The 129,632-nt window shown below is 40.3% G+C and overlaps 3 protein-coding genes and 2 long non-coding RNA genes across 20 annotated transcripts; 4 read left to right on the plus strand and 1 right to left on the minus strand.

The window, feature by feature from the left end:
- The first annotated feature begins 9,197 nt into the window (after positions 1-9,197).
- Positions 9,198-17,748, plus strand: aktip (akt interacting protein). 5 transcript variants are annotated; one of them, XM_023265578.3, is made up of 10 exons: positions 9,198-9,358; positions 10,074-10,198; positions 11,734-11,945; positions 12,150-12,214; positions 12,559-12,659; positions 13,113-13,201; positions 13,816-13,914; positions 15,794-15,901; positions 16,051-16,111; positions 16,263-17,748. In XM_023265578.3, the coding sequence occupies exons 2-10, from the start codon at positions 10,151-10,153 to the stop codon at positions 16,368-16,370; spliced, it is 891 nt and encodes a 296-aa protein (XP_023121346.1). In that variant the 5' UTR covers positions 9,198-9,358; positions 10,074-10,150; the 3' UTR covers positions 16,371-17,748. The 5 variants fall into 5 exon arrangements, with proteins under 5 accessions (XP_023121346.1, XP_023121348.1, XP_054867809.1 ...); XM_023265580.3 differs by having other exon boundaries at positions 11,737-11,945; XM_023265581.3 differs by having other exon boundaries at positions 9,207-9,358; positions 10,077-10,198; positions 11,737-11,945.
- Positions 17,749-18,408: 660 nt separating this feature from the next.
- On the plus strand, positions 18,409-95,195 carry chd9 (chromodomain helicase DNA binding protein 9). 11 transcript variants are annotated; one of them, XM_035946104.2, is made up of 39 exons: positions 18,409-18,559; positions 24,317-25,992; positions 46,888-47,297; positions 60,887-60,992; positions 63,533-63,679; positions 64,360-64,428; positions 64,603-64,658; positions 65,426-65,543; positions 65,898-65,984; positions 66,276-66,413; positions 67,531-67,652; positions 69,544-69,787; positions 72,063-72,239; positions 72,369-72,512; positions 73,883-74,138; positions 74,675-74,885; positions 76,625-76,820; positions 77,173-77,355; positions 78,804-78,989; positions 79,177-79,287; positions 79,409-79,608; positions 79,896-80,095; positions 80,223-80,382; positions 83,313-83,402; positions 84,203-84,306; positions 84,656-84,773; positions 84,894-84,951; positions 85,103-85,151; positions 85,277-85,523; positions 85,679-85,884; positions 86,346-87,221; positions 87,397-87,566; positions 87,809-88,039; positions 88,986-89,163; positions 89,536-89,684; positions 89,824-90,045; positions 90,303-90,452; positions 90,719-90,823; positions 91,327-95,195. In XM_035946104.2, the coding sequence occupies exons 2-39, from the start codon at positions 24,421-24,423 to the stop codon at positions 92,293-92,295; spliced, it is 9,015 nt and encodes a 3,004-aa protein (XP_035801997.2). In that variant the 5' UTR covers positions 18,409-18,559; positions 24,317-24,420; the 3' UTR covers positions 92,296-95,195. The 11 variants fall into 11 exon arrangements, with proteins under 11 accessions (XP_035801997.2, XP_035802000.2, XP_035801999.2 ...); XM_035946107.2 differs by having other exon boundaries at positions 89,545-89,684; XM_035946106.2 differs by having other exon boundaries at positions 88,989-89,163.
- LOC111565488 (uncharacterized) lies at positions 90,343-96,977 on the minus strand. The gene is made up of 3 exons (XR_008602129.1): positions 96,677-96,977; positions 90,686-96,562; positions 90,343-90,480 (listed from the first exon to the last, which is right to left on the minus strand). It is a non-coding gene; the product is annotated as an uncharacterized LOC111565488 (long non-coding RNA).
- On the plus strand, positions 95,818-107,197 carry LOC111565487 (retinoblastoma-like protein 2). Of its 2 annotated transcripts, none has more exons than XM_023265575.3 (13): positions 95,818-95,956; positions 98,796-98,919; positions 99,333-99,439; positions 99,601-99,704; positions 99,869-100,006; positions 100,096-100,260; positions 100,366-100,500; positions 100,588-100,764; positions 102,134-102,205; positions 103,272-103,332; positions 103,784-103,944; positions 104,098-104,262; positions 104,388-107,197. In XM_023265575.3, the coding sequence occupies exons 2-13, from the start codon at positions 98,846-98,848 to the stop codon at positions 104,625-104,627; spliced, it is 1,599 nt and encodes a 532-aa protein (XP_023121343.2). In that variant the 5' UTR covers positions 95,818-95,956; positions 98,796-98,845; the 3' UTR covers positions 104,628-107,197. The 2 variants fall into 2 exon arrangements, with proteins under 2 accessions (XP_023121343.2, XP_035802008.2); XM_035946115.2 differs by having other exon boundaries at positions 98,796-98,883.
- A 623-nt stretch (positions 107,198-107,820) lies between these two features.
- LOC118469972 (uncharacterized) lies at positions 107,821-108,658 on the plus strand. The gene is made up of 2 exons (XR_004846961.2): positions 107,821-108,186; positions 108,461-108,658. It is a non-coding gene; the product is annotated as an uncharacterized LOC118469972 (long non-coding RNA).
- The last annotated feature ends 20,974 nt before the right edge of the window (positions 108,659-129,632 follow it).

The following is a 129,632-nucleotide window of genomic DNA, read 5'->3' on the forward strand; positions in this document are numbered from 1 at the left end:
GCTCTGAAAGGACACAGACCCTGACAACCATGTTGGGGTATTAGCCAGAGCTACTGCCCTGGTCATACACCACATCTCCTCAAAACAACCAAAGAAGGACAAAATATGAGAGTAAGTCACTGTGAGGATTTAAATACACGTGAAAGGATGTCAGTGATGAGAACCAGGACAGCTGAGCGTGACTTGGATATGCAGAGATGGTGAAGTACTTAAGAATGCACAAATCAAAATCAGAGTCTTGGTTTTGGGGGACTGAAATAATAAAGTTTAGTTTGTTTCATTGACATGGGTCTGACTATTGTAATGTAATGTACGTTTTTTGACATAGAATCAATAAATCCAAGGAAGAGTTACACTGATCAGTCTCGTCAATACATGTAAATACAAAATGCATAAAATTTTCTTTTTTTCCAGTTAACTGTTAGAGCACATTCACTGAAAGGTTGTATTTAGTTTTGAGGTATTTATATATACATCACAATTTTATTTATATTTTTACTTCACTAAGTACACTCTTACTAATTCTAGTTTTTAGAACTTATAAAAGGAGAGGATAAAAAAGGCATTATATTAATAAACCAGAAATTGTATGAAGTGAGAAATATTAGTTCTACAGCAATAGGCTACAATAATAGAATTATTCATTAATATTAATAATAATAATCATCATCATCATCGTCATCATCATCATCTAATATTATTACATACATTTTGAATAAATGAAACAATAACAGATGGCATTTTGACTGTATAGTACTTTTACTCTAAATGTTAAGTGCATTTTGTTTACACTTAAATACTTCACCTTAGGTAAGGTTTTGAATGCAAGATTTTTATTTGTAACGAAGCAATTTAAAATTAAAGAATTTCTACTTTAAAGATCTGAATATTTCTTCCTACTCTGCCAGCAAAAACATAGCGTTAGTCAGCAGGTGGTTAGTTCAGTTTCGCTCACGGATTTGAAAAAAGTGAAACAGCTCGCCTGCATCTGTCCATAGGTAGCAAAATCTGTCATATTTAAACAGAAGTTTTAAAATGAAAAATCACTGGAAGTACCAAGAAATAGTCTGAAAAATTGTTAACACCCGTGAAATGGTGAATTCTTGGTTTTACACTCTGTTTTTTTGTATGGATTAAACACATTGCATTTAATGTGTTAATTACTGAGTAAAGAGAGCTGCTGATAGTTGGATTTAGTTACATTTAAACAGAGCCAGGTCAACTCTTTCCACTTGTTTCCAGTCCTTGTGCTAATCTAAACTAATGGGATGCATGAAGTAGCCTTATTTACTGTACAGACACAAGAGTGGTACAGATATTCTCTTCTAATTTCTATTGAACAGAAAGCAAGCAGGCATATTTCCCAAAATGTTAAACTATTCCTTTAAGGGAAAGTTCTGATTTTCATAACTCGCCTGCCCCAGATTTTGCAGCCAGTTTGGTGCCCTGAAAGGAAAATCTTTCAGTAACAAGCCTGCTTCACCAACCTCTAGGCTACTGCGAGCCCATGTAACAGCCTGAAGAGAGCCATTAGTATTCAGAGAAACAGACAGACAATCAGGCTCCAGTTTTATCACTCAGCATTTGTAAGAATCAGATCTGAGACACAGTGGTATCAATAAAAGATCTCATTTCCAGCCTTACTCGAACAACTGCGCCTCTTTCAACCTACACTGTGGGTATCAATTGTGCACTGAATAATGAAAAGCAATTATGTAGCTAAACAAAGCCATGGTGGTAATAGGCTGTTGTTTTATTTTTATCCACAAAATGAAAATAGATTTTGCGGCTGCGTCTGGTTTTCTTTTTTGAGATCATGTGGGTCATGCTCAGGCCGTGATCCTCCTAACACCAGTCTGCCTGCAGCATTATTATGATGGAGGTTTCAATCCAGATGAATTAGATGGCAAGTCAGAATGAATCCGGGCGGACAGCGGCAGACAATCTGGCTGAAACGAGGAGGAAACAGAAGTCGGCTGCTTAGATTGTGTCTCAATTAATTATTCAAGGACCAGATTCTCTATCCAATGACCCTGGTAAAGAAGCACAAATTATTTAGCAAGCTGCCACATCAGCGCTTGGTGTGAGGACATGAAGCATGGGCTCTCACTGAGGCAGCCTATCATAGGAGGTATGTGAACCTCTGTACAGGCTGCTTGCTGCATGACACAAGGCCTCATGGGTATTGATGGCTGTATCAGGGCACAGAGGTACAGTTTCTCTCTCTGTCACCCATCCAGCCTGTCCGCATCTGCCGGCTCTGATAAGAGAGGTAAAATGTATGCACTTGTAATCAACCGTGACAGATTCGGACAAAACAAAATCTGATATCTGCCCTTTTTGGAAAAAGTGACACAGATGCTCTGAGAACAACTGAGAGCTCAGAGGGAGAATATGGAGCATTTTTAAAAACTTCTTTTGAAGGAAGTGTGTCTAAAATGGGTGACTCTGTCTTGTTTGGTTAATTGTGTTACTATGATCTAAATATACTACATATGTTTTATGTACATATACAATCAAACATGTTGATGTGTTTTTGCTGCAGTGTCACCAGGACAAAGTTTCGAACTTGGTGACATGCAGTGAAATGAGACAGCCACGTCTGACAGCATGATTGTCACCCTGTTATTTTTGTTGCTCCTAAAAAAGCTATATACTTTCCACAGCCACTCAAAATGTGTTATAATTTCAGAGCGTGCCAGAGTGAGAGGGAGAGGGAGAGGCTGGCTGAGGAGAAGGGGACAGACTGTTTGCACACACATATGCAGGTGTATGTGTGTTTGTAGTCCGTGTGATGTGATAGAGAGTTAGCCTTGATCTTGTTAGTGGTGATTGGGGTCTCTGTGAGACCTCACACACTGGGCTGTGGGTGTAATTGGCCCTGGCAGGTCGGCCTGTAACCATGTGGAGACTTAGGAAAGAGGAATGGGGAGGAGAGTGCGGGGCCTTTGTTTGTGGCAGCCGCCACATGTCTGCCTGTGTGGCAGTGCCGAGCTCCCGGGTGTGGAGGCTTGGCTTCGGGGAGATGATTGTTATAGCACTGGTGTCGGCTTTAAAAATGCCTTTTTAATAGGAATGCATTTCACAGGCAAGAGCAGCGAGGTCTGGGAAGCCAACATCACCGCGGCGGGGTACAGAAGTTCAGCATGTGCTTGTGTCAGAAGATAGTTGATCAGTGGAAACAGCCTGCCATCTGCTGCTGACTACAAGAATAACAGGCACGCTTCTTGAAGATCTCGCCATACTTGTGTTTTTCAGATGTTGGCTCTTCTCAGACAAATATTCTATAACAGACATATGGAATTTCCTCTGCATGTGAAAAGTTATTTTCAAAAATCCCTAAATGATGCCATGTGAATTTATCCTAAATCCAAATGTGTTTCTTAAATGCACACACACAAAAAATCTTTGAGCCTTTTGTATTTAAATCACCGTAACTGGTTAAATCAGCTTCACTTCCCTCTTTTCATCATTTCTTGTACATTTATTGTCTTTCTGCCCACTAATTCTGCTTGTAAGCAAACATGATGCATATGTCATCAGTCATGTAACTGTGGTTGTAAAGTACCTTAATTAAAGATCCATTCAATACATGACCTTTTCCACTTACCTCAAGCACTTTCAACGCTTTTCCTTAATGAACAAATGAATTATGCAGTAACTTAGGCTCAACCAACAAAAGGCATTTGCTGCCTAATGTGTTTGCCTAAATAGCAGTGAAGAGAAGGCCTACCTTTTAAGTGGATAAGGTACCTCTGTTCGGCTTGCGGTAAGTGTCTCGTTTAATTTAATTCAATAATCCTGATAAATGAAATAAATCCCTTTTGGGACATCCATTCCTTGAGTAGTGAGATAATATAAAATGAGGTTCACAGAGAAAAAATTAGGACATTATGGTTGATTGAGCTTTTACAAAAAGCAGAAATATTAATACAGAGATATTCTTTATGTTTATAATTTTGCAATAATGAATGAAGGCATCCATGTGGAAAACAATCAGAGCTCAAAATGGATGACAGTGATTGTGAGGCTTAGTGAAAGAATGCATTAGCATTTTCACACACTCCCAATGCAAATTGTTTCACTTAAACTTTTTAAATACCATTTTGTGTTCTGACTTAATTTTAATAAGTTTGCAGATAAGGAGGCATAAGCATGGACTTGAAAGGCAGATCGTGAGTCTCTGCAACACATTTATTCACTATTTGATTCATGAGAGGAAAAGGGAAAATTGAAAAGAATGAAAGAACATGATCTTCTTGGAGAAATAATCAATTTTGTGCTGAATTGAGATTATTTAAATACAATAAAAAAATATCCATATCAAACATTAATTTGAATTCAGTATAGATGCTTGTATAATTAAATGCGCTACTCCACACAAATTAAAAGAGGCCTTTCTGGAGGCTGGCGCTGCTTACATTGAAAATGTTTTACTTATACCCATGCAGGTCTGTTTGGGCTGAAATCCATCTAATAAATATGTTTTGTACTATTTGTTATATTATATTATGGCCAAACTGGGTGTGTTTGTGTTTGACTCAGCTTAAACTTTATTTAGCACATTAATATAAGTAGTTCTTTAGAATTTCCTCACTTCAATGAAAACTTTTCACATGTATTTATACATAATACATGCAGGAGCTGAATTTATGAATGAGTTTGCATTGCAGCTCACGATGCTTGAAACAGCGGCATCAAATCTTATGATCATTTAGTAAAAATCCAGAGGATTTCAATTCATTAAGCATGTGTTCTAGTCATAGAAAAGCTGTCAGTGATCTCACTCTAAATAATGGACCAACGGTAAGTCTAATTCTGCTGTTCCTCTGCTGTACCTGCTCATTACCACAGCGAACTGTTTTTATTTAACCCCTCTTTCCTCCCTTGCAGACTTATCACTTGTTTCCGGCAACTGCAGCCTCTTGTAAGTCAAATTGATTGAGTTGTCCTTGAACATCTGTTGTTCAGCCAAGCCTCAAAGGTAATCCTGCTAATGGCCCTCTAAGCTAACCACATAAACACACACATAAATAAAAATGTTTCCAAAGAGATTTGGCCATTGACTTGCTGCTAATCAATTCTGCAGCCGCATCTGTTGATGAAGGTTTGGGAAGTACAGAGGAAGATATATGTAGCGATCAATGGCTGGCACTAGGCTGACTGAACAGTGAGTGACAGTCACAGCTCCACTGGGAGTCAACATTTACACACAGATGGACCGGGCCTGTCGACTGTCTTGGCAAAAGGCTGCTGTACACACTCATAGACACACGCAACACTGAAACACTGACCGACAGAATGTTGTCCATCAATGACACAAGTGGGAAAAATTACGGACTCGTGTGAAGCGGAGTCAGTAAAGTGAAGAAGTGACATTCCATAATTGGAGCTGCTAAGCTCTGGCACAGACTGATATGACTGCTGCTGGATGAATGCCGCTTCAGAATGCCAGTGTTTCAAGATTTTAGGGGGAAAAAAGGGTAAGAAAAAAAGCTTTTGGAATTGTTGGCTATGTACATTTTTTTTATAGTTTGTCACTGAGTAAAAATAAATTTTGTATACCTTCAGCTTAACAAGTGTAAAAATGATCATTGGCAGACTGTGCAGTAATGCGTTTAATGCTAAACAAAATCTGAGCTCACAACCCACAGCACGATAGAATCAAAATGATGCTCCATTAATTATCCTACACCCATCTTGCATGTGGCCTGTTATTCCTATGATGAGTGGATTCATGATGTTTGTTAAAATCTAAATCAAAATGCCTCTGTCCAGTTTGATCGAGGTCGCCCACCGTATGGCTTCCTACTTTTGAACAAAGACAAACACAAAAGGTTTGAAAGATACCTGCTGCTTCTATACCCATAGGGAGAAAGTCAGAAATTTCTCCAGCACCTGGGCTTATAGCTAGAGAAATATCTGCATATGACAGACCAAGCTGGGCTTTTTTGGATCACTCGTGCTGCCAAGCAATATTCATAAATTTAATTTCCAATCTGCTCTCCTTTTATTAGTTTGGGTGTTATTAAATGAGATTGCTTCATCTTAATATAATATATTTCCAGGGCCTGTGAATGTGGCTAGGAGCTGATATTCAAATTCAATAACATGGCCTGTACTTAGTGCATGGCACTAATAAATGCCAATGTATGATGCATATGAAGACGGGGCTCAGCGTGGAAGTCGAAGCAGGCAATAATAATCCTGTGAATGTCCTTCAGAGGTGAGACATGCCTCTCTCCACCCCTGTGCTCTACTGCTCATATACCTGAAGAAGCCCAGGTGACCTACATACAGAGATCGGCAGGATGGGAGTGCTGAAGAGAGGAGAGGCGACTGTTCATATTCCCTTGTATTTTATTAACTAGACTTGACAAATCCCTGTGCAATGTATACACTGGCTCTGCTACTGCACACCAGAGAGACGACTATGTAAATCACAACTGTGCAACTGGCCTTTAACCTCTCCACCGGACGAAGAGGAAATAGACCTGTTGGATCCACCTTGGAACAGACATCGGCACAGTTTGACGTAGGAGAAACACATGACCAAGCAGTTACAGTTTATAGCAGCAGCTTGGTCGCAGTGTCTCACCTCTTAGCCTCTGTAGGGTTAAAACTTGACATCTCTCTCATTTTTTCTATTTTATCTCTAGAACCTGACAACTGCTCTTGCAAAGGTTGCAGCTTAGGAAGCTTAGCTGCAGCAGCGAGTGACCTTTACTTTTATTATGAATATTTCTATTTCATCATTATTATAGAGTGAAATCTATGCATATGATCAGCACAATGGATTTCTTTTTCATTAGTTGTGTAAAATGCCAGTCAGTGAATGGAGGGGCAGTCAGGGCTGCCTGCCAGACTACCCCCCCCCCCACACACCCCCACCTTCCTCCTCCTATTCCTCCTCCTCCTCCACTGGAGGATCTGACAATTGGAATTAATATGCGTAGAGCTTTGCCTCTCCTTGTGTTGGCTGAGGTTTTCCAGGCAACTTTATCAGGGGTAACATTATCAAGAGCTTTGCTGAGAGCTTCTTCATCATGCTCACATCCGAGCCTGCCCAACACTTGTCACTGTCAATCACAAGGCGATAATACACAGATGATTCTCTCATTTGGTTTAATAAAATCTCCAGGCTTATTTGAACTGCAGTCATTACAGCAAATAATTGCTGCATTGAGGTTTTAGCCAGGCCATGGCCTTAGGGATAAGGAAAGACTATTGCTATATGAAGGATTTGGCTGATGTTTTTTTCTTTACTCCCCAGTTGTTCATATTTCTAAAATGAATATTACATTTGAATCTAGATTTGACTTCTTTATTCAAACTAACGTTGTTATTACATATTATCTGGATGTGGAGTCATCTGTTTTCACTTTTTGTATCTATGTGCTGTCAAGACAGGTTTCACCAGGGACTACCAATTGTAATTTTTAACTGTCATTTTAACCAAATTGTAGATCTGAATCAGTGGGCCTAAAATTCTCTGAAGAAATGGACTCACAGAAGGGAACATATTTCATCTTAAATTTGAATTCTGGCACCAGCGGAAGGTGAGTAGCTGGAAAATTCAGCTGAAACCACAGTATATAAATCTTTCAGACAGGAACAATCTGATAATAAAATATCCCATTCCATCACTGATCTCATTGGCAGATATTTAAAAGGATCTGATCTGATGCTTCCTATTCAAATGTATGTGCAGCATTTGCTCCCAGCTAACCTGAAGTACGTTTTAACACTTGTTACAGAGCTTTTTGATGAATATTAAATACTCAAATGCATTTAAAATGATTACCAAGTCAGAGTATGTTATTTAGCCTTCCATTCTCCATGTCCATAATAATAATTATATTAATAATAAAACGACAGCAAAAAACAAACAGCAAAATTAAGAGTTTAAATGCAGCTGATCAAAAATTTTCTAGTATAAAGGCTCGAACAGGTCTCATATTCAATTAGGTAATCCAATCTCCACACTTTAATTATATTCATTAGTATATTTGTTTGACCAAACAAGGTCACAATAATTGATTAGATAAAGAATCAATAGCAAAGACAAAAAACTCATTACAAGAGCACTGGTGTGGATATTTGCCTCCTTGTTTGGGTCGGACAGTTTATCTCAATGTCGATGAAGGCAAAGAAGGCATAAACTTATTTGTTTTGAGGTGGTCTTTGATTTGTACATGTCAAAACAGTGATGGTGACCTTGTGTTGTTGGTTGCCCCAGTAAAGTAGCGGGACACTAATTACCTTTGTCAGTGAAGTGTACTTGGGACAATATACAATCGGATAACAATAATGGAGTCAATAATTTGTATTTACTCTGAAACTTGGACAATGTCATTTCTCCCAATTAGTGCAATCACCCATGCATTAAATTAGTTTTTTTTTTCTCTCACCCAGAAAAATAATTAGGGGTAATTGTTAGGAAATCAATCAATCAACCGAATGAACTGCCAATGAAGCGTGGTCAAAACTAAAGAAATGTGTGACACAGATGGCTTGGGTGCGTCTTACCCTCAGGGGACATTGTTGTGCACTACACCGAAACATTGAAACAAAGGCAAGACAGAAGTGTGTATTTTCATGTTTATTTAAATTGCCCCTGAACACATTTGATTTGATTTTACTGAAAGTGTTATTTAAGACACCGAGTTACTTTCAATAATCTATGCCATATTAACCCTTCCACACAACAGAGTAGAGATTTCATACTTTGGATTTGCAGGTATTAAAATGCATATTTAGTGGCTTAATCTGTGAACCTACAAACAATATAGATTCAACCTAAAATGAAGCCTATAGCCTAAACACTGAATACCCTAAAGAAACAGATAGGTAGGAAGACGTTGACTATTTGCACAATTGATTAGCTATAAATCACACACACATACACAAGCTTAATCGCAACGTGACTTAAAATGACAGGATTATCTCATATTACTGTTATTTTTCTTAAATGCAAGTTACGAATAACTAAATCTTCAAAGTAATGACTCCGGTTTGGGTATTTAACGTTTGACTGACAGCAAAGCATCGATCTATCAGCTACTACCTTTTCTGAGTGAAGTCCACATTTTCCTTCACGTGATGGAGGTACCAGCCAATCAGCTGCATGAACGTTTTTCCCACAAACCAATGAGAATCCGCTCTCACACACCAAAACGCCCCTCATTAGTTAGATTGAACTCCGGTTTCTGTGTCTGTCAAATTATTTAGCTAGCAACATTAGCTAGCTAGCTGGGATGACACCCAAAGGAATGCTGAGCAGCTTGTGCGGAAATTAAACTGGAAAACGTGTTCACATCTCTGTGAAAGGGACTTTTACAGATCTCGAGCAAACAGGGTGAGTTACATCACTAAGCTTTCTTACGTGCACTAGATAAATTTAAAGGAACAGTCAAGTTGTTAGCAACGTCAAAGATAGCTTATAAGCTAACGCTATAGATAGCATAAAGTGATACAGGTGAGATAACGTCAGTGTGTGGACATTAACACAAATAGTCTTATGCCTCGACAGTATATTTAGCCTAAATTTCAGATGTCAAGCAGAATCATATTTTTTGACTAGCTAACACAAGTTCTTAATGTTTGCTAACGTAGCACCGTATCCGCCGGCTGTTGCGAATAACTCGACAACACGACGTACTGTCTGAAATACCACAGCGTTAATGGCAAATTTCACTAAAATCAAAATGTTAGTGTAAATTGTTATCATCCTGTTGCCGACTACTTCAGCCACGCAACTTCTTAACTCCGACAACAGCACAGCTGTTAGCATACTTAATGTAACAGCCAAGTTAGCACGAAGCTAACCTATCCCAAACATCATTCCTGAGTGGTACGGTTTCTCATTTTAGCATTCCGTTAGCTCTGAAATGTAAGATATTTGAGTGTTAATTGTTAGCTTGCAACGGTAAGTGGCTGTTGTGTTAGTTAGAAAACATTAGATCAGCACTGTGTTTGATTGCAATGTGATCACTCTGCTTATATGTGTTTGACCCCAGCTGCGGCAGCATTAATTTGTTTGTGATGTGTGCTGTGTCTTTCTTCCATCACAGCAGCGGATGGCCTGGACAGCACTTGTCGTGGGACCTACATAAAAATAGGGACACCAATCTGATCCTCTGAATGAGTAATGAACCTAAACCCGTTCTGGAGCATGTCTGCCAATCCAAGTCGTAAGGTAAAATTAAACACACTGAATTACTTATTGCACTTCTCTCATAGCAATACCATCAAATTTGACAGCACCTGAGATGTACATGTGTGGGACACCATATAATCAAACTGACAGTAGACAATCTTCAGTGGCTGAAGGTTTGCATTAGATGACAGTGGGTAGATACATTTAAGTCTGTGGAAGCCTTTGAGATTTACTTCACATGATAGTCATGAGCTTTGCAGAGCTGAAAACCTCTTTCAAAGTCTTGCCACTTAAGTAATGTAGCTTAACCTTTATAATGACATACCCTAGACTTTTAAAAAAAAAAAAAAAAAAAAAACATAACAGTTTAGCCCATCATAATTTAACTGTCCCCTAAAATTGGAGCCTCGGTATGTGATTGGGTTTAGAGTTGAATGTATATGCACTTATGCAGTCGGTGGTGTAAAGTTTCAATGTTTGCTGAAAAAAACAGAGAAGCACAAACATATTTAGTCATGTTCCTAGCATTGTGAGTTTCTCTTTCAAAGCGACAATACTGAATCAGCGTCATCAATATCCAGTAACAATGCAGATGTCTGTATGCGTCAGTCACAACCTTTTTGCCAGTTACAGTCAGTGATCATTTAATACTCTGCTTTATTCTCAATTTCTCTCTGTTCTCTCAATTTTTGTAGTCTTCAGTTTTGCACCTGTTCCCACTTGGATTCATTTTCCTAGGAATCTTACTAAACTGGATTTTCTTAATACCCTAGTTATAGGTGTGGTCCACAGCTCATTTTTGGGAAAAATTCTTACTGTGTGGAGTTCAAGTAATAATATTATTATATGACCTAAAACTTTTAATTCTGATTAGGTGAATCTATGAATTTTTATTGTTGAAGTGTTACTTGTGTCATTGGTTTACTACAGTTCACTAGTGCTAGACTGAATTTCCAAACACAGGGGGAGGGAAGGGAAGGCAAATGTTGGCATGCTGGTGCAACCCTGGTGGGGTGAGAAAGGGGCAAACAAAGTACTTCGAGCATGGGTGTGAGTTAATTTATTTCTGCCTAGTCATGGAAACTTTTTCACGTCAGACCTCACAGATTGTGTAAGCTAGATCTGTTTCATTAGAGCACTTATTCAACATGAGCATTCCTGGCATACTTGTAGTGATCATCACCAGTACTCATTGTGGCTTCCTGATGCATCCTGACACCTTGCTGCTGTGTGCTAAATGTGTACTCTGACACTGTACTGTAACTGATTTTATCAATCTCAACAGTATTAGTAGAATACAGTGATAGCTGTGTTTCAAAGTGATTCTGCTTGTGTAGACATGTCTTCCTGATAAGCTGCAAACCAGATGGGCAATGTAACCTGAGAGCTTGGTCACAGCAAATGGTCATTACCCTGGGCCACTGTGTACTCATGAGTGTGCATAATGGCTCATAAACAGTACCCTTCTCTAAATCTGCCTCTGTAGACTTTCCTTCTGTCTTCTTTTTCACATAGCAAGAATTTTTTTAACAGTTTATGTGCTGGGATCACTGTCATATTTTTGTCCAAAACAGCAGAGATCTGATAACGAGGACCAGAGCGGGCACGGGGAGCAGAGAGCCAGCCCAGCTCGGTTGTCCTTCGGCAAAAAGCAGCTTCCACCCATTCCTAAGAATGCAGTCCCCATTACCAAGCCTGCATCAACAGGCACTCCAGTCCAGTCAGCCAATGGCACACATGCCTCCTATGGCCCTTTTTACTTGGAGTACTCTCTGCTGGCTGAATTGTGAGTATTGGTCCAGTATCAGAATTCAAATTTCATTTGGTTTGTTTACAACCATGTGTCATGTTGTATTAAAATACACAGGTTTAGTCTGTATTTACCTGGGTTTAAAGTATCCCTTCAGTTTAGTACCTAAGAAGAAAATGAGTTGTGTATGTTTTTTTTCCCCTTTTGTATTGATTTAACTTCCTGCCATGTGACCTGCAGCACACTAGTGATTAAGCAGAAACTCCCTGGAATTTACGTCCAGCCATCCTACAAGTCGGCTCTAAGTAAGGACACCCCTTTTTAAAATTCATACAGTTTATAGTGTTTCATATGTATCCTCGTAAAAAAATGTGGCTCCTTGATGACTCCCAAAGTGCAGTTTGCAAAAACATAAGATGCAGAACTAAAATACAAATATTTATGTTCCATAGTGTGTGTTTTTTTTAATTATTATTTATTGCCCATTTTGTAAGATCCCATCATTTTTATGCAACATATGTCACTGTATAAAGAAAATATAATTTAGCTTTGAAATCTATGCACGGTCGCTGATCAACTCGCTGTGCATTTACTCTGCTTGGTTCAGCATGACTTGATTCTGAAGTGTCATGTGTCTCCCCCTGTTTAGTGTGGTTTGGGGTCATATTCATCAGACATGGGTTATACCAGGACGGTGTCTTCAAATTCACAGTCTATATCCCAGATAACTACCCAGATGGAGAGAGTCCTGTAAGTATTGGTGAACTTTTTTTTTTTTTTTTTTTTTTTTAAATAAATGATTATGATTTTTACCACTTTCTCTGGAAAAACAAACTTTGATTGTATTTTTTATTTAGCAGGGAAAAAGGCTTTGTGTACACCCAATCCTATAGTCTTTCTACTTAAGGGCAGGATTTGTTCCATCATGTCAAGAAAATTCAGATTTTTCCGTTTCTCTAAAGACTTAGAAATAAAATATACATGCCACCTGAAATTATCCTCTGAAAACATGATCAATGTAGTTGCATTTAAATGTACACATTTTACATTGTTGACTGTTATGGATAAGATAAAAGTAAAACTCTTCATTAACTAGTAGCATTTGAACATAAATTACTGAAGCTCTAATTTGTTAGAATTGTCCTAAATTTTTGTTGAACAAAAAGTTGGGACAAACCCTCAAAAAAGTCTTCTTCATTTCAGAAATTAGTGTTTGACATCCCAGTCTTCCATCCCCTTGTTGACCCAGTGTCAGGAGAGCTTGATGTCAGAAGAGCTTTCACCAAATGGAGGTATGTTCTCTTTTTCTGTTAATGGAATTTTCTCTACTGTTGTCCTCAATTGATGTTTTGCAGTAGAAATACATGCAAAAATAAATGAAAAATAAATTATTCATTTGTGCACCCTGAGCCAGTCCCGCTCGTCCTTTCTCTTGGACTGAAAGGAAGCAGAGAATTACAGCATTACAGCACTAATCTCATATAAATCAGAAATGCAATTAAAGGCAAAATTATGTACAGTAATACACAATCAGGTAACAACAATGAAACAAGTAGAGAATAAAAACTGAGGCCAAAACTTTAGCTGCACTATGTGCTGAATATGCACTGTAAAATTGTAGATGCTGTATAGTACTTTAAGGGGGGTGGTGCTGCTGAACCAAATAAACTGATTCTAATAAGACTGTTTTCAAGAAGACAGCCTTTAAAATAACAAGAATAATGGTTTGAGATTTATTACCATTCTGTGAAGGTGCTTTGCTTTTGGTAGGGGTCAAGGTAATAAAAAAATATTTTATACTGTAAGTCACCTTAGTTTTGTCACTCAATTTACTGATGGCCTGCACCCATATTCCTGGGATAAAAGGTAAAATAATAATGTCGAACCCTATGTTTTGTTCTTGCAGACGGAATCACAACCACATCTGGCAAGTTCTGATGTACGCACGAACGGTTTTTTACAAGATCAACACGACTGAACCACTCAACCCAGAGGCTGCTGTGCTGTGAGTTGGACCCTTCTTTTTTATTTCCTTTATCCTAACGTAAGAGAAGATGTTCAAAAAGATTTTTACAATCAGAACACAAACTTACATTATTGAAGGTGTGTTTAGAAATGCTATTTGATTGTACAGATATTGTTTTGGTTTGTTTATTAGTAGAAAAACAGGATTAAAATGCAAATCTAGACTCAATAACTAAAACTTTCATCTGTTTAAAGTGGTATAAAACCAGCTTCTTGCTCAATTGCTGCATGGAACTGGAAGGTATTGTTTCAAATGCCCAACAATTACATTACCGTTCAAAGGTTTAGGGTCATCTAGGCAATTTCATGTTTTCCATGAAAGCTTACACTTTTTTCATGTGCTAACATAATTGCACAAGGGTTTTCTAATCATCAACTAGCCTTTCAACACGATTAGCGAACACAATGTAACATTAGAACACAGGAGTGATGGTTGCTGGAAATGGGCCTCTGTACCCCTATGTAGATATTCCATTAAAAATCTGTCATTTACAGCTAGACTAGTCATTTACCACATTAACAATGTTTAGACTGTATTTCCAATTAATTTAATGTTATCTTAATTGAAAAAAAAATGCTTTTCTTTCAAAAATAAGGACATTTCAAAGTGACCCCAAACTTTTGAACGGTAGCGTACATTCTGACTTATATCAAGGACTAATACCACTAACGACTGCTTGTTTCTATTAGTGTTGCAATTAAACCAAAATTATGATTTTAATATAATACCTGCTTAACTGTATTCATACCGATGCTGAAAGAGTATTACAACAAAAACCTCAGGAAAGGTAAAAAAAAAAAAAAAAAAAAAATCTAAGAATGTTTTCACAATGAGAGCAAGACTGTGATGTGAAAAGAAGACGTTTTCATACATTGTCACATCCAACCAGGTCTAGAGGAACTCTTAAGATCAGCTCTTTACATGATCACATCTCTCCACCTTTACGTGCCACGTTGCTGCTTATAAATGTTTAAATCCTTGCAGAGATAAGTTGGAGCAGTACTTTATTGCACATGTAAATCATCCACTTTCAGTCTGTAGGAATTAATTTTATTGTTTATAAGTGGTGGTGTTGGTCTAACCACTTTTAAAGCCATGAAAAACTAAATGTCATCAGTGTGAACGCTGCGTTTGCTTATAGATATTGGCCGCACTGTTAAGTTGACCTAAGATGAGATAAAGCTAAAATAAACTCTTATTATTACCTTTAATTGCCTCATAAAACTCTGTGGTGAAAGCATTTTCACAATGCATCACACTAATTTGATGTATATTTGAAGGCAGCAGCATGATGTAATTGTGTTTTCTATCACATGGTCTAATCTGTCACCGTTTGAATCCTTTGAACAAGTTGGCATGTTTGCTGGAGAGATGCTTTGCCAAGCTGGACATGTCAGCTCGCTTGATCTGCATCGATAAAACATCTTTTACAAATGGGCTATGTGGTGTCCAAGGGCTTGCCCTCATTGTTATATAAGCGAAAAATGGCTGTGTTCTGCTTTGTGCGTCTGCTTTGTAGAAAATTCATGGATGGTCGGCAAGTACACTTGAATTTGCAGCTGAACCTCTCATTTTTTCAAAGTTAAAGTTGCAGTGTTCTTATGAGAGGAAAAAAAAACAATTTGGCCGTATGCCTGCAGCGAGTGGAAGAAACTCATAAAAACAACTAGCATTCTTAAAGTATTGGTAGTAACAAAATGGATTATGTATCATTTATAACAGCAGGATATTTCCATATCTTTCTTGTACCCGTATACCGTGGAACAGTAGTTATATAGAGAATAGAGAAAATATGTATTTAAAAGAACCTTTTGTCATTGCTTTGGTAAAGAAAGCATTACTATTTTTTTCTTTTTAGATATGAAAAGGACGTGCAGTTGTTCAAGAGCAAAGTGGTGGATAGTGTGAAACTGTGCAACAGTCATCTTTTTGACCAGCCCAAGATAGATGATCCCTATGCAATAAGGTTGGTGAACTGTGCCCATTTTTAACATTCCACTGCTCACAACTACAAGAAAACACATTGTAATCTTGTGTCTAAGTGTTTGATGAAGCTCTGAAGTGAAAAAGAAGTTGATGTTTTGCACCCTAACCTCTCTAATCCATTGGTTTCAGCTTTTCTCCATGGAACCCAGCTGTACACGAAGAAGCAAAAGAGAGAATGTTCACATACAAAGTAAGTTAAGCAAAACTGAAGAATGGTACCCTCTCATGTTAACTACATTAGCTGCAGGAAGTGTTTCGTAAAGCCACAATTTAAGCAATGAGCTTAGTATTGGTTGGGCTGTTGCTTCTGCGTAGCTGCTAATTTATCTTTGTTGCTCTAGAGACGGCCTGAGGATCACCACAAGGGAACACAGGTGTCGGGGTTGTCTTGGGTAAAGCCTGGATCTACGCAGCCCTTTAGCAAAGAAGACAATCCTCCCCAGAGCTGAACCTGCAGTGTTGCAGCAGTGGCCACTAGAGGGAGGCACCAGCATCGGACGCCACACCACTGGCTTGCCTCAACTGCCCATCTGAACTGGACGCTTGAAACAGTTGGGAGAACTTTGTATTAAATCTACGTTATTGCTCAGCTTTAAAAGCTTTGTAGGCATCTCCTCAAATAGCTTTAGTGTAAGGAAACCAAGTTTGTATCATATGCGAATCGACGATGACAAATGGATGTGTCACCAACATCATTTAGGCTGTGATGCAATCAAAGCGCATTCTCACTTTGATTTTTAGTTCCACACAAGTGTTTGGTTAGGTGATAACATACTGTCCCAAAAGGAGGTGAGACGTATGAGCAAAGCTATTTGCATTCATATGGTAAGTGCAGTGGAGTGCATGATCAATGCCACTTGTAGAAATTGGCTCAGGACTGTTTATTTGTCAGACTTGGAATGTCATCAGTCACAACTGTGTGAATGAAACATCCTAATCACACCCTCTCCTAGTACCCAGTTAGGTTGACATGATATGTTTTATATTTGTTACTTATGGGACAATGATTTCTTTATATTTCTACTGTGTAAACTATGTCTTACATAGTTCCTAATATATGTATAAAGCAGAGCAGGCAAGTATGGTTTTAATTAAGATGCTAAATAAGTAAGCTCGAGTATTTTATTTTGTCTGATTTTAAATCATTTTGAATGTGTTATGTACCTTTGGTTATTGGTTATTAAAGGTTTGATGTGTAAATAATGGATCCTGTGCTACAGTTTGACTTTGAGACATATCTGCATTGACGCTTTGATTTTGTAAGTGAATGTTTCGATTTTTCTTCCCAAATTACTGTAAATTATTTAAGCTCCCAAGTCAAAGAAGTTACTGCAGGATTCCTGCAGAAGTCTGAAGGAAAGTGACAAATGTATTTTGATAAGGTTTAGTTTTTAACTACTTTTTGAACAGCACAAAATGACGGTAATATACCCTCAAGTTCCAGAAAAATATCAGTGTGTACTTGATGTCGTCATCTGAAGAGCCCTCTGGCTTGATAGTAAAATTGCTCCTCCACTTTAAATATGCAAATATTGCCGGAAAAGGATGGAATGTTTAAAATACGTGGGAATCCCACAAGGAAATGACCATATAAGAATAGCAAATATGGTGCTGAAACCTGTTAGACCTATTTATAGCTGCTGTGGAAGGCAAGGATGTAACAAAATCACAGTGTACCTCACACACACTGTCATTTGGGCTGTTGGCATCTTCAAAAGGGAGTTTTAATGTGTTCTGTATTGAACCATTCCTTCTCCACTGTATCGATGACATGAGATTCAAATGTTTTGTTTTTCTTTGAAATCAATAAAAGGATTTTAAAAAGCCGCACTGTGTTTATCTTTTGTGTATGGACTTGTAAATTAAGCATGAAAACATCTGTTAGACTTAAATAGAATTAATTTAGAGGATATGTTGACTTGGTTTCTATTTTACTATTTTGTTATTCATTCATTCTAAAATAGTCTAAGGAACCCTTCCAATGTACCTCAGCTCACTGACACAACTAGGACATTATAGATCTATTCTAAATGTGTGCCATAGGCAATTAAAAACGTCATAAATTTCATACTTTCTCTAATAAAAACACTATTTAGGACGACAGACTATGTTGTCTAAAGTGGGGTAAGTTAATTTAGGGCAGTATGTCGCTCACGCAGGCATCCACCAGAGGTCGGTGTGCACCCACGGTGGAGAGCAGCTCTTCCCACTCCTGTCACGTTCGCACCGAGAAGAGACTCCGGTCCATGTGCGAAAGTAAAACCTCTCCGGATTGGCTCTGGCTTAGACGCGGCCATCTTATGCACTCTGTCAACACAGCGGCTTTACAAATCATTACCTGATAGTCAACCGCTGTCGGACGCTAGTTTGGGCGTCACAGACCCCGAGGTCCTCATACCGGGAGAACCGGTTTTTAATTTGGCAGGGATAGGCGACATTGAAGCAAATTGTGGCTGGTCCAATCACAGAGGGCGATACTAATATGCAAATGTCGTGTTCTCACAGTCACGTCAGCAGCAGCAGCAGAGCCGCTGCGCCGTGGTCGCCAGCAGGAGTACAACTAACAACAGTCATAACTTCGCCGATAACACTCCGGCTACATTCACGTCTGGAGTTGCGCTTTTGTGGTTCATTTCAGGTAAGAAACAACACTTGTTTTGGTGATTTTTTGAGAGACATTTCGGACTCGCGGGGTTCTGTTTCATTCAAGCTAGGAGCTGTCAAATTTCGGACCGTCAGTCAGTGAGGGTCGCCTCAGCTGTCTGATGACACACCGCCGAGCTGAGTGTGGATCTTCCCGGTTAGAAACAACAACCGCCGAGTTGCCAAACTTGTCTGTCCTCCTTAAGTTCCCGTGTGGAGCAGCACATATCATCGTACTTTCTCAGAGTTTTGTCGTGTAAATGAGAAATGTGCGCGGCTTCAAAGTGCTGCTTCTTGGTCATGGTGGTCCTGAACTGACAGCGACCAGCCGGGCTCAGCCAGCACCGCACTTCACCGAGCTCACGGCTAGCAGCGCCGGTGTCGTTTGAAGCCGACATTACAAGCAAAACTCCGTGGAGAAGAGCAAACTCGTTAGCTGAATTATCACGGACTCCATAACTGACGACCTCTCCATCCATCTCCGGCCTCCTCCCCCTCCTCCTCCTCCTCCTCTCTCCTCGCCTTCTTCACTGAGCAACGTCACGACACCTTTTCAATCCAAAGTGAAGCTTTTCCTCGGAGCACGTGCGGCCGCCTCGACAACCGGAGCTGACACTTTTAAAATTTTGAGTTAAATGTCCTGCTTACGTTATATTTGGTTTCCACCGGGCGAGCAGTTGCGCCTAAAGTAGCGCAACACATTGCCGCCTCGCCGGCTTATCAAGCGCCGCGCTCGCAGCAGCTGAAGCCATTTGTGGAGGAAGATGAAGAGGATGCTGCTCACTTCAGCGGTGAGCTCGGCGTCTTATTTAATCATACTAAGACTCGTCAAAGCTTTGAAAACACGACAGACGTGTTGCCAAGTGACACATGGCGCCTCTTCAACAATTAAACCCTTTCGAGTCTCATGAGTGCTAAATGAAATGCGCTTTCAGTCACAGCAACGCTTTTAGATTTTAACTAACTTTGCACAAGCTAATTTGCAGGTAATATTGATGGTTTAACGCTGTTGTACTGAGGTGCGCAGAAGCAGCCATCTGTTTGACACCAGTCCCAGCATTCAGTGCGACCTCGGGACAATTTACATAGACGGTTCTTGTTGATATTAGGCATGAGTTGCACGTGTCTGGATGGTGCTTTCAGCGTCATGATTATGAAGGAAACAGCTGGAAATCAATAGAGGGGCCTGGTCTGAGCCACAGGGCCAGATGGGTGGTGTTGAAAGGTTAGCAGTGGCTCACATAGCTGGCTAGAGAATATGTGCACTGATTAAGGGCATAATGGGAAATGTGATATATATCATGTTTGTATCATTTAAAAAAAAACTTAAGCTTTCAACATGTTTTAACCCAGCTTTAGTGCTGATTTCCCAAATTTTCAACTTGGCTTTCATTGTGTGTCAGGCTTACTTTGAGTAACACCAAGGGATTTATCATCTATGGGGGCTAGGTGATAGGTTCAACTGGTATTTGCTAATAAACCAAACTGAATTGTCAACAATTGCAATAACACAAATCCCAATACAAAACTGGTTAAAATGTCTATGTTTTACACGTTTAATTACACGAGAGCTTTTCAACATGTATCCTTCAGCACTGATAGTTATTCCTCATGACTTAACCGTTCAGATAGTGTTGCTCGAGACTACTGATGCATTTTCATGCGTTCTTCAAGAAAATAATTGCAATAATAGGTGAATAAAAATGGTTCATCGGCTTCAATCTGATAATTGGCTAATAATCAACCCTGTTATCTGCCAAACAGGCATTGGAAATTACTTCAAGTAAAACTCCTGTCTTGAATTTGCATATGCTTTGTGTTCAATAAATGAAAGGACACAAGCACTTTGTCTACAATGTTTATGGCTTCGGACAAATACGAAAGTGTCAGCCTGAATGATCAGTGCACATCAGTCAGTATCATTATAATTAATAACCTAGGTAAATAGTAATTTAAAACAATAGCTCTAAGACACTTTAAAACTTATTACTAAGATCAGAACTGGTATAACACTGTAAAGCAGTGGTTTCACATGCCTTCTGGTTTCACTCGTTGACAGTGTGCCACAAATCATCAGTACAGTTCATGTCTGTAGCGACATCTAAAGAAGCTTTAATTGACAAGTATTAATTCATCATTTCAGGGCAGTCACGTGACTTTCCAATAAACAAGATGGTAACCAAACAACAAAGTGGAGTGTACCTAAAGTTCGAAGGACAGCCCAAACTAGAAACAGGAATGGCTTCATGCCTGTGAAAAGATTTTTTCTGGGACCTGGTGTTTGGAGGGGGGAGTGTTAATGTATTTGGAATGTGCATGTTTGCACGACAGTAAGCTTTAGCAGGGACTGTGGTGATGCAACAGTAAACTAGATTGTTTTAGGGATAAATTTATGATTTAATTTTGGGTTATGTGTCATGCTTTTAGCAAATGGATATTCTTTTCAACTTTATAAATGGACTAGGAATGAAACATAGTGCTGTACTGGGTTAGTGTTATATTAATTGGTGTTATGCGTGATTTATCTTTTTTATTTATTTATACAGGAAAATACACACTGCTCAACCCTGATGTTATTGTAACAACATAATAAAGTTACATTGAAAATAAGAGAGATAAAAACAAAGCTTGTAATTTTAACAGCAGCCTGCTATAGCTTGCAGTCTGTCCTCCACAGCATTTCTGGTAAAAACAGAATGCAACATGTATCAGTTAGTACAGTTTTGGTTCCTCTTACAGTCCGACCACATGCATATTATGTTAAGTGGCCACTCTGTAGGGTTAGGGTTAGCTATAATTGCCCGTGGGTGTGAATGTGATGGTTATTTGCCTCAGGATTGTCTAGCAACCTCACCGGATTGTAGCCCACCTCTTGGCTCAGGCACATTTGGTAGTATGGACCACCAAGGATGATTTATAGGAAAACATAAAAATTACATTTACAACCACAGTCAAAATGCTTCTCTAAAGCCCCATTAAGACATGCATTTCTCTCAGTTACTGACAGCATCTGAACGTGGCGGCTTCATTTGTGAATGAGCTCTCTGCTCATTTTTTGTCAATGTTAAAACAGTAATCTTACCAGATTAGACGTAGTAACATTTCCGTATCACTTACAGCACGGCACAAGTCTGAATTGCATGCTGTCACATTAACAGATAGACACGCTCAGGCAGTATACTCTGAGTTGTACGAAGCGATTTGGAGAAGCCCTTTTGTACACTTCAGGACCAATACTAGTCCAGCAAAAGACACAGTTTGCGTGCCAATACCACACACACCCTTCTGATTCACTGTGACCTATAATTTCATATTTATTACAAACGGAAGTGTTCGTAAGATTAACATTTTACTGTGATTGAAAATTGTAACTGGTAAGATTCATAGGACTCATAAATAATGAATGTAATCCAGGTTTTCACAAAACATTAACAAGCGCTGAACTTAAGTTTGTTATTTAGGACTGTTTGTATTACTCTTTCCACTGAGTTCATTGCATACTTGCAGCATCAGACAGCAGTAGGATCCATATGAGCATCTCTAAAACAAGAAAGTTGCATGCATTTATGTATGTAGAGTAGCAGTGGTTACTGCGTTTCTTACATGTAATTAAAATGAACCCCGACATGGAGACAGGATTAGTCACAGTGTGTACTTTTCTTCATTTCAGACAGACGAGTTGTCTGAAGATTTACAGTTTATGAACTGCAGTTAAATCATTTGTTACAGGTTTAATCCTGAACTCTATCACAGGTGTCACAATATTTTTATTTCACTGTCTGTAAAGTAGTAATAGTTAGATTGTTGTCATGCATAGTTTTCAGCGTTTATGAAATCATAAATAAAGTAGGTGATTACTCATGGACAATTTGATAAGCTTACTGTTGGTTTAGATTTAGGCTTTTGTTTATTTGTACAATATTATGCATTATACGTCACTTGACACTGTTTTCCTCTGTCACTGTCACGGCCATGTCTTAGGAACATTAACATTAAAAAGACCTCTGTCTGAATGATAGTATGCGATCACTTTAACAGACTGTTAAAGCCAGTAATGTTATGTATTCCATGTCTGAAAAGGGCTTGAGTTTGCTTACAACAGCAGCAGCAGGGTAGCTGCTAGTTGAACAAGAGGGATTTCCTCAAATGAAAGCCAAAAGACCATAACCTGCCTGTCCCAGTGAACCACATTTGAGTGTTTGATCATAAAATATGAGAACCCTGACAATATTTTCAGTTTTCAGACTTTCCAATATTGATGGTTTTGCCTGGATGTTTAGCAAGTAGTAGGAATTTGCCTCAAAACATATTTGATTTCACATTAAGACCCTGCACAGGGAACTATATGAACCACTGCATTGTTATGTATGTATGGCGTAGCCATTTAAATCATTTGTTGTCATTTATTGAACCTGTGATTACAAATCACACAGTAATTAACCTGCTATAGTTTTGGATAGAAAAGCTACAAGGAATGCCTGGTAAATATATGAGAATGGGATATAAACAATAACACTTTAAACCACTTACCAGCCTGGCTGTCCTTTTAAATATATATATATATATATATTAGTAAGTGAAAACAATAAAAGGATCTCCACGTGTGAGACTGAGATAAAGCAGAAATGTCTGTGCTTGTTTGTGTTTTTGTGTGCCTGTGTGCACAGCAAGTCAGCACATAATGACTGACCTGGGTAAGCTTCTGTCATCTTCCGCTGGTCTGTGGTTGCAGAACACACACATGCGCGTGCTCAAGGGGCCTCTTCTGCTCTGTCCTTCGCTGTTGAAATTCTATCAGCTGTCTGCACCTCCCACACATTCTGCAGTAACAGGGCAGGCAGCCTCATTGGTTGTGGAGGTGGGGGGTTGAGGTGCGTATGCGTGTAAAAGGGGTGGAGGTACAGGAAGAGACACCTGCTGGTGGCTGGCGGTTGGTTTGCACCAGCTGCTTTGCTGCACACATGAAAGGCAGTGCTGATAGATCACTGACAGTACCAAATTTCTCCAATACCCTTCCGACCTGGCCATTACCTGGATCTTGAAAAAAGATTTTTTTCTTAAATATTTTTATTAAATAGCGAATGAGAATTCATGTGGTTCTTATTGTCTTTGAGCATGTATCATTGATGGGGAAATTGATGATAAAGTCAGTATGATGGCTGTTGTGCCATTTCAAACTGAAAAAGACTCATTTTGATGTTTGTGTGTGGTGAGGTTTCTGCTGATTACTTTAGTAAGTATCTTGTTGTTTGTTTGCCAACTGTGATCTGATCTTTATGTAGACAAGGGGTTCTCAAAGTGGTTCTCCAGAGGTCTGGAGTGACTGGTGATTATATTATCACATTTAATCGACTCACTTATGAAGCACTAAATTTTATAAGCAACATAGCAACAAGTTGAAGACAGTCAAGATAAAAAATATATTCAAAATATATGCAAGCCTAGTGGGAGAGGTGGAGCTGTTTTCCAGCAGTCAGTTTCATCAGTGTGACCGCTGAACAATGATGAATGAATACATCACAAACGTACATCGCTTGTAACTAGGCTAGCGTTAGACCAAGGCAGACACAGCTCAGACAGTTCATATTTATTTCCCATTCAGACATATTCTTACATTTACATTAGTTCTAGAGATTACGTGCTAAAGAAAATGAGATAAATTCTGTATCTGAGCTGTAGGAGCTAATATTCCTTTTGTAACACACATCTTCATCTTCTTATATCGTATTGTTTTCTCTGCATCTCTTGGCAGGCACACAATATAATGGACGTGCTGTAGCTCCATAGACAAGCTCATTGGGACCAGCTTGGATCCAGAGGTGTTCCAAAGGTTCCAGTCACCCTCCTGCTTCTGCCATGGACTTCTTTGATGATCCCAACCTCTTTGTTGGAGGTTTGGAAGGACTGGATGAGGATGGCTTTCCCTCAGCACCATCACTTGTGGATGAACTAAACCTCAGTGCTGACTTTGAACCCCTCCAAGTGGAACCACTGGGCCCAGGGAAGCATCAAGACATGATGCCCCCAGTCTCTACCCAACAAGCCATGCCTGGTTACAGTCAGCCGATGGGCCATTACATTGGCATTAAGACACAGAATCCTATGGGGCAGGCATTTTCTGGTTCTAGGAGCACAGGTGGGAGCATGATTGCAGAGCAACATGGCCAGTACCCCAGTGCTGCCATGAGCCAAGTACCTCAGTCCAATGGGCTGTTCTGTAACAGTGGCAGTCCAATGTGGGGCAACCAAGACCAGAATGGGAATATGTACCACCCCTTATCTCAACAGCATCATCATCAGCAACAACAGCTTTGTCATCAGCAGCAGCAACTGCACAACCAGCACCTTCATGTCAGACAACAGCAAACACAGCAGCAACAACACCACCCGTGTCCTCAACAACAGGAGCAGCACCACAGAATGCGACAGCAGCAGCTGCAACAACAGCAAAGTCATCAGCAACAGCTGTTAAACAGGCACCAACAAATTAACACACAGACTGTGTCCCTGCAGCAACAGCAGCATCACAATTTCCCCTTTCACCAGGGAGGTCAATCCAATAGCCAACAGCAAATTCACCACACACGGCAGCAGGTTCAGCACCAACTAACCGTAAGGGAACCTCAGTTTCATTCAAGGGCTCTTCCTAGTAAATCTTACTTGGATAGTCAAAATGCTCCTCTGAGTGGGACTTGCTTACAAACACAGCAGCAGCAGGGTAGCTACCAGTTGATCAGGGGAGGTCAAACTTTCTCTGGATCAGGACCAGAGGACTCTAACTTGCCTTTTCCCATGCATTCATCATCTGTGGTTCACTCTCTGCCGACATGCTCTGTCAGTTCCTCCAATGCTTACCAGCCAGCTCAGTACCCTGCCTATCCCGGGGAGCCAGAAATACCCAGTCTCAGTCAACAGCCTTTGTCGTCAGCCTCTGTATCTAGACCCACCACTGCGCCACTCACTTCTACAGTGCCTGAGCTATCGGGGACAGCATGCCAGTTTCCCTCCACAGCACTTATGAGTCAGCAGCACACCAGGACCCCAGTTAACCAGACAGAGGAATGTCCTTTCCGAGCCATACGATGTTCTGGAGAAACCGAGGGAAACTGCAAGTCATCTGAGATATTTGGTGATTCTATGAGCTGCTATCCTAGCATTGCCAGCCACCTGCCTTCTGAGCAGCCTCAGAGCTGCGGGGTTATCAACACTAATGGATACCAAGCTTTAGGAGACAATCTACTACCACCAGAGGCTCAGGATGGAGACTTAGAAGGCCTGGAACCTCCTGACCTCCTGCCTGACCTACTGCCCCAGCTCGAAGATGCTTTTAGGCAACAAGATGGATCCAACTGTTCCTGGGCTGATTCCAACCAGGAGAAGGGCCATGAGGACAGGAAACCCCCACTTATTGAATTCAAGGAAGAGAAGGTAATATGTTTTGTCTTGATGTGTCTTAAAATTCACCAAAAACTTATTGTAGCCAAGTTATTGCTGAGTAATCATTAGAACTTTCGATTCTCTCTATACCAGTTCATACACATGCAACCTGTGCACTCTGTCCTTCACCCTCATTTCATCTCAGTTACAGTTACTAAGGAGAATGAATATTACGTTGAAATTAACTGAACTTCAGATATGTAGTGTTTGCATAAATATCAATTTTACTGATGGAGAGCATTTCTTTGCTTTCATTTAAGTGGTCTTTATCTTCCTAGTATATCACAGCAGAGAATCCAGTCCCTTGTGTAATGTTTAACTAACTATCCCAGATAAAACATGTGCCTGTCTAGTAGGAAACCTGCAATCAGTTGTAGAGTGGGGGAAGGTGGATAGGCGGTACCTATGGCAGTCTGAAAGCCTTCTGAAAATGATAATGGTCAGTCCAGCTTGGCCTGTCTGTGTGCTCGGTGCGCCGACAGCAGGTCAGGCCTGATTAGGCTAAGAGTGGCAGGAGTGTCTTCAGGACTTAGCTGTAAGCATACTTAGGGCTATATCAAGATGTGGGTCAGGGCAAGCCAGAGGCACTTGCACACTGCCTCGCTGGAGTGTGGGGGAGGTTGCGCGCTGTTGTGGTAGCTGCCACAGTTTGTGTGTGTCTCTGTGTGTGAGTGCATGTGCACGTGTGAGAGAGCGAGCGGTGGGAAAAGAGCGTGGTGAAGGAGAGTGGTTAGCACTTGAGGGAGGGGGAGGGGGTTTGTGAGATGGAGAGGGCAGTAGCTCATGGAAAAAGAAGGAGAGCTTAGGAAAGAAAGGGAGGGAAAGAGACAGAGAGGAAGAGCAGGGAGAAGACAAGCAGAGGGGGAGGTTAGGAGAATGCATTAGCTGGCTATAACAGGCTTCAGGCGGTTCCTGGACCTCAGTTGGCTGGTAACTTAGCAGCATCCACACAGCCTCCTGGCCCATGAGTGACACATGACCAACAACTAAAGCAGCAGACATTTCATCATGGTCTGCACACGTGAAAAAAAGACGTGGATTTCAGTACATCTGTGTGTTCCTTTTTGATAATATGTAAGATTTCAATAGTAATACTGAATCATCTAAACTTGTTTTGTCAGAGGCAAAATAGACATGTGCACAAGTTGAAAATTCAAGCATTTTTTTGTACGGGCTTTTGTGTTTTAGATGGCCCACTGTCAACACAGAAGTGCTGTTTGACATTATTGTGCCAGTCCTCTCTTTTTCGTATCTGCACTTACCCTATTGTAGTAAACACACAAATGACAACAATTTTAGAGTACCAGTTTGAGTTTGTCATTTAAATCTCTCTAAACAGGGCCCTCTTATTGGCAGCAGACTAATTATATCCCCCTACTTTTGAAACCAAATCTATGCCCCTGAGCCAAAATGAGCTTGTGTTTTAAGCACCTCAACTTTTTTTTTCAACAGGCAGCAGGTGACAACAAAACTGGTGGTCTGCCGAGACCAGAGCTTATCCACACAGGCCATTTGCTCATCTCTAAAGGTCCTTGATTGAAATGGGGCCATGAACCACAGCCATCTGAACGAGCCTCTCCCTGTCTGTGTCAACATCCAGCCCTGTGTTGATGCTTACAGGCTGACTGTGCTGTTCGTGTGCACTGATGTGTGAAGAGCCTGCTGATAGTGTGTTTGCTGAACAGGCAAGGCATCAGGGGATAGCAGCCCACTCTTCACTCCCCCGCAGTGAATGTGGCTAATTAGGATTTCCAATGGTTGTAATGGTTAGCTACAGCTGTGATGAGCACCCAGGGTCAAGATTGAACAGTGGTCCCAGGCTTACATACTTGGAGGTTAAATTGAGTTAAGAAATGTCTTAGGTCTTGTTGTGATAGGTCTTTATTCAAATAAACAGGTGTATGTAGAACTCTAGCTTAGGCTCTATGAATCATTTCAGCTGTATTTATGGTCTGCTAGGGGCTTTCTCTGAGGAGGTAGTTCAAGCTTGCAGGCATGAAGCGTTCAACTGTGACCCTTCTGAGCTGGATGCCGGTTCGTAATGCTTTTGTGTACTTGTGGCAGTCAGCAGGCAGTCTTTATGCTGTCACTAGGCAAAACCTTAAGTTTGATGTTTCTGATTTCTGCATATATTAAACCGGGAAATTTATTATATGTAGGTTATATCTGCAATTTCGGGTGCAATGTTGCAAATCAATGAACAGGACTTAATCGTGGCAGTAATGTGAACAAGCACTGGAGTTTCTGTGGTCATTGGATAATTAGTCTGGTAGTTACTTACAGGTAGAGTCAGCTGTACTAAACCAATGCACATTTTATCAAATTTAGTGTATGAATTTGGTCAAAAGGAAAAAATAACTCTGTTGTTTGTTTGTGTGCTGATTTTTTTCTGCGTGTTTGCACACATCACTTGCTCTCTAAATGGGAAACTTAATGGCACATACTGATCCACATAACACTATTTCAGCGTGTCCTGCGCACATTAGTGCTCATGCACAGTACAGTGGGGAAGGGAGGGAGACCAGAAATGGCTGGATGGAAAAGATATTTGAATTCCAGAGAATTGATCATATCAAACTATAATATTAAATATTGTTAGGGATGGGAATAATTGTCAGTCTGACAATTCAGCTCTGATTCTTGGTGCCATGACTTCATGCAGAGTCAACGTTAGATTCAATAGAAAAAAGAAGCAAATAGTTACATTTTGGCTCTTACCCCAGTGCCCTTTGTCAAACTGCTGACTTGTTACCTTTGCCTAGTACAAGTCAATGGTTTAGCAATTTTGGTTTGGTATAAAGTTTGGAGTTATAGTTTGGTAGGTTTTTGGAGCAGCAAAAACTTAAAGCAAAAGCAAATTTTAATATTGAAATTGCCTAATTGTCCAGAACCCTTATTGTAATGGGTAATGAACTGAGATGCTGCATTCTGTTCAGAAGAAACGACTCTAAGCTGTTTATTCTCAACTACAAAATAATGAAAGTAAAAAACATCTATGAAGGCAAGTGCAACACATTTACCTAAATTAACTATTAAAACTAGCATTGCAATTCAGGCTTTAGAGCTCCACAAAGTGACACTGTATTTCTCTAGTTTTGTCAACATTAAGGCTGAGCCATCTTGTTTGAAAGAATTTTATTGAAATTTCTCACTGGACACAAGCAAACGCGGACTTTGTGGTTACATTCAGTGTGAGCTCCACGTGGTGGCTGGTCACTTGAGGTGTACAGTTTGAGCAGTGAACTTGCTGAATATGGTTATTCAAAGATGAGTAAAACTCAAGCTTAGCATGTATTGGGTTATCACGTCATGCGAGTTAAAAGAAATTGGCACAGTATCTTTTCAGGTTTCAAGGCTTAACTTGATTGCATTGCTCTAGCTAAAAGACAATAAATGGTGTACTGCTGAAACATTCCCAGTGGTGTTCACACTGTACAATGTTTGTTCTGGTGGTGCAAGTTTGTCAACATAAATAGACTTCTGACGGTAACTGTTTGGCTCAGAGGGCGCACCAAACTGAGGAACTTTAATTCTGAACTGTCAGTACAGGAGTCTGATGCTTTATCACAAAATATCTCCCTCAAAGCTGACTACCAAGTTATTAATTCTAAAATGTGCCAAGGCCGTTGTTTTTGAAGAAACACAAGATAATGCTTGGGTAGGCACACTTTAGGTGCTACCTGGTGCCCATGTGCTTAAATTTTACCTTTTTGACACAATCATAATGTTTTAGCTAATCTTACTGCAACAATCTATTTTTGTTCTTATTGAACTGAGTCATTAATTGAAAAGAACAAAATTTTTATTTTTGTGTCAACATTTTTCTTTTTTCCATGCACCCATACATATCATTTTTTTCACATCACCCACATGTACTGTTGAAGGATCCTCAAGCAAAATGTTGCAAAGCACAATAATCTGAAAAAATGACAGCTTGCTGGCCATCCAGTTTAGTTGTTTGATTTTGGACATATTCATATCTAATATGTGCAGGTTTACAGTCTGGGTTTGGGTCTGATTGTGGCTTAGTTTTAATATGGAATTTGTGCCCTCTTTATTTTATGTTCTTGCACACAGTCCTAACAATCTGAATGTGGGTTTGACAAAGATTTATATGGGTACAAATTACTCTAAGCCTTAGAGGTAAAAAGGAAACTGGTTGTAGAGATTTGTGGAGCAACAGCAGCATATTCGATGTGTTCCTTCTTAATGTACTAGAGCTGAATTCACTCAGTCTATGGTTCTGTGCACCAGGGTTAGTTTGAGAAATAAAGTTAGTGCAATAAATTGGACAAAGCTATATGCAACTGGCTGTTTCAATATCCTTATTACTTCTTCTTCTTGTCCCATTTATTTGAAATAATATTTTAATTGTGATGGCGATTTATTGCAGCAGATACACAAATTGAAAAAATAGACCTGAAGAAACAGTCAGTGGAGTCAGGTCTTTTCATATCAAATCGACTTCAATTCATTTGCTCTGTTGTGGTAAATATGCATCCATATTTGTCATTGTCAAGACACATGTATGTGTGTACATGTCAGCTTCGTTGCATTAACAAATGGCTTTGTAATTTTTGCCTTGCTGCCACACACTACTGCTCCAATTTCCAACACACCAGGAGCTTTAAATATAAGGGTGCTAATGTCTCCTTTTTTTGAATAGAATAGAAAAGAGATGGAAGTGGAGACTGATAGATACTGATGGTCTGGGCTGCTGTAGCCACTGGAGGCCCCCTGGCAGTGACACTGAGCAGGTGTCTCCTTGCTGTCGGTCTGCATCGCTGGTTTAGATTTATTATCTGACTGGGTTTTGCCGCTTTCCCCTCTCTGCAAGGTCTTGGCCTCCAAGTTGGGTAAGCAACTTAGGGCATATGTGCAGACTCTTAACTAGACTTGCTGTTTGTATGTGTGACACTGTAGCTTTGTTGCTTTCTGACCTCTCTGAGGTTTATGTAACTCGCAGCCAACCAGCCTACCAGACTGGGCAGGCAATGCCATAATCAGCGCTGAAACTTGACACCACTCATCACCCCAGCCCTCCACCCACCACCCACATGCGCCACACATACACGCACACAAACGCAAGAACATTTTGCACACTCACACCCCTGGGAAAACTGCTGCTTCGGTGGCCACATGGTGATAGGCTGTCTTACTCACACACTTTCTCTGATCACCTCCCCCAACATCCATACACAACCTAGCCTCCCTGTGGCTCTCTCTCCCAGTGTCTCTTCTCTGTCTCTCTCTACTTCTCTCTTGTTCACTCCGTGAAGCACTCTGTTTCATCCGGCCTGATCGTCCTGTCTGTTTGGAGACCTGCCAGATAAGGGCGGAGGCGGGGAATAACTAAGGGTCAGAGGTAAACAGGAAGTCAGGTGGTCTTTGCTGTGGGCGGAAGGGGAGGGCTCATTGGAGGAGGAGTGGGTAGGGAGGAGTTGAGAGTGGAGAGGGAGGAGGGAGTTGTACTTGGATTGAGTGTGTCAGGAGCATGTGGGAACTCTGCCAGCCCCAACTACACAGTAGGTCTGAATTTAAAGTATGCTCTTTTATGCAGCTTTTCTTTCCTTCCTACTCTCTTTTGCCTCCTTCTCAAGGGATTAAATGGCTTTGAATATTTTTCGGGGGTGATGGTTGGGTGAGTGTTTGCCCAGCAGTCAAATGTGGAGTTTTTTTTGTGTGTGTGTGTGACTGGAATGTGAGGCTTTTTGGTTGTTGGTTGTGACGTGAGGCAACCTCCTTGAACTCGTGTTAACCTTTGACTGGTAGAGAAGGAGGTTCTACCACAGTCTGTCTGGGTATAGAAAGAATCAGTTTGAGGAAAACAGCGTGAAAACTGTCTGTAAATTAGCTCAGCGTAGGGTATAACACAGGAAATTAGAAAAGACATGAAGGTATGACGACCCCTTTGTCCTTGTGTTTACGTGTGTCACAATAGTTGTAGTGTTGTTCTTCAAGGGAGGGACTGTCTCAGAAAACTTTGGAATACAGCATTTTAATGTCAAGCAAAAGTTAAATAAAGTTAACTAAAGTATGGCTAGTTAAACTTGGTGAGTCTACATTAAGTCTGTATTTCTTCTCATGTTTTCTGCACCAAGCTTTGACTTTCACAGAACTAAATGTCAGCCACATTGTCCATAGAGTTGGCGGTTGGCTCACTGGTTACTGATTTGTAACTTCAGCAAACAGGTTTGTGTCAGTAGGAAGTCATTAGCTAGTTGCCATGGCTGCTGATGTTGTAAATGGAGACTTGGTTTATTGAGTGTTATGCTTGTGTTTTACACCACTGAACAATATTTAATTTATGTTGGCAGACACATATTTGTGTACTTTTGAGGAGGAAAGCTCAATGTCAAAACCAGCATGTCATTAATCTATGATTACTCATGGTGATTCAGTATACAGTACCCTTATCCAACCTCTCATAAGGATACATTTAAATAAAGATGACATCAGTTACAGCTTTACTCAATAACGTCAAGGGTTTTAAAGAATTTATTGAATAGAGGATATGTTTCAGTTTATTCATTTCATCCAAAGTGGTTCTGTTCTTAATAACACTTAGAAAAAACCTTGAGGAATCACATCTGCTCGTTGATTTGAGCTTAGAGCCCATCTAATGTTTGTGTTAATGTGAGAGTTTAGTTTTCTTTCGTGTTACAGTACATCACCTCTACTGTATAAAGCCTAATTGGTTTTCATTCATTCCACGCTCAAGAATGTGCTAACAGGGCGATGCTTGTCAGGAAACTGTTTCAAGATTTCAAGATGGAGATCCACAATAGCAGATTCAAACTAAATGCGCTGTACGTACCATTGTGTCTGAAATTAAATGCGAAGAATGGTAATGTCATTCAGAATTATTTACAGTCACTCAATTGCATTTTAATGAACACAACTACATATTTAATGTTAAATATGAACTGAATTTCACGAAATAAAATGGCTGCAGCTTTTCATCAACAGGATGTCTCCAAAAGTGCAAGACTTGTAAATTAAGAAAAAAAAAAGCCAGGGCAAGTTGAACTGGAAAGGTATGAAAACTTAAAAGGAAAGCTGACCTGAGATATTGTCATTTATAAGCCGTTGTGCTTATTATGCCACCAGTTGGTTGTATATTAGCCAGCTTTATTGTTATTTGTGTATACATTTTTTTTTAAAAGCCTGTAAAAGTTTGGGCACTACGACAACGTTTTAGGGCTATTGTAGGTTAAATTGGTGTAAGATGGGTAATAATAATTTGAAAATGAGACCAAAATTTTCAAGATTAAAGTCACAAATTTACAAGCAAGGAAATCAGATTATTTTTCACTTGTCAAGAAACCACATTACTTTGGTAGGGACTCATGGGCTGACCCATAACCCAGGAGTCAGGCAGGTTGTCTCATAATGTGGCAAAGCTGCTATAAGTAATAAATAATTTGTAGAAACATTACGTAGAATAGGCTAGGCTGTAGTTACTAGTTTGCAGCTCGTCTTTCTCCGCTGTCTCTTTCAAACCTGCACATCCATACAAGCCCTAGCAGGTACAGGTCCTGCTATGTCCTGGTTGTTAATAATCTCCTTGAACTATATAGAAACCTACATCTATCATACATCTGTATGTACCCAGGCCATGATTTATAACTAGCGGCTACTAACATGAAGTCTTGAAAGAGCAAGGGGATTATACAAACACACTGTTGCTCGTAGTATTCCTATAATATTCTTTTGATATATCAGTGATCATCCAGTAATATCTATGCTACTGCAAACTGACCCTAGACCAAGCCACTGCTATAAAAATATTTTAGAGAGTCATGACAACAGATACAATTTGTACCGTGGGTGTTTAGTAGAACCTGGGAGTGGAGCAGGTGTGACTGAGGAAATTATCCTTCACTGACTGCACTGTGCTCAGGTGCTGCAGTTATATAAAATTTGAGGGCATGTAACTGAAAATGGCTCATTTAAGAAACGTGAGGAAACTGACAATTCATAGTTGATATATTCTTGAACGTTTCAAACGTTTAGGTAACGCTCAACAACCATGAAGTTAACTGAGATCTTCAAAGCAAGGGAAGGACAGTTCAGCTGTTTGTGTCGGTTCAGATTAGGGACAATAAGATTTTGAGCTTGTAAAGAATGATCACAGTTAATTCCAAAAAATATGTAGTTGTAAATCAGCTGTGAGTAAAAAAGAAAAAAAAGTTCCCATACTCTGCAGTACTGAATACAAATGTTGAACCTGTCTTTACACCTAAAACCGATTGGACACTGATAATGCAATCATCCAAGCAAATGTTCGTAATGTTACTGTGTGTAGGAGACTTTCAAAATGCACGCTGCCGCAGGCCATTCCTGTGATTCGGGTGGGTTTAATTGCATTTGATCCTGTTGAAAGTAATAGTGAACGTTTCATGTGCTGTGTTTGTATCCAGTGTGCAGGCTGTACTATGCACCACTGATGTTTGCAAAAGTGCTTCTTTTTTCAAAGTGGCTTTGTGTTACCTTATCACCCACATAATTTGTTCACAGACTTATTATTCTTTTCCACACATGCATGAACAAGAATTTTTCTTGCAGATGTATTTCACAGGATTACAAAGGTTAGTTTATACCTTAAAACTAAATAAATTTCTGTACTCAAACCTTATTGACCCTAGTTTGAGGCCACCGTGATAGGGCATCATTCCAGTGTGTAGTGTGGATCCATAATCAGGGTCTCTATGGAAGAGACATCGGAAGAAAACCTTACTTGTGGCCTTGTTGCAAAAGCCAATGACTAAAATATGCAAAGCAACATCTGGAAAAGAGTCATTTTGGAAACAAGCACTGTAGGTAGCTGAAGCTAACATTGAGGCCTTTGGCCACAATCCACAAAGGTATGTTTGGTGAAAAAAAGAGCAGCATATAATGAAAACACCTTGCCATCTGTTAAGCGTGATGGTGGAAATGCTCTACTTAGGGGGTTGTGTGGCAGCCAATAGTACAGGAAGCGTTTCATAGAAAACGGAGGAAAGACGTCCCTTGACCGTTTCCTTGTGGAAAATATATAACTATGATTTTTCTGGTGTATTGCAACTGTGATTAGATTCGTGATATAATTTTTTTAAAAGTCAAACTTTACTTCAGGAATCATTGACATGTAGATTTAAATCATACATTTCCTAATGAAACATCATTAATAGTAAAACTGTCACATCAGCTCGTACAACCATTGACACAACAGTTTAAACCCTGGGGCAGGTGTGTTGCATAGCATATATCCTAAGTTTCTGGCTTTGCAGTTTGTTATTTGCATGGTTTCAAATCACAGTTTAGATCTGAAAGTGATTAATTGTCCATGTTTAGCACAGCCTTTGAGCTTTCCCTTCTCATCCAATCAGGGACTGACATTTGCATTTTTGGTCTGCTCATATTTTTAAACATTATTTAAATTGAGCAATTTTGCATTGTCATCACTTGTTGCTTCATGTCTGCTCTCTCACAGCCCAGCCGACACTCTGTTTGTCACGATGATTGGCTGTACTGAGCTAAGCTGACCTATGAATATTTACTGCTACACTTGCAGTGAATGCAACAGTTGAACAATACTGAAACAAACTACTTCTTGACAGCTTGCTCACTCAGATCAAACAGTTGTAAACCACATTGTCTATAACATCATATCATAATAATCTGATCAACGGCAAAGGGGATGATCAAAGGCCAGAATGACTTGTTATGCTTATTTTTAAATTAAGAATACATTCAAAGCACATGGGCTTTTTTTCTTATTTTTTTTCATTTTCATCAGTGCCATATTTTTCTTTCAAAGCTTATTTATTTGAGCTGCGCTGTACAATCTCAACTCTGCACCATGGTTTTCAGATTTGTCTCTATTTATTTTGTGCGATTTGAGATACACACACACACACACACACACACACACACACACACACACACACACACACACATACACACACACACACATATATATATAAGAAAATTTGTTTATTTTTCTTAAAATTTACTTCATCAGTTTTCCTTGTCTTCTTTAATGCTGGCAGTAGGTCTATGTGCTTGGCCGCTACCATTCTAGCACATATTAGCTCCACAGACATCTACTACCTCACACAGGGCAGGAGGTGGAAATCAGAGCAGGGAAAACAAAATCCTCACTTCAACAAATCCTGAAGGCTGCAGGTGGACTACACACCCACACCATCTTGGTTGTGCACAGATGTATGTAGTTGCCTCTCTGTGTTCTCCTCTTTACGCAGGCATTGGCCCTACTCCCTTTGCACTGCTTCAATAATGAAGGAGTTGTAAAGGTCTGGCAGTAAGCCCCTTGCTGAATTCCCTTCCACCTCATCCCTCCCTCCTTCTCCCCTTCCCTCTGCCTCCATCTCTGTCTGGCTCTCGCTCTCGCATCCTAAGGGACCTCCTCTCAGCTCCACTCTTCAGTTTGCACCGATGTTCCCATTAATGAATGGCATCATCCGGCTTGCTTGTTTTGCACAGTTCAGCTTCACTTGACTGCCTGGTGTCTGACCTGCTGTGCCATCTCTGATTCAGAGAGCACCATGTCATTACTGAGAACAACTGCAGTTAAAAACTGATCTAAAAGAAAACCGTTAACAGTCTTGCTTTTGACACTTCATGTAAAGTACATGAAGACCTTGGTCTGTTCAATATGCAAAATGGATTTCGATTCTCTGGGGTAGATAAATCATACAGCATCTGCAAAACTGTCACTTCTTTAGAGGCCATCTATGCTTCTAAGGCCTTTTCCTAAAGCCTAAATCCAGTAAGGCTTTCCTCTGTGTGTGAAACTGACAGGCAGGTACTGTTTTGTACAACTGTCTGGTAGCAGCTGAACAGAACAGGGACTGATAGAATGTGATAGGTATTCAGGTTTTGCGTGGACTAATATTATAATGACCACAAAAGAAACCTGCAGTTCAGAGAGTTGAATATCTGTGTTACCAAGGAAAAGATCTGCATGCTACTGCTGTTATGTAAAATCTAGGTGTCAGCTACTCATTGTAAAAGGTGTCTCCCTGTGGATGGATGGCCTCATGCTTTCACTTTGGCTCATGCTCACTAGTGCACACATGCAGTCCTAGCCCTTAAAATATCATCTTAAATCTTGCTGAGCGACTGCCCTCCTAGCTGACACTTAAAGATGCAAGATGGGCAGATGCCCTAGTTAGAATCACTGCCTGCTCTTCTCAGTCATTGGGGGTGATTGACACAGAGCCAGGCCTACGCTATACTCTGTATTCTGCACAACCCTCAAACCCACGTCACAGATGGTGTCGGGTTTTTTTCTTTCTTTTTTTTTTTTTTTTTTTTTGTAGGGATCAGTGAGATAATGAGTGTCATGAGAAAGCCAAACTAAACCAAGTCACAAAACAGAGACCAGGCCACAAGGTGTTTTGTTGCTGTCTGTGTGGTCTTTATTCCAATAGGTTCTTAAGCAAAATGAGATTTGAAAGGCATTCGCTAAATTAGTGAATGAACGTTTTTGAATACTACCATTCACATAGCTGATATGTTAAAAAGTCTAATTTGGATTGTATTAGTGATTTTAGAACATTGGGGGCAGGCAGTACTTTAATTCCGACTGTTATCCGGGTAGCCCGTTAAGGAGAGGAAATAATTGCAAATGCTGACCCACTGGCCATACTATTCCAGGCACTGAAACCAGTTTTCATTGTTAGAAAATTTCAGAAGTCTGTTGAGTTGATTGTCAGTTACACAGACTACATATGTGAAATAATTATATTGAAGCCCCAAATGCCAGTTAATAATAATAGCACTGTCATTTTATTGTGAATTGTTCTTTTGATTTCCTCTTTGTTTTGTTTTTTTATACCTTGTTAGTGCAATTTAAAAAAAAAAAATGGCATTTTCAGTGGATTGATTGAGATATAAATGGCTCCTCATGGAGGCGATTGTGGACATTATTTCTCTTAACCTTGCATTTCTGCTCTGCCTCCTCACAGTCACCCCCTAGTGTTCAGTTCTGTCCTAACCATTGGAGAAGGCCTAGTATGCTAAACCTGTAACACTTAGCGTGGATCTGTCTGCAATCACAAACCTTGTTAGCAGTAGGAATGTCTGTCTGTGGTGAGCATGGACAAATAAGAGAGTTGGCCCCCTACATAATAACAATTTTATAGGTTGGTGGATCAGTGCCGCTTGGGAGGGCAGCAGGGTTGTAGTGGCACATCATAAACTTTAGCTGGACCAGTTAGTTAACTGTATCCAGTGCACAAATTAGTATATTTGCACAGAATTAACCCTGGTGTAAAGATCAGTGTAGATGTTAGAGACTGAGAGTGAAAAGACAGAGGAAAGGGAACAGAGTGTTTTCTGTTTGTCTTTATAGTCATGGTCCTCTGGGTTTTACGTGTGTTGACTATAAATATCTCAGACAGACACATGCATATGCACAAGCAGAAAGGTCTGCTAGTAGTGTTGTGTCTTCTGAGTCTGATGCAATGACAGGCTTGAACTTTGTTCACTTCTTTTAACATTTTGGGATTGTTTTGGGATTGGTTAACAATGCAGAAGCAGCAGTAGCAATATCTGTATTATACTGTATTATTTGAGCCAACAGTACATTGAAAGAGGCTGATAGATAATTCAAAAATGGCCAATAATCATTATTTGTTTTTGGGAATAAAATAAAATTAATTTTGAGTAGCTCTTTTGCACATAAAAGGAAATTGGATGGAATTTATTAATAAGCACTAGTTATTAAAGACGGGAAACTACATATCAGTTATATATTCAATGTGACTAGCTAAAAATCCTAGGAAAGGGCTCACTGTCCTGAAAATCTACTCATCTGGCAGCTCAGTTGCCTGGCCTTAGCCAACGATAGAAGCAGCACCTGGGTGCAAAGACGTAATGTAGCATAAAATAAAACCACAGTTTACTTGTTTTCTTGCAGTGACATTGCAACTACGGTGCTCACTATTCGTATTGTCACTATCCTGTCACAGTGCATGAGGCTAGACTATAGTAATAATGCTCAGTTATACTTTGAGCAGCTTCTCTAAAGGGCATGCTCAGCCCGGCTACTCTAACTCTTGACCCTGGATCATTAATGCATGGTGCTGTATTTAATTGGTTGAGGAAGCATTGCTATGCATCCTGTCTGCTTTCATTTATCAACTCTGCTGCTGCCCCACACTCTAGTCTGGCTGCAAACAAGCTTTTTGGACATAGGTCTAATTAGCACAGCCTAATTTTTCTTTCTCACGCACCTGGATACCTAAACAGTGTAATCTACGTTTCACTAATAAAGTCATAGGTGTGACATTTGGTGATAGTTGACAAGGCATCAGTGATGTTTTTATTACTGTGAGAATTGCTGAAGGCTACGTCTATTTTAAACGACACTGACAAACATTTCCACAGATGTGTGAAAAAGGAGGCAAGAGGTTAAATCAAGGTTGAAAATAAAAGTGATGACACTTTGTCAGGCATGTTTTTTCATGTCATTTATAATGCAGTTGTAGAAGTGAACAGCTTCTTGTGTTGACTGTGTGACTAACTCAAACTAGATCATTAACCCTTGGATCACAAATATTTCACTATATTTGAGCCACAGCATTTTGATATGAAGATTGATCAAAGTCCCTTCCAAATGCATCGTTTATGCAAATACACATTGGAAAATTACTTTTTCATGTTGAATCTCAAATCACCAGTAAACAATTGTGGACTTGAGAGAGACACTAAATGCTACTCTTTACAGGAAATCTTTTTGGAGGAGATCTTCAATTAATTTGATCAATTATGAGCGTTACACTTTGCAGAAACTCTTGTGTGTCATAGTTAAATCTAAATTTCTACATTATTGTTCACTGATCCAACAAAACAAGTAACCTTTAGACACTGGTATAACTTCCGGTGGCCTTTTCATCCTGGAAGCTCCAAGAAGTTTTTGAGCGGTTTATGCTCCTGTTACACTTTTACTCACTGTGCACTGAATTTTCACTTTAATATCCAGCACCTCTATGGAAACAGCACAGGTAAAGAGAACTCAAACATCTCTTTTGTGCAATTTAACACAATTATAATACCACAAATCATTAAAAAATTCAAAATTGATAGATTCTGGTTAATTGTGATTAAAAAAAATTTAAATGAATCAATGTGTACAACATATTTCCTAGTGCCCACAGGTGTACCGACATTGAAAACAAATTGTGGCTTTAAATACAATAGATATGTTACTGTGTACATTTTTAATCCTCTATTCTTGTCTCCTATCTGCTTTGTGCAAACAAAAAATCTGGTTACTACAAAGGGTTTATATTTGGCAGTTTTTGGAAGGAGACATTTAGAATAAAGTGATTTTGATGAAGTATCCAGATTTTTTAGCTTAGATTTGATTTAGATTTGTTTTTCCCCATGACACCAAAAAACACACATAATAAGATCAAGGACAGTCTGAAAACTAGAAACTGTGCTGATTCTTGTTGTTTGTACAGTTTCTTGTGATGATAAATGTTGCAGTGTTGGCGCTTTTGCATAAATAGCGTACTTTTCAAACCCACAGGTGGGGTTTCAATTCAAATAAATTAAATTTTATTTATATAGCACCAATTACAGGTCAAATTGTCTCAAGACGCTTTACAGAATCCATATGCCTGAACCCCCAGAGCAAGCACTAAGGCGACAGTGGCAAGGAAAACACCCTTTTTGGGGTTGAGAGGGATAATTTTTAATTTTTCCATTCTATAGATACAAAACAAAACATCTGGAGAATTTTCAAAATGGAGAGTCGGCTACTGGACAGTTGTCCTTAATCATATGTAGATTGTATGTCATAGGGACACTACAGCATCCACTAGTGCAAGCAGCATCATCCAAACCAAGTAGTGTTGTAGTCCTCAGCTGTAAAAGTTTAAAGCTGAAATAACCACTAACAAGATCAAAAATGTGCATTGTCTACAGCAGTGCATAATGGATCAAACAGCTTTTTTTGTCATTCAGTGCACCATGGATAATGACATTAACACTGGGTGACACTATGTTTCAGCTGGCTCAGGATTTCATTTCCGTGCATGACAGTAGAAGCTTGCTGTAGGCTCTGAAGCACTGGTGGGTGCTAGCCTTCTTGTCATTTTCAGTCTGTGCATTGTTAGCTCTCAGCTCTCATTTCCCTAATGGTGAGTTAGGGGAGACTCTCACGGTGGTACAGGCAAGAAATGAGAGCAGTGGCACACTAATACAGGCCCTTTGATGAGGAAGTAATGGAGTGTTCAGAGACAGACACCTGTGCCTCTGCAGCCACCCTACCTCACTGCACACACGCACACACACACACACACACACACACACACACACACACACACACACACACACACACACACACACACATTTTTTCCACCCACTTCCTTTCACCAGCTCTGCTACTCCCCTCCCCTTCCTCTACTCCCCTCCCCTCCTCTTCCTCTCCCCTCCCTCATCTGTCCTGAAAGGAAGCCACTCCCCCTCATACAGAGCTGCCAGGCTTGTTTGCATATTAACTGTCTAGTTGCCAAGGAGCTGTGGCTTCATGCCATGTGACCGTTGAAGCATGTGTATGTTGTTGGCTGTTTTCTTTCCCGTTTACTTTTTTATCATGTTTTGAGAAAACAACCTTTCCAGTGAAAATAAATTTTTTTTCTTTATTGCTAACGGCAGCATATAGTAATGATAAAGGCTGTCTGTATGTTAACTAAATGTTAACACTACTCTAAAGTACCATTATGCCCATCAAATAGTCTTTTTTGCTGTTGCCATAATCTATTTGAATTACATATGGCAGTTGTTATGTGATGTTTCTTTGACTATAGTTCATTTTTCCGCCTTTCCAGTGGAAAGCAATTGTATGTTGTTGAAAGCACGAAAAAGCACAATTATGTAGTTATGGCACATACAGTAATGTAGGACAGTGTCTTTTTTTCATATTGACTTTAGTAGTTTAGTTGGGACTATAGGGAGAGTTTTTTGTTGTTGTTGTTCATTTGAAAAGGGCCAGTTGCCTGTATGACTTAACACCCATTTCATTGTAAATGTGTATAGTCAATGTATCCCCAGGCACTGTACCCTGCTGGGCATTATCTGACAGTGGATTTGTTTAGCTTGGAGAGGATGCTGTTGCTCAGCTCCCAGTAAGCATGTGGTCTGCTTTAAAGTCCAAACTCCAAGGCCTGGCTTGGCAGGTTGAGTCGATGCCTGCTGCTGCACACACTTGGAAAGGACAGCCATTGCTATCCGCGCATGGCAGTCATCACAGTCTCTGTCGGAGATATTAAGCTGTAGGAACACCAACCACAGAGAGGTAGTGTGAAAACTTCCAACACCACTGTCATACCAACACCCCTCACCCCCACTTACACACACGGGGAGATTTTGAATAAGGCTGTCCACACCGTTCCAGTTGGTTAGTTGCACAGAATTTTATTTAGGGTATCAGCATAACATGCACTGTAAAGCCATATTGTGTTGTAACCGACACATGCTCACCCACATATTTCACACCGTACTTGAATAAATTTACAACAAATAGTGTAGTGAAAGAGATCAAAGTGGAACAATATCATAGTTTATTAAAAATAACATTATATGGGGCATGCCTTGGCCAAAAAAAAATCCTGCCAGGAGGTCACACTCTTTGTAAAAGCACATATAGAGCATTTCATTTTTTTCCCTTTGGTGATGGCTTACTGTGCGTGTTGTGTGGTGTATTATTAATGGCCTTAGGTCAGCAACCCTGCAGTCAGCCTGACCAGTCAGGAGTTATCTGCTGAGGTATTGTGTTTCCAAAGGTGCTAATGCTTTTAATCATATGTGGTGAACACTCATCTCAAATCAAATCTCAATAGTAGAGATTTACATAAATTCATGCAATTATTTAGTGCTTTTAGATGTGTTCTAGATCTAGTCATCAGAACCACGTGTTGGGGACATGGCATTAGAAGTATAGTCCTTTCTAGCTTAAACTGGGAAGCTCATAGTGTGTGCAGCTAGATGAAAAAGAAGAGTGTGTTTGGTGAGAAAGATGTCAGTTTAGCTGATTTTGCTCAGTAAATACAGACTGAAAAAGCTGATGGGGTATTTGTCAGTAACTCAGGCCTGACCCAGTAGTGCTGAGTACTGTACCTGGCTTCATGCCAGCCGTGTGTCTGAATATTTCCCAATACCATGTGCCAGCCGGTGCACATGGCCCCTGCATTGTGCTGTCAGGAGTTCCCCGATAGGCCTTCTCGCTCTCCAAGATTTCTTCTGGCTCACAGGAAGGGTTGCATGTCTTGGACACATCCCAGCTTCCCTTATTGGATTTTTTTTCCAGGAGTCACAACAGGGCCCGACCTTGACCTGGTAAGAGGGCTTGTATTCACCACTATGTAGACTGCATGTGCCTGGTGTGGTTCGGAAGTAGGAAGTCTGGTGTTGATTTCTTAATGTCTGCAACTTTGTTTGCTGTTTCTATTGGGAATATATTTTTAGCTTTTGAGAATTTGTTTATCTGTGTAGTCATCTAGCTCCTTTGGATGATGTCATTTCATAAATAAATCAGCACGTCACTGGCAGCAGCCAACATGAGGACACAAAAAGCTACAATGCTGACAATATGTGGCGTGGGAGAAATCCAGTACTTTGGGGGTTAAGTTGTGAAAGTTAATGTAATAACTGCTAGCACCATCTGCTGGCCTACTTCCTTACAGAGAGAGAGAGAGTGAGAGAGAGAGAGAGTAAGTGAGCGGGAGAGAGAGAGAAAAACGAGTCTGGGTTTTAACGACATCTCTAATATTCATGCTGATGCATTTTGCTGCTTTGTGCTTTCATTTTCCGCCGAGTCTCGAGCTCGCCATACACGCCCCAGCCAGGGAGAGTGGAGGGCAGCGAGGGAGAACGAGGAACAAGATAAGTGGGGGAAAAGGAGGAAAAAACAATCAGCCAAACAAGCAAGCAAGATAACACAAAAGCCTTTTTTGTGTGTAATAAAAGGAGTAACCTACCTTATCCTGGCTGGTGAAGAGGACGAGGAGAGGCGCAAAAAGAGAAACAGGAAAGAAGGAAGAGCAAGAAAGACCGAGAAATAAAAAGGGACAAGACTCAGAGAGGCACTGAGAGCGCTCAGTACAGGCAGGCGGAAAGAGGAATCAATGAGAGGGGAGGAGAGAGGAGGCAGGGGAAGGCAACTCTGACACACACGCATACAGAGAGAGAGTGAGGGAGACTTGGGTGAAGCCGGACGGCAGCAAAGCAGCACGCAGCAGCAGAATGAGAGCTTCCTGGACTGCCACGCACCTCCTCTACCGCCAACAGCGCTGCTCCCTCATCACCCTGTGAAGAGACAAACGAGGGCGAGAGAGAAAGAGAGAGTGAGGGGGAGAGAGAGAGAGAGAGAGAGAGCTCCCATGCGCTCCTCTTGAGCCCTGCCCGCTGGGGGAGGAGGAGACGAACAGCTCCAGCGCTCTTGCACTGCCCGAGGAGAAGAGCTGACCGGGAAGGAGGAGGGGAGGCAAACGAGGAGAGAGGGAGGGGAGGGGGGGACACAAGGCTCAAGGAAGACTGAGGGAAAACGACTGTAGGAAGGGAAAGAGTGAGTGTGTTTGAAAGAGAAAGCGTGAGTGAGCAACGGAGAGAGAAAAAACCCGGCGAAAGGGCAAGGCTTTTGTTAGCCGGTTGGAGAGGGGGAGGAAAGAGGAAGGAAAAAAAAAAACACCATGTCTACAGTGAAGAGGCCAAGAGGAAGGGTAAGTGAGCTGCTCTGAGAGCTGGGAGGGAGGAGGGACGAGGGAGGAAGGAGGAGGGGCCGGCAGGAACTGAACAACCTCCTCTGCTACTGGCTCATGCTGCACTGCCGCCATCTTGAACTCATTGCTGCTTTTTTTTCTCCCTCCCCTCCATACTCACTTGCTTTGCTGTACTAGACCTTATCAAGGCATACTAGAATGAGTGCACGCTTTTCCCCACCCCCACCGTCTATTCATTTCATACATCACTTTTTCATTCTGGCTTGAACTGCGCTCTTCAAACTGTCCTGCTCTGTAGTTTATGTACAGCATATGATGTGTGTGAGTGTGTGTGTCCTCCATGAGTTGAGCCTGTCAGTCACCAGAGAGCTCACTACATGTGGAAATGAGGGGGTGGGAGCGAGGGAAAAGGTGTCCGGCCCAAATGGAGCTTACTCTGCCTTTTCATCGGCCGTAATGGTCTTTGCCGTTTTCATGGCACTACGTGCTGCTAGAGAGATTGAAATCACTGCAGTGCTGGCAGGCTGTAATTTCAGTTATTTATAGATGTATTACACAGCTGCAGTGCTCTCAGTTTTGGTGCATTTTGTCTTTTCTCTCTCTCTCCCTCTCTCTCTTTCTCTCTGATACGATCCTGTTTTCATATTTTTTCTTCTTCTTGCTACCTCTTTCATGTGCGCTCATGTTCTTCCGCTCCTAAGCATTACTTTCTACTCCTCCCTCTCTCTCTCTCTTTTTTTTAGCAATAACTTGAATGAGAACATTCCAGCATGATCCAGTAAATTTCTTCCTAATAGCCTCAGCAGTGTTGCACACGTGAAAATCATAATGCAGCTCTTGTGTGTATGTGTATGTGTGTGTGTGTATGTGTGTGTGTGTGTGTGTGTGTTTCCCCCACTTCCTTCCAAATGAATTGCTAGTTATTCAATTCCCTCCCCCCACTTTGTCAGCGAGGTTCAAGCTAATTCTCTTTATTTAGCAAGGAGTGTGGAAAAAAGCAACCAGCCGTGCCTGGGCCATGTAGGCATTCGCAACACATTTTTAGATTAGGTCATCCATTTATGGGTTCCCTCTCCACTGGGCTCTAGGCCCACCACAAGGCGCTTGTATAGGCATAACCGCAGTCACGCCATCTATTATTCACATATTGTCATGTATCAGGCAGACTGGATTATTTATGTCCGCAAGGCTCACTGTAACCTGCTACGTTGAGCCAGTGTTTTACTCTACCTTTTAAAAGCTTACTTCACCCAAAAGAATTTCGTTTGTATCAGGGGTGTCATGTCACATGCTTTCAGAGTTCAGAGAGGCCTTTCCACCTGATGTAAATGAATTCTTGGAGGAAACAAAAAAATTCTTGGCGTTTCTCATCCTGAATGCCCACTAGTAGAGTTAGATCAGAGGCTGGGAGTTGAAGTGAGCAACATGTGGAGCGAGGCAGGTCTACCCCCCACCCCAGCATCTGGGAAGGGGACAGCAACAAGCTCTGCTGTCTGAGTGGTTCACACAGCCCTCAGAAGGTTGTGATTTTCTGAATGAGTGATTGATCGTTTCACTGGTTGCATTGCCGTATGATGGTATATCTTAGACTCGGAAAGGGTTGCTTTACAGTATTTTCTTTTTTTATTTTAAGTACATGTTTCACATCACATTTAATCACACATTACATTTAATGTTCATACTAAGCTTCTTAGATTGTATAATGAAATGGCATCTCACTATGCTGGTACCATTTTGTCTGAGGGGAAATAAAAATTTGCTTGCTGTACTCACTTATAGCTGAGCCACATTACTCTCTACCAGCTATAAATAACAACCTTCTTGTTTATGGCTTTTATTCTAACATAATTACTTGTTATGTGTCACAAAACGTGAAGACAGATATTTTTAACAATACTTAGAAAAAAAGACCAACTGTAGCTTTTGGATGCATTTAATGCCAGAACTGGTGAGAAAATAGATTTAGTACCACAGTACAACAGCTTTTCTTTAAAGGTCTCTTTGTCATTGGTTCTTTCTGTGGTACAGGTTTAAGTCTTCCACCAAAGGCTAGATGCGATCATGGCTGTGTTATTTCTGAAATACCTGTTATCCTGTGCATCATAAATGTAAATCCTAATGATCTCTCTGTTTTTCTCTCTGTCCTTAGCCTCGAAAGAACGCTAATGGTCCCGGTGGTCAGGTGCGAGTCCTCAGTCCCCCAATGAAGAGCAGCTCATCATCCTCCTCCTCTTCCTCATCATCTTCATCCTCATCTAGCTCCTCATCAGAGAAGAGGGTGCCACGAAGGACACTTCATCAGATGGAGTCAACTCTGCAGGACAAGCAGGAGAAAGCCAATAGGATAATATCAGAGGCTATTGCTAAGGCCCGGCAGCGAGGGGAGAAGAACATCCCTCGAGTTATGAGTCCAGAGAGCTTCCCCAGTTCTTCGTCACTGTACAGGACCCATCGGGACCGTGAGCACAAAGGAAACGGCAAGGCACGGCCCAAAGAGAAGGCCTCTAGGAAGGCCTGTATTGTACCATCCTCCAAGTCCAAGCAGAAGGCCAAGATCGGGTATGTAGCTACAACCATCGATACTGTTCTGTAATCCACTGCAGTATACTGTTACTGTCAAAAAATAATCCACCAAGTACAACTTTGATCTCGTTTCTTTTAATTCAACTCATGCCTGAGCCACTGTAGCGCTTCATGAGCTTGAATGAACAAGTGACAAATGTCACAGGTTAACTTGTCAATTTGCTATCAGACCAGACTTGAGACAAATGTAAAAAATGTAATACCTTTAGAGCAAAAAAGGTTATAGTATAAAATTGCTAATCTTCTGTTTTCATCTCTATTAAATATTTTTCTTCAGTTGTACAGCAATAACAGCAAATGCACATCAGTTTTCTGAAGAACAGTGTGATATCTTAACATTTAAATGGGCACACAATACAGTTAACTGTGCACTTCAAGAAGCCACATTTACTGTGGCTCATTTATGTCTGACAAGGGCATTTCTCTTCACATGATCTACTGACAGTACTTTTAAAAGAATCTGAACGATCCCATTAAGAAATGTCTGCCTCGCTAAGAATCCAAATTGGACTCCAATGGGTTTGACCTTAGAATCAAAGCCCTATTACTTAGTAATTAAAATTCTATATCGTGTTTAACAATGCACAGTGTCTTTTTAGTACGTGTGACTATAGAGCTGCAGTAGTGTATTTTGCTGATTTAGCCTGCTTGTGTACTGCTTGATTTTGTTGGTACATTTTTTACTAGCATACATTTTCTGCCTGTGGTTACCAAGATGGAAGCTCAAAGTTCAACAGAATTTACTGCACACCACAACAATAAACCGGGCTCAGTCATCAGCATAGGCATGGGAGGAGCAAACAAAGACTGCATTTACATGTGAAACAGTGCTGCCTAGTATGTTTGGGCAAGTAGTGCTGATGTATAGATACCGTAATCCGCCTCCCATCCCCCCTGTTTTAACTGCTATAAGCAGTGTGTAGCTATAAGCCACACCCAACACAAGCTATTAAAATATCAGCGAATGCAGATGTTAAGGCAGCGGCAGGGAGACGAAGGAACAGGGGAATGTTTAAATATGGCAATGTCATATTGTGCAGCTGAAAAGCGTTATTAGTTTTAAACCAGCACCGAGAACGCCTGTATTTTTGAGACCTAGAGTGAGAGTGACCGACAATGGTCAACAATCATATCTGATTGGCAGCTGCGTTGATTAATAATTAGATGAGCCAGGCAGAGGGAGAAAAGCTGTAGCAGATAATGGATTTTGCTTGTGTGTGTGTGTGTGTGTGTGTGTGTGTGTGTGTGTGTGTGTGTGTGTGTGTGTGTGTGTGTGTGTGTGTGTGTGTGTGTGTGTGTGTGTGTGTGTGTGTGTGTGTGTGTGTGTGTGTGTGTGTGTGTGTGTGTGTGAGATAATAACAAAGTTGTGGCAGTGCTGCTGTTTGGGAGAATATTGAGATGATGGAGGCATTCATCAATGTGATACAGTCCTGCTGTAGTTGGAGGAATTTGTCTGGTGGTGCTCGTAGTAACTCTGGTATCAGGTGTTTAATTAACCGAAGAATTGTTGATCTGGTAGCATCTCTGAACAAGCTCTGTTGTGATCATTAAATTAAAGTTCTGTTTGATCATACTATTTACCTTTGATATGCAACACTTTTAAGATCAGGAAGCTTCACTCCAGCTTGGTTAGTGAGCGCACGCACAGATGTGTTTCCCTCCGAACCACCTTGCATCTGTGGACACACAGTTGATAAAACCATCAGTGGTTAATCAAATGCAATCTAAGACTTGTTAGTCTTGAAGGACAGCTAACAGTTTGTCCACAGTCTGTCATTCAAATGTGTCTCAGATAACAATCCTAGTTGCTCCAAGGCAATGTGCTGTGTGACCTAAGAAACCATACCTAGCCTACATGCGAAAAAAAGCATCAGCTCAAGATGCAAGCAGCACAGCTTGCTTATGGAGCCTAATATTGTCTCAGTCAACCATTTAACGCAAAATCTTAGAGAAATTTCTCTATAAATCTTTTTCTAAACCAACTGTAGTTTCAGTCCCTCAACATAGCCACATGCCTTCAAGCTGAGGTTCGTATTAATCCTATTATGCTGTGTTGAATAAACTTCAGTAAAGTATAGTAAAGTCTGAAAGATGCATTTCTGCTTTAAACATTGTGTGACTTAAGCTTTGCTTTACATGCACTGATGTATGACAAACAATTGTAAGCACTCAAACCTTAAAATGGTGTAAATTTAGACTTGTAGGGCTGCACAGTTAATTGAATTTTTTTACGGTCACAATTTCCCGCAATTAAATGTGCATGATTGACTGTGCTATTGACCTTTAAAATGTATGCCCCACTTATACAAAACTCAGCACATAGAAAACATGTACATAAAATCACATGGTTTCAAGTTGGGTAATCGGGCATTAGAAATAATTTATGGTTGCACATCTGTTTGACTTGCGTGCGCTGCAGATAGCAGCACATAGCTAGCATCTAGTGTAGCCTGCATGTGAGGTGATTAGGAAGCATCAGTAAACTGTAGTGTCTATTGATAAGCAGATGTTTCAAAGGTGTGGCATTTTGGGTCCAATTTCATTCATGCTTTGCCTCTAGGAGATGCATTGAATTCAGGGATAGAAAAACCCTATTTCCAGTTTTTATTTGATGCAAAGATCTTTACATTAGCTTGAATTAGTGTTCAACTACACTACATGAAAGTAAAAGAAGTACTCTGTTTATTTAAATGTGAAAGGGCAAAAAAAATTGTCCCTAAAGTAAATGATTAATTGTGGTAAATAATTGTGAACTCAGTATTGGTCAAAAAAAATCAGGATTATGTTGGTTTTTTTTTTTTTTTTCCAAAAATCATGCTGCGCTAGGCCTTGCATTTAGTAAAACTCTAGTTTAAAGTTAAGGCCACTTTAAAAGGCAGCAGTGATTGTTTACGTGTACCTTTGACTCTATACTCCTCTCTCCCTTTTCTTGTAAGTAAGAAAAGCAGGTCCAATTCAGAAGGCCTTCTTGCAAATGTGGCAATGACGTATAGCTGTCTGTATATGACAAAAGGCTTGTGGGAATGTGTGAATACTTCATATGAGGTGTGAGAATTCAAAGCTCAGAAAATCTTGTAATATTGCTGTTAGTCTTCACTTTTTTACAATTACAAGTAGAAACTGAAGAAAAGAAAATTTGGAGCACATTTTTTGGAAGAGCTGCACTTGAAAACCATTAAGTCCAGTTTCATTGAGGTAGGCAGTTCTAGTCCTTTAATCATGAAAATCAGAACATGATCAGTTCCAGGCTCATGCCTCTACTCTAATGTAATAAGATCTAAAACATAAATTCTATCATATTGGCCTGAACACTAGATGGCCTGATTATGAGATGACTCTGCTTTTCAACATTTGCTTTTAGACTTAACTTTTGATAAAACAGTGCCATTTCAACTTACTGAAATTCATAACTTCTTAAAAAAAACAGGGAGTTACTATGTGTGGACATAGCACAGACAGGAGGAAGCTTTTTAGCGTAGCAGAACAAACATACCAGCCGTAATGCAACACTGAGTTGGTTGTAACTGTTGTAACAGTAAGTAACAGTGTTAGGGGATCATCTGCTGCTGTGAATTTTTAATGATGTCATTTACGTTTTGATGATGGACTCATAGGACTCTTTTTCAAATGTATAATCCATAAAAATGTACTTGCATCAAGGCTGTGGGTGTGTGGCACAGTTTCTAATTCTACTGTGGACTTTGGTTCTTTCTTCACTGTTCCTATCAAGGCCTTCTCCTTGTTAACCTAAGGCATTGACAGCTGGAAGTTCAGCCAAATTCACAAAGTTGTTATTGGAGTGGGGTTGAGGTTATACCATGGTCCTGTACAAAACACTGAGTTTAGACTAGAGAATGTATTAGATGTGTTACATACAGCATTATGTATTTATATATGACTTACTACTTTTCTAGCATGGTAAGAACTATGGCTTTCTAATGGAGACCGCTCTCAGTTTATTTTGTTAGTCTGCATATATGCTGTTGGAATGTGTGTCTGTGCAGATACAGTGAAGGATAGCCTCCGTGTTGCTGTTGTGTTGAGAATGGTGTTCTTTGAGACGGACTGCACACATGATGACAAGAAGCTTCTGGTGAGAGATTCATACCGGAGGAGTGTTCTGTTCACATGCATGCACCGCCTAGGATCTCCCCATAAAATATTAATGCATCTCGGCTGCAGAGGTGCTAACCTTCCACTAAAGTCATTACTTCAGCCTCTGCTCTGTAGAGGGTGTGTACTGGCCAGCGTTCAGAAAGCTTGAGGTTATGTGTGTATTTAGTGTTGAGTGTATGCTCATTCTTCCATTGCATCATCCCACTGTTCTTTAAGCAGGGAATGGAGCCTGAGATAAGACTAATATCCTAATTGTCTGTGTACTTAATGGTCTGTTTCTCTGAGACCACTATGCTGTCATTACTGTCTGTTTTTCTACTAGAATCAATTCTATTTTTCCTAGTGTAGTCTGGATTACATAGCTGGTTTGCTCTATCCGTCAAGCAAATTAGGGGTCGTATCATCATATGGAAAATCTGCCTGATAAGAAACATAAATGAAAGCAGCTGATTAAAATATGGATGCACCAGCCGCTGTGACAGGTGGACATGATGCATATCCAAGAAAAATCCAGTTTGAAAAAAATGTTAACACATTTGTCTGTTTTCTTTATCTGCTGATCAGGGGTCTTTTACAAAACATAGCCACAGCAAAATTTTCCTTTACCAAAGTTAAAACCAATGTTTTATGTAGCCAAAACAAAATGTGGCACATTAAAATCCGCTATTGTGGAAAGTAGTTTAAAAGTCTATGAAATTTGGTTGATAACACTCTTTATCATTAAACTGACTTTAATCACTGTGACTTATCAAAGCTTAACTATAAACAATAAGCTCCAAAGGCATGAAGAATCAAAAACATCAACAAGCCCTTCTGTATTGCTGCTGGAGGGAGAAGTAGCCCTGGGGAAAAACTCGGCATCATCTGTTAAAAAAATACTGCAGGTGTTTGTCCTGCAGCTTCAAATGCTTATAGTGTGATGAAAATGTATCTGGTGTGAATCAGACAGAAATCTTTCTTTGGAAGACATCATTTATTAAAGAATTATTGACATCACAGTTAATCACGTATATACACGTTAGAACGGAATGACATAGCATTATAAGAAAATCACTCAGAGAGCGCAGTACTCTGCAAGGCCTTAATTTGTGTATTCAGAAATCACAGCAACATAGAATCTGGCTGTTTAATATAGATATACCGACAAACTAAATAAATAAATAAAATTGATGCAGGCAGCTGACATGGTGTTCACTTATTGTCATAGTTACAGTGATGGCATGTCGCTATCTTGCAATGACAAAGAAATCTTTAACAAATCTGTGGATCCAGACTAAAAGCTGCATCACTGCCAAAAATCTAATGAGGTGGTCCCTGTGGTCATGTCTGACCTTACATGAAAATTTCATCCAAATCCGTTCAAATAACGTTCAACAGCTAGCATTTTAACCTGTCATAGTTGGTGCAGTGCAAACTTCAAGATCAAGTGTGTAGTTTGTTTTTCACCTCACAGTCTGTTTCAAAAAATATGTTTTCATTGAGAGATATAGTGCCTTGGATAGTGAAGGTGTATTACAAATGTCATCTTAGTTTTGGGGAGGGGGGACCACGGGGTTTGCATTTCACTGTTTTTATAATTTAGGGTCTAAAGTAGATGCAGCACAGATAACTCAGTTTTGAGAAGAAGACATTTGTGGGAATTTTAGTATTTCAGTTTTTTATCTTCTATAGGAGCCTGAATTAGGGCTGGGCGATATGGCCTAAAAAAAAAATCTCAGATTTTTTCACAAAAAATCCCGATTCACGATTTATTGGATCTTTTTTTTTTTTTTTTTTTTACCCCCTACCTAATCTCTGCATGCCGGAGTCCAGTCTACTTTATGCAAATGAGCTGCAGCTCTCTCCAGGTAAACACACCAGATCGCAGCTGGAAATGCACCGCATGTGGCATGCTGGTCCGGTTGCGGAGCGTTTCCCGCTGTGATCCGGTGTGTTTACCTGGAGAGGGCTGTAGCTCATTTGCATAAAGTAGACTGGACTTCTACTTTATGCAAATTGGATGTGGCGTGCGGAGATTCCATGCATCGTGAAACTGTCCTCAAACTTCTAAACTGGGCGTCGGTGACCTAAAATGAAGACAGATTCAGCTGCTGCACAGATTATTTCTCATCTCAAATGCGTTCACAAATACTTTTCGCTGACGTGTTTTTTGAAATAAAAGGGAAAATTTGCGGCCGAGCCGCTGTGTTTATCCGACTCATCTGCAGGACTGTCCAGCTGAAAGCTCGGTGACGTCACCACGTAGCGGCCTGCTGTTGCTCAGCGCTGTCATGTGACCATGTTGTGGTCCGCTAGTGACCGCCCGACGTCCGTGCGATTATCAGATGCGGTGCGTTGCCGTGCGGGAAAATAGCATCTAGTGGACACGCACCTTTAGATCTGCACCGCTCGCCGCCATGTTGTTTGTGTATCAAGTGTGGGGGGAAGGGGGGCGCGCACTCTGAACTATGGGAGCCCAGCGGGAAGGTGTTGGTGGCGGATGCTGATGAGAAAATCGATTTTCATTAAAACAAATCGACATTAAGTACAAACTCGAATTAATCAATAAAATCGATTTATCGCCCAGCCTTAGCCTGAATGTAACAAATGGAACTAAAACACTGGTAGGTTTTAGTTCCTACAGTCCCTAAAGCAGATACAGACCAATCTGTACCTGCTTTATGCATTTCCATTTCCTATATTCCTATATTAACCAACATATCCTACCCTTGGGAGAAGCAAGGGTTAGTTTACAGGCTAGGCTTGACCGATTACAGCTCTCAACGGACAGGAATTTGCTTTTCCAGGCAGCCTACCTGCTGAAAAATACCCTCATAATCATCAGATGAAAGCACTGTGCCGCTCATTCCCTTTTTTTTTTTGTTTCTCCCTCCCCCTCCTCTTTACAATTTTTTCCTAGTATAAATTTGGCTCTTCCAGCATGCTCAAAGCTGTGCATCCAATGTTTCCTGTGAGCAGGCATGTTCTAAATATGCTGATACTACAAAGCAGCAGGGTAGCAGGGAAATATCAAACAAAATGGTGCTTGTGAGATCAATTACATGATAGAAAATGGAGGTTTAAGTCTAGTGTATATGCTGCAGCGTATAGCTGTTCATATTTCAGTGCTTGCCTGCTAGCCGTCTAATCTCTTTTCCCTCACTTTTTTTATTAGGAAGGGCTAAAGCTGTTTTTTAATTGTTTTCCTAGTTAATCCCTTGCAGGGTGCATATGTCTGCATGTTCACGTGTGCTGGCGTGTGATATATAAACATGTTTTTGGGTCTGTGCATGTCTTATTGCAAATGTGTTTGTAAGTGTCTGTGTTTTGTGCATGTGAGAGTGGTGCCCATTTTTTAAATGTTTGCTGAATATAGCAGAAATCCCGTGTGGCCATGTGCTCTGTGCTGATATAGTGTTTGTCTTTGAGACGGGCCTTGATGTTGCTGTTACTAGTGTTTCCAGTTGTGTTATGTGGCACTGAGATTATAGCCTTCCATTCATAAGAAGGGGGATTTCCTCACAAAGACCAGGACTACTGTGTCAATATGCCCCTCAGGATGAGAAATGCACACAAATGCATGCACGGCGCACACTGAACAGCAATTTTGAGGATAGCTCAGTTGCACACAATCCTAATGTCTGAGGTAGACCAACCATAGGACGATGAAGGTTTCTGTGACATGCTGAAGCACTACAGTGCAGCCTTGGTCTGTAAAGCACTCTCCAATCTTGATTCTATTAAAATCAAACTCTCACACATACACTCCCAATGGCGGCATGCCAAGTAGGGCAGGACAGTACTGGGGGGACAAGGGATGGGGGTTATTTGGCACAATAGGAGGATGGGAGCCAAGAAAGCCTTGAACAGAAACTAGCCTATTACTCTGAGGGAAAGGCTTGTGGTAGCCTATCATCGGGGATCACTCCGTAAAGTCAGATCAGGGGCAGCTGTAGTCTAATTAGAGATGCAAGATTATGTCTAGAGGATGGCCTCTTAAAGTCCTGATGGGAAGGCAAATAAATCATTTTCATCTCCATCAGTAAAAACATTAATGGCAGCCAGCCCCGTCCAGGTGGCTGTATCTTAAAGTATTAAGATGAAACAAGGTGGAGAAGAGTGTGGAATGTGGAGTGTGCAGTGCACACTGAAAAATGTAGGCTTCTTGTGGGTAAAAGCATAAGGTGGAGTCAAAGAAAGATGTTCATTATGGTATCTGAAACTCTATTAACAAAATTAGATGTAACATTTTAGGGAAGAAATAAGTTCGAAGAACAGCTTGTCAAAATTAACAGAAATGAAACATTTTGAACATAAGTTTTTGAAAGAAATTTCAGTTATGGTATTAAAAACATTAAACATACATCAAGTGCAACCTAACTGCTATGAACACGCCAGCTTCCTTGTGTCTTTTACTTTTTAATAATAGAAAAGCCTCTTTTTATTTCTTTGCCTTAGATAAAGAAATCATCACAAAAGACAACTATAGTTAGCCTCAGTCAGTCATAAAGGCATCAAGATTTGGATAATGTAAGAACAACTGAGTAATTTCACAAGGGCTGCTATTTAGAGTCAAAATTTGTCATCCAAATAAGAGTCAACAAGATGTTCCAGTCTACCTAAAATATATATAAATGATACCTAATACTGTATACTAGTAGTGTTGTCAGGTTCAAAATATCAGACTGCTCCACTCTTACTTGTGGGATATTAGTTATAATTTTCTAATTAGGTCGCAGGCGAAGACCTGGATTGTATTTGCACAAAATAGACCTTTTACACTTTTAAAATACAGAAGCGTGACAGTTTTCTGCCTGGCACTGTTGGCAGATAATTCTGATGATTTTTTTTCATTCTCTTGGTTTTAAAAGACATTGTATTGCAATTGTATTCCCTACCTCCCTCTCCTTCATTTATCCTAGCCTAGTTTTTAAAGCAGGTTTGCATAAAAGAACAAAGTACATAGAAGGACTAAAGTGAGCATACCTCACATCAGCATGGTGTTTTTTCTTGCGAACTGTGTGAAGTAGAATATTGGGTAGCATAAAACTTGTGCATATGAATCTTTCTTTCAAAGTATATTACACTTGGGGACCTGGATGTATTGCAGGTACCACATAATTAGCCCAGAGCATGCTGTATTACTACTTAAACTATACTGATACGTTTTGACGTATTGACTCCTATAGGGCCATATGTTCCATGTGTCGCTGTGATTGGTTATCATCTGTTACTAAATGCATTGTGCAGGTTTTCTGCTTCTTTGTAATATTAAAAGAGATGACAATCAGACTCTGTCTTGTTGGGTTTAATATTCACGTTCCATATATGCAGCATTATGCAGTACATAAATTTTGCTTTCCAAACTGTCTCGGTATTCTTTTTAGTTTTTGCACGACAAAATTTGCCTCTCAGCTTGGCCAGGCAGTTAACTACTTTATAATACATAGGTCAGTGGATATAATTTCTGTCATGCGGTGGCATTTATACAGCCTGTGCAAAACTCCTTCACATCAGGGAGACTTGACTATGACTCTGAAGAGCAAAACTGACTGCTTTACCTCTTTTTATCAGTGAGAGGTTGATTTAAAAGTCTGAGTTTCCTCCCTGTCATTAGAGTTAATGCAGTATATTTTAGCTTAGAGGAAGGCTATCCAGATTACATTAGCACCACTGTTAGTAAACGTTGGGTGGTCCTGTGTCTCAGCCACAGCAGGGTGGAACAGGCTGGAACCCTCACTCAGATGTGGTTTATGCTTTGTGGGTTTCTGTGTGTGTCCGGGTGAGCGAAACAAGAATGTATACTTTTAATTTAGTGTGGTGTGTAATAGATGTCAGTACAAAGGTACCGCATCACTATCAATATTCTGTCCGCACTGTCTGTCTCTGGCTCAATTGATGATTTTACAGCCCTCAAGTGTCTCGTTTCACAGTTCAAGTTTTCCCATATGGGAATCAGAGCGATGTTTTAGCCCTGTTATAGGCTGTTAGCTACTGAGGTGCTGCTTGGTGATGTGACACTGCTATTCTGCAAGGTCCATATCACAGCCAGCTTTTATTTAGTCAATAGTGCTAAGTCCCATTCAGCTGCCTTAGTATATTTTTTCCTTTCTTTTCCTATTTTTCTGGATGTCACAGCTGGTTAATTTATCTTCTTACATTGTGTCACTGACTTGGCACATTGCCTAGCCATTCATAGTGTCAGTGGACATGTTCTGGTGTTGTTTTTCACAGGAAATGATGTCATCATGAACATACCAGCCCACATTGCCAAATACAGTCCCAAGGGCATGTTGCATGGCAACCATTAAGTGTCATTGTCAAGAGGATTTGTGAAATGTAATATCATCCATAGGGGGCAGGGACACCAGCAGAGGGGACAGCACTTCCACATGGTGCTGCTGGACGAATGTGCTTATTTTTGCTCTCCGCAAATGTTATAATAGGTGCATGGATGGATGTTAATATGTTGTGGAGAGTCTTTAGTTCAAATAATCAAATCCAACTTTTTCGTTAGTTAGGCCTTGGGTGGGACATTAAATCCTTTTTTGACCAAATGCTGCTATGAATGTGAAGTTGAACGGGCTGATCAGATCTGAAGAATGTCTTAACTATTTCAGAGATTTTGTTTAAAAATTTGGTTTATTTCTGTTTGTATTTAACTGTAGAAATCAGGTTAAAAATTTAAAATTCTTGTAAGCCTCTTCTATTGTGTGTGTGTGTGTCTCTGTTCCATCCACGTCGTGTACCTTTGTCATTCAGCACATGGGTTAGAGTTCACTGCTTCAGCTCTATTTAACAAAATGCAGTCAGTGTTTTTTTGTTCCTCTATTTTGTCTCCATATGGTAAGAAGATTTCTAAGATGGTGATGGGGAAAAAGAAGAGAATGTCTCAATCACATGTCCTTCTGTCTCAGTCTGTTAAATAAGTCCGTTTATGATGTATATGAACAGAATTGGTATGCCTTGGAGGAGAAATGAAGCCAAAATTAAGAACTGGAAATGGTGGATTAAAAAAAATATCCTTAACCTTTAAATGGTCAAGTTGCTCTCTTAACATGTCAACTCACTGTTTGTTGCTAAACTTACATAGTGTTCAGCCAGTTGACTTTCTGTCTAGTGGACACCGTGTGTCTCAAGAACTGACTTGCTGACAGTCTAACAGAAGGATTGGCAGTTAACGAGAGCAGGTATTAGCTAGTGTGGGAATCTTTGTTCAGCCTCTAATGTAATCTCATATGAACAAGCCCCACGGGGACATCCTCCTCACTAGAGACATACCTGCTCATGCACCATGTCTGAATATGGCTGTGCCTGTATGTGTGGCGCATAGAGGCTGTTTCGCTTCGTGGGAAGGAGGGGGTGGGTTTGTTTTGTATGCAACCTTGTTGGGGAGTGAGAAGGAAAAATGGCATTGTGTGTTAGTACGACAACAATGTTTATATCTATTTAAATATATATATATATATATATATATATATATATATATATATATATATATATATATATATATATTTTATTTTTTTTTTTTTTCCCCACCATTAATATCACACCAAGCTAGAGTCTTGGCGCCGCTTGTGACTTGCAACTTGCAAGAGATAATACATGTGGAGAAGTGCAAGATAGGAAGTGTCTGCATAAGTGGTGAAAGAATTTATGTGGAAAGGTCACAAAAATAATATGTGACTGTGTGGAAAGAAATAAGAGAAAATTAAAGCATACAGCACTGGCAAAACGGTAAAAGCTTGTGTCAATTCATTGTGCAATCTGCTGCTATTTGGATTCCTGATATATAAATATCTTAACAGCCTGTCTTGGTACTATAAATGTGCATCAGGCCGATGGTGAGAATTTTACCACTCACAAACTACCAAAGGTATTTTAGTGAGAAAAAAAAATCTGCAAACTATGTAGGAGCTTTAGCAAAGCACTGAATTCCTAACTGCATAAACAAAAGCAGCTCCCTTTGTGAGCATTAAGATATGTGTAAGCATTAGTGTAGTCACAATACTGCAATTTCTAACTTCAGTACAGTATCCTGTGTGTGTTGCCTCTCGTGAACAGAGGGAGAACATGTAGCTAGTATCAATGTGTTCATTCTGTGGAAAATGAGTACTGAAACTGTTTCACATTAATATATTCAGAATCGATACACATTGAAAGATAGACATTTTTAACAACTCTTGCAAGCATTCCATATAATCCTTTCACTGCTGTAGTTGTATGTATGTCAGGGTTTAAAACTGCATGCTGACAGCTGTACAGAGAGATATTCTTATCGAATATAAAGCTTCAGTTGTGTCTATTTATGATGAACTGGAGTGTAGTGTCTGTCAACACGACTGGGGATTTCCTTGCAACGAGATTTTTTTCCCCCCAAGAAAGAGGTTATAGGTACCCCACAAAGAAATTTTAGCCAACGGCAAAAGAAACTTGCAAGCGCCAAAATAAGAAGAAATAGTTTTTAACCACTCATGTTAATTGGAATTTAATTTCCTCAAGCATGAGAGACATTTTTGTCAAAAAGTAAGAAATAGCAGGGAAATGCACTGATCTCTGTTAAATATACAAACCAGGACTCATTCCTTGACTGTATGCAGAGCGTTCATGCTCACTATCATGTGTAGTCAACCCCCAAAGGCCTATTCTGAGCCAGGAAAAACCATGACTACTCTGTCTTAATGTGTACTGATGGAAATCTTCAGGGATTTATGCACGTGCAGTCTGCAGTCAAATGATCAAATGGTTTTGGATGCTTATCTGTCCTTCTCTTAGAATCCATCAGACAGCCTTTCACCCCAACAGTTCCTTATCCACCTACTTAGAAGCAGTTAACATGACTGAATGTAGATTTAGAGCAAAGTAACTTTTTCTGGAATGAATGCAAGTTCTCTTTGCCTTAAGGTTTTTGCTGTGAAGAGCTGTTGCAAAGAATTCAGTTTTTGCCGAAAGATCTCAAATGCTCTTAATATGAGGCTTTGGCAGTTTGAGTTAGACAAATTAAACGTTTCTCCAAAGTCACTATGATTTTAGCATATAATCCCTCTTTCTGGTCCTATGCCTCACGTGATTTGTGCATACTTTGTTGTGAAAATTATGTTGATGCTGACACAGTAAACACATTTCTCCCCCAAGTGTTTTGTAGGCCGTCGTACAATTGCTTGAGTTCTTGGGATAAATGTTTTTATTAGCTTAGATTTATTTGAGATGGACTATTTTTGACATTCATAAACACCAGAGTTGAAGATACGTAGGTTCTGAAAATATGTGTAAAATCAAGTTATTGTTTTCAAATCAAATGTTTAAGGACTGAAGATGATCAGTTGCCTCTGAGCTGTATCTTCAAGGCATTTGTCAACCGAAAATATGTCTGTAAACAATGGCGTGGTAAACATTATACACTTAGAGCAGGTTTTTATTACTCTGGCTTTCATTTCATTGTATTCATGGTGTGTCTTTCTCTCCCTCAGGAAAATTGTCATCAAGATTGGAAAGAAGAAAAAGCGAAAGCCAGACTCTTCAGAGGAGTCAGATGATGACCCTCCTCCTCGACACACTCCCAAAGATGACGACTCTGTAAGTTCCAGCATTTACATGCACTCACAAATGAACACATAAAGACATATACACACACCGTGCAAGTCAACTATTAGTGTACCTGGAGCTTTAATTCTTTGGAGCACATGTAGTGTATTTCATCACACTATGCCAAATTAAGATATGAACCCTTAACTATGAGAAAACACTTGAGTTTTAGGTGGAAATTAATCTACTTTTGACTGTGTTTTCATTCCTCACTTTATTCAGATGTGGTGTTACGTTACTGCCTGTGGTGTCACCTCTGCAGTGAGAAAACAAAGGCGAAGGCTGACTCTTTGTCTGTTAACATTCTGATAGACGTGAGCGAGTGAAGTGGTGTCCTCGACCTGACTGTTCACACTGCTGCCAAGCATAGAGGAAGGCTTCGCAGCTTTAGTTTGAGCCTGGAAGGATTGACTGTGGTTCATGTGGAGGTCATTCAGTGGGTGGCTATCTCAAGTACACATTCTTATCTGTGTTGATGATGGAGAAAACTGACAGCGGAGAGGAATTATCTAGGTCAGAACATCAAGAATAGCACTTTTATGTGCACACAGATGCCTAAATTTAACACTAATGGCAAGTTAAATTGTGTCCAACATTATTCAACATTGATAATGTGAAAGGAAATGTAGCCACAGCTGCCAGTGAAATTGAAGTGTCTCCTTGGTTTTTTTTTTCAAAGTCAGAGTAATTAGAGCTACATTTTGGTGGAAAATTAAATACTGCTCTCTTGAATTTGAGATTATCTAAGGTTGAAAAAGGCAGGTGATGAGTATCAATTACATCTTAATTAAACTTGTTGAGTAGTCCCACATTATTGTCCAAATATTTATAGACTACCTTGTTCTAACTTACTTATAGATTGCACTGATCACACTTTATATCAAAAAAATTAGCTGCAATTTGCAAGTGAAATAAATAAATAGTATTTCTTTTATGCAAAATCTGTACATGTTTTGTGATACCATCTTAAAATGTTTAAAGATGTTCTAAGAAAATTATCAAGTGCTCAGCTGCATAATGTATCATGAAAGGTGGGATTACTTCATTGTAGATAGTCAGAACTAATTCAAGGTCTCATGAAGAAATTTAGTCTTTAATAACCTTATTGGTCTGTAGAACACACTATAAAGTTAGACTGGACACATGCTGCCATAAAGTCAAAATCAAGCAAAAAGCTTGCATTCATAGTTAACATGGTAATTACTGTCCAGTACTGATCAAACACAATGTCACAGCAATATTATGTCTGTTTTCTTTCTAATCTGAGTAATTGTGACAATAGTAGTGGTGACATCTGAGTTCAGCTGTTAAAAAACAATTCTCCACAGTTGTGTTCTTCTTTACTCACTGCTGAGTTCTGTCAAGTTTTTGACAAGTGACAAGTGACATGTCTGAATGAGTGGGGATGACAAGTGACTTTGTCTCCTCTTAGGCATCACCACCTCTTCCTCTTCTTTTTGAGTCCTATCCGGACTACATCCTATGATATAATTACGCTCGTTAAATGGTGCCCCTGGCCTTAATTAAAAAAGTCTGTTGATGACTCATTTAGGATGATCATGTGGCAGAAGTCGAGGTAGCGCGGCCGACAGCTACAACAGAAGCATGGTCTCCTCAGGGGTTCAGCCCTGTTGTCGTGGCATGTGGCAGGTTTGACTCTCCAGCTTCTGGTCAGCTTGGCTTTGTGGATGTGAGGGTATATCTCCACAGGGATATTATGCTGCACACCTAATTAACTTTGGCTCAGTGGCATTTATTCCTAATTAACTACATATTATCATTAGGAGGGGTTCATGTATTGATGCAGGATACAGCAGCCCACGCATGTGATAATTATAAAGGCTTGACAGGAAGGAATAGAAAGAAGCTGGATTTTAAAGCGCTCTCATTTCTGATTTGTTTCATTTGCAGTATGTATAGTGATTTTTTTTTTTGGACTTCCTGCTTGATTTATGGAAATTTAACACGGTCATTCATGGGTTATGTTGGATCATGACCTGTTGAAAGGGAGAACCCATATTTTCATTTTCAGTATGGAAGTCTGTGACTGTTGATGCTGAATGTTTTTGCCATTCATGTTTTTCACGCATCGACAATTGTAACTCATGGGTTGCTGTGATCTTGAGAAAAAAATTGCTCCAAATCTGACAGATTATCTCAATACCACTTTCTAAAAATAATTTGAGCATTATGTTGAAGCTCTAGATGTTATACAAAATGTCAGGGGGATAGCCAGGAATTTACACAAGCTCAGCTTTGACCAGCTGCTTAACCACAGTGTCTACACATTGCTGTTGTTACGTTGATTTACATTAAGTTAAAATGCAATATAGGTTATCTTGACTAAACAACTCAGAGCCTTGACAGTAAATCAGTATAAATAAAAAGTATTGTTTTTTGACAGTCACTGAGGGAAGGTAACCCAACTTAGATCCTGAACTAAAGTTTTTGATGTTTACAAATTCATCTATGAAGTACTCAAGATTGATTTTCTTTTTTGTGTGTAAATGTCCTTGTCTTTCTTTTTCTAGAAGAGGCGGTCTAATCGCCAGGTGAAGAGAAAGAAGTATGCTGAAGAGCTGGAGGCCAGGTTGTCCGATGAGGAAGTCAAGGTTATTGTCAAAGCCAAGAAATCCAACACTGCAGCATCCAAGGAACCTGCTGTTCAACTGTTTGTTGTAAGTAGCTCTGTCTATAGGTCACTTATTGCGAAGAAGTTGAATTTAAATTCCTTCATTTAAAAAAATTGAAGAAAATATTGTTCCTGAGTGCAGAATAGAGGTGAAATTGATTTAACTGCAGACAAAGCTTGCAAATATTTAAAGTATTAACTTACAAAGGTGAAGGATTGTTTGTGGCATGGATATTGCTGAAAAAGCCTCACTCATGATTTGAAGAACATGAATGCATTCTGTAGAAGAACAACAGGACTACATGCTCTGAAGTGCAGAACAGCCTGTTCTTTTCACCATCATGCTGTGACGTACAAACCAGGACCCCTGCAGTAAGCCTGCACAAAGAGGAAAGATACATATTCAGTGGGCATTTTTAATGATTCAGATGGAATAGCAGAGAAATTAGGAAGGAAGTATTGTGGAGACAGCTCTGCTCAACAACATCTTTCTCCAAATACTGTATATTGTGGAAAAGTTCCACCCCACTTCCCATTGTCTAAATCTGTCACATGTCAGTTTTATTTATGTTAGCACACATTCGCCTGAGGGATTTACAATCCGCACAGGATATAACAGACTCTGGTGTGTGGCTTTTGTGTTATGAAGACGTTTATGCAACTTCACACTGGGGGAACAGGAAGTAGCTGTTGACATTAAATGTTCCATGTCCACTGCATTTGTAGGAGAATCCCACTGAAGAGGACGCTGCTGTTGTTGACAAAATCATGTCTTCTCGTATCACTAAGAAGGAGGTAATTAATTACCACTGTCATTTTTTTGGCAAATTGTTGCTCAAGTTTTATAAAAGTTGAGAATTTCATCGCTTGACATTTGTGCTATTTTTTATTTATTGTAAGGCTATGAAAATATTAAAGCTTTGCTCCTAATTGTTATATATTTTTCTCTCACTTTAAACCTCTTTGTAGGTTTCTCCAGGAGTGGTGGTTGAAGTGGAGGAATTTTTTGTAAAATACAAAAACTAGTAAGTTTTTTATTCAGTTGTACCTTTTGGGTAGTTAGTGATATTTTCCTAAGAACTTTGTAAAAATAAATGGTGCCTGTAGTCATTCCACTAAGTGTGTGATCTGTTTGTAGACACTGTTCCAGACACTGCTGTTGCACTAATCTTCCTAAATTGTAACATTTTTTTTTTTAAACTAAAATTAAGTCAAAACAGAAAGCAGATGTCCTGAAGGTTTTGTAAAACGATGCTGAATAAGAACTTGTGCAACACAAGCTTGTACGCCTGTGATTGCAAAAGCATACAAGCATTACAGACATCCTTGGGACAGCTTTCAGTGTTGCTGTGTGTGTTTTCATGAAATTTCATAACAGTCAATTATTAATTTTCCTATGTGAACTCAGGAATATTAGTAAAACTTCCAGCTCATTCCCTCAACAAAATGTCAGTGTGAAAGTTTTTGGAATTTAGGATTTATGAGCCATACTCAGCTTCTCAGAGAAAATCATTTCTTTCCACATGACCAATAGTCTGTCGTCAGCCAGATCATATTCTGAATTCTTAGCCAAATGCTGAAAAGGATAAAAATATGAATGTCACACTTGAAATTTTCTAAAACAAATATGACTGAGGAGATCAGTTCAAACAGCATGCCAGTGAAAGACTCTGTGACCACATCTGCAATCTGTGATCACACCTGCTGGCCACAGCAAATGCCCCAGATGCTGTTTGGAAGGTGTTTTTCAGGGTTTCTCACCCTAGTCTGTTTGTGTGTGTGCGGTCATCAGCTCCTATCTACACTGTGAGTGGGCCACAGAGCAACAGCTGGAGAAGGACAAGAGGATTCAGCAGAAGATCAAACGCTTCAAGATGAAACAAGCACAGAGGGCACTCTTCTTCGCAGATGTAAGGCTGTATGACTGTGTTTTGTGTCTGTGGACATGCTTAATACTGTCCGTGGATAACATTTTTTGGGCATTGCTATGAGCAGGTGTGTGTTTGCATAATGAGATGATTTTTAGCACACATGTGCTAAGTGTACACATATCTAACTATTGTGTGTGGATGTTCAATACACTTTTTGCATTTGGTTTGTGTGGGCAGGCACATCTGTGTGCATATATTTGAATGTCTTTGCTCAATCAGTTGATACAGTAGTGATGTTTATCTCAGATTCCAGATGGTGAGTGGGCACTTGGGTTTTTTCTCTCCGTTTCAATCTCTCTCTTTCCCTTTTGTGTTTCTTCCTGTCTCTCTCAGATGGAAGAGGACCCATTTAACCCTGACTATGTAGAGGTAGACAGAGTGCTGGAGGTGTCGTATTGTGAGGACAAAGATACTGGAGAGGTAAAGGGAATCCTCTTTCATTTGTTATTCACATACATGAGTAGTATATGTGTGTGTGTGTGTATTTGTGTCAGCATTGCTGAACATGTTTTACTCTTTTTTTTCTCGTTTTTTTTTTTTTTGTGGTTGTGCTCCTTTCAATATATTCTCCACTATAGCGATGTCTTTGTATCTTAGAAATGCCCAAGGCCATCCTAATGGGCTGCCTCGCAGCCTTTGTTAATATTATAAAAGCAAAGCTTGGCCTCGATCTAGTCTTTTCCAGTGCTGATTCTTCTCTGCCTGCTGCAGGAAGTGATATACTACCTGGTGAAGTGGTGCTCTCTGCCTTATGAGGACAGCACCTGGGAGCTGAAGGATGACGTAGATCAGAGCAAGATTGAAGAGTTTGAGCAGCTGCAGGCAGCCAAGCCAGACTCGCGCAGGATGGTAAGCCATGCCTATCAGCATTCCTCAGTCATCACTGTATTTCTGATTTTTCCATCACTCTCATGCTGTATATATGCGTTTTATTTTGTTGCTTGTATTTTGAAGTGCTAATAAGGGTATTCCCCTGTTTTCAGAAATGTAGTGGAATCTTTGGTAAATAAGTGTTTACACAGCGTCTGCAAACATGTACTGTATGGTGAATTTAATTGGCATCATCAGCCAAACATTAAACTCATCTAGGAAAGACCTCATTCACACAGTAAAGAGAACAAACTTGAAAGACAAACACCTGCTGTCACTCACTGTAAGATCAGTGAATGGTGTTTATACTGAAAAGGTAAAAATAATATTATGTTTTTATCAAAGGATTTTTCCAAATAAAGACTCAGAAGATCTAGAGAACAGAATTTAGGAAGGAAGAAATAAACTAATGATATCAAAGAAAGAACAGTGTTTTTCAGCTTAGCTTACAGGTCCTCATGCATGGAACTGCAAGTATTATTGTCTTTATAATGTATTATAGTAATCAGACTACACAAGATCAGTCATGTTTGTTGTACTGCTAAGACTTGCTAAAAATGTTTTCTTTCCTTCATATCATTTTCGCTTCTTTGTTCAGTTCAATAGTTTACCTTTGGGTCAATCTTTACAGCACCTGTTTCCCAAGAAAGAGTCAAATGCATTTAAGTGCTCACCGCCATTCGCCTTCTATGGTATATGACAGGAATTATTCCAGACAAGTTTTAGACCAATTTCCAAAATATTACATAAAATATTACATGGTTGTCATGCTATCCTGTTGCTCTGCTGGTGTGACAAGGTTCAATCGGTTGTTGGTTTTGGTGCCTTTGCTCTGCTTTTAATCATTCCTTTTTCTTTGGAGTCTCCTAAGCTCCACTCCATGTGTCTCCACTCTGCATTTCATTGCCTTTCGTGCCTTTAAAACCATTTTTACTCTTTTGTCTCTATTACTTTTCCATACATTGCCTTATCCCAGTTCTTTTATGTAAAACATACAATATATTTCCATTCTGTAGAAATCTGTTCATTCAAAATACAAGTGTGAAGTTTATTTCAAAACTGCCATCTAAACTTACCCCTAAATTTTGTCATCTAGGAGCGGCCCCCAGCTAATCTGTGGAAGAAGAGGGAACAGTCGAGGGAATACAGGAATGGCAACAGCCTCAGGGACTACCAGCTCGAGGGGGTCAACTGGCTCCTCTTTAACTGGTACAACAGGTCAGTTTTACTTACTATGTATGCAGACCTGTACAGACCTGAAGCTCACTCACACTAAAAATAACCCCAAATCCACATGTACGACTGCTGTGAATTTGTCCTTATTGATATCTGCAACCCTGATCTTGACCAGGCCATGTAGGTGTGACATTACAGCGGTCATAAGAAGTGACGCGATCTTCTAGTGTTCTAAACTGTGAAAAAAAAATGCACAAGTTGTTTCATACCTGATAGTAAGTAAGTAATGTAAGTGACACCCTAAGAAGATAAATCTGGAGCTTAATATAAGAACTCCTGCTCAATATCTCCAGTTGCAAGTAACTACAAAAACATTTAGTCATTAGACAGAAGAGCACACATTACACAATACGTACAGCTCTGGGTAACTATACTGCAGGGTATTGACAGTCTGATGTCTTGTCTCTTCAGACCATCTGATCTGCAAGTTTGATACTGATGTTCTGTAAACATAGATTAGCCATTCATGATTGAGCAGGTTAGGCAAAATGTTAAACTTGTATTGTAAAATGGTTAAATTACGCTGCTTTTCAAATCAAATGGAATCTAATTACAGCTGAAATCAATGCAAAACTGATCTAAAATAAATAAGTTAATGTACGCTCAGTTGCCTGTTTACTAGTATGCCAAGCTAGAACTGAATGGGGAGAAAAGAAACAGGTCAAATGCAACAGTCCTGCATTACGTCCTACTCCATATAGATTATAGTATTCAGTTTTGCTTGTTTTACAGACGTGTTGTTTCTGCTGTATGGTCATTTAGAAGGACATATTTTGTGGTGCTGTTGAACTGTTTTGCTTGATAAATAGCCGTTTCTGTTATTTTGTTGGCCCCATTTCTATCAGTAACGATAGCCTAAAGAATGGAAATATCTCTCAGTGCAGAATACTACATTATATTTATTGATTGATTGCACATAGCCATTTTGTATTTCAAGAAAAATCTTCTTTGTGTATTGGGACTGCAGATAATGAATATTGAATGACTTTTCCTGTTTTGTATCCTGCGTGTGGACCACGCTGCGATTTGGCTGTATTCACATTATTTGGTGAGGCCTGTGTGGAGAGTCAAATTTCCTGTCAAGGTGCACACTGCTGCAACAACAATTGCTTTTCTTCGCCCATGATCACAAAAGAAGCGCTACGCTGTACATCTGGAGTACACGGTGTCAGTGCGCTTGCATTAACCCTGGGAATTGGTTTTGTTATGTGTGAGCATGCAAGAGTTTGTGTGTGCCCACGCACAGAGATTCATCAAAAGTAGAGAGCTGCTTAAGAGGCCAGTGGGAATATCTGCACGTTGCAATTAGCATCAAGACATAATACCCCCACCCACTGGACAGCTGAATAAATGGTTTGCCTGAGTACACCACGCAGCAGAGGCAGTTGTATTTGCTATTATGTTGTATCTCATATCTTTGGTCTGTTATAACTGCTGATGATGTCGTTTTTTCCACTGTTGTTTGCTGTTTATTCTTTTATTATCATGGGAGTGTTGCTTTTTCCTTGTGTCACTCCCTTTCCTTTTCTCCTGTTGGGCCTTCTTACTCTACATTTTTTTTTTTTTTTTGGTGTACCAGTTTATGAATACATGCAACAAAAAAATGCCGCAATAAATGTAAAGCACTTTGTCTTAGTGATATGGAGGCATAATGCCTGAGGTGGCAGCCTAGTTAGACTGTAAACACCCTCACCCCCACACATCCACTTATGCTGTACACACCAGAGATAAAATATTTAGTTTTACACAGGCGCCCACGATTTGTAAGTGGTTCATCAACTTTCTTAAACCGTTTCTTCTTCTCTCTTTTTATTCTGTCATAACAGTGTCCACACTTTTTCTCTTCTCACCTTTGTTACCTTCCACTTGTCAGACGTAACTGCATCCTGGCCGATGAGATGGGACTGGGAAAGACCATCCAGTCCATCACATTCCTAGAAGAGATCTATCGCGTAGGCATTAAGGGCCCCTTTCTCATCATTGCTCCACTGTCCACCATCGCCAACTGGGAGCGCGAGTTTCGTACTTGGACCCACCTCAATGTCATCGTCTACCATGGAAGCATGATCAGCAGGCAGATGCTCCAGCAGTATGAGATGTATTTCAGGGATGCACAGGTAAATGGGGGCTGAGCATGGCTATCTTTCTGCATGTAACATTTATAGGGAAGGGGATAAGTAGAGTCAAGCTATGCTAAAGAATTATTCCATATTAATCAATTTAGGAAATGTATTAAATGAGACACCTCCCAATACAACAGAGTGTACATTTGTGTGAGCTGGGTGTTAAGAGTGTTTAGTGGATTGGATTTAATACTTGGGTTTTACATCAGTACAACTACATTCCACTATACACTATAGTGTACACCATTGTCAATGTTTTCCTGTAAAAGCAAAAAAGCAAACACCTCTTGAAATCTGTGCCCGTTTGTAGCCTAAGTTCTTATTCCATCATGTAGTCTCTATAATAAAAGCTTGTATTATTTTCAAGTAAGAGTGCAAGGGTACTAAGATTGACGGCCTTGCAAATGGAGCCCAGTGAAAGCACTTTTCTTTATAAGTTATACATTTCTTGTCAAATGCAAAAAAAACTTTAACAAATAATACGTTATTTTACGTTCTTGAGGTGTGGTGTGTAGCAGTACAGCTATCGGTGTTGTATCTTCTAAGAAAGAGCTCAGCATTCCCCCTAGTGGTGTTTCTGTGTTTTGTCACCACAGTAGGTGTTTATTCCCGAGAAAAAGCCTTGAGGAGCTGGGCAAGAGTCAGTTGTATACACACAAGGGGGCATCCAGCTTGCCTCACTTATCTAACACAAACGAAACGATGGGGATTGAGAGGCCTTTTAGTTATTTCTGACATACCTAATCTTTCCTTTTTAAGGACAGGCAAGTGGAAAGAAATACTGCTGTGCTTACCTTTAGAGTGGAAAGCAGTGATTCACTTCTATTAAAATAATCACAGTGCTTTTCAGAAAACAGCAGCACTGTGTCAGCCACATGAAATCCAGTGAGTAATGTAATGATATGTTTCAAATACGACACCTGCATTCAACAATGGGAGTCGGATATTGAAAAGCCACGCAGTTCGTGATCACCACATGTAACACAAAGCCCAGATACACTTTACGGTTCTGTACTACTGCAGTAAACTCATCGAGCGCAATGTTTGAGAAGAAAAAAAGTCACCTCTGTAGCGAGAAGGAAACAGGCAGCTCATCACAAGTTGTCTGTAAAGAAAAAAGTCTTAATTAAGGCTGTGTGTGTGTAAGAATCTTTAGAAAATGTTTACTTTTTGTGTCTATTAATTTACTTTTTCAATTGTGTCAGAAATAATCTAATATCAGCAAATGTTTATTAAAAATCTATATGTATATAACTTATTGCTAAAGAGTTCAGATCTTGTTTCAAAAATTTCAAAAAGAATTGTAATATCAAAATCAAGTTTAACTGTTTATGTAGTGTTCTCACCGTGCTGGGAGTGAAAATGTTTCAATGAATAAGCAAATTAAAATACTATGATAACATATAATATGAATCAAACAGGGGCCCGTGTCTGACAATAAGTAGGTTGTGAGGTAGTTAGTGAGCCTTGGGCAGAGGCTTTCTGTGGCTGGCAGGCCATGTGATGTGTCACAGCAGGCAGTTAGGAGCTGTTAGTATTCAGAAGAACCGTAGGAGGAATTAAGGCGAGTGCAAGCAGAACAGAGTGGAGCCGCCACCAGGCTGTCTCCCAGGCAGCCTGTGATGTCATAGCAGCCCCCAAGGGGAGCTCTCTGTCAACGCTGCTCAGGCATATCAGAGAGAGTGGCTCCTCTACGGCAGTCTGCTGGCTGGCTGGCTGTGGGAGGGGGTTACTGGATAACTGAGTATCCCTCGAGGACTGTTGTCAAGGCAATGGATACAAATGGAGAGGCGGGGTAAACCAAAGCCTCCCCAGACAGACAAACAAGAAAACAAACAAACAAACAGCGTAAAGACTCACTAGCGGGTGCTCGCGTACTGGTAATACTGTAGAGAGCTCCCTAACCAAGAGGTGTGTTTTCAGGTTGTCTGTGAGGCTAAAATAAAGGAATGTATTGACTGTCAACAACAAAAGACTGCAAATATTTATGGTCATAGTGTTATCAGGCAAAAGGAACTGCTCCAACTGTGCACTGAAGATCTACGTATCTGAAGTCTGCATGTTTTCATAGCAGTTTTTCCTGTGGATTTTACAGTTCAATAATCACATAATCATTATACACTCAGTATGCAATCTGTGTAATTGGAATTAATAAAACGGGATGTTTCTTACAACTAAAAACAAAATAAATGTTTCACATATATACATCTGTCATGTGCATAATCATCATGAATGTCATCTCTGAAATGTCTTCTCTTTTTGTCGCAAGCGCCGTGCGATACGAGGTGCCTACAGGTTCCAGGCTGTTATCACCACATTTGAGATGATCCTAGGAGGTTGCCCCGAACTCAACGCCATAGAGTGGCGCTGCGTTATTATTGATGAGGCCCATCGTCTGAAGAACAAGAACTGCAAGCTGCTAGAGGGGTTCAAGCTCATGAACCTGGTATGTAAACTGTCAGTTTATAGAGTTGCACATATTTCAAGTAGCCTTAGTGCTGTACAAGTCTCACTTGTAGATTAAAACCGAATTGAAGGTATTTGATTCTATATTTGAACTCTTGTCCTCTTCAAGGAGCACAAAGTCCTGCTGACAGGTACTCCTCTCCAGAACACAGTTGAGGAGCTCTTCAGCCTGCTCCATTTCCTGGAGCCGGCACGCTTCCCCTCCGAAAACACCTTCATGCAGGAGTTTGGTGACCTCAAGACTGAGGAGCAGGTGAGCTCACAGATATATGTAGAATAACATTTTTATGCTCTGAATGTACAGAAGAGTGAACATATTGTATTATTGAACCCACTGTCTAATTGAATGCCACAAGATCAGATCAGACAGCGTAGTTTGGACTTTGCAGCCATATTTGGCACATTAACTGAAACTGTTACAAGAAAATATTTTTTAGTATCGGTAAATTGTATGAAAAGACAACCAAAGTGACATATTATACACACTGATGCTCAGATATAAAGATTCTGTTAAAACAGGTATAACAGTTGAAGTGGGGCTTTTTCTAACTAGGCCACAGTGATATTTTGAACAACATAGACACGTGGTAGATAATGATAACGGGGTATTAGGCTACTTATTGTGGGACTATGCATTGGCAAAATTGCTCATATTAAAAGGGCTGCTTTCACAGCTCCTTCTACATATTGCTGTTTTGCATTTCCTTTTTAGCCAGCAGCACTAAAGAGATTCTCAGAGAAAAGATCATTAAAGACCATTAAAACATGATGGAGGTGTGCGGTTGAAAGTAAAAATATCTGGAACAGCCACACTCATCACGTGGCACTAAATCTAGCAGCCACTGGAATCTTGTAATCCTTTTCATAGTAAATGTTGCTGGTGCTGTTATGAGACACATTTTCAGCACACACCATAACTGATATTAGACAAGGCCCTGTACAGTATGTGTAATCAACGAAAAGAACGCTGGTTGTGCAAAGCTGGCCCAATCCTTGGGGTGTAGTTGTAACTGAGCTGGGATGCTGTACTGTAGCAGGAACTTATGATTTGGGAAATGTGCTTTTTTTTACTGCATATTAAGGCTCAACCAGCTATAAATAACATAATGAATATGACAATGCCTTTGATATAACATACTCCACATAGGTTCAGATTATTCTTCAGCCACTCTGCTTCAAGGGTGACATAGAGTGATATGTCTACTATGGATGTGTTTCACAGCAAAATATCATTACTATAAAAATACAAATGGTGCACCATGTGGCATATGGTTTACTTTTAGGAGTTATTTTCACCTACATCACCCATTACAGTTTTGAAACCCACATTTCCACTTGCAATGGTACAGGTTGTCTCTGAGTTGGTATAGAAACTGAATTGCTGTTGCTGTAATTCTTGAAAACAGTTATTAAATACAATGAATATATTTCAACTTTGTTGTGGAAGACTGACAGCAGCATATCAAAAGATGTAGTGGCATGATGAGGCTGTTTGTTATAACCCAATGTAATTCTCTTCTTATCCTGCCCAAGAACAGCATTTGTAACCCAATGCGAGTGTAGTATACAAGCAGGTGCTGAATGTCTTAATGATAAATGTCTTGTCATCACTTTGGCCCACAGGTCCAGAAGCTTCAGGGTATCCTGAAGCCAATGATGCTGCGTCGTTTGAAGGAGGATGTGGAGAAGAAGTTGGCTCCTAAAGAAGAAACCATCATTGAGGTTGAGCTCACCAACATTCAGAAGAAGTACTATCGTGCCATCCTAGAGAAGAATTTCTCTTTCCTGGCTAAAGGAGCTGGCCAAGCAAATATGCCCAATCTGGTTAACACCATGATGGAGCTGAGAAAGTGCTGCAACCACCCCTACCTCATCAAAGGTAGGATGCTACTGAAAACCTGACAGTTTGGGAAAATTTGAATAGATTTGAAATATCTATAGTTATGGCAAAACAACAGAATGTCTGCATTTCCACAATTTCTAGATTAGTCTCCTAGGGGTGTTATCGGTTCACTTTCGCATTTTAAGTGCTCACTATAATTTGCTAACTCAAGGACATCAGACTGTGCATAGTGCCCAGAGAAATCCATGAGAATCTCAAGAGATTTTGTACATATTTGCGTTTTTGTGCTGAGTAGTGTTTTGCTTCTTTATTGAACCAGTGTCAGCAGTAGCAAATCTGCAGAACCCTATTTTTTTAGCATATGCTCATTAGTTATGCCTCGTATTTTGTATGTTACATAAACACCTAAAAGTTAATATTATAAATCTGCTTTGAAATGTGCTTTTCATGAATAAGTAAAACTCGATCTTTGTAAATGGAGAGTGGACAATAAATAAAATCTTCTAATCTAGAAAAAAATCTGACATGCAAAACCCAGTATTGCTGATACATCCATGTCTTTGCTATGTTAGGGGCAGAGGAAAAGATTCTTGAGGACTTCAGGGAAGTACACAGCCCCGCTGCCATTGACTTTCACCTGCAGGCTATGGTGCAGTCTGCTGGGAAACTGGTCCTTATAGACAAATTGCTGCCTAAAATGAAGGCAGGAGGGCATAAAGTGCTCATCTTCTCCCAGATGGTGCGCTGCTTGGACATCTTGGAAGACTACCTCATTCAGAGAAGGTAAGGTGGTCTGACTATACAAACCCTAGCAGACATAGAGCTGCTGCTCAGAAATGTAAATCAAAAGCTTTGTACAGGATTTTAGTATAGTGCAGTGGCTACATTGCTGAAGATCATCTGACTCATGGTCAGGAACAAGACATTCTAGTTTCTATAACATTGTCTTTGAGCCTGCAATAGATAACAGCCAATGGCCAGTGAGAGCAGCTGGTAGCAGCATTCACAAGTAGAGATGCGGAGTCTGGTGTTTCATCACAGCAAATGAGTCAAAACTACACATTTACATCTATCCATCCATTTTTTGCATCAATTTATCCTATTCTGTGTCGAAAGGGCTTGGAATATATACCAGCAGGCATTAGACAATGTGTAGTGCACACACATAAACATCCATACATTACACAGCAAGCATTTTAATACTCCACCTCACACCTGTGAGTAATTTAAAGTGTCCAGTTCACTTTAACCTTTGGGCTGTTGGAGGAAATTGGAAAGTTGCATATCATGTCCAGACAGATCTCAACATTCCACGCCATTTTACCAAAATATAACATGAGTCCTTTCAAACCATTTTACAGATGACAGTTTGCTATTTTAATCTCCAGCGCTCTAACTCGATAAGATCTCAGCTCCACCACATAGTTTCTGTTTTGAAGTTCAAAGAACAGCTTTTTCACTCACCAAAAATAACCCATGGGATTTTAGGCTTTTTTTATTTATTTTTTTTAAGACAGAATCCGCCTTTTCCTCTTTGTGTCCTGTTTCCCCACACACAGAGCACAGGAGCAGCTGATAGGAATAATTGAAAATGATTTGGATTTACATCATAGCCATAATGCCGTTGTGCCCAAACCAAGTCCCAGCTGAACTACAACATTGCTTTGAGATCCAAAGAATTAAGCTCTTTTCTTGGTTCCCTCCATGTGCGCCTGGTTCTGTCTGTGTCAGTGGTGTCTTGGGTAAAGCTCAAAAGCCCCATAAAAAGTTAAAAGTGAGTCAGGGAGTCTAGAACATTCAACCAGGCGATCATGGCGACAGCTTTTCAAGAAGGAATTAGGTTTAGAATTTTATGACATTTAGGAATTTACTAATTACGGATAAGCGTTTGGGTCTCACTTTCTTTTCTCATAAGTGTTATTCCTCTGTCTTTTCCACTTCACATTCCTTACTTTTTTGGTCTTTCTCTATATCCTTTTATTTGTCTCATGCCTCAGTCTCATCCTTTTTTCTCTCTCTTTCTTCTGGCTTCCCACAAGAAGCCAGAGCAAACCCGAAACCATTGTAAACATGTGAGGTGCTGCGCAGCACAGACCTCAGACAGGGTTCAGCAGCAGGTTACAGAAGCCCTCAGGGCTCCACCACATTAGACAAGCGGGAGCTTCTGTGAGGTTTCTCTTGAGTGGAAGTGGATTACACCAGGGAGGGCAGAGGGTCAGCTTGTGGGAGTGGATGAGAATGGACACAAGGATGAAAAAGCAAAACTACTCCTTGTAGAAACAGTTTTATCTTAGGGGATGCTGTTTCTCAGGTGTAGAAAGGAAGGAAAACAAAACAAGAGTTTTGGTTGAATATGTTTTGGTTCAGCTAAGTTAAGATGTTTATTAGCATAAACATAACTGATCTTTAGATGTTTAAAGGGTAAGTAAGCTTATTTCAAAAACCCAAGTAAGGTGTCTCAGAATAACATGTGTGTTTAATGAATTATTAAATGCATCATGGTTCGCCCATTTATGTTGCAGGTACTTGTATGAGCGGATTGATGGACGTGTTCGTGGGAATCTGCGACAGGCTGCTATCGACCGCTTCAGTAAACCTGACTCGGACCGCTTTGTATTCCTGCTGTGTACAAGAGCTGGTGGCCTTGGGATTAACCTCACCGCAGCAGACACCTGCATCATCTTTGACTCTGACTGGAACCCACAGAACGACCTGCAGGTTGGACTCAAAGACCCACTCAGCAGTACATGGCACATGCAGCTGTAGATTTGTACCAATAATGTTTAAGCATTATAGGAATTTGGCATTGCAAGAGTTTTTTTTCTTGTGTGACATCTGTTCACATGAATGTCTGCCAACAAGACTTGTCACCTTGGAACATGGTTTTCCACTGTGTCCAGTCAAGCATACATGTGTAAAATATCATCTGTTAATTCAAGCTACCTGCTCATCTCTAGAATTTAACAGTCATTTAAGAGCAGGTGGCCTTCAAATCAACGCATAGATATTTAAACAAATGTTGTTATTTATATATCTAGTTCAGATTTCTCAATATTTTTGTACTTTACAGGCCCAGGCTCGCTGTCATCGAATCGGTCAGAACAAGGCAGTGAAGGTGTACCGTCTGATCACCAGGAACTCATACGAGCGAGAAATGTTCGATCGCGCCAGCCTCAAGCTGGGCCTGGACAAAGCAGTGTTGCAGAGCATGAGTGGCCGAGATAACAGCCTGGGAGGAGGCACCGGGGGAGGGGTAAGTTTGAGAATTGTCCAAATTGTCTGGAATTGAAATGACAAATTAAATCATTTAGTCATGTAAATTATGTTCAGGTAATTTTCAAAGACACTGCTTGTGATAAATACCATCCTTTTCATCAGTTGGTCTTGGCTAGATATAATTATTTCAGCATTTCCAGCCTCAAATATCACACAAAAAAATCTGGATTTTTTTTTTATAGTAAAAAAAACTTGAATGCTGATTTTAATCCTTTTTACCTTTTACCTTTCTATCCATGTTTTCTTCTTGATGTACCTCAGCCATAGCCATTAAATTAATATATTTCTAAATGTCGTTTTTATCTGTTTACTCTATCCAGTCTCTTCTCCAGCTTCTCAGTTTGGCATCACATTGAAAATAGGTTGTAATCATGATTTCTGAAGAACTGGCATTAGAAAATTAGGTAAAAATTTGTTATGATAGAATTACTCATAAGATAAGTACATGAACCTTCGTCTACCAACTAACTCAGTACTTCTGTTAATACGTGATGGTAATACAACGCAACATAGAGTGTTTCGTTTTTCCCAATTATATTTCCAATAAAATAGACATTAATAGTGGTATCTCAGCTGAAGAACCACATTAGAGGAACACTGTAACAGATGGTGAACAACAAGATGCCATGCCAAGAAAAACAACCCTAAAACGTGAAGGTCACTCTTAAAATTTCCACTTGAAGTGCAACCAATCCTATTAGAGTCTAATCTGTTTGTGAGGGAGTGTGTCAACAGTGTGTGAAGTGTGTAGGTGGATGTTGAGCTGCAGTTTGTGTTCTCAGAGAATTATCTAACTATAAGGAGGTTGACGTATTAGCAGTCTTCCACATCTGGTCTAACAGAACATATCTGCATACTAAACAGCTGCTCGGGTTAGATACAGGGCTGCTGATGTTATGATTTTAATAATCCAATGTGTGTGTATTTGGCTGTGTGCATTTAGAAGGCTATTGATGTTGGTGCTGTAAAGTTTTGTAGGTGTTTGTGTAGTGCAATCTGTAGTGTTGTGTTTACTAGTGTTTCATTTTGCACCATAGGTCCATTTCAAAATCTGTTGGCCAATATAACTTATTTTTAATTGCCTGATGGTTTCTTAGGCTTGGTGGTTAGCACTTATGCCTTGCAGCAAGAAGATCCCCGGTTCACATCACGGCCTTCTCGAGATCTTTCTGCATAGAATTTGCATGTTCTCCCTGTGTTGGTTTTCTCCGGGTACTCCGGCTTCCTGCAAGTGTGATTGTTTGTCTGTATGTGCAGCCCTGCGATAGACTTGTGACCTGTCCAAATTGTCCCCTGCCTTCACCCTAAGTCAGCTGGGATAGGCTGCAGCCCCCCGCTACCCTAATGAGGATTAAACAGTGTAGATAATAGATGGATGGATGGTAGTTTCTTCACCTTAACTGGATGTTTCTTTTTCCCTCTCAGGCTGTACAGCAGCAGCTGTCTAAGAAGGAGATTGAAGATCTGTTGCGACGTGGCGCTTATGGGGCCATTATGGACGAGGAGGATGAGGGTGCCAAATTCTGTGAGGAGGACATCGACCAGATCCTTCAGCGCAGGACAAAGACTATCACCATTGAGTCTGAGGGACGAGGATCCACTTTTGCTAAGGTGAATAAACGGACAAATACAACTTATCTCAATGGCAACTCCCTCACTGGGTAAAACTAGTTACACATTTGGATTTTACTTGTCAGTGACTGTTTTTGATTGTCAACTAAAACCAACTCACAACACAGACATGCGGGGAATGCTAAATGTGATTATGGCTTGATATAATTGTGATGTCTGCCTACAGGCCAGTTTTGTAGCATCTGGAAACCGCACAGACATCTCTCTGGATGACCCTAATTTCTGGGACAAGTGGGCCAAAAAGGCTGACATTGATATGGATATGGTCAATGGCAGAGTAAGTACTAGACTACACTGAGTGAATGAACAGATGCAATACTATGGGTAGACCTGGAAAGTCCTTCAAGTTCCCTCAATCTCCCTGAAAAGGTTTGAACTCTTTGTCCCCTCTCCAACAGAATAGCTTGGTGATCGACACTCCTCGTGTCAGAAAGCAAACAAGGCCGTTCAGTGCCACCAAGGATGAGTTAGCAGAGCTTTCAGAGGGTGAAAGTGACAGCGATGAAACCAAACCTAAGCTCAGGCGAAACCATGATCGCCTCAACAGCTACGGCCGCACAGAGTGCTTCAGAGTCGAGAAGAACCTGCTTGTATATGGGTAAGATAAATTTGATAGTTTTAACCTAGTACCAGTCCTTGATTAATATAATTTATATTCAACAGGACTCAATGAAAAAAAACACTAGAAAATTTAGATTAGGATGCATTGAAGAGAAATGCACTGCAGTCACTGAATATGCCCATATATTACACACAAATAGACAAAGTTATCTATAATGGCAGCAATATACCCGTTGAATGTCACACTAAAATAAGCCTTTCTGTGTACACACACTAAATCTCAGACATTGTTTCTTAATTTGGCTTTTCCCTTTTGTCTTCTAGATGGGGTCGTTGGAAAGATATTCTCAACCATGGGCGTTTTAAGAAGCAGTTGACTGAGCGGGATGTGGAGTCCATCTGCAGGGCCCTGCTGGCCTACTGCCTTGTCCATTACCGTGGAGATGATAAAATCAAGAGCTTCATGTGGGATCTCATTGCCCCTACTGAGGACGGACGCACAAAGGAGCTGCAGAATCACCTGGGTGAGTTTCAGGAAGTCAAGGCTGCATTGACTGACCTTAACACAACAGGGAGTAGCACATGGAGAAATAGAAAATCACATTTCCTGTACAGCATCACTGACTTTTATTTTCCTTCTTTTTTCTCCAGGCTTGTCTGCCCCAGTGCCTCGGGGCAGAAAGGGTAAGAAGATGAAAACCCAGTCGAGCTCTTTTGACATCCACAAGGCCGAGTGGCTAAGGAAACACAACCCAGAGCACATGCTTCAGGATGACGGCTACAAGAAGCACTTGAAACACCACTGCAACAAGTAGGTGCTTCCTTATGCCACTTCATATTGTACACTCTGCACAACTCTATATATTGAAGAATTTAGATTTTATTTTGAGTTCAGTTTACATCATGTAAGGCAGTTAGATTATGTTCCTAGTAACCACTATACAGGGAATTTATATTCCTGTCTAATATAGGGTCATTAAATGAAAGAGAATTGCAATGTATAATATTACTTGCTCCTAGTGCACATGGTGACTGTCAGTTTTATCTTTTATGGGTGACAGTTTGTGTGTTCTTGTGTCTGTGTTTAAAACTTTATGCCATTATAGCAACTGGCAGGTGGTCATTATTCTCTTCTAACAGAGATTGTCTTCATTTATTTTTAATAGAGTGAAGCCGAAGTGTATTGAAAATACAGTTTGCACGTGGCTCAAATGGTAACTGTGGCACTGCCAAGCCACAGTAATTAGGAAGCACTAAAACATCTATTGGAGCTGACAGTCTACTGATTGATTAACAGACGTGCGTCATATCGAGGCTAGCTGAGTGATAAGAATCTTCATGGAGAGTTTAGCCCAGCTAATGGCCATCATAGATCTCTCTTATTTACAGGCAGACGGGTAAACATGGCTGCTATCAAAGCATAAAGCATTGAGATATAAAGCCAAAATGATGGCTGCTTTTTTTTTAAAAGGGGGGCTTGTGTCTGTTGGGCTTTGGATGCAGAACACTGCAGCTTCCATAGAAGGTTCTCCATTGTTTCCTTGACCAGTAGTGCTGAATCCAGGGATTGTCTGATATGTGACACGCCGGGCAATTGGGGACATGCAGTCAGCAGGGTTTGCTGACTTCTGCGTTTTCACTCCGAGGACCTGGAATGTGACTGGTGGGGGATGTTCACTGGCTTCCTTACCAGGGCAGTAAATGTAGGACACAGCTCCTGCACAGCAGTGGAAACCATAGGAAGTAGCGGTAAATGATTCTGAGGTTTATCAGAATTGAAGTCTTGAATTGTCTGAAAGGCAGACAGGTCAGAAAATGAACTCATAATGGATCATCACATTGAGAATATTTTTGTCCTTAAGCAGTTTGCTCTTTCTTTCTTTCTGTACTAAGCAAATACCAGCATACTATAGTAAAGAAGTGTCACTGTGACTATTCTATCTACTCAGGCATATTGGATGCAGTTTTGATAAGGCACATAAACATTTCATAATATTTGTGCGTTTTGAATCAGGCTAACATCTGTGAGACTGAGGCAGTATCTCCCTGTTGTGCTGGTTTTTGATAGTCTTTTCTGTGAACAGACCGCGAGGGATTTTTTGCATGCCACTCATGTCAGGCATACTTGGTTTATTTGCTACTGAAAGACTGAGTATGACTGTGCTGAGATCCTCTGCAGCTTCTCCGAGTGAACCACATCCCTCACACGCATGCACTAACTAACAAAAGCTTGGAAAGGGGTGATGAAGGGCTGTGCTGACAGGCAGAGGAAGCAGCAGCTGCTCCTGGGCGGGTCCAGTCACACAGGAGAATGGAGGGTGGAGGAGGGAGAGGGAGGAAGTTCAACTCTGATTTACCAGGGCTACAAGTCCAGACTGGTCACGACAGACATCCATCACTACGGCAGACAGGCAGACCTTGGAGTCTTGCAGTTGTTCTTAGTCCTGTCAGTGAATCAAGGAGGGATTTCGGGCTCATTTATAACAATATTAACTGAGTTACAGCAGAGGAAAGATGGAATGCCTGGCATGCTATATTTCAGAACCACAATCCACAGTTCTTTTAGTGCTCTTGAAAGAAGAGCTGTGGAGAAGCCTTGGCATGAGTGGCCACAGATTTACACAATGATGGATGACTATAGTAGTATTAGTGATAATTGTTTTAAAGAGGTGGCTTTGATCCAAAGAAGCAGACAGTGTAGCAGTTTATCTGGACGGGGAATTGTGCAGGTTTGTGTTCTTGTTGTTCCGATGTATGGAACTTTGAGATGAGTCTGATGCGGGTTGTATGTGCTCAAAGCTGCCATTAGTCGAAATGGTAAAGTGTAAAATGTGCCTGTGAAAATCAATTATTTGGCACCTCATTTACATGAATGTTTCACACAATTGAGTTTAAATGGTGTCATTCCAAAAATATTCCCTAAATTTGTCAGGTTGTTTGGCATTGCCAGAGGTGTATATTCTCAGATGTGGCCATTATGTGTAGATAATTGTAGGACGGCTGATAACTTCCACAGTGCTCCATTGAGAATTTTGAATACAAAATCCTTGAAACCCCAGCAGTGCATTTTTCCAGCAGACATCATGATGTCAGTTCCCACCACTTCGCTGTGTCTCCGCTCAAAGGCTGCTGCCTGTGATGTGCGATCATGCATCACAGAGCTAATGTCTCCCCTGTGAGTCAGCCTCGACTTCCTAGCCTTCATCTGCTGCCAGAATACAACCACATGACAACTAGAGAGAGACGCTTGTCTGTTCTTTCAGTCGTCAGAGTCGAGGCGTGGGGCTGCTCATGACTCCCTCCGAGGTCTATATAGTAATGTCAACTTAAATGATACAGCAATTCATGGTTAATTGATCAAACTTGGTCTGTATGCTGGTCTCTGGCCAGTTATGCAATGTGTCCTGCTCTGTGGGATGCCTGCCCTGCTAATGATTTATAGCTGTGCTCTGCTCTCGGTCAACTAAAAATCATAGAAGATGGGCATAAATTCAGCTGTGTGTAATGTGACGTTAAGTGCATGGCAGTGAAAATGATAGGACCAAGAATATGTAGTACAATCTTCAAATTCCAGCTCAACATTTTCCTCATTTGAATTGTGTTCAACAGATTGCTGTGTGTGTGTGCGTGCGTGCGTGCGTGCGTGCGTGCGTGCGTGCGTGCGTGTGTGTGTTGGTGTGCTTGCTCAGCGTTTGTGCATGGTCAGGGCTTTATTGTGACCACTGGGTTTTCTCTGTGCAGGGTGTTGCTCAGGGTCAGAATGCTCTACTACCTGAAACAAGAGGTGATAGGAAGCCAGGCCCAGAATGTGCTAGATGGCATCGACTCCAGGTGAGCTCAACTTTGACCTACTCTGACATTACATTAGGATGCCTGCACTAACAGTTCAAACCATCGGTTCCAGAGGCTAAGATTTTCTACAGTTTTCACCGTGAGACCACTGAAACATAATTACCAACTTAATTTAACAAATAAATCTCCTAGAACATAGCCGTTTTATTTATACTTGAAAACAATAGGAGGCACTTTACCTTCTACACTGTATGCTTTGTTGAATCCTACAGTAGTTGCTGTAATGATCTGCACAGAAAGTCAGCTGCATCAGTCAGTTTTACTACAACAGTACAGATCTGGGCAGAGATGTTTAATGACAACAGCTGAGTCTCCATTTCAAAGTGAAATAGCCACCTCGTGGATTTGTCTCCTTGAGCAGCCAGTGTGTTCATTAGTATGTGATATCAACCTGTTGAAGGGAGAAGCAGATGATCAGCCAAATTCATAAGAAGGTTATGGAGCTCCACCTGCTGGTGAAAGATGGGATTTTATTTTTTTTTGTACAATACTTGGAAATGGTTAATTATAACCAAAGTTAACAAATATAAATCAGTATCCAAAGTTAGATGAGGCTTAGTTTTGTGTCTGAGTTGTCTGTGTTTTTTTTTACCATAAAAGTGTGTCAGGGAAGTTAAGTGGTTGTATTAACAGCAAATTGACACAGCAAAACAAGGAGGCATTTTTAGTCATTAGAAATTGTATTTTGCAAATTAGGATATTAAAGAGATAAGAAGCAAAATAAAATATATGAAGATTCCTCCTTATAATATCTATGTAACTGTCCTTTTCCTCTACAGTGAGATAAAGATCTGGGTGCCAGAGCCTGACCATTCAGAGCTGCCTGCTCTGTGGTGGGATGCAATCTCTGACAAGTGTCTGCTGCTGGGTGTCTATAAGCATGGTAAGAAATTTCAGGGCCTTGTTAGTAAAAGTATATAATCTAAGATACTGTTATCAGTGTGTGCGGTCACTTTGCAGAAAGGAAAAAAAAAATCAGTGCCTTAAATTAAATATTAACAAGCTACTATGTACCCGTGCCAGTATTTAAAGTTACTGACAGAAGCAAAAATGGGAAAAAAAATTAACTGTTACTGCTGTTGTCACTTTTTTTTTTAGCACATTTTCCATTGATATCAAGTGACTGTGGGAAACCAACCAGCTTGTGCATATTTCTTGGCCTCTGTCTATGAGTTTGCATGCATTCTGCTCTGCTAACTTTAATGTTTGCTTATTTCTGTGTGCACTTGCAGGTTATGAGAAGTACAACACTATTCGTGCAGACCCTACCCTGTGCTTCCTAGACCGTGTGGGACGACCGGATGAGAAGGCCATCGCTGCCGAACAGAGAGGCAATGACTTCATGGATGGGTGGGTACACAACCCCAGTCAAGGACCTGATGAATACTGTGTTGCCATGATTGGCTGGTGTAGATATCTTATAAACTGTATACTGCAAACATGACACAAATTTGATCTGTGTGTGTGCAGGGATGTGGATGATCCAGAATACAAGCCTGCTCCAGCCCTGCTGAAGGACGACATGGAGGTAAGGCCTCAAGTATCAAAAACTACTACCTTTGTTAATTTCAAGTAGTTTAATTTGCCATCAAATTAAAAATTAAATTTCTTAAATTTCTAGTCCAAGTACAATCCTGCAGCCTTTTCCTTCCATAAACCAGCACTGTTCTCTCATGCAGGATGACGCCTCTTCTCCTGGAGACTTGGTTGTCACTGACAATGCCGGAGGTGAGTAGCAGGTGTTTGTGATCCACAGTGGAATTATCATTCTGATTATAAGCACAGAAAGAAAGAAACAAATAATAGAAACAATGTCATTCTGATTTTGGATATCTGAATGTACTTTGATCCAGACGCAGTCCCAGTGACCGAGGGTGAAACTGCCTACTGGCCCTCCCCCTCAGTGTTGACAGCCAGACTGAGGCGTCTGATCACAGCCTCCCAGCGCTACACTAAGAGCCGGCAGATCCTGCACATCCACCAAGCTCAGTCTCAGTCCCAGCAGACCATGATACTGTCTGCTCCACTCTGCCCGCTGCCCCCCACACTCAACGATACCCTCAACCCTAAGATGGCTGCTAAGATTGAACGCCAACAAAGGTTAGAACACAGATCACATCAGTGATGTCTGAGAAAGAAATTATTCAAAACATCTGACATCCATATGTTCTGTAGCAGAAGATTAAATATTATGAGATTATTTTTGGTATCATTTATTATTTAATATCTCATCGAACATTTTCTGTTCTTAACAGGTGGACCAGGCGAGAAGAGGCCGACTTCTATCGTGTTGTCTCCACTTTCGGTGTTGTTTTTGATCCAACTCTTGCGCAGTTCGACTGGACCAAGTTCAGGGCAATGGCTCGGCTGCACAAGAAGACTGATGAGAGTCTGCAGAAATACCTGTGCTCTTTCACCGCCATGTGCCGGCGGGTGTGTCGACTTCCACCCAAGGAGGGAGGTCAGAATGCTGTTTGCTTATTCATACAATCACACAGACAGTCAGTTTGTATTTCTGTACACCTGCAGTAAAGATGTCTGGAGACTTTAATAACCTCATTCTGACTTTGTGAAGCTGCCTAAAGAGTGTCTTTTAATGATTTGATCACAACAAGAAAATATCTCTGCCCCTATGGCTGTTATTTTTAATTTCACTGACAAATAACTGAATGTAAAAACAATACTTTATGAACTGTGTGCCACACTCACTTCTGGCTGTATGCTTTTATTTTGGAGCGAGGTCAGTAGCACTTTGGTAAACAAGCTGGTTCAGCAGTGCTGAAGTAGACGGCTGATAAGGTTATTCATTTGTGGAAAGACAAACAGTGTCATGTTCAAGCTCCCACACAAACAAGTCTTTAGGCTATACCTGGAGAGAAGCCTTTCTGTCCTCACACCTGCTTCTTGTTTTTTTTGTTCCAGACTGTGCAGTGGACCCTTCTCTGACCATCCAGCCCATCACAGAGGAGCGAGCGTCGCGAACCCTGTACAGGGTAGAGTTGCTTCGGCAGGTGCGGGAACAAGTCCTTCGACATCCGTTGCTCTATGAGCGCCTGCCGCTGTGCCAGATGAGCTCTGACCTACCTGTCTGGTGGGAGGCTGGCACTCATGACCGCGACCTGCTAATTGGTGCTGCGAAGCACGGCGTCAGCCGCACTGATTACCACATTCTGAGAGACCCTGAGCTCAGCTTTATGGCTGCTCAAAGCAACTACAGCCAAACAAAAGCTGCACAGCAGCAGTCGCGTACGTCCACTCCACTCCTACACCCTCAGTACCAGGCTGCCAGCTCGATGTTGACAGGCTCTCCTCTGCCCCCACCCACCCAGAGAGACACAGATCCCTGTGGGATTGTGCCCAAAGTGGAACCGACCTCAGAAGGGGAGGAGGGCAAGGAGAGGCAGGGAGAGAGCTGGAGTCCCCCTCAGGCCCCAGCTACTCCCACAGGTGTGGAAGAGAAGCCTGTTTCAGTGACGAGAGACAGTGAGAGGCAGATGGTGGCAGCACGAACCAAACCCCTCACACCTAACTCCACAGAGAGGAAACCTAAGAAGGCCAGCAAGAGGGGCCGCAGGGAGGCCAGGCATGGCTCAGAGTCCGACTCAGATGGCTCATCATCAAGCTCTTCATCACGCTCCTCTTCCTCTTCATCATCATCCTCTTCTTCCTCATCACATTCCGGGTCCAGCTCCTCCTCCTCTTCATCATCTTGCTCCTCAGGCTCTTCAACGTCGTCGTCCTCCTCCTCCTCTTCTTCTGATGACAGTGACAGTGAAGGAGAGGAAGGGAAGAAGAAAGGTAACTGCTACTATTTTTATTGTGTGGGTTCCAAAAAACCAATCTCTCTTGCTTTCAAGCAAAAGAAGAGAGGGTATACTATGTGAATGTGAGTTTCTTTGTTTTTATCTGAGAATAGGTCTTTGCATGCCTAAAGGCTTCTAATGTCTTTCTCTGTGTCCTGTCATGTTCTCAGTGCCTGCAGCAACCAGTGTAAAGGGCTTTGATGAGGACAGTGTGGCATCTCTGAGCACAACGCAGGATGAGACACAAGACACCCATGTAGCTGAGAATGGCATCACCAACAACTCCTCTCATCCTTTCCAGGGAGGAGGATACATGCTTGCTGCATCCTACTGGCCAAAGGTAAATTACTGTACATGTGTAAAAGCCAGTCACTGTTGTCGACAGTGACTGGCTTGTGTATCCTCTAAGACATTATGAGTATGAGTAAGCAGTTGTTTGAAGTATTTGGTCTCCAAACCTCTCCTCTATAGATATGTGTCTGTGGAGATTAGCTCTCATGATGTAAATAATGGAAACAAATTAATGTAAGTTGACAACAGCAGGAAAATCAGACTGAGATTGTTTGTGTTGTTGTTTATTAGGATCGCGTGATTATCAACCGCCTGGATAGCATCTGCCAGGCAGTGCTTAAGGGCAAGTGGCCCGGAACACGTCGGGTGTACGAACCCGGAGGTGCAGTGGCCTCCTTCTACACCACCAAGCTTTTGGACAACGCCAACAGCCTGTGCGAGGACCCCTCTGCCTCACCACAGGGGTCAAAGGTGACCAAGCATGTTGCAGAAAACAAGGAGTTCTCAGTAAAACTCAACGATGTATGTTGATTTCTCCCTTCCTCCCCTCCTCCCTCCGCTTCGCCCTAATCGTAGGACCCTCCCACTTCTGCTGCCATGACCGGTGTTAGCTGCAGTGTTCAGCATGTTTCTCTGGTTTTCTTCCTGCTTTCCTTTGGGTATGATTAGTGGTTTCGACTGCCTGGCAAGAGAAGAGATTAATTTAATAGCAGCCTTCCTCTCTTTTTCCCACACACTCAATTTGAATTGGGCTCTCAGGCTGTGATTACATGAGCACAAATCATTCAGTCATGAGAATATAATAAGGTTCAGTTTGAAGCCTCTCTAGACTGAAGGGGTCTTGCTAATAATCTGATTGAAATGGAGACCTCTGCTGTGGGTGTTCTCTAATATGCTTTTCGGCAATGTGGAAGGTTTGGCAGGCGTCAGATTTGCTTTTATTTATTTCTTTCTTTTATCTTTTTTAATCTCTTTCAAAATTTAATGGTTTTTTACCATCACAGATCCTCAAACACCTGCTGCTTGTTACCTTTAAAATTGGGACTTCATGTGCTGATAGCAGCTATCTCTTTGGCATGGCTTTCAACTACGGTCCACACTATGAATAGACTTTACCCACTGCCCTGCTAAGCACTACCAACTGTGTGTCCATGTGTCCCAGTAATACTAACAAGAAAATACCTGAAGAATATTTGCTGTTATTCTGAGATGAACTTATTTTTGAGATGACTTTACAACACAAAGCACAAGTCAGCATACCTAAAGAGCTATGAAAACAATACAAGTTCGCATTGTGATCCTTAAATCTGGTGATAGAAAAATAGACAGCTTCTATATGTAATCACTGATGCAGTAAAATAACAGAGCGAGCTGATTAAGTCCAGCGTTTCTCCTTGTTTGTAGCTCTGTATGTTTGCCCTGTAGCCGTTTTCCTAGACCTGTCTCATGCTGTTGCATCTGTGTATAGCAGGAGGGAGGTCTGAAGCTGACCTTCCAGAAGCAGGGTCCACCTCTGAAGAGGCCCCTGGAGTCTGAGGACGGCCCCCAGGCCCAGCAGCAATACCTGGCCCGGCTTCATGAGCTGCAAAGTGCGTCAGACACAGGCCTGGCTGACATCACCAAGCCTCAGAGCAGCTTCCAGACGGGTGTGTATTTTTTAAATGCATCAAATACATGCATCTTCTATACAATAGAAATATCAGAGGACCAGTGCATATAGAGCGTCTGTGTTCCTATACCGCCACTAGATGGCAGCAAAGCATAGTTTTGACATTAGTCTTGTGAGGCTCCGTTGGCTGTGTTTACAGATATTTAAGGAACAGAACATGTGTGTATTTATTTTGTAAGATATCGGAGTTGTTTGTAAAATTGAGTTACTAGAGGTGAAAGTCAGAAAGTGACCGTGCTTACAGTTTAACAGAAATTGGAGATGCAAGTCTAAGCTTTATTATTTACTTTCAATTAGCCTTTCTGTGTGAGACAGTAGTTACACAGCTAACAGACTGGTTCTTCTGCATCTCCTCCAGGTCTGACTGGCCAGATGAGGCTGAATGGAGTACTGGACGGCCAGCCAGTGGTTAAGAGGCGGAGAGGAAGGAGGAAGAATGTGGAGGGGGTGGACCTCCTCTTCATGAACAGGAGTCAAGTCCCTGCTGTTCCCGATCAGGTAAACGATTGTCTTTTTTAAAGGAGGGAAATGAGTCCTAGTAGCTGTGTTAACGTAGAAATCAGAATAAGAAACATATAACGAGCTGTAAATGATCAGCTGTGATGTCTAACACCATTCTGTGTTCATGTGTCTCCAGGTGCCTCCAGGGTGGGGGGGTATTGGCCAGGTGGGCATGGCTGTGCCTGGCTACAGCCAGAGCTCCAGTCAGGTCCCCGGAGACACTGACACCAGAGTCCCTGTTATCAACCTCAAAGATGGCACCCGGCTTGCTGGGGATGATGCTCCCAGGAGGAAAGACCTGGAACAGTGGCTAAAAGAGCACCCAGGCTTTGTGGCAGACACAGGAGCCTTCATTTGTGTGAGTCCTCCTTTCCAAGGGCTGTTTCTGTTAACTTGAAACAGATAAATTATGGTAAACGTACTGTTTAAGTTTAATATGTAGATGCTTGAAACAGATGTGGCTGTCAAATAAATCTAGCCATCAGGAAAGTGTTTATTCCAAAATTTTATTCAAACTGAAATAATTGTTATTTTGACAGTACCAATAAGTGTAGAGCCAGTCCCTATGGGTGCACATTTTACTGACACACAGCTGTCTTTTCATTTCATGTCTAGGGGGTAAATAAGATGCAAATGCAGTTCCACTTCCAGGACGGTCGGCCCAAGCAGAAAAGGCATCGCTGTAGGAACCCCAACAAGATCGATGTCAACAGCCTGACAGGAGAGGAAAGGGTCCAGATCATCAACAGGAGAAATGCACGCAAGGTGTGTTTGGACCTGGTTTTGTTTGTGGCTGTAAAAAACAAAACTGAGTTAGAATTTGGTCAAACTGTTGGACAAACTGTGGGATCTATTACATTGTCTGAACAAACTTCTCATTCAGATGCAAGTTCTAGCTTAAATGATACACAAAGTAATAATTCAATGATTTGAACTCAACTTGGAGAGGGAACTGACTCAGACCACTGTGTGCTTTCTATATGTTGTCTATTGCGCACCTGGTTTCATGTTGTGTGCATTCTTTCCTGTAGGTTGGTGGAGCCTTTGCTCCTCCTCTGAAGGATCTGTGCAGGTTCCTTCAGGAAAACCCAGAGTATGGAGTCCCACCTGAATGGGCTGATGTGGTTAAACAGTCGGTAAGTCACAAAAACATACAACCATCACAACAGGACTATTAGAGGAAAATGTGACGTCAAGAAAGACATTTTGACAAGTCAGTTCCTAGTTTATTTGAAACTCTTCACTAAAACTAATGCTGTCTAATACAACAGCAATAAAATGTACTTTAATAAAGGTTACAGGCTGTTTCAGTGTTCATTCAACTCTGATCATTTTGGAAGCTGTAGTTTGTGGTACTTCTGACATATATTGTTATGCTAAAAGGAGTTTCTAACATTTTGTCCACGCCATTTATACCAGTGATGTTAAGACTAAATAAGTGAATTTCAACAAATATTGAACACTGTAACCGCCATTCTGTCTGTTGTATTAGATTACATTAGATTTAGCTCAGTGTACTTAAACTAGCAGTGCTTATATTTACTGTACTGTTATTAAACACGCTGGTCATGTGTAATAAAACTAAAGCTTGCCTGTGCTGTACTCTGCCAACCCTGCATTTGTTCCATGTTTTTTCCAGGGTTACCTCCCAGAGAGCATGTTTGACAGGATCCTGACGGGGCCCATCGTTCCTGAGGAGGTGAGCCGGCGAGGACGTCGACCTAAGAATCCTCTGGCCAAGGCAGCAGCAGCAGCGGCACCCAGCCAAGCAGCCTCTGCTCTGGGTCTAAACCCACTGCTGGCCAACGGCCTCCTCTCTGGAATGGACCTCACCAGTCTGCAGGCCTTCCAGCAAAACCTCCAGAGTTTACAGTCCCTGCAGCTCACCGCAGGCCTGATGGGGCTGCCGTCCGACGCTAGCAACCTGGCCGCAAGTAACCTAGCTGCCATGTTTCCCATGATGCTGTCTGGCATGGCTGGATTGCCAAACCTGCTCGGCATGAGCAGCTTGCTCGGGAAGTCTGCTCAGGAAGGTGCAGGAGGCTCGGAAGAGAAAACAAAGGGAATCACCAGCGGTGGAACCGGAGAGCCGTCTGCCTCTAAAGCCCCCTCTCACACCTCAGACACCAAAGGAGAAAGGACAGAGGGCTCGAACACGACTCCTTCCTCCACTTCCAGCTCTGCTTCCTCTGCCACCGCCACACAAAGTGCTTCAGCTGCCTCTGCAGCCTCCAGTCACCCACTTTCTCTTAACCCCTTGTTACTCTCCAGTATGCTTTACCCAGGGATGCTTCTCACTCCAGGCCTTAACCTTCCTGTGTCCGCCACACAGCTGCAGAGCTCAAACAGTGACCCCACCTTTCCAGCTGCTCCGCCTTCAGCCTCCCAGTCATCGGCACAGGAGACGGATCGGCCACAGGCAGAGAAGGATGGAGAGGAGGAGGACGAGGCATTAGAAGAGGCTCTGGATGAAGAAGAGGAGGAGGAATCCACAGAACAAAAAGACAACAGTGGTCCTGAAGGTTCAGGGAAAGCAGAGTCATCTTCATCAGAATCTGGGAGTTCTTCCTCATCCTCAGACGATTCAGACTCAAGTGATGAGGACTGATCCTACGAATATATAATTATAAATTTATTTATGTATCACCTAGAAATGTAAACATATATTCGCATATATATGGATTTTCCAGCACTTACGTTGCGATTTCTTTACTTGTAAATACAAGAACTAACTACGATGTTGTGTAATAAAGACTACAAAAATCTACAAAAAAAACAAAAAAAAAGGAAAAACTGATCTAAAAGGAACTGAAGTAAAATGTCAATGTTTGTTCACAAGGTACAGTCTTGTTTTGAGACATTTTGCATGTCAGACTTTAGTAGATTTCTGAACTCTGTGAAATTGTACCACGCGATTATGTACAATTGCAACAAAAAAGGCATTATTGTAATTATGTCAGGATTAATTTTATTAAAAAAGTGAAACTACATCAACATGCTCGTTGAGCTGTACTATTAATATATTTTGATTGTCGGGGGTGTGGGGATCGACACTTTGGTTTCTCTTGTAAATATTCAGTACTTTTACAGGTGGGTTGACACTTATGCTTTGCAGATCATACGTTGGATATGTCAGCAATAACTTGGGCAGCTAATGAATGTCACTGAAGCTGTAGATTCTCTCTCTCTGCCATGTTCCACCCCAGTGCACAACTCACACAGCCTCACCAACCTGTCACCTACCTTCATATCACCTTAGAGGTTTTTGTTTCATTTGTTCTTGTTCGGTTTGGAAAAAGAATCATGGGAAGCTCCCTCTTGAGTAGTATTATTGAGTATTTTTCCAATCATACACAAACTAAAATTCTTGAAAGTGGATTGTGATTTATTTCTCTACTGTTGAATCTTTTTTTTTTTTTTTTTAAGTTTTAGGAGCTCTTCATTTTCACCTTCACCTTACAAACATGCCACAACATGTTCAAGGTGCACTTTAGCTACCCACATTAGGCATGCTCATTCACTTGCACATCTCGATTCCCACTAAAAAGCTCCTTGAGCAGGGGTGACACAAAACAACCTTTTACTGTGTGCCAAAAGAAAAAAAAAACACAACTGCCCTTTGACTTTTTGGGGTCCTGACAGAGTTGTGGGGTCTCTGGTAGTGGAAGGATTCTTGATGATGGGTATTATTACTACAGCCCCGGCGTATTTGACTGCATCTTACCTCAACTTTGCTAAACTGATTGGCTTCACTGTGCAAATGTACATGTGCATGGGTGCGTTATTCTGCTGTCCACGTACATGATGCCCTCGTCTCTGCTGGAATGTGTCTCGGTGGCCTTTTTGTTTAGTTGTTTTTTTGTTTTTTACTGAGAGCTTCCACTGTGTTTTGCTCGGCTGGGCTGCTCCTCACACCTGGTATCTACTGCTTCCATAACTTTCCAGTCTGAATGTTATGTCTTGGCGGGAGGGGGAGGGAGGGGGTTCTTGCTTCAAATGTGTCTCATTAGAAATTTGGACAGACTTTAAAGTCCTGTGAGATTATGTGTTGCATGATAACCTGTGTTCATGCAGAACATGTGTGGCACAAGCACAAAATAGTTTCAAATCCTGGTTTAAGATTGTAGTAGCCGTCGTCGTCGTCTTTGAGGATCACATTTTTACGCAGTGCCGGACGGGTTTTGCTTGAGAAGGGCTCAATTATAGCAGCTTGCGTTGCTGGGGGTGTGCAGCATTTGTCTTGTTTTATTTCACGTCGTCCTCGACTCTGTTCTGCTGACGGACAGAGCTTCAGCTAGATGTAGAAGTGCCCTTATCCTCACTCTCTCATTCGACCGCTCACATCTGTGCTCAGTGTCCATGCTTGTGTATTTTCTTCAGCATCCCTGCACATGTCCATTTTTAAGCTGTAACCAGGATACACACAAACACTGGGGTTCACTCGAGCCGAAGTACCTTTTTGTAATCCTCTCCAGCACAACAGTGCTCGCTCTAGGACTGCTGTTACACAGTGGACTGTTAGATATACAAATGATTTCCGAGCTGAAGTTTCTGTTTGGCCCACTGAATTAACCGTTTAGTTCTTAAATAGTTGTAGCATCGTTCTCTCGTGGGTTCAACCATGAACACAAAGACTGAAGACACTTCTGATTTCTAATGTTGCTTTAAAGTGGTTTTCTTGTATGCCTGCTCTCTATAGACCTCGTCATGGGTTTGCTTGCAATGCAGTTGCAGTTTTTTTAATTATTATTACTAACAGTACGGTATTTTTCTATGTCTTGAGCAATGAACTTAAACATGCCACTGTCATTTTGTATATCTGCACCTCTGCTCTCTTTAAACTTGTAGTGCCCTTATGCAAACACCCAGCCACTGCTACGTCTGCTGTAAGTGACTGATCTAATGAATTTTGCTACTTTTTGTTGCCCCACATCGATGGGTCGATGAATCGATGACTGTGCTGAGCCTCTTTAGGACACAAATGGAAAAAAAAGTAGACATAAGATGGGACTTTATTTTGCTTTCATTTGCTTTTCTTCTAATTATTATTTTTCTTTTGGTTGAACTGTGCAAGGACTCCCAAGCTACTGCTAGTGCTAAAGAAGCAGTGCTGAATCTGGGTTAAACACAGACACAAGTAAACAATGACCAATATGCAAGAGGAATGACAAACACACTACTGCTGTACAGGGAGGTTTCCTTTCAGTTTTCATACTTGTGATCACTGAGACGACAAAACTAGCGTCATGGATTTTGTATTTTGATTTCAAGCTTGGTAATATTCTAAATGTCACCCTGGTCAGTTTGTGTCTTTTTTTTCTCTCTTTCTTTTTCATTGAACAGTTGTAATATTTGCAAGTTGTGCTCTGTGTAGTCAATAATTCTTCATGTAGTGCAGGAAAACGCGTCTTAAAAGTCATTTGTAATTTATTGGATTACTTTCTATGAAGTTCTATAGAGGAAATTGAGGTTTAATTATTTTTATTAAACATATTCTTCTGACTATCATTTAAGTGTGCCTTTGCTTTTTGCTTTGTCTGGAGAAATCTTGGTAGCCTTTTCTTGGGAATGTATGTAAAAGCTAAACAAATGTTTTTACTCAGCATGTTTCACAGAGCCTGGAAATGGTCTGTATTCTCTAGAAACCTTTTCAACGGATGTTAATGCTATATTCTAGCTTAGCCTTTATAATATCCCTTATCTACTGTTTATATGATTTTCTTTTAGGAAACGAAAAACAGATGCATATTTACTTACAAGGCAGCAGACCGTTAAAAATGAGATTTATAAGTTCTATCTGTGTTAATTCAAGCTGCAGAATTCCGTGAAGGTTTGCTCAAATATTCCACTAAATCTTCAATTCATATAGATACGTAAAGTTATCAACATGTACATTATATTGGTAGATTTTGTACAGTAGTTAAATCTAATAATAATACAGCTGCTGTATTCATCAGTGCATGAACAGATAGATAGCTGATGATCTCTGTTAAAGCAGACTCCCCTGCATGTCATCATTCCTCCACTGGGTGGTGCTCAGTGGCCTGTTTAAGCCTCTTCAGCTGCTGCTTATCTTAGCAACCAGGAACAGATGACAAGTTGGGGCTTGTCTGCTGTGAGAGGCCAGTGGGCTGAACTTCCTCAGCCTGCAGAGCAGAGCTGCAGGGTGACTGCTTCGCTGCAACCAGCCGGACTTCAGAGACACACACAAGACACTCGCTCTGGCCGTTCAGCTTTTCAGAACCGCCCTGCCACAGCCACTGACACCGGTAAGTGACTGGATCTGTTTTTCTTGAGTTTTGCTCTCTGACAAGTGGAAAATTCAGAAATTCCTTTTGGATGACACGATCTTCAAAGTGCACAGAAAATCAGCTGACAGTGGAGTAAAAATTAACACTGTCATAAACTACTTTTGTGACTCTAAAAGCTGCAGGACAGACTGGACCTCTGCCCCTCATCACTGACTACTTAAACAGCTCTCTTTCTGCAAAGCCTTAATATACGGAACAATAAACCTTCAGACAAACAGCAATAATCTGCAGTGAACGGCCATTTAAATGTGTAGCACATGTCAGAAAGTGAAACTAAGGCCTGCTTTGATGAAACTTCAGAAAACAGGAAATGGGTCTAATTCAACCCCAAACAAACACAGTTGGAAGACATGATACACAAAGCTGTTTCTTTTGATATGATGCGGACACATCTGAAGACAAAGTTAGATGAATAATGAAGCATGATGACTTACTTTCTATGCTGTTGGTGGATTTTATGTCCCTCCTGTTCCTCTGTTGTGGCACATTGGCTGGACAAAGGAGGATAAACAACTTGTGGGTGTTTGCAGTGAGCAGCGTCTGGTCAAGGTCCAGAGGTTCCTGCTGAATACAACAGATTACAGGATGATTCATGTGGAGGAGAATCTGATGGGGGCTTCCTGTTTCTCATTACGAGCTGGAGGAGTTGGAAATGAGTCAGAATGAGAGGCAACTTACGTTTAAAGATTTCATTCTTAGACAGCATGAGACAGTGAAGTCTGGGTGAGCTCTTCTAACCATTTAACCTTCAGTTAAATAGATACGTCTGATTGACTCCACGTGGAGGAAACTGCAGCCCGCTCTGTCTGAATGCAAGTAATGCGCCACTATGGATCTTAGGAGAGCCTCAGTAATGACCTTCTACTGAATGATGCCAGGCGGAGCAGCTATCTTTACTTGAGCATTTAAAATAAAAGGTCAGGAACAAATAACTACAATTGCCGATTCTTCTGTGTGTCTTCAGTCGGCTCTATGAGAATGAAACACACAAAAACATGTTGAGTTGGTTTGACTTGTTCACATGATGCCACACCTAAACAGACTCATGATACACTGTTGGAACAAAAACACAATTCAATCCTCAGACTCCCATCAGCACGCAACCTGAAATGAGGAAGGAGGAGTTTTTGTCTTTGTAATGGGTCTACAAAAACATCAAACTGCTGCTGTTAAAAGCTGCTTCTTCTTGAGAGCAGACGTCTACATAACCTGCTATAAATTTTCATGACGTGGCCCGAGGCTGCCCGGTGTTTAATCATTCTAGTCACTGTTTACAGACACGACCGCTTCCTGGTACCTCAAACATTTCTGCTGCTGCACTCAACATGATTCTCTGACCGACTACATAATAAACTTGCCGATCAAATACCAGAGTTGCCAGAGAGGAAACAGTGAGACACGTTGGGGGAATTTCCCTCTGTGAGATGCACAGTAACAGGTGTCACTGATCACAATTAAGAAGCAGGACATACTGATGGCATATTAATGGTGAATGAACAGGGATGCAAAATGGTGACTGGTGATTCGTCCAACCATCCACCCATCCTTATGTACACCGCTTAATCCTCATTATACAGACAATCACACTTGAAGCCGGAATACCTGGAGAAAACCCACACGTGCACAGGGACAACATGCAAACTCCATGTAGAAAGATCTGCATAGAGTTTGAAAGATTCCGGAAAGGCCAGAACATGAACCAGGGATCTTCTAGCTGCAAGGCTTAAGTGCTAACCACCAATCCACTGTGCAGCCTCGTAGTCCAACTAATGCAGTCGCAATAATAATATTAACTCCAGGCTGAAAGGAACAGTTTTGTTAACTAAACTCAATCACCTTCTTGGCAAGCGTTAAATGTGAGTACTAATACTAGACTCACTTGAAGCAGAGGCTAACACTAGCTCCTTCTAGCATTTAAAAATATACTTACTAGCACTTCTAAACACCACAGCTATTAATTGGTGGATTGACAGAAAAACAATCTGCATTATTTCCTAAAAATTTCAACCAAAATTTGTAAAACACTGGCAATTGTTTTTTTTTTTTTTTTTTCAAATTTCACCATTCCTTGTCATATTTCACTGTAAGCTAATTTTTTGGGGTTATGGTATTGGTTGAAAGAAACACGAGGCATGAATTTGTAGCCTCAGTTCTGCAAAGTTGTGAAGACATTTTTTCCACAATTTTATTGATATTTCTTCACCTAAATTATTAATTTAAAAAAGATGACCAATAACTTGAAGCTAATGATAATAGTCGTGAGTTTCAGCCCAAAATAACCCACAATTTAATTCAGGAAACATTTTACTTTTTTGTGCAAATAAATAAATAAGATAGAAAATGACTAGATCCTGACTAGATACTTGCTTGAGTTGTATCTACTCTCAGATGTACGTCACTCATGAGCGTCAGAGATGCCATTTTATTTATGTAGTTGGAATCCCTCAGTTTAGCGGTTTCCCTTTATGTAAAGTGGTGCTACGCTAACTGGCAGTAGTAGCTTCATATTTAGTGTACATGTTCAACTTCATATTTAACTCCCAGCAACAAATAAAAACACAAATTTCAAAACTGACTATTCCATAGACACCACATCCATGTTTCTACTGTCTGTTTTATGAATAAGTACAGCATCGGACTGTTTTCATTTGATCTAGTTCCTTATTAAAGTAGCATCAGACTGACATCCAACTAACACACAAATGGAAACTCAAACTAGATTGAAAATAAGTGGCAAATGTATGTTTTTTTGTGCCCTAATTGTCTCTGTGTTCCTAACGTTATTCTCCCTGTTTAGGTGTCCATTCCTTCCCCTGACTCTCTTCCTGTGTGAGCGAGGGGGTCACTATGACAACCGTGCCTCAGGGCAACATGGGAAAGCCAAGGTTAGGCCTCAGTGACGGTCTGATGGCTGTGTTCAGGTTAGCGCTGCAGTGGCACATTACTGCTCACTCACACGGTGGCCATCCTCTGACACATCAGACACACAATGTTGTCAGTGCAGGTTGTGGAATTGTTCAGCTCATAATCTTGATTACTAACGGTTACCATAAACCGCAAGAGGAGACAAACACTACATGCTCGGCTAGATAAATGTAACAAGGGCTACTGACTGTTGAACATCTGCTGTGGGTGAAAGGCACACAGGGTGCGGTTTGGATTGATAATATGTAAACATGCTTAGTCGATGAGGTTTTCTGAATACACTCAAATTTTTTTTTTTTTTTTTTTACATTTTTGTTATTTTGTGGCCTTTTATGCACCTCACTTTCCGTTTCCTGATCTATTTTTTTTTTATCCTGTTCACATTCCTTTGATGGTTCCTCTGATTCAGGGCCTGCTCCAGAGATCCAACAGAGGCCATTCAAACAAGGCTGGGTGGTATGCTGAACGTGTTTCTGCAGCACCTCAAGTACAATGAAGGAAATGAGGAGACCAAAGGTACACTAGCATGGCCACTGGTGGAACAATAGGATGTGACCCACAGTGTTATTGATTAGAAAAAGAAAAACAGCTACTTTCTAATGACAGGCATTACATTGATGATGAAAAGCCATACTGCTGATAGATTTTACATGTAATTCATGTGATACTCTTCACAGAGTTGGCAGAAAAGTGCTGCCGTGAGGCCGTCATCTGGTACTACAGGATCTTGGAGAACCTTGTTAGTCATGAAAGGAACAGGCTGGGCATTGGTGGCATCTCAGTGAGTGTACTGCCATCCTGTGGCCACAGCTGGAACTGCTGTTCAGTGTGTTTGCCACAAGGACCACTGAGCGATACAGAAAGTTTTCATTGCTATTGTTTTTTGTTTTTTTTGATATTTTGTTTGAAGTAAAGCACTTTTTGCTTGTGATGTGCTTGACGCAGGGCATCTTGGAGAACGATCTTTTCCAGCGCTGTCTGGTGGCCTGTTGTCTGGAGATCACAGTAACCTCCAAACATCCACCCTATGGCTTCCCTGTACTCCTTCAGATTTTCAAATTGGCACCATACCACTTCTGGAAGGTGCATTTCCAGCTTGGTAGCTTGACAAATATTGTACACATGCATTAAGATTTGGGTTTAGTGAGGATTGTTTGCCTGTGGTCCAACAGGTGATAGAACCAGTGCTGAGGGATGGAGTTAGTCTGCCTCACAGTCTGTTCAGTCATTTCGCTCAAGTGGAACAGAGAGTTTTGGAGAGTATGGCTTGGAGCAGCGACTCACCGCTGTGGGAGGAAATCAGAGCCAATGAGGGCCATCTGCCTACCTGCCAACAGGTCGACAATAACACAAACACTCCCCTGGCACATGGAGTTAGCATCTATAGACCTTCAACAAAGCTTCAAAAGCACTACAGTATTTCTCCTTTGTCTCATATGTAGGTGATGCCTCCTGCACAGCTTGAAAATCCAATCAAAACAGACTCAGAACCTGGACTTTCGGCTGCTACAGACCAGCAGCCATCAGCTGTGAACACGCCTGAGAGAAGCAGCTCCCTCCAGCTGTTTGCTCGCAAGGTCAGTTCTGTGTTCTGCGGCTCCAAATTGCATTTAGCATCACTGTTAAACCGTATGTTTAATGCAGTCATCTTTTCTTTACCTCAGGTGTACATGTTGATGGGAAAGCGTCTCAGAGAGCTGTGTTCCATGCTGGACATCTCTGATGAGCTGCGATTAAAGATCTGGACTTGCTTTGAGCACTCTCTGGTCCACTGCATTCACCTCATAGTCGACCGTCACCTGGACCAGCTACTCATGTGTGCCATCTACATCATAGCGAGGGTGGGTTTTATTCCATCTCAGAGCACCCTCAGCATTAGTAGTGGCCATTTTTGAATGCAGATGTCCTTTGTTTCTCTGTCTCGGGGCTATTATTAGATCAACAGGTGCTAAAAAGAGCCAATCTGGTTTTGCAAAATTAACCTAGTCTCATATTTTTACTTTCACTTTAATCCGGGTCCTTGGCATGCTGTCCCAGTGCAGTAAAAGTCACCTACATAAATATTCACAACTTCATGCAAGTTTATTCCAGGGAAGGTAGACAAATTGACTCGCTTCAGATGTTTATGTAACATACCCAACGCTGGGTTGGATATATACCAAACATGTCAATATAATCCATTCATTTGTAATCCAATAATTATATAGTCTCACATATTGTGGGGTCCAACAGACCATCTTTCATTATTTTCATGTAAACCTTGAATTGATCAGGAAGTTTGAGGATTTATAAACATCAAAAACACAAGAAGTTCTGATATGTAAAATTACTATTTAAATATTTAAGATTCTTTTCACCGAGACGTAGAAAAGCAGCTTTGTTAAAGGTACAGAATTAGCTAAATAAAGAACTCAAGAGTCCTATCAAACAAAGCCTGTGTAGTGTCTCGGTGGACGAGGAGCATATTTTACAGCATTTCAAATTGGATGATTGAAAAAAGTCCTATTTACTGATGAATCACAGTTAGTGACCAAAGCGTGTATGTAAGGAAATGAAGGGGAGAGAGAAAGATACCAGTGTATTTAACCCAAAACCATTAAACAGGGTGGTCATGGAAGTCTGCAGGGTATTTTGCTGCGTTGGGTTAGACATCTGCCCCAAATCGATTCCACCAATGAAAAGCAGCACTCCATTCTTGAGAGACATACTCCACATGTATGGTTTGCATGTTTGTGGGAAAGGATTCATACTGCAGCTTTGACTTGAAGAGCAAAGTAGACCAAGATGTGCTGAATGTTACAGACTTTCCTCCACAGTTCACTGGACATTCAGCAGAGCACCTGAAGATTAAAAAAGCCAAACAATCCTGATATCGCAAGTAACTCTTTGGAACATTATCAGATCATGCTGGGATAACATTAGTTATCAGGTTTGGACAAACTGATGGAGTTCATACAGCCGATGTGCTACTGTCTGTACAGCAAAAAACAATATCCTATAAGCACAATGGAACACCAGCGACATTCAGTTTACTCATTCTACTATTACAACTGTCACACCTTGTAAAGTCTTATTTGCTCTTCAATGACACAATGTCACTGAAAAACCACTGACTTTGAACTTCCAAAAAAATATTATATGATATTAAATCCTAGAGTCCATTGCTAGAAAGCCTGTTTTTAATTTGTGGGATTTGGATTTCTTCTACAGATTACCAAGGTTGATATACCCTTCAAGCACATAATGAAGTGTTACAAGTCACAGCCACATACCAGCAATAGTGTAAGTATCTGTTTTTTCTAAACTGGATTTTAGATATTGCCATGTCTTTAGAATGCAACCATCCATCCATCATCTATACACTGCTTAATCCTCAATAGGGTCGCGGGGGGGGGCTGGAGTCTATCCCTGCTGACTTAGGGTGAAGTCACCAGTCTATCACAAAACTACACATACAGACAAACAATCACTCTCACATTCACATCTACAATTTAGAGTTACCAATTAACCTTAGCATGTTCTTGGACTGTGGGAGGAAGCCGGCAAAAACCCATGTATGCACAGGGAGAACATGCAAACTCCATGCAGAAAGATCCTTGGAAGGCCGGGACGCCAACATGTGCGTCTTACTTCATGACTGATGTTGATTTAACAACTGAAATCAAATCTCAGGTTCACAATGAATAACACTTTTGGATGGTTATTACACAGACTGATCTGTGTTTGCTATGTTATCTGAGGAAGATAATTTGCTTCGAAAGGTCGACCATCCAAACATTAAACTTTGTCTGATTAAAGAATGACTGCAAATGACAATTATGCTAATTGATTCAAATCGATTGAGTGCAACTGAGATTAGGACCATCAATGAGTTCTCAGCAATGCTAGCAGCACAGATCGAAGATAGAAATGTCAGCCTGTTAGGCCCAGATTGAAACATCTCAGCAATAATCAGATGAATTGTCATTAAGTCTCATTCAGATAATTACGTGTCCCTCAGGATGAATTATAATAACTTTGGTAATCCACTATCTTATCATGTAATGTCAGTATCAGGTCAATTTTTTAGTTTGTCCAACGCTTAACTTCATCACTTAAATACCTGCTAAAGAAATTATGCTCCCATCAGTCTCAGCTGCACTCTGTGCTGATTAGCAAATGTTAGCATGCTAACATGCTAAAGTCAGATGGCAAACATGGTTATTATTGTGGCTTTTTTACATAAGCATGTCAGCACTGTCATTGTAAGCGCATTAGCATGTTAACATTAGCATTTTGCTCGAAGCGCTTCTCTGCCCGATTTGATTGATTCATTTAATATTTATGAACCGATTGTTTTTGTCCTCAGGTCTGCAAAAACATGCTGATCTCAGGAAGAGTCATGGAAAATCCTCTCAGTGAAACAAACAGTAAGAAGCCCTTTATGAGAAAACAGAAAGCCAGTCATCTGCAAGTAAAAGAGTAGAATTATAATGTCACACAACTGCCTCAACACATACACAGAAAACTAAATATTCTTTGTGTTCTATTTCTCCAAGCACATACGTAAATATAACTATAACCCTAAGAATTCAAAACACTGTCAACTTAATATTAGAATCGACATGTTTTGACTTTGCTGTTGGAGCAACATTAAAACACCCTGTTTGTCCAAATGAAATACCATGTTCCTTTCACTAAACCTCTTTATCAAGGGTCAGCCACAGGTCAAGTGTCATGTATCTGAAGAGCTACATCACAGCTAAGCCTAAGAGTCATCAAGTAACCACGAGAATTCATATTAAACATGTAACCTCCATTGTGTCAGTAATGCAAAAGTAATTCCACAACGAGAGCCGGTCATTATACTGTTGATTACAGATAATGGAGACCAAAGCAGCGCTATCCCGACCCCCGACACACCATCAGCACATTATCCAGGACCTTCTCAGGAGGAACGGGGCAATCTCATCATTTTTTACAACCAGGTCTACTCGACAAAGATGAAGCACTTTGCCAAGCAGTTTGTCCCGACATCTGGGGTGAGGGAATAATCATTTTAGGTGCAAGTTTGATCAAAGTGAACGAGAGAGGAGGGTTAAAAAAAAAAAAAAAATAAATTGGGGTCACAAAAAAATTAAGAAGCCAAAACAAAAAGACAGCGTTAACATACTAACACTTAATTGCTTGTGCAGGGAGACACTCCTCCTCTGTCTCCGTACCCTCGACTGTGGAAAGCTTCTCCTCGCGCATACCGACTGTCCAGCAGCCACTCCATCTTCATTTCACCGTTCAACACAGAAACCTCCCCCCCTCGTACACCTGGACTCTGCTACTACTTCAACTCAAGCCCTTCAGAGGTCTGTGGTCAGAATGTTTGAAAAATTTCAGTGATCACATTTTCATCTGAGGCTATTGCATTATGTACATGGCACAGTGGTGTTAGAGTGAAATGTTCCCATAAATCGCATTTCTGTTTTGACAGCGTCTGCGTGAAATCAACAACATGATCAAAACAGGCGGGTCACCCAGCAGGCGACGCTATGTGATGTCACTGGATACCGAGGATGAAGGCGAGGAGGGAGAAGATGGACCGTCAGCTAAGAGGCTTCGCTTGGACGATCAGTCGGCCTGGCAGAGGCGACTTAGGAGCGTGGTCAACGATCGAGTCACTAACAGAAGCCAGGACCAGACTTGCACTGTTGCCAAGCCTAACCTGCACTAGAGTGTGGAGGAGCAGGTAGTCTAGTAGCAATAATGTCAAGTGTTAGAAGAAAAGCATGGAGCAGCTGTGTCTCCCTTTACAGATATCCACTAAGAATTCCTTTGGGCCAAGTTCTTTGTCAGCTTAAAGCGCTAAAACTCTGCCTTTTTGCTCTGCGCTGTTTTTGACTCCAAGGGAACTGTGTGGATGTCCTTGAGTAGCACACTTAGCTGCCAGCTCAGTGGTTACTGGTAGACTTCCTGGTGGAAACACATTGTATGGTGTTGTATGAATCTGAAGTAAGGTATGGCTGCACATAGCTCCCTGGGCTTTCCTTGGATAAACAGAGGGTTACACTGAGACAGTGTGTTACCATCTGACCTGCAGTTCAGCTGCTGTTAGTGTTCGATGAGCTTGTCTGCCCCATTCTAAGCTCGCAGGACTGAGCATATGCATGCCGACATGTGAAAAAGAACAGTACATCTCATGGAAAATGTGGGTTTTTTTTTTTTTTGACACGTTTGGAAAAGTATACATTTGATCTTGTTTAAAATAGTGCCTACAGATGAAGGTAGTATACTGTAACACAGCCACAGGAGGAAAAAAGCTTGTCAATCGTTTCTTTTGTAGAAACCCACCCATGGCATCTGAGGGCTAGTAGAGCAACCTTTAGCAGAAATAACATCTTGTTGGCGTTTTGCATAATTATCAGTAAGTCCCTGACACTGGCTTGCTGAACCATATGATCAGTCTCACAGGCAAAATTGCTTCAGCTGCAAGTTGTTTTTGTTGAGGTCTAGGCTCTGACTAGGCCATTCCATAACCCTCCATTTCCTGTTTTTAAACCAATCATTAGTGGATTTGGTTGTAAACTTAGGATCATTATCCTGCAGAAAGGTTCACTTCTGGTTTAATGTCAGCTTTCGGACAGATGACCTCATACTGTCTTCAACTGCTCTCTGAAATGATGTAGAGTTCATAGTTGAATCGATGACTGCAAGCTGTCTAGTGCTGGAGACAGTGAAACAGCATGATTCACAGTTGGTATGAGATTGTTCTCCAGGAAAGCTGTCTAAACATTTGTGCTGTTACTGTAGCCAAACAACTCTGTCTCTGATTTGTCTGTCCAGTGCACATTATTCCAAAAGACACATTTGCTTGTGTGTTTACTGGTAAACTGTCGTTTTGCTGTAATGTTCTTTTGGGACATTTATTTCCTGGCACACCTCCCATGGAGGTCAAATCTGTGTGATCTCTTTCTGATTGTAGACGCAGCACTTTGACGCCCGCAGTTGGAAGTGGTGCCTGCTGGTCCTGTAATGAAATTTTGGGGTTCTGCTCTTGGGCTCTGTCCAAGTTTAACCAATCAGAATTGTCCTCAGTCAGAATTACCTGGAACAAAGTATGTACTTTTTGTCCCCTGGAAACAATCCTGACAGAGGTTCCACAGTGGCAGTTTTTGCAGTGGAAACAAACACGCATGTTCTGGCCACCCTAAAAAATAGTGTCTGCAGTAGAAAACAGTCTAATGGCACCTGATGTGGAAGTTCTATGTTTATGGATTCGAGAGGGTCAAAAATGTAGGAGAGTGTGTTGCTTTTTCCGTGTGACTGATCTGTTTTTAAACTGATTTAAATTTTTTTTTTAATGGAAAATATATGTTATATCTTTTTGAGTATATCACAAACAGGATCAAATGTTTGCTTGTTCAAATATGTCACAAAAGTTTTCCACTTTTACTTACTTTTTCATCTAAGCTAAGCTTTACGAGTGTACAGTCTGCAAGAATAATTTGTTTTTTAAATTGTTAGATGCTGATTAAGTGAGAGATGGTACGAAGTGTTTAAAACAAAAGTGATTTTAATGTATATTTTTAAAACTGTAAAACATAAGTTAATGTGAGACTCTTGAAAATAGTGAGACATGAGTGCACTATTTCACAGGAATGATGGTAAAGTGGTTACAGCAGCATGAAACTTTATTCAGTGGCACATTAAATGTCGACAGATTTGACACAGAAACTAAAACAAATTATGTATGAAAGATTCTTTCACTTCCTGCCACCATTCTAGCCACTGCTTAGTACAAGCTGAGTATCTCAGCTGATTCAAAAGGACACGAATCAAAAACTGCACAGTAATTTTATTAAAGCCACCCCGCCTCCAGTCAGAAAAGTGGTAGTGATTTTTACATCATTTGGATGTTTGAGCTTTATTGTGTTGAATGATGCATGTTTGTTTGACAGACGCTGGTTTCACCTTAATCTGCAGAAGTTGCACTAAGTTAAGTCTCAGTTTGACATGTGTATGGTCAAGCATTATTTGTGACATGACAACTTGTGTAGAAGCCAATCACTGTCCAAAAGTGTGGTGTAAAAAAGCTGAAATGCCCAGTGCACATAGTGTACACCGAGTCGACTATTTGTCTCAGTTATAAACAGAAAAACTCTGAATCATGGATATGTTTATTAAATAACTTAAAAGCAGTTCTTTAATTAAAAATCTTGTCATGTTTCAACATAAACTCCTAATTTTGAACAGCAATCTGTCAATTTAAGATATCCTTCATAATAAACCGAATTTTAAAATTTATCTTGAATGTGATTCTTGTTCATTAAATTTTTCTCTTTTTCTGTGGTTAAATTGTTGCAGATATGAACAACAAAGGCTGTTTGGATTCTGTTAAATGTGCCTGTTATACTTTGTGTAATTCTTGAGGGAGCTGGCTTATACTCAGCCTTATGGCCTCTCAGTTGTGATCTCTTTGTACAAAGTCAGTAAGACGCAACCAGATAACCTGTTTTACTCGACAGAGCAGCATTGCCTAGTGACCAAACAGCAAGGGACTCACTAACACAATTCATACAATATTCCATCCCTTTGTGATTAATTATCATTTGCTTTCATTTTTCTGCCTCACCCCTCTTGAGTTTTACTAATCTGTAACTAAGAATCTGCTCTGACATGGGCAGACTGATGATGGATAAAGTTTCCTCCTCTCACTGAATAAAAATATAAACTCCTTCCACTGTGGGAAATGTGGTAACCGAGGCGGCGTTGTGACTTGCACACAATCCCCTTCAGTGTTTATCAGTAACCATGTTTTGACACGCTTCTGAGTTAATTCTCAACCAATGTTGCCTGGGAGGTCATTCTAAAAAAGGCAGAACAATCCAGTAGACTGAGAACTGTAAAATAAAACCAACACAGTCAGGTTAGCATGTTCAACACAACAGGAAGTGTCAAGGTTGCCATAGAGAACAAAGGCACCAGAACACACAACATTCAGACAGGTTTTATGGTAATGACTGGCGTTCTCACGCTCTATACACTTCAAGACTCCCATCAGCTGAACATCAACTGTACGCTGTTAGATTTGGCCAAATCATGGGCTGCAACACAAGCAGAGGCACCACAGTGGTGGACCCGTCTGAAAAGCCAGAGGAAAGGCCGAAGACGGCCACTTCCACCAAGGAGGTGTCTGCAGAAGAAATGAATGGAACAACAGAGAAAGAGGAGGAAGAAAAAACAGAGAGTTCCAGCTGAGCGGCTCCTTTGCCCCATCGGAAACTCTTCTCCAGGTAAGACAAATGACCCAAAAAGGTATGTTTTTTCTCATATGTTAATCACCATCTGCATGAAATCAGCTGTCTGTCCGCTCATTCTCTTTTCATTTCTATCAATGAACATGGATGTATTGCCTCCACACAAAGCAAGCAATTTATGAGCATTGCATTGGGGTCACTTTGATACAATCACCTCTATAACTTGACCGCCGTGTCTCTCGGAGGCTGTTTGACATGACAAATGGGCTGTGTGGTGACTGAGATGGGCTCTGTGGTGTCTGTGTTGCAGTGTGTACAGATTGGCCTGTCCCAGGGTGAAGGAGGGCCTGTCAGCAGGAGGAGGTGATGCTGCACTACTGTCCATCAACCTCTGGTGTCATCTGGGCCAGCCACACACGCTCAAAAACGCACACTTTCGAAGAAATCCAACTCTTCTGTTCGTATTTCAGAAACTATTTTGTGATAAATAAACTGATTCGAATCCTGAGCTGTGTAGTTGTGTACCTGTGCTGCCTTTCTATTCTTTTTCAGCCTTCGTCTAGATCTTTGCACACACCCCCGGGGCGTACTTTGCATCGCCCGCCTTTGTTTTTCACAGCCGATCACTGCGTTCATGTTCATCCTCCTCATCCTCCTCCTCCTCCTCTTCTTCTCTCACGCTCACACACCTCTGGTCAGGGCTGATAGTTACAACACACTCTTTCAAACGCTTCCAATTCTGCTGCAGGCTAAAGCAAGCAACCCTTTAAGATAGTCAGCTTATGTTTCAGCTGTGGATACCTTGCAGCTCTGAACTAGATAGCATGCTCTGCATATCTGAAGACTGCTACTGCTGTTCATTTGGACAATCAGAGCCAGCGAGTGCTTTACACAGCAAATAATGAACTGCTGCAAAGAGTTTTGAGTTAAAAACATGTTCCAGCACTTTCTGGTTTTTGCCAGCAGGGGGCAGCAACAAACAGAGGAACAGTTCCCTGAGCTGCCACCAGGGAGCAGGAGTGATCTTCCCACGTTGCTGTGAGACGTGAGGCTGGCTCCATTTGCTGAAGACATTTAATCTGAAATATAGGTTGTAAGTTTATTACCAGCTAGTGAATGGAGCTGGAATGGAATAGCCATTTTGCAAAGCCATATCAAAAATACCCATCTAAGAGGCAGTGGAAATTACATGAAAATATTACCATTATACAAATGGAAAGTGTGATTGAATAATGTGCTGGAGAAGATAAATGAAAAGCACTTTGTTGGAAATCGTGGTACTAAATAGGTTTTTAATTTCAGTAGTCGGATAAAAGAAGCGCATTTTTACCCCATTTCACTGCCAATTGATTAGTGGTTCCACACCTGCAGATAGAGAGGGGGCCTTATCGTCTCATTATCAGTTAATTAATATGCATGCACACATGCCAATTATCTTTCTTCTGCTATTTAGCAGAAAAAAAGACATTGATGTTTTAATGGTGCCGGAATGGATAACTCCTCTGTTGCTTTAAAGACAAGGCAGACACATTGATTGACATAGCAGGGAAATGTTAAGAGAGACAATTGAATTAAGAGCAACCTGAAACGCTTGATTATTATATTAATATTTCCGAGCAGCCAAGCCAATTGCTGTTGCGTTCCAGGGGCTTGTGATCTAGCAGAGTTCATGATTAACACTCTTGTGAAAGATACAAAAAGGGCAAGGCTTATGGTGCAGTATATGTACATGTCTACCAATGAGAATCCATTATGGATACATGTTATTTGAAGGACATGCAGAATAGCTAGCTATTACATTTTTCAGCTGTGCCATGACTATTAAAGGACCCAAGGCCACACCAAGTGAAGCAAACCCAAGATGAAAGTTATATTAATCATTATTCGGTTTACTGTACTATGTGCACTGAATTTATGTCCATGAGTCACAGGCCAGTGTTATGTGCTACTGAAATAGGCAATATTATGGAAGGAAGCACTATTGACATTTTTCATTTCTGCATAAATGCTCCTGGTTGCACATTGCGCCCAAGGCTGTAAGCTTTTCTTTTTTTTCCAGTGCACTTTGAGCTCAATGCCACAATGCTATAATGTTGGAGTGAATCAGTCTGATCAAAAATGAGAGAAAAAAAAAGACAGAGCTCTGCCGGATAAATCCAAATCTAGGATCCATGATTTTTCCACACATAAAACATCACAGAGGACAAACTTGTGCCACTGGAGGCAGCTGCTCACAGGACTGTGCCAAAAAAAGAGGGCAAACAGAAAATGAGAAGGGCAACTAAAAAAAACTCTCTGGGGTGTAATCTCCTTACTCAGTAATGGACCATTTATATGATATGTATAATGGGCTGCCACAAATATTCACAAGTAGTGGTCTTATTTTCAGCCAGCCTCTCTTTAAAGATGTGTTCTTCATAGGGTATCTTTTGTGAATATATGATCAGAGGCACGACAGCCCCGGTCTTTAATCTTACACTGGCCTTGAAGAATGTCACTGATTCCAACCCTCCTCTTCCTCCTCCTCCTCCTCCTCCACCCCCACAACTGCAGGCTACAGAGACTGTCCTATTCAAACTGGTGCAAGAAAATGTCTCTGTGGTTGTTTAGATGGCTTTTTTATTTTGTGGTTTTAAGAAATATTTTTTAAAAAGATATTCATAAAAACTTGTCACAACCATCTGATCCCCAAATGCCACTAAGGCCTTTCGAGTGCCGGTTGTTAAACAGCAGATGAACAAAAACAGTAAAGACTCTCTCAGTGAGCTGAACGCTTAGAAATGTCTTTTGTTGACCTTTCAGACATCTTCTCTCTGCTGTAACACTGATGATCTGCTTGCTGGTCACTTCAAATGTATCATATGTCATGTAATATATTTTTGTTGTAATTAAGTCTGGAGCAGAACAACTTAACAGGGCAGGATTAATTATCAGCATCAGCCAGCAGACAGAAGTAAGAAGTAGTAGTACAGCTTAGCACTGTCTAGTAGGAGAAGAGTGGAGATCAATCAATTTACCACAGTGTAGGTATGCAAATAAAGCAATAATTATTACTTCGAAGTACAACACTGATAAATGGCTCATATCTGTCCCCAGTCACTCCCCATTTAACAATAGTGCACTATACTATAGTTCCCTTTTTACAAAATGTCACAACGGCACTAAAATAGCCTCGTCCATGACATGTACAGCACTGTGCAGTTTTCAGATGAGGCTGTCTCAGTGTCCTCTGTCTCTTTGATAGGGCCCTTCCCCATAATGAGAGTTTCAGCTTTTTAGGATTAAGATCAGTCCACTTCAGAGAGGTCCAATGTTTTCTTTGTATTCAGTATGCTTTTAGATGGATGTTTTTGGTCCTGCTGCAGGAGCCATGCTATGAAAAGTGGAGTCTTCCTGGGGTAACGCTGAGCAACTATTTTCTTTCTCGTCTGAGTTTAAACTGTGGCACAAAATGGTACCAAAAGCACTTATGTTACAAATAGGAGACAATATTCTGATTAAAATATCACCACAACTGACATACTTTAGTTATCACCACTTTGATAATTCAGTTCAGGCCATTTTAGAGGGATTTTGCAGAAACAAGAAGACTTCTGCCTTTTCACAGCATCTTTCTTCTTCTCCATGGCAAACCAAGGCATGCAGGTATACATAACAGACAAGCTTTTCAGATTGTTTCTATGAAGTGCAAGGGCACTAATGACCACATCTGTATGTACTCAAAAATGAGGACAAATGTTCCCAAATTTCTGAAATTTATACAACCAACAAATGACACTTGTATAAAAATGCAATAAACACTGAAATAACATAGTAGCTAAACTACAAGTCTAACTCTGTTTACATTAAGCATGGTACGTTTAGTTTAATCCATTCAGACTCTGTGTTGTGTGTTTCCCTCAGTTAGTGCCTCTCTGCTGAGGAAGAAAAGTCATTATGTCATTTACAGAGAAAAAATCCGACAGTAAACACTGGTGGTGATTCATTGGTTTGTTATGTAGTCCATTACATTCTCCTTTTACTGGACAGTAAACACTAGAAACTCCACAAAGTTTTTTTTATGCTTTTTCTTCAGAGTGTTTTTATGCTTTTGGGAGCTGCTTAATGAAGCACACATCCAAAAAGGTAATCTCCTTGAACGATGGGGAAAATGTCCCCGGAGCAAAGCGTCTCACAATCCATCTCACCCACTGCTTCCAAAATGGTTCACTAAAAGTCGACCTCAAATGAATACAGGGACTGAAATATCTTACCATTAAGTTTTTTTGTCAAATGTCATAGCAATGAAAAGTCTGTAGGACACTGCAAATAGATTATGAAAGAGTGGAAAACCCTATAAAGTCCTGAAGGCAAATAAGATTTAGCTGAAGATAAAGGTCAGGGCGCTGGAGGAGAGATACAGAGAGGCATGTGGACAAGGATGACTTGATTATCCTGGATGGGAGCACAAAGAGACATGTCCTTTTGGGACAGGGTTAGAAAATAAATATCATCTTTTAATAACAGAAGCAAAAACGCGAGTAGAAATGTTTAGGAAATGTATGTATGTAAAGTAAGCTAATTCCTTCAAAAAAAACAGTCAACTGAAAACAAATGTTTCTGTAATTATTGCTTACTGAAAACTAATGCTTATGCTTTGTAATCCTCAATATTAGTTGTGAAATAACATCAAATGCAGTTTTTCATTATCCAGGGGTGTAAGTGAGATTAACAGAACAGCCCGAGGCTTATAATAAATCTTTTGAATTGTAGCAATTGCTTTAATTTTGAGCACTTAAACATTTTTGTTACAGTGTATGACTCCTTTTTTTAAATTATACATACATTTGAGGAGTCACTCTTGTTTGCACTAAGTGTTTCCGGGTCCGATGTGTTCCAAGGTAAGAGAGAAGTAACTCTGGGATCGGCCAAGTCATTACTGTATGTATAACTCAGTGCAGTAAAATACAGCTTAGAGGCAGCAGAAAGCTTTCAGTACGGTTGTGTGTGAACGTGTGTGAATGCGGATGTGTGGATGGTCCGTCCATGTAGCGTAACGCCTTTCAAAGAAAATGGTGAAAAATAGGAAACTGAACTCTAAATGTCATTCATTCAGCTCGGATGTCGTGGTGACCTTCAGCAGAATCAACTCTTCCTATTGTGAACGTGGACGAGTGGGCTCTGCAAAATATCAAATTTGATAAGAAAAAAGTGTGTGTGAAAGCGAATGTGTGCGACTGTGTGGCCAGTATAGGCTCAGATGTGACTGTTATCTGCACAGATTGGATACTATTGTGAATATGTGTTGTATGTGTTGTTGCTTTGTTTGGTTCATTAGATAACCTTTGTGAATACAACAATAAGGCATACACCATATAGATTTTGTTATATTTTGATAGGTTGGGTGTTGTAGCTTTTGCTGAGACAGAGTTAATGGCTTAAAAACAAAACATTATAAAGTAAAGAGAGTAGCAGGGTTTAAAATATATGGCAATATTTGCCACAAATTGCTGGATTCAATTAGGGATGTCATAGTATTATAAAATTAGGTAGCTTCTACCAATAAATAGGGTTAAGCAATTTTGGAAAAATGTTTAATTGAGATTTTTCTGACATATTGCCATTTGTTTTGTGATATATTTTTTTTAACATCAAGCTTCAGGTCAACATTCACTGTGGAATAGATTTTAAACATGTGGTGGAGAATTAACCACATAATATCATAAAAAACATGACTGTCACACAAGGAGGATGGCATGAATTTGTAAAACCACTGGCACAACAGTTTAAACCCCAGTAACATAGGACTTGATTTGCTATTTACATTGTTTCAAATTGCGATTTTGATCTAAAATTAATGAACTGTTTAGACCTAACCAATACCACTGAAATGCTCCGATTCTCAATACCAAGTTGTAAACCAGAGCAAAACATAGAGCAGTTAAACAAATTAATTGTAACATCTCTCAGTTTGGATTATGTGTCTAGATGTGGCAGCTGCTTAGATAAGTTTGAAGTGTTTCCTCTGTTCATTACAAACACAGAAGAATTTGCATTCTGGCTTTTGGTCGTCTGCAAGTGGTTCCTGATGATCCAACTGGAACACTAAATATTTCCATACACAACAGCGGACTTGTTGCTCAATCTGCAATCACAATCTCCAGTAGTCGATCTATGCAACCCTGTCTGCCAAACATAACACTTCTCTATAACTACACCACATTCTTATTTGGAAAGAAAAGCACTTGTGATTTGAAACAATCGAGCAAATTACCAAAAGGTAAGACAATGATGTAGTCGAAAAGGTTTCCAGTATGAAAAAGCAACTAAATCCGTGTGAGGAGGTAGGAGACACCAGATATTTTCACCTGGGCAGCTGCAGTTCAGGACCTGTTTGAAACTATTATTCGTAGACAGAAGTTTCAGTTTCATTCATTGTCTGTTCTAAGTTTTCACTCCCTGTTTAGTCAGGTTTAGGAAAATATCACATTTCAGTTGATGCTTTCATGATAACTATTTGTTAGAAACTTGGTTAGTTCAGATACCAAAACTGTGTGGTAAGGTTTAAGAAAATAGCATGTTTGGTTTAAATTATGACCCTTTCACAACATTTTTGTCACTTTTCTATTTCCTAGGTTACCGGGGTGATGAGTCCCGCCCTGTCCTATGCTGAAAAGGAGCAATATGAAGCACTAAAAGAAATGGCACACATGCACCGATCAGCCACAACATTATGACCACTGACAGCTGAAGAGAATAACATTGATCATATTGCTACTATCTAGTGTTCTGCTTGAACACCTTGGATTTTGGGATCCGTGTTGAAGAGACTTAGACACCCAAATAAACATTGTCCCAGAACAAGCACACTCCTTCATGCCAATGGCAATTCTAAATGTCACTGGCCTACCCCTGCAGGAAAATGCACCCCACCACATTGCAAAAACATGACAATCGCCCAAGATGTGGATTTGACCTCCAAACTTCCTAGACTTCATTCTGATCAACAGGATGCAGTTTGATTCACAGAGGTCCCACTGCACAATCCAGATCACCCAAAGGATTCACTGCCAACGTCCTGCTGCCAGACCTCATAAAACACCCCGAGAAGTCCTCTTGTCCAGGCCTCCATGCATGTCCATTCAGAGCATTTTTGACAACATAAGGGGGACCAACACAATATTAGGCAGGTGGTTATAATGTTATGCCTGATAAGTGTATGGCAAGGAAGACCTTAGCTCCCAAGCCCTCAGGTTCAGCACCATCTACTGAGAGGTCTTTGACAACAACTTGTTCGACATCAGCACCTCACCGTCAGCCTTCATAAAAACGTAGAAGGTTGTAATACTTAAAGAACCATAGATATTGCATGTGTACCCGCCATCAAAGGAAGATGATGCAAATGTATGTACTGACTTGCCTTTTTTTGTGTGTTCAACATCACTGTAAACAACTCCATTAGGACAAGAAAGGCTTATTACCACAATTACTTTCCCCGACAGTTTTGCTGCAGCCTTTGTGTTCACCATGACAACAGGCCTAATACCCCTGAACATTACTAAACCATCTGCAGAAGGGTTGCTTTATGCACATCAAATAACAGTAATAGTCTGCTAATGGCATTATTGCCCGCTGTGTCATCATGCCATAGTCCTGCATGCCTCAAGGGAAAAGAGAAAAATCTGTTCTATTATTCCAAAGTTAAAGCTCTCATAGCCAAAATATTAAGATTATTTTTTATTTGTTTTCCTCGCTGTGTTTCTTCATTTGTTTGTTTGAATTTAATCATTGCAACTAGAGCAGGGAAGAAGGAAAAAAAAACAACTCTTGAGGGTTTCTGCTGAATGGATGTCTTTTAGCCAGCATGTTTGTTTGTGTGCAGATTGTTAATAACAAGCTATCCTCTCTTCATGATTGGGCCACGAGGAATGTGACCTCATCTCTGGGAAAAATAATTAGAACGGGCGTTCAGAGCATACTGAGGAGCCCTTCTGTCTCTCCCAGAAACAACACTGCACAAAGACAGTTCTCTATTCTGCCTTGATATTTCTGTCTAGTGCTCCGGTTAAATAATCTTAATGCGATGGCTAAATACTACCAAGTTTGTGGCCTGTAAAAGGGTGGCTGCAATTAGAGTAAGATTAGCTAGAAGAAGGGCAGGTTTCAGACTCGGGCTGATTACAGGCTTCACAGAAATAAAAGCTACATGCCAGGTTTGGCTTCTTTTCACATTATATAAATGTGTATCACTACTGTTGCATGGCAGCATAACATTAGCATCCAATCGTTAATACTGGCAGCTACTAAGCAACTGTTAAAGGGTCAAACAGAGGGAGCACATTTATATTTCATTACACACAAAACAAAAGGATGCTTTGAATTCATAATATATGAGCTTTTAGGTAGCTGCATCCATTATTCACTGCAGATATCATTACTGGAGCACAATCAGATATGCACTGCTGTTTGTCATATACTGCCATTATGTCATATAATTACTGTCTGTATTGTGCGTCCTACAGGCAGATTTAAGTTATTACATATTCAGATGAAAAACACTGCATCCCCCTTGAGAACAGATGATTACTAGAATCTTTGATGTTGCTTGTGCAGGAGAACAATGCGCCTAGCATGTGAACATAGGTAAAGGTTTCGGTTACAATAAATGATGGGCACACAGAAATGGCATATTTGATGCTGGGCGCTTTTATCTTGCACATCATTTCATGTTAAGATGTACTCTGCCTTTTTTGCATACAAGCCAAATGAATACTAATGGTCATTTGGAAGCTGCGTTAGTCTTTTAATTAGCTGGAAAGCTTTTAGCCAAACTACTCTCATCCTTTACCATCCTTCAATCTCTACATGCGAGCTGTAACAGGAGCCTGTTGTGAATGTTGTAATTGCCAAGGTCCTCAAAGCTATCTGCTGTAAGACAGCTGCACTGATAGGCTGTGTGCTTGGAACGTGTGTGTGTGTGTGTGTGTGTGTGTGTGTTTAAGCTGTCTGTTTACACCAGCATCTGTGTCTGTGTGTTTAGTCGTTCTTGTATAGTTAACAAAGTTATTGTTCCCATCATAGCACTAATACAAACAAAGAAATTCATCAGGTTTGGGTTCCAATATGCAGTGGTGATTGATGATATCATTACTTTAATGTGTAATGGTTTATTATTAGTTTAATGATTTAATCGGCCTTTGAGTCTTGGCATGGGGTTGTGTATGTGTGTGTGTATGAAAATGTTTGTCACTGTGTTCTGTCTGTTTCTGGATGTCCACCAATTGTTCACCCCAGTGGCTGCTAAATGTTTGCCTGTATGCAGCCATAGATGAGTGTGTGTGTGTGTGTGTGTGTGTGTGTGTGTGTGTGTGTGTGTGTGTGTGTGTGTGTGTGTGTGTGCAAAAAGCTCCACTGTGCACGTGTGTGTATATGTAGCATCTGCTCATTGTTGGCTGAGTGGTGCAGTGTGTGTCGGCGCTCAGGTGCAGCCACTCTTGTCTCCTGTTGCTGTGATCTCTGAGCTGAGAGGCATTATTAGCAGCCTCCAGCTCTCGTAGCCTTTTCCACCCTAATTACATACCCATCATTAAAATGCTAATTCATACTGTTAAAGGGACAATTAAAAGGGTAATTAAAAAGGCTTTGTTCCACCAGTCTACCTGCTTGAACAGTCTGACCACTGCTGGTTCTCTTTTGATCTTTACTATCCCCATAATGCCTGAGGCCTAATCCCCTTATCCAGGTTCAACTGGGTGTCACTGGCTACTAGTGGAGGCTAAAATATTACAATGTAGAACACTCGAAAAAAAAAAAAAAAACTGAATACAGTCACTTAAATTAAAAAGGCATGCAAAAGGACATTGTATCATTAAAATTTTTCAAAGTTTCATATAATAGACAAGATCTTCTCTTCCTTCCTCACGCTCAGGAAGGTCAAGTAGGTCAGATACTGTGAAGTGTGTTAAACTACAGGTTACAGCTTCGTTTGCCTTTATCTTAAGCATCCAGTTTCAGTCTCTTTTTATACAATATGCAACCTATTCCAGATTAAAGTGAACCATTTATAAATATATGTGAAAAAAGCATAATAAAGCTAAAGTTTCAGCCACTTTAGATGCTCACAGTAGTACTGAAGACAGTATGACAACATCTAAAAAGAACAATTCTACCAGAGAACAACGTTTAGCTACAGGAAGAACAAGGGAACCTCCAACAGACGCTATGACCCTCACAGAGGCCTGATGTCAACATCACCAAGTCTGTTCTTTCTGTTAAATACACTCTGTGTAAAGTTAAATGATGATTAATAACGTCTCATGATATTGTTCTTTAAAAACATCCCCACTTCAGTCGGAAACTCTTGCACACTAGTGGAAGCAGTGAAGTGCATTTTCCTACCCCAACCTTATTTCTATCCGTATTTTTTTTTCTTTCATTTTTGATTCTGTTGTAAAGAGCAACAAATCATTTCTGGGATGTGGACCTAAAACAAAACTCAAACGAGTCATCCAGGAAATCATCTCCACCATCTGTACCATTCAGAGCCAGAAATCTGTGATTCAAACTGGAACACACATTTTGAACATGTGTGGCTAGATAATGGATGGATGGCTGTTCCTTTGGTAGGACAGAGTCTAACTCCCTGTGACACACACTAGTGATGATAATTATTGCCGTTTCATGCATAATGAAACTGCAGAATGCTTGATTTGACTTGTTTGTATTGTTTTGTTGTTTTGAAACTCTATATGCTTTCATCTGGTATTAAACACAATTGGACCTGGTGACTGAGTGGTGCGGCGTTTAGCCATTAGAATGGAGCTCACTGCAGATACAGCCAGTGTTAATGAAACTTAGCGCAGATGGAACCCCCTAAAAATGAGAAATGATGGATTCGCTCCAGCTTGCAGATGCTGCGGGCCCTATTTGGTTTCAGGGCCGGTGAAGTGTCAGTGGTTTAATTTTATAGTGCGTAGTTTTCCCTGATTTCCCCCCGGAACGGAGCGCTGCTGGAGAATACGGAACATCTGCCGCCACTCAGAAAGAGATACATATAAAAACCATCATTCCTATCAGTGCTAGTTGCAGCAGAGTCAAGGAAGAGAGCCAAACACACATTAGAATAGCTGCCTTTTTTTTCCTGTCTCGTCTTGGCTCTTGGGGATTGGCAGTCAGAAACCTATTAAATTATCCTGTGTTGTTACAGCATTTGTAGCATTTCAAAGATGAGCCCAGAGGCAATACTGGGTAAAGGTACACTATCAAACACAGTGAAGAAAACCTGCAAACTCTATAGCATGATGTTGTAATTGAATTTGAGATAAGCAGTACGGTTATCGACGGAAAACTATCTTGGTGGGAGCTTTAAGATGTGACATTGCAGGGTCAGAGCTTCATTGCTCAATTTGTCCTCCGTTTTACAGCCATAAATAGGAATCAAAATAACTTTATTTGCCAAGAAATGGGGAAGCATTTATCTTGAGAGTCCCAATTCAGTCAAATAAGAAGGTTATGTCTCAAATGTTGTGCACAAATTCCTTGTTTAAAAAAAAAAACTTTATAATCAACTGTTTTGACTTCCATGTTCGCAAATTTATTCTAATTCTATTAGTAATTCGCTTAGTTGCCTTGAGGACATTAAAGTTCAAGTCTGGCTCATGATATTAGCAGTAAACACTTACGAAAATGTTCAGTGTGAAAGTTTGTCTGATACAGTCTGGAAAAACAAACAAATAAAAACCTGTGTGCCCTTATTTTTTCTCCAAATGTAATTCACAAATATAAAATAGTAGCATTAGTAAGAGATAACATTGCACAGACGGCTTTTATAATCGTGTCCCAGGCAAAATGCAATTTTATAAAAGCACAATTCAAAAATAAAATAACAGCTTCCTATTTCATTGCATAAACAACTTTTTTTTTTTTTGTAATTGAAGTTTTTATTCCATGTTTTTACATTTTAACCACAGAACACAGACAAAAACACCCAAACAACAAAATGTGAGGTTCAGTACAAAACCAGCTGTCGTGATGCATTAAGTTTGTATTCAGTTTGTAGACAGGAAGGTGCAAAAATTGTCCCATTGTTCCATCGCGTCTTCATTCCTAGAGGTTAGTCGTCCTAACATCTTCTCACAGGCCACATTCTCAGTCATTTTTTCTTTCCACATTTTCAGAGTTGGGGAATGAGGATCCTTCCATAACTTTAGGATCAGACATGCACATGTCACAAGAGCAGTATTTAAAACTCTAAAACTATGTCTGTTTAACAAGGGCACCTCTGTTCTATCTCCTAATAAACATAGTCTAGGTGATTTGGGTACATTACAAGATAACCAACTCTGCATATAACTTAAAACATTGTTCCAAATCGGAAAAACCAAAGGGCACTCCCACAGAGCATGCATCAAAGTACCCTGAGCTTTCTGACATTTCCAACACAGATCATTTCTGCTAATACCCATTTTATAAAGTCGAGAGGGGGTATAGTAATATCTATTGAGAATTTTATATTGAATGAATTTTCCCTTGGCTTCTCTAACATATAATCCAGAATTTGACATAATTGAATCCCAAATATCGTCATCTATAAAACAATGTAAATCTTTTTCCCATATTGCTTTTAGACTTTTAATTGTGTTATTATTTGCCCAAGGGCAAACGTTATACCATTTAGAGGCTTTACACAGTAGTGGAGGTAATAGCAGAAATGTCTCTACTGGGGTTCTCTCCTGTGATTTATATTTTCCTTTTAAACAATCCCGTATCTGTAAATACTTCCAAAAGTGGCCATGACCCTCTAATTTGAATTTCTGCTTGATTTCATTAAATGTCATAAAGACATCGCCCTCAAATAAGTCACCAACAGTTCTTATACCTTTTCGTAGCCATTGTGCCCAGTAGATAGACTGTTTGCCAATCTTAATTTTGGGGTTGTTCCATAAAGACGAGTACCTCATGACATACGGATCAAGCTTGTATTTTCTATGTACCTCCAGCCATACCATTTTGGAAAATTTTAAGATTGGATTTTCAAACTTGTCTTTGTTCAACTTTTGAGATAAAGTTTCGATTGGCGTAAATGGAGAAGTAAGTTCCTGTTCAATTAAAATCCAATCCAGGTCAACTTTCCCCGCCCAATGTTTGGCTAGTCTAGACATTTCGAAGGATATACTGTAGTGTTCCACATTGGGCAGGGCTAAGCCCCCTTCCTTTTTCGGCTGACAGAGTCGACTTAGGTTAATGCGTGGTTTACGACCATCCCAGAGAAAGTGTTTTATCATGTTATTGTAATTTAATAATAGTGGCTGGGGGATACATATTGGTAACATTCCGGTATAGTAATTAATAAGTGGGGTTATGACCATTTTCACTGCATTTACCTTCCCCCATAATGTCAAATTTAATTTACTCCATTTATCCAAATTTGTCTTAATTTTGTTTATCAATTTGCCCATGCTGTCAGCCAAAATATCCTCAATGTCTGGGTCCAACTCAATTCCTAGATACTTCATCCCTTTATGCATCCACCTGAAATTGAAACCAGACACAGAGCCGTGACTGCAAGATTGAGAGACTGGCATGGCTTCAGATTTTTGCCAATTAATTTTATACCCAGAGTACATTGAGTATTCATCAATAACCTCTAGCAGAGTTGTAATAGAGTTAGCAGGGTCTTTACTTAAAACCAAAATGTCGTCTGCGTATAAAAACAATTTGTGTTCCCTTCCTCCCCCCAACACACCTCTGATTAGTGAATTTTCTCTAATTTGAATAGCCAAGGGCTCTAGAAAGATGGTAAATAAAAGAGGGCTTAAACTGCACCCTTGACGGGTCGATCTGGAAATATCGAAAAAATGGGAGAGTACCCCGTTAGTAAAAACAGCTGCCTGTGGCTTGGAATACAGAATCTTAATCCAGTGACAAAAATTGTCACCCAAACCAAACCTTTTCAGAGCAGTAAATAAAAAAGACCATTCTACCCTGTCGAACGCTTTTTGGGCGTCTAAAGATATGGCTAACACAGGATCAACATTGTTTTTGTTCAACCATAAGAGATGTAACAACCTTCTCATATTATCAGATGCAGATCTGCCCTTGATAAACCCAACTTGGTCTTTATGTATAATTTGTGGTAACCCAGTTTCTAATCTTGTTGCTAGTATTTTAGATAATATTTTACAGTCAACATTTATTAAACTTATTGGTCTATAATTGGCTGGGTCCGTTACGTCTTTGTCAGTCTTCGGGATAAGTGATATTATTGCCTGATTAAAACTTGGAGGAAGCAGCCCATGTTCAAAAGCTTCATGAAATACTCTTGTTAAAAATGGGCAGAGTGTGTCTGTAAATCTCCTGTAAAATTCAGCCGGAAAGCCATCAATCCCCGGTGACTTTCCAGTTTTCATTGCATTAATTGCCTTCTTTACTTCTTCCTCTGTTAAGGGGGTTTCCAATTTGTCCTTTTCTTCTTGTGAAATCTTTGGTATTGTTATTTTATCAAAAAATTCATCTAGTTGTTTCGTGTTAGTCTTATTTTCAGATGTATAAAGGTTTTGGTAAACATAAACAACTTTAATCATGTCTTTTCTGCTGTTGTGCAGCTTTATTGCATCATGATTGTATTCTTTGATAGCTTTGCCTGCCTCTCTATTTGTTATTTATCTGGTGTGTGTTTTTCACCGAGGGTATGTAGTTCTCCTCCCGAGTAGTATTGAAGTCATTTAGTCTGTCATGTCTGCTTTCATTTTTGGCAAATCAGACAGTGCAGTCTGCAAGTCATTAGATGAGAATGAAGCAATAGACTGTGAAATGTAATGTATACAGAGAGGGGAAAGCAAACAGTGACCTTCAGAAAGAAAACAGAATGAGAATGAAGGTTAGCGAGACTGTGAGGAACATCTTTTCTGGAGTAGTAAACACTTATCTATGCCCAGGGGATGAGCACCAAAATATCAAGTGGAGGTACTGTTATTTGCTGTTGTTTTGTGAGAAAGTAAACTTGAATCAGTTTATGTTGAATGCACTTGGGATAATATTTACAGAGATCATAATCATGTTTAAGAAATGAGGTAAAATTTTGGTTCTGTGCAGAAAAAAAGTGGAACTTGTATCACCAACACAACACTGCAGCAACACTATACAGCTAAACTGCATTCTCAAATTACATTTTGAGGGAAACACTTTCTGCCAGATTACGTTTGTTCATCACATATCATAAATATGTTTCAAATCAACATAGCTTTGACATTTATTTACTGCTCTACTGTTGCTCCTTTCAGGCCTGCAGTCACATAATACATGGGACAGAATTCATAAGTCTGATAGTTCAGGAAATAGAGGAAAAGATTCAAATATATTGTGAAAAGGTCATATTTTAACCTAAACCATGATAGCTTCCAAAACCTAACCAAGTAGTTTTTGTGCCTAAACCTAACCAAACTGAGTGGAACCCAAAAGTAAACAGTGAGTGAAAACAAAATTTAAGTGGTCCCATAAGGGAAACAAATGCCTGTCTCCTGGGTGAATGTCCTTCTGCTGACTTTTACCTCCATCGTTCTTACACAGACTTTATAGCTATTACAAACTGAAAGACTTTCCTACTATGCCAAATTCTTACATTTTGATGAGAAACTACATTTGTGGCAGGAAGGAATTATTCCCTCAAAACTTCAAGTAGTATAGTTGTATAGGAATGTAATGTTTGGGAGACAGGGCTGACTGTAGACTACATCATAACAGATATTTACTGAACAGACTGGACTATTCTTTATTGCCATTCTTTAATTTTCAGAGCTAGAGGTGTTGCTAATGGGGTATGAAGCTATTGTCTTTTTATTGCAACCTACTGACCATTTATTGTGATCTATTGTCCTATGTTTTATTGTATGTTTCACTGTTATGTTTTCTTTGTGTACTTTTTTGCAGTGTGCTTTTATTGTGTCTTATTGTTTTATGTTTCACTGTTATGTCTTTTTTTTTCTTAGGGACTACAGATGTAAATTAGCATTGTGCTATAATCCGGCATATTTACGCCCATTTCTGAATAAATGGGCGTTCATTAATGTGCACTGTCCCTACCAAATAAATAAATAAATATCATTGAAGTGTCAGTTAATGAAACTGTCCAGATTTGTCCATGTATTTTGGAGTGTGTCTTTCCAACACTGATTGAATTTGCTTCTGTAAATGTACACAGTTGATATAACCCACAATAAAAGTAGCAAAGCATTTCTTATACGTAGGTTTATTTTTGCCTAGAATGCAGTTGTCTCCGGGAAATAGTTGCATAAATACAACCTTAGTCTCTCTCTGCCTTGTCATCTTCTTTTCTGTCAGTCTGGTTTTCAGTAACCTTTCATATCTCCCTTTAACCCTTTAGAACCCAGCGTAGCGCTGGCGCTACATTTTGCATATTGATTTTTGATTGGCTGTAGATTTTAAACCAGATAAGATAGATCGATAATTCTTTTTGCATATAAAATCTGGGGAGTTACACTAACATTTCACACATTCACCAGGTCTCAGGGTGGGTTTTCGTTGCAGTGACGGGTTTGTAAAAATGCACAATAAAGCGCACAAAACAAAACTCTTTATAAACCAGACCACCGGTATTAGGAGGACTTCTTACGTAGAAATAAGCATGATCACGTTGCGGCCATGACCTGTCACATGATTCTTATGTGTCCATACCAGAGAGGCTCCCGTCCCCATCAACAGGAAGTGACGTTGTTGCCGGGAGTTGCAGTTTTTCAGCCGACAACTACAACTGTAGTTTTCAGCTGTAGTCTGCACAGATAGGAGCTCTCACTCGTTTCAGTCCCACTTTTTTTTTTTTTTTTTTTTTTTTTTTTTTTACAAAAACATTCAGACACACAACCCACACACACACCAGACATCCACCACGGTCCGTGTACGGATCTGGTAATTGGATTTTCCGTTCTGAAACGGGTATTGAACGGGTATAAAAAACGAGTGGTTATTTGATTTTCGTTTTAAAATACAAAAATTAAAATTGAAATACAAGGCGTTTTCCTTTTCATGATCAAAAAGGGATATACGATTTTTTTTAAATGCTTTGATTTTCGTTTTATATTTAGAATAACAAGAAAGTAAAATCAGTAAGAGACAGAAACGAAAAAATGTCAGTTTTTTCATTTTCTGAGACCGGAAGTGGTCATCAGCAAGTGTTGAGCCAAACAGAGTGCGGTGCATAGACTGTATATACATATTTTTTCGTTAGTTTTCATGGTCAAAATGAGAGATCGGGTGGCCGATCTTAAAATAAATCAATATTGATTTTTTTTTATAGAGCGTTAAAGTTTTGCAAAGCCAGGGGGCGGGACTACTTGATTGACAGTCCGGTCTGGAATGATTGACAGGTCCTATGGAGGAGGCAGCAGAGACTCTGCTCTCCTCGTTTGGATTAATTCTGATATAATAACTGCTGGTTTATTTATCGGTGGAGCAGCAGAACATTTTCCACAGACAGTTTTCCTGCCCGTTGTCTTGTTTTAACCAGTTTTCTACCTTCGGCTGATTCTACCAGCAAACACTGAAAGCACTCTGATAGTTCAGTAAGTAAATGTTTATTTTCGTATCGGTGCCGCTTTTAATGCACTTTATATGCAGCTTTAGTGTCAGATATAATGTGTGCCATGCACTCCAGATGTTGGTGGAGTTTGTTTCAGTGTGTGTTGACCAGAGAAGAAAGTTAGCATAGTAAATATTAGCTTTAATGTTAGCGATGCTAACCGAGCTAGCTGCTCAGTGGTAGCCTGATTAAAGCTAACGTAGCATCAAGCTAATGTGTTGAGTTTCATGTAAACAGCTGAAGTGTGTTGTGTTCCTGTAATGTGGTTCATCAAGTTCATAAAACTGTGGCTGGTTGACATTAATGTAACGTTCAGGAAACTTAAATGTGATTAAACAGTAACGTTAATGTTCTAGTTGTCAGTAATCAGCTTTAATTTGACACTAAAACGGACTCTGATAGTTTTAAATGACATCAGTTTCATTAGTTTGTTGAAAATTGTCTCATTTGTTGTTGTGATGTTGCTGCTGATTTATTAAAAAACAGATGATCCATGTTGAAGATACATTTAGTTCTAGTATCAGAAGTACAAGAAGGAAAATGGAAGTTTAGTTCTGCTACATCAAAGATTTCAGGATTAAAATAACTAAATGAGTCTTTATGCCTCAAACTTTATTTTTACAATAAAGAAATAATGAAATAATCACAGATAATAAGATAAGATAAGTCCTTTATTTCTCCCCACGCCAGGGGAAATTTACATTGTTACAGCAGCTTATGTAGCAATAGACATAGTAATAGGAATGAAATAATAATAGAACAGTAGTAATAATATTTCCAATATATACAGGGGTGAGAGATGAGGATGAAATAGTACAGTATTGACACACTGTAAGACAATGACAGTATAAAGTGGCTAAAAAAAAATAAAGTTTAAAAGTGCAAAGATGTAGCAGTGCAATAATGTCTGTGCAAATTTTATAGTTTGGGGTGGTAATGATATGAGTCCAGGTTATGTTAACATCAGCCAGTGATACTGATGTTGTAAAGTCTTATGGCAGATGGTATGAATGACCTCCGATAGCGCTCCTTCTTGCAGGGTGGATGTCTCAGTCTGCTGCTGAAGGAGCTGCTTAAAGACCCCACAGTGTCATGCAGTGGGTGAGAGGGATTGTCCATGATGGATGTGAGCTTTGCCAACATCCTCCTCTCACCCACCTCCGCTATGGAGTCCAGGGAACGGTCCAGGACAGAACCAGCCCTCCTGACCAGTCTAATAAAAATATAAATAGCAGAGAAAACCTGAGAGAATAATTTCCTGAAAAGTCTGTGAAGGAAAAGCAGCTTTTTTATCCTGAAAGATCAGAATCAGCTCCAACATCTGCATCTGACAGGATCAAGTCAACCAGAAAGAAAAGAAAAAAGAAAATGACTTCTTTCTGATCACATCTGTTCCGCTGCTCACAGTCTGCTGCTGCTCACATTCTTCACATTTATAGTCCACTTTTAAAAGTTCAGCAGACAGGTGCTCTGCTTTGGAGTGTGACGATGTTGTCGGTGATGTGGAGAGTGAAGTTTCCGTTTCACCCACAGCGTGCTTTAGGGCAGCCGGGTCGGACTTGATGTTTGAAATACTGACCGACAGCTCAGATTTAGCTGTGTGTAGTTCCGTTTTGATGGGTGTTAAACTTTCACTCAAAGCCGCCAGGAGCTGGGTCTTTAAAATAACCACCGTCTCGTTACAGAGTGAAAGTAGCAGTTCCTCCTTCAGGTCAGAGATTGCAGCATCTGAGGGCCTCTTCAAAAGAAGATGTAGTTGATGAAGGCGTTCTGGAGCAGGACCAGAAAGACCACGACCAAGCAGCCTTGAGATTTTAGGCAGCGTCTCCCTCTGGTGGGTGTCAGCGGTGTTCACAGTCAGGTCTGTGGTAATCCCATCAAAAAACAAAACAGAAAAAAATCTAGATTATGAATCAACATGTCAAAAACGTCATAGTATGGCCTTTGGTCCAAAAAAACGTCATAGTATAACATGTCGCTCTAAAAATGTCATAGTATAGCATGTCACTCTAAAAACGTCCTAGTATAGCATGTCACCCAAAAAATGTCATAGCATAGCATGTCGTCCAAAAAACATCATGGTATAGCATGTCGCTCTAAAAACATAGTATATCCTTTGGTCCAAAAAACGTCATAGCATAGTATATCGTCCAAAAAACATCATGGTATAGCATGTCGCTCTAAAAATATTATAGTATAGCATGTCGCTCTAAAAACGTCATAGTATAGCATGTCACTCTAAAAACGTCATAGTATAGCATGTTACCCAAAAAACGTCATAGCATAGCATGTCGCTCTAAAAACATCATAGTATAGCATGTTACCCAAAAAACGTCAGAGTATAGCATGTCGTCCAAAAAACATAGTATAGCATGTCTCTTTAAAATTGTCACAGTATAGCATGTCATCCAAAAAACGTCATAGTATAGCCTTTGGTCTAAAAACGTCATAGTATAGCATGTCACTCTAAAAACGTCATAGTTTAGCCTTTGGTCTAAAAACGTCATAGTATAGCATGTCACTCTAAAAACGTCATAGTATAGCCTTTGGTCCAACAAACATCATAGTTTAGCATGTCGCTCTAGAAACGTCATAGTATAGCATGTCGCTCAAAAAACATCACAGTATAGCCTTTGGTCCAACAAACATCATAGTTTAGCATGTCGCTCTAAAAACGTCATAGTATAGCATGTCGCCCAAAAAACGTCATAGTATAGCCTTTGGTCCAAAAAAAGGTCATAGTATAGCTAATGTTGCTTTCGTCAACGAAAATGATGACGAAATATCGTCGTCAACGGACCTTTATCACTTGAGGAAAACGAGACGAGACGAAATAATTTCTTCTCGTCTCGTTTTGGTCAAGGAAAATGAAGAGACATTTCAGCAGAGTTTTTGTTTTGTAAACCGAATTTCGTCTCATTTTTATTCATCAACAATATTTTTTGCGCCAAAATTCATAATTTTTTTTTCAAAGAAAACCTTTCTGGAGTGTTTTTCACGGCCTCCTTTACATTATTTCATCATATGGCACGTTTTTACGACATGTTTGAAAAATGGCATTTTTTTTCGACATAGTATAGTAAGGCGTTTTTTGTGCCAAAATTCATGATGATTATTTTTTCAAAGAAAAACTTTCTGGAGTGTTTTTCACGGCCTCCTTTACATTATTTCATTATACGGTATGTTTTTACAACATGTTTGAAAAATCGCATTTTTTTTCGACATAGTGTAGTAAGGCGTTTTTTTGCGCCAAAATTCATGATGATTTTTTTTTCAAAGAAAACCTTTCTGGAGTGTTTTTCACGGCCTCCTTTACATTATTTCATCATATGGCACGTTTTTACAACATGTCTGAAAAATCGCATTTTTTTTGACATAGTATAGTAAGGCGTTTTTTTGCGCCAAAATTCATGATGATTTTTTTTTTCAAAGAAAACCTTTCTGGAGTGTTTTTCACGGCCTCCTTTACATTATTTCATCATATGGTATGTTTTTACAACATGTCTGAAAAATCGCATTTTTTTCGACATAGTATAGTAAGGCGTTTTTTTGCACCAAAATTCATGATGATTTTTTTTTCAAAGAAAACCTTTCTGGAGTGTTTTTCACGGCCTCCTTTACATTATTTCATCATATGGCACGTTTTTACATGTTTGAAAAATGGCATTTTTTTTCGACATAGTATAGTAAGGCGTTTTTTAGCGCCAAAATTCATGATGATTATTTTTTCAAAGAAAACCTTTCTGGAGTGTTTTTCACGGCCTCCTTTACATTATTTCATCATATGGTATGTTTTTACAACATGTCTGAAAAATCGCATTTTTTTTCGACATAGTATAGTAAGGCCTTTTGTTGCACCAAAATTCATGATGATTTTTTTTCAAAGAAAACCTTTCTGGAGTGTTTTTCA

The sequence above is a fragment of the Amphiprion ocellaris genome, chromosome 1 (genome assembly GCF_022539595.1).
Source record: "Amphiprion ocellaris isolate individual 3 ecotype Okinawa chromosome 1, ASM2253959v1, whole genome shotgun sequence".
Lineage (NCBI taxonomy): Eukaryota > Metazoa > Chordata > Actinopteri > Pomacentridae > Amphiprion > Amphiprion ocellaris.

Excerpts from the sequence above, each read along its gene's own strand:
- aktip (XM_023265578.3), top strand. The coding sequence starts at position 10,151 with ATGAACCTAAACCCGTTCTGGAGCATGTCTGCCAATCCAAGTCGTAAG. Across the intron at positions 11,946-12,149 it reads TACTCTCTGCTGGCTGAATT|CACACTAGTGATTAAGCAGA; the intron begins GTGAGTATTGGT and ends TGTGACCTGCAG. Across the intron at positions 15,902-16,050 it reads GATGATCCCTATGCAATAAG|CTTTTCTCCATGGAACCCAG; the intron begins GTTGGTGAACTG and ends CATTGGTTTCAG.
- chd9 (XM_035946104.2), top strand. The coding sequence starts at position 24,421 with ATGGACTTCTTTGATGATCCCAACCTCTTTGTTGGAGGTTTGGAAGGA. Across the intron at positions 76,821-77,172 it reads ACCCACAGAACGACCTGCAG|GCCCAGGCTCGCTGTCATCG; the intron begins GTTGGACTCAAA and ends TGTACTTTACAG. Across the intron at positions 84,774-84,893 it reads GGCAATGACTTCATGGATGG|GGATGTGGATGATCCAGAAT; the intron begins GTGGGTACACAA and ends GTGTGTGTGCAG.
- LOC111565487 (XM_023265575.3), top strand. The coding sequence starts at position 98,846 with ATGACAACCGTGCCTCAGGGCAACATGGGAAAGCCAAGGTTAGGCCTC. Across the intron at positions 99,705-99,868 it reads TGGGCATTGGTGGCATCTCA|GGCATCTTGGAGAACGATCT; the intron begins GTGAGTGTACTG and ends TGCTTGACGCAG. Across the intron at positions 100,007-100,095 it reads CACCATACCACTTCTGGAAG|GTGATAGAACCAGTGCTGAG; the intron begins GTGCATTTCCAG and ends GTGGTCCAACAG.